The 144179-nt window shown below is 40.5% G+C and overlaps 1 protein-coding gene and 1 long non-coding RNA gene across 2 annotated transcripts; one reads left to right on the top strand and one right to left on the bottom strand.

The window, feature by feature from the left end:
- Nucleotides 1–1733: 1733 nt before the first annotated feature.
- On the bottom strand, nucleotides 1734–2300 carry LOC127531312 (uncharacterized). The gene is made up of 2 exons (XR_007938380.1): nucleotides 2176–2300; nucleotides 1734–2072 (listed from the first exon to the last, which is right to left on the bottom strand). It is a non-coding gene; the product is annotated as an uncharacterized LOC127531312 (long non-coding RNA).
- Nucleotides 2301–31120: 28820 nt separating this feature from the next.
- vstm2a (V-set and transmembrane domain containing 2A) lies at nucleotides 31121–131330 on the top strand. The gene is made up of 5 exons (XM_022206578.2): nucleotides 31121–31872; nucleotides 33103–33269; nucleotides 105792–105842; nucleotides 108950–109286; nucleotides 128146–131330. The coding sequence occupies exons 1-5, from the start codon at nucleotides 31794–31796 to the stop codon at nucleotides 128220–128222; spliced, it is 711 nt and encodes a 236-aa protein (XP_022062270.2). The 5' UTR covers nucleotides 31121–31793; the 3' UTR covers nucleotides 128223–131330.
- Nucleotides 131331–144179: the final 12849 nt, after the last annotated feature.

Below are 144179 nucleotides of genomic sequence, written 5' to 3'. Positions count from 1 at the left end.
GTTTTGGCGTAGAACAGCTTTTATTAACGATCCAGTGGATAGAGGAGCAGCATTACTGCACAGATAATTAAATATTCGTCGGTAGATTGTTATCAGACCGAGCATAAATGTTCTCGCATTTCCGGACAATTATCGGTTTGAGTGGTACCGTTTCGTAATCGTTTCAAGTCCATCATCTACATAAACAACCTAATCCATCCTTACATTTACATTACCAACCAGTCATGCTCTCACATCCAGCAGATATTGTGTGTTGCGCTGCGGTTCTTTTCAAATGAAAGTTTTTATATGATGTCGGAGATGCAGAGCACTACAGTAAGACAACTGTATGCAGGACATTCAGAAAAGTTTTCTGTGTGATTGGCTGCATAGATGCACGCACATCCCCATCACAGCTCCCTCACATCATGAACAGGAAGTCCATTCACAGCATAAATGTGCAGGTAGGCTACAGGTAGACTGACTACTGTTTCTAAATGTTAAAGACTGCATCATAGTTCAACATCTGTCATTCTCTGCACTGTCCAGATCATATGTGATGCTGCATACATCATTTCTAATGTGGAGGCCACATGGTCTGGGTCTGTTCATGACTCCAGGATTTATGGAGAGTCAGCCCGATCTCACGAGGATTCGTGAAACTGTCACGTAAATTTTTGTTTCGGTTTCGTGTGCACCAACACGATTTCGTCATGTTTTTCGTGCCGCTCACCACGAAATGCGCACCAATGTATTTTAAACGGCGGACTTTTCGTGCCACTCAGAACGTATTTCAAACGAATGGGTATATTATATTTTTAATGTAAAACCGTGGCGAATCCAACGCTATATTTTGCATGACATCGTCCCTAACCATAACCCTAACCATAACCTAACCATAAGCTAACCATAGCCTAACCATAACCCTCACCATTACCCGGTGGTACACTTACCAATTTGCATAGGAATTTAAAGAATGTCCGACGGCCGCAAACGCGATCACACAAGCAGTATACGCCGATGGACAGCTTAGATCGTCATGAATCCGCCGGTATAAACCACTTTCAGATGTGATTACCACAGCGGGTTTCGTTGTGTGCAACACGAAAAACATTTCGTGGTGAGCGGCACGAAAAACATGACGAAATCGTGTTGGTGCGCACGAAACGGAAACAAAAATTTACGTGACAGTTTCACGAATCCCCGTGAGACCGGGTTGGGAGAGTCTAACCTGAGCAACAGACTGCAGCGTGGTCAGCAGCATAAAGATTTTCACAATAGAATTCTCTTGTCTCCCTCCTTTAATATGCTCTGATGTATCCACTATACATTACAGGAGAGTTTGATGGCCTTCTGCTGGGTGACAGGGGTTACCATGACAACCCAGGCTGATGACCTCATACCCTGACCCTGAACCAGGCCCCCAACAGAACTTCAACCGGACTCACTGCAGGACCAGAGCCCGGGTGGAGATGACCATAGGCCTGCTGAAAGCCCGTTTCCAGAGCCTACGTCTCCTCAGGGTGACCCCTGAGAGGGCCTGTGATATTACTGTGGCATGTGTTGTTCTTCATAATATTACCACTTTTAGAGGAGAGCAACACCCTGCCCTACAAACTGAAGACCCAGATGATGAGCCCATCCACCTGCAGCTATCCAGGACAGCAGAGCAGTCAGAGACACCGTATGCAATAATCACTTTAGAGTTTAAGTCACCATCATCACCACCACAGCAAATAAAGACATGATACACATTTCATTTGCTCTTCTTTATTTCCTACAAATAAAGAGATAGTTCAGTTCATGTTCCAGTAGTTAACATAATTCACCTGTGACCATCACCACCTCTAACTTGTGCTCCAGTATTTCAATTTCCAGATCTGCCCTCCTCATCTGTTTTTTGGATTTTTCTCAGCAAATGCAGTTTGTAAATCTGTTTTACTGATAACTGGGAATACATAGAGGACATTCAGTTATACAGTTGCACATGAATTCCACAGAATGAAGCTCTGGTGTTTCCTGAACATCCATCTCACTGTGTCAGTCTGTGCAGTGGAAGCTGAGGAACCATCCTGCTGCTGTCCAGCCATGCTCTGTTAAAAAGGATGAGAATGTGCAATACTTCAGTGTAGGCTAAATGTCACACTCTATATTCCACCCAAAATGTGAATGAGAAGAGAACTATCAGTAACATACCTCTGTATGCCTTTCTGGATCCCCCTCTGTAAAGGCAGCAGACACAGTTTCATCCTCTTCATCCTAGATCAGTGACATGTTTCAGTAAACTTAAACTACCATTTGGATAAATCTTTGGAGTGTTGCCTACTCACAATTACAAGGTGTGTATATATATATATATATATATATATATATATATATATATATATATATATATATTGCATCCATGACATTTTATACCACTGTTTTACAGGCATCTACTTTCTTTCTGTTGGCTGAGCAGAAGTCTATGTTAGTTTAAATAGGCTTAATTATTTAACAGGACATGATATGGATGCAGACATTTAGGCTATGTGTGGATAAAACAACTGCACAGTCAAACAGCCACTTAATATTTTGGCTACTTTACAATGTAAAACATGATCAACATGAAGTACCTCCATGAGATAATGCCAACGTCTGACCTGTTTGAACAATGTTTTTATATTTCATCTTAAGCTGCTGCCCCGTCTGGATTTCACCTAAATGAAATAACTTACTAGGCTGCCATTCAGACAGTTATTCCCTGTAATATTATTAAGATTACAAAGGACTACATTTAAACTTACGCATTGATCCGGGCTGTTCTCTACGGCGTCTCTCTCTCTTTTGCAGCTGCAGCGGTGTTGCACTTCTTTCTAAAAACGTGTTCAAACTCGCCATATGAGCGCGTTAAAAACTTCCAGTTCAAAAACGCAGCCTTTCGCTTCCCCGTTTCCATGGTGACTCGTCGAATCGGGGTTCCATTGATGCTGTCTTTTCAGACTTGCGGTGCACGCGCGTAACTCCGGGTCAAACTACTCCGAGTTGATTAAACCAACTCATATCAGCCGTTGTGAAACCGAAAACTCAGAGTTTTCTATCTCAGAGTAGATCAACTCAGAGTTGTAGAAGAAACTCAGAGTTTGTAAAACCTGCTTCGTGAAATAGGCCCCAGATCTACAAAGACACAATGCAGCTCCTTCTGACCTTCTCTGTACTTCTCTATCAACATCCTCAAAGCAAATATTGCATCTGTTGTACTCTTTCTTGGCATGAAACCATACTGCTGCTCACAGATGTTCACCTCTGCCCTTAGTCTAGCTTCAACTACTCTTTCCCATAGCTTCATCGTGTGGCTCATCAGCTTTATTCCTCTGTAGTTGCCACATCTCTGCACATCTCCCTTGTTCTTAAAGATGGGCACCAGCACACTTCTCCTCCATTCCTCGGGCATCTTCTCACTATCTAAGATCCTGTTGAACAACCCAGTCAGAAACTCTACTGCTACCTCTCCAAGACACTTCCATACCTCCACAGGTATATCATCAGGACCAAGTGCCTTTCCACTCTTCATCCTCTTCAATGACCTCCTCACTTCATCCTTACTAATCTTTGCTACTTCCTGGTCCACAACAGTCACCTCTTCTACTCTTCGTTCTCTCTCATTTTCCTCATTCATCAACTCTTCAAAGTACTCTTTCCATCTTCCCATCACACTATTGGCACCTGTCAACACACTTCCATCCTTATCCTTTATCACCCTAACCTGCTGCACGTCCTTCCCATCTCTGTCTCTCTGCCTTGCCAACCTGTACAGATCAGTCTCTCCCTCCTTACTGTCCAACCTAGCATACAAGTTCAATTCAATTCAATTCAATTCAATTCAATTTTATTTATATAGCGTCAATTACAGTCAACTCGTCTCAAGACGCTTTACAGAACCCAAATGCCTGACCCCCAGAGCAAGCCCAAAAGCGAAAGTGGCAAGGAAAAACACCCTTTTAACAGGGAAGAAACCTCGAGCAGAACCCGGCTCTATATAGGGGGGACCCATCTGCCTGCTGGCCGGGCGGGTTGAGAAGGACAGAAGAGGGCAAGGGAGAGGGATGGGAGAAGAGGGAGGGGTGGGAAAGCAAGGAAAACACAACACACATTTGGATACATGCATGACAGGATATGTGACACAGACAAAGTATAAGCTAACATTGAAAACTGACTCATAATTTACTCTTATGATGTACGGCTCTAACATTAAACATACTCCATATATAGCTAGCAGTAAAATTCAAACAGTATGTAAGTTAGCATAACAGTATAGTGAAGGCAATGCAGAGTTGACTGGTGGAAAAGGGGAGCTGGAAACAGAGGGCTGGAGGAAGGTCAGCAGCAGCATCCCACAGTGGACATGGTGGAGACTGGACCAGCTGGTGGAACATCAACCGCAGATCTGAAGCATCCAGCTCTGGGACCAGGGACACTCGGAGAAATAGCACAGGGGGAAACAGAGTGAATGTACTGCAATAACGGTATACATATTAAATGTAAAGGTAGATAGAGAAGGGCTCAGTGCGTCAAGAAAAGTCCCCCAGCAGCCTATAGGCCTATAGCAGCATGACTAGAGGCAGAACGAAGGGACGTCCAAGAAGGAGTCAGCTGTGCAAATGAAGACACAAGCCGAACCCCTGTGGGTCACCCAGTCAGCCCCAACTATAAGATTTGTCAAAAAGGAACGTTTTAAGCCTGGTCTTAAAAATAGAGAGGGTGTCTGCCTCCCGAACCCAAACTGGGAGCAGGTTCCACAGGAGAGGCGCCTGATAACTGAAGGCTCTGCCTCCCATTCTACTTTTAGAAATTCTAGGAACAACAAGTAAGCCTGCAGCTTGAGAGCGAAGAGTTCTACTAGGATAATAAGGTACTATCAGATCTTTAAGATATGATGGAGATTGGTTATTAAGAGCTTTATATGTCAGAAGAAGGATTTTAAATTCTATTCTGGATTTAACAGGATTTAACAGGAAGCCAGTGAAGAGAAGCAAGTATAGGGGAAATATGATCTCTTTTGCTAACTCCTGTCAGTACTCTCGCAGCAGCGTTTTGGATCAACTGTAGATGTTTGAGAGAACTATTTGGACAACCCAATAATAAGGAATTGCAATAGTCAAGCCTGGAAGTAACAAAAGCATGAACTAATTTTTCTGCATCAGTCTGAGACAGAATGTTCCTGATTTTTACAATATTACGCAGGTGAAAAAAGGAAGTCCTACAGACTTGCTTTATGTGTGAGTTAAAGGACATGTCCTGGTCAAAAATAACTCCAAGATTCCTCACAGTAGTACTGGAGGCCAATGTGATGCCATCCAGAGTAACTATTTGCTTTGAAAGCGAGTTTCTAAGATGTTTGGGGCCAAATACAATGACTTCAGTTTTGTCTGAATTTAGCAGTAGGAAGTTAAAAGTCATCCAGGTTTTAATGTCCTTAAGACAATCTTGCAGTCTAGCTAACTGATCAGTTTCATCTGGCTTCATAGATAAATACAATTGTGTGTCATCTGCATAACAATGGAAGTTAATACAATGCTTCCTAATAATATTGCCTAAAGGAAGCATGTATAATGTGAAAAGTATCGGTCCTAAGACAGAACCCTGAGGAACTCCATGATTAACTTTAGTATGCTCAGAAGAGTTATTGTTGACATGCACAAACTGGAACCTATCTGATAAGTAGGATTTAAACCAGTCCAGTGCTGTCCCTTTAATGCCAATTGAATGTTCTAGACGCTGTAATAAAATGTTGTGGTCGATTGTGTCAAACGCTGCACTAAGATCTAACAAAACAAGTATAGAGACTAGTCCATTATCTGATGCTATGAGAAGGTCATTAGTAACTTTCACTAGAGCTGTTTCTGTGCTATGGTGCACTCTGAAGCCTGACTGAAACATTTCAAACAAATTATTCCTTTGTAAGTGTTCACATAATTGATTTGCAACTGTTCTTTCCAGAATTTTAGAGAGAAATGGTAGGTTGGATATCGGTCTATAGTTAGCTAACACATCTGGATCTAAAGTGGGCTTTTTAAGCAAAGGTTTGATGACAGCAACCTTAAAAGCCTGTGGTACATAGCCTGTTACTAGAGAGAGATTAATGAGATCTAACATTGAATAATTAATTAAAGGTAAAATCTCCTTGAAGAGTCTAGTTGGGATAGGATCTAAAAGACATGTTGATGGTTTGGATGTAGAAACTGTTGAAATTAGTTCAGAGAGACATATAGGAGTGAAGAATTCTAAAGATTCATCAGGTCTAACAGCCAATTCAAAAGCATCTGTGACATCTGTAGGAAGGGCCAGATTAATTTTATCTCTAATCAGAACTATTTTATGTGTAAAGAAGCTCATGAAGTCGTTACTGGTTAAAGCTAAAGGAATACAAGGTTCAACAGAGCTCTGACTCTTTGTCAGCCTGGCTACAGTGCTAAAGAGAAACCTGGAGTTGTTCTTGTTCTCCTCTATTAAAGATGAATAATAAGTTGTCCTGGCATTACGAAGAGCTTTTTTATAGATTACTAGACTATTTTTCCAAGCCACATACACTTCCTCTGAATTAGTGGAATACCACTTTCTTTCCAGCTTTCGGGATGCCTGCTTTAAAGTCCGCAGCTGGGAATTATACCAAGGAGCAAGTCTTCTCTGAACAAGTCATCGTAAGCCCCTTGTTTGGCCTTTGTCACCTCTACTTTCACCTTACGCTGCATCTCCCTGTACTCCTGTCTACTCTCTTCAGTCCTCTCAGTGTCCCACTTCTTCTTAGCTAACCTCTTTCTCTGGATCCACTCCTGCACCTCCTCATTCCACCACCAAGTCTCCTTATCTCCTTTCCTTCCAGATGACACACCAAGTACTCTCCGACCTGTCTCCCTGATCACATTTGCTGTAGTTGTCCAGTCATCTGGAAGCACCTCCTGACTATCCAAAGCCTGCCTCAACTCTTTCCTGAAAGTCATACAACACTCTTCCTTTTACAGCTTCCACCATTTGGTCCTCTGCTCTGCCTTTGCCCTCTTCATCTTCTTCACCACCAGGGTCATCCTACACACCACCATCCTATGCTGTCTGGCTACACTCTCACCTACCACTACTTTGCAGTCACTGATCTCCTTCAGATTACACCGTCTACACAAGATGTAGTCTACCTGTGTGCTCCTACCTCCACTCTTATAGGTCACCCTATGTTCCTGCCTCTTCTGGAAGAAAGTATTCACTACAGCCATTTCCATCCTTTTTGCAAAGTCAACCACCATCTGTCCTTCTGCGTTCCTCTCCTGGATACCAAACCTGCCCATGACCTCCTCATCATCTCTGTTTCCTGCACCAACATGTCCATTGAAGTCTGCACCAATGACAACTCTCTCACTTCTAGGGATGCTCTGCATTACTTCATCAAGGTCCAACCAGAATTTCTCCTTCTCCTCCAGCTCACATCCTACCTGTGGAGCATACCCACTAACAACATTGAACATCACACCTTCGATTTCTAGCTTCAGGCTCATCACTCGATCTGACACTCTTTTTACCTCCAGGACATTCCTAACAAACTCCTCCTTCAAGATAACTCCTACTCCATTTCTCTTCCTATCTACACCATGATAGAACAACTTGAACCCTGCTCCTAAACTTCTAGCTTTACTACCTTTCCACCTGGTCTCCTGGACACACAGTATGTCCACCTTCCTCCTCTGCATCATGTCAAACAGCTCTCTACCTTTTCCTGTCATAGTTCCAACATTCAAAGTCCCTACTCCCAGTCCTAGACTGTCGGTGTTCCTCTTCTCTCTCTTCCGATGAACACACCTTCCTCCCCTCCTTCTTCGACCAACAGTCGTCCATTTTCCACCGGCACCCTGTAGGTCGACAGCACCGATGGCGGTCGTTGTTAACCCGGGCCTCGACCGATCCGGCATGTAAGTCATACATTTGATTCGCATGTTTGATTTGGCCAAAGTTTTACGTCGGATGCCCTTCCTGACACAACCCTCTGTATTTATCCGGGCTTGGGACCGCCACAATAAGACACTGGCTTGTGTCCCCTTGCGGCTACATTCTGTTTGTTACTGAAACTAAGTGAATAGGTCTTCTTTACTAATGTAATTTAGTTAGCAATATAGTGCAACAAAATTTACAATACTGTCCATCTGGTTGTTACTGAAACTAAATGGACAGTATTGTAATTTTTGCTGCACTATTTTGCTGACTAAATAACATCACTAAAGAAGACCTATTCACACAGAGACAAACAGAGGACAATCAGCACATCTGACAGCACACATGGAAAATGTTCCAACTGACAACATGAGTAAATGAATGAAATACAAGCAGATATAGAAACCCTTCTAACCAAATAAATGAATATCCGTGTGTGTTTTTTTTTTTTATGCCATGTTGTCAGTTTGGTGACAAAACAACCCTAATTTGCTCAATTCTTGCCAGTCAGAATGTATGTAAAGCTGCCTTGCATTAATCTTCATGACCGCTATGAATCTTAATCTGAATTCAGGTTTGTTCTAGATTTTTTGTAAAGATCAGTTGAGTTATTTACATATCAAATCATTATGCAATGCATCATCTAGAAGAAAGCTGAATATGCTGTTTATTCATCGTTGACATTTTTACAAGCAGCCACTTGTTTTAGCACCGTAGAAAAGAAGATGTGTTGAAATTAAATCTTTTTCTTTCATCCATCATTTAATGTAATATTATTTTTTATTATGTATTGATATATCATTTGTCTTTGCATTTATATTGTAAATGATTTATCACTACTCTTGGTATTATTTTTCTGTCTAGCACACATCAATTCTCAATTTTAATTTCATTTTAATTTCATCTAGTTGCTCTCCTTCATTGTTCGGAATCAGTTTTCCTCTAATTACATTGTCTCTCTCTTTTATTTTTAAATTATCAAATGCATCATCACCTAAATTTAATTTCATATGTTTTTCAGTTATAATATTATATAAGTAAACTGACCTGGAGTCGGGCTGCACAGTGGTGTAGTAGTTAGGACTTTCGAATTGCAGCAAGAAGATCCCTGGTTCAAATCCCGGTCTGGTCCTGGGATCTTCCTCTATAGAGTTTGCATGTTCTCCCTGTGCATGCGTGGGTTTTCTCCGGGTACTCCGGCTTCCTCCCACAGTCCAAAAACATGCTGAGGTTAATTGGTTACTCTAAATTGTCCGTAGGTGTGAATGTGAGTGTGATTGTGTGTCTGTATATGTAGCCCTGTGACAGACTGGTGACCTGTCCAGGGTGTCCCCAGCCTTCACCCGAGTCAGCTGGGATAGACTCCAGCACCCTCCATGACCCTAGTGAGGATAAAGTGGTGTATAGAGGATGGATGGATGACCTGGAGTAACCCTGACCTGGAACCCCTGTTATTCTGTGGAGGGCTTTTGCTGGATCACTGCATGTCAACATGAAGCTGTTCTGAGTGATCAACTTTATCTTATGATGAAACAGTTCAATCCGGATGATGGAGGTCTCTTCCTGGATGATAATGCTCCCATCATCAGGGGTTTACTGAACAGTTCCATGAAAATGATGTGAATCTTGTGATCTGGTCTTTACGCTCTCCAGATTCCAACCCAACTGGACACCCAGAGAGAGAGTTTGGACTGAAATGTTTTCAGCTCTCTCCAACACCATCTTCAAAATAATGAAAAAGATCTTTTGAAATGACGGTCCTCCATCCCTCCAGCAGCGTTCCAGATCTGTTTGGGCAACACATGGTGGCCCAACATCTTACCAAGACACAGGACCTCTGGGGTACCACCACCATGTTGGCAGTGAATTCTTTGGGTCTTGTGGGTTGTGGGATTGATGATCAGGCTTGGATCCTCAATCGGATTGAGATCTGAGGAGGCTGAAGGCGCTTTGTCATGTTCCTCTTGGCCGGTCTTGAGCAGATTCTGTCATGTGACAAGATGCATTGTACTGTTGGTAGAGGCTGCTGCCATGGAGTGCTGCTGCCACTGAGGGTCTGCAACAATGTCTTTACCCGGTCTGTATCACCACAATGCCAGTCCTACCCTCTTTTGTACCATTCGCACAGGATTAGTATCATCTGGGGATCTCTGGTAATTTGTAAATTCCCCCCCATGTCTGTGTTTCCTCCACTTCATTCACACGTATGTATTTTTCCTAAATTTACTGACCTTACAGCCTGGATATGATGTCAAATCGGTGCATGTCTGATGGGTCACTGAATACACTCTGTGTCCTCCAAAATTTCCCACTTCCTGCTGAGCTGATTTGACCATTTCTGTGAATGGTCCATAGATCTGTTCTATATAGGCCCACTCCTAAAATGCTGTCAGTAATTTCCACCGCAGCCTCCATAATTCAACCAGGAAAGCGGTAGAAAAGATACCCCCTATAAAATACCCCTCAATCACTGAGATGCAGATTCACACAGGACTTGTATTATCACAGGATGCCAGTGTTTGGTGAATTATGGTAGGTAATTTGTGGGGAATTTTTACTTTACAAATTACAGACATGGCACATTCTCATGGGATTCAGATCACAGACATCCTCTGCAATTATTACAAATCACCAGAGGTCCTGAGGTAATACTGATCCCATGTGAATAGGGCTGTTGTCATGTCTCCTCCTGTTCTGTCACATACTGTTTGTCTGGCTTCACCAACTTAAAATCCACAAAGCTTCCCAAAAACTCCAAATATTATTTACTTTGTCTGCTTATTTAAACTGTCAGTCCTCCGTTACACCTCAATCCTTCCTTCTGTAGGAAAACCAAACCAGACCGCAGTTCTTCACCTCTGTGGGCTCCAAAATACATTTGATTAGATTTTTTCCGCTACATGTTGCTCCATATTATTTCATTAAACACACACAGAGGGGCCTTGGGTTTACAGTACGAAACTGACAAAAATGTAGTGGGCTTGCTGAAATCCACCACAGTAAGGCAGGTAATTAGTGTTAACGATCAAATTGTGTCATGATTTTCATGTTGCTATTAATTACCTCATCACTTGCACAGGCTGGGAGAAACATAATTCCTGAATGTGTCCCTCTAACTTTGCTGAAGAGATTATTTATCATCATGGGTTGTAATTATACCTGGGGCTCTGCGCATTCAAATGGATTTGCTGCGGAGCTGATAGCATAAATGTTTGATGAGATGTTTTCATTGATGTGTGACTGGCTTTGCATTATAGCCAGAGAGAGGCTTACAGGTTCCCCTCATCACTGATAGTGTTTGCCTCAATCACTGCTGATAAGATCACAGACTGGGGAAGAGGGCTTTTCACAATATACTGATTCCACACAAATATCTCATTTGTCAAAGGTCAGCTGTGTGAAACAAGCTGTGAGCGATTACTGTCTGCAACCCAGCGTTCAATCAAACAGGCCTCCTGGGTCATTGATATGCAGCTCTAAGAACAAACTGGCATGTCCTTGGGTGTCCTAAGAATTGTCTCAAACAGAATCAGTTTTATTTAGGAAAAACAAATTAAAAATTTGCCATTTGTGCAGCACAAAACTGTTTATCCTGACACGGTTGATTTTGACAAAGAAAAAATCCACCAGAAGGACAGATGTTAGGAGGAGCAGCAGAGCACCGATCCCTCCTCCAGGGTTGACAAACATGCATTCAATTTCAATTCAATTCAATTTTATTTATATAGCGTCAATTACAGTCAACTCGTCTCAAGACGCTTTACAGAACCCATATGCCTGACCCCCAGAGCAAGCCCAAAGGCGACAGTGGCAAGGAAAAACACCCTTTTAACAGGGAAGAAACCTCGAGCAGAACCCGGCTCTATATAGGGGGGACCCATCTGCCTGCTGGCCGGGCGGGTTGAGAAGGACAGAAGAGGGCAAGGGGGAGGGATGGGAGAAGAGGGAGGGGTGGGAAAGCAAGGAAAACACAACACACATTTGGATACATGCATGACAGGATATGTGACACAGACAAAGTATAAGCTAACATTGAAAACTGACTCATAATTTACTCTTATGATGTACGGCTCTGACATTAAACATACTCCATATATAGCTAGCAGTAAAATTCAAACAGTATGTAAGTTAGCATAACAGTATAGTGAAGGCAATGCAGAGTTGACTGGTGGAAAAGGGGAGTTGGAAGCAGAGGGCTGGAGGAAGGTCAGCAGCAGCATCCCACAGTGGACATGATGGAGACTGGACCAGCTGGTGGAACATCAACCACAGATCTGAAGCATCCAGCTCTGGGACGAGGGACACTCGGAGAAATAGCACAGGGGGAAACAGAGTGAATGTACTGCAATAACGGTATACATATTAAATGTAAAGGTAGATAGAGAAGGGCTCAGTGCGTCAAGAAAAGTCCCCCAGCAGCCTATAGGCCTATAGCAGCATGACTAGAGGCAGAACGAAGGGACGTCCAAGAGGGAGTCAGCTGTGCAATGAAGACACAAGCCGAACCCCTGTGGGTCACCCAGTCAGCCCCAACTATAAGATTTGTCAAAAAGGAACGTTTTAAGCCTGGTCTTAAAAATAGAGAGGGTGTCTGCCTCCCGAACCCAAACTGGGAGCAGGTTCCACAGGAGAGGCGCCTGATAACTGAAGGCTCTGCCTCCCATTCTACTTTTAGAAATTCTAGGAACAACAAGTAAGCCTGCAGCTTGAGAGCGAAGAGTTCTACTAGGATAATAAGGTACTATCAGATCTTTAAGATATGATGGAGATTGGTTATTAAGAGCTTTATATGTCAGAAGAAGGATTTTAAATTCTATTCTGGATTTAACAGGATTGACACATTCAGTGTCATAAAATACATAGGAACAGTAAGATGGGGCGCTTCATGCATAAACTACCAACACAACTGTTCTGAAATAGTTAAATGATTGTGTTAATGCTCAGTGCTGCTAGAAGATCCCCGGTTCATGTCCCAGCCTTCCTGGGATCTTCCTGCATGGAGTCTCCATGTTCTCCTGTACATGTGTGGCTTTTCTCCAGGTTCTCCAGCTTCCTCCCACAGTCCACAAACATGCTGAGGTTAACTGGTGATTCTAAACTGTCTGTAGGTGAGAATGTGAGTGTGATTGTTTGTCTCGATGTTCAATTCAGTTCAGTTCAATTTTATTTCTATAATGCCAATTACAGGTCAAATTGTCTGAAGATGCTTTACGGAACCCATATGAACCCCCAGAGCAGCCCTAAAGCAACAGTGACAATGTGTGATAGACTGTTACCTGTCCAGGGTGTCCCCTGCCTTCACCCTCAGCTGGGATAGACTCCAGCACCCCCCATGACCCTGATGAGGACTAAACAGTGTAGATGATGGATTTAGGTGAGTAAAGACAATCTGTCAAGTTCAGTAATATTCTTATATTTACAGTTTGTCTTTTATACCAACATAAATACTTCAGCCAAGTTGTAACTAAATTTTTAGGAAAATTACATGAAACAAACAAGGACATAGGCAGGAGCATGCAGATGAACCAAAGCATTCTGACCATTCACAGATGAAGTAAATAACAGATGCAGCAATGGTTCCCTCCCAACAGGGTTTTTGTTCATTACTTGGTCTTCGATCAAAAACCCCATTGGAAGCAAGGAGGCAGATGTAATCACTATATTCACACTGCATTGTGTTTTCCTGGTAATGCCAACCCTTACATTACATATCACAAAGCAAACTATTTTCATTTAAATTTAGAATGGCAAAAATATAAATATTTTAAAATAAATATAAAAAAGGCCCATGGACAGTGAAGATTATGGAGAGACTATAAAGAACAAAGCCAATTAAAGAACATTTTGAACAAAAGCTACTAAAAAAGGGGTTCCATCACTGCTGGGGATACAGGTGCTCCAAACCCCTGGTGTGCAGAGAGCAGCTAGCGATGGAGACGATGAAGCCAGCAGAGTTACTCTGGCATTCAGACACAAAGCATCCTGCTCTGAAGCTGTGGACTGTTTCGAGAGCAGCAGATCTAAACAAGACAATTAGAAGCAAGTGGCAAAGTTAGCAGCCTCAGTTCAAGTTCCAAATAAACTAAATAAAAAAAGTAGAGCCAGTGACAGGTGAAGTACGTGAGATGGATCTGGAGATGTCCTGATCTGATCTCAGCGATCCAGTTAGTGGCCGATTGAAGCTTTTTTTAACTGCTTGGTATTGGCTTTGTTTATATCCACTGTGACACAGGGAGAACACATTTCTTCTTTTCATTTTTGTTCTTCTTCTTCTTTTGATTTAATTGGCAGCTGGTAAACCAGGTTTAAGGTGAATTACTACAACAGGAGATCACAGTTTGTGGCAGGACACAGCTGAAAATTGTACATGTAAAAACAAAAACAGTCAAAACAGTCACTTGGACTGTCTGCACTGTGACTATTTCGACAGGAGTTTGATGTAGAAATGAAAAGTAAACACTCACAGTGAGTTGACTCTGGTAACTCACATCGGGCTAAATGAGCAGTCCACCGATGTGGTAGAATCCAGATTTTCACCATCTTAGAGCTTTGAGGGCCACTGTACATTCTCCACATGTCTTGTTTCAATGCAAGGCTTTGCTAGAAAACCTTGAGTCAACCATAAAACTGCTCTTCAACAATTCAAGGAGCACGACAGAGTCGATCTATACTTGAGGGAGTTTTGAAGTCCAGGGGAAATATCTTGCATACATTTTTAGTATAAGAAAAAAAAAAGAAGTAATGCTTTTCATGTTCATTATGATTATGTCTTTATAGTTATTTATTATGGAAACAATCATTTAATAATAAAAAATGACTGGATATCACTAAAATGTCAACTAAATGAGCATCCAAATTTAACACCAACCACCTTCTAATGAGCTAATCAATAATAAAATGAGCTGATTCAGAAGCTGTGTTCTTTTTATGAAGTTGAGATGATCATGACAGATGTTTCTTTGTTGGAAATATATCAAAATATATATGGAAAATAAGAAATTGCATCTGTGTCTGAGAAATCACTTCCAACTCAGTTCCCCGTTCCAAAAACACCTCTCCAGGAAGTGTGTTAATTCCAGATCACATGACCTGCTCCACATGATGTCATTTCCTCCTGAAGAAAAGACTGGAAGACTCCAAGGCTTTCTGACTTATTTAGTATAAAATAGTCAACAGGTTTACTACAATATCTGTAGAAATAACTTTCAATTTTACCCAATTGTATAGACAATATTTAGAAGAATCTTTCTGTAAAAATGCCATGTGGTGTTTGGTTATAGGCGGCCATGTTGTTCTTAGGCCTGAAAACAGCAAAAATGTCAACTATGGAGCAAAAAGTCCCCCAATCATAGTATACTGACAGTCAATAGAAACTTTGAGGTAGAAATGTAGGCAGAATTCTACTTATAGGGGGTTGTAATTATTCATTGTGGATTTACTGATGATCTAGTGCCCTGGTAGTTGAGATAATGATGAGTTGTCATTTTGTCATGATTCATTGCACATGGGTTGGTCACTTTGCAAAAGTGAACCAAATACACACCAAGCAATACTCAGTGAGTATCTGCACAATGTGAGAATGGGTTTGAAGGCCTATATAAAGGCCCAAAAAAGGCCCCCATTGTTAGTCCAGTGAACAGCATCATGCCGCGTCTATCCAGCCCGATCTCACGGGGATTCGTGAAACTGTCACGTAAGTTTTAGTTTCGGTTTCGTGTGCACCAACACGATTTCGTCATGTTTTTCGTGCCGCTCACCACGAAATGCGCACCAATGTATTTTAAACGGCGGACTTTTCGTGCCACTCAGAACGTATTTCAAAAGAATGTGTATATTATATTTTTAATGTAAAACCGTGGCGAATCCAACGCTATATTTTGCATGACATCATCCCTAAACATAACCCTAACCATAACCCTAACCATAACCTAACCATAACCTAACCATAACCTAACCATAAGCCGGTGGTACACTTACCAATTTGCATAGGAATTTCAAGAATGTCCGGCGGCCGGCGGCCGCAAACGCGATCACACAAGCAGTATACGCCGATGGACAGCTTAGATCGTCATGAATCCGCCGGTATAAACCACTTTCGGATGTGATTACCACAGCGAAAAACATTTCGTGGTGAGCGGCACGAAAAACATGACGAAATCGTGTTGGTGCGCACGAAACCGAAACTAAAACTTACGTGACAGTTTCACGAATCCCCGTGAGACCGGGTTGGTCTATCACATGAACAACGTCTCCGGGCACTGGGTATGGTGGAGGCCGCTTTGAGCTACAGTGATGTAGCCAGGCGTATGGGCTGTTCCCAACCCACAATCAGAAGCCTGGTCCAAAGCATGCGCCGACGGATTGCTGCCTGCATCCAAGCAAATGGAGGCCATACTCGGTATTGACTGTTGTGACTTTGTGTTTGGCAGGTGCCGTTTTCTTTTGTGAAATTCTTTATTTTGAAATCATTCTTGAAACTTTAGATTTTTGTTTCTGTATGCCAATATGCTAAACAAATGATTCACATGAAGAAAATCCAGTTTTGGGCTTCAAAATGAAAATTATGTTGAAAAATATGCTCTCAAAGTTTTTAATGACTGTCAGTGTATAATGATCCGACAAAGAGTCCAACGTCTTGGCCGAACTTCCAAATTCTCCAGATCCCGGTTTGAATTAAGCATCAGAGCTGGATAGCCCACCCTGCAAACCGCAGGACCCAAAGGATCTGCTGCTGATGGCCTGGTCCAGTCACCCCACACACTCCCAGATGTCCTGAGTCCATGCTCTGACTGGTCATAGCTGTTTTGGAGATGCTATACTGGTTAAGATGGTTTTATTGTTGTAGCTGTTTGGTCTGTTTTCCCCAATTTCCTATTTAAAATGAGTCAAACCTAATTCTGGCATTGCAGCATCCACCGAGCTGCATGGTGACACAAAGAACTTTTAATCCAGCTCAGTAGGAAAGCTGCTGTGAGTCAGTGATCTTATTGGACGGAGTGACAGGTGTGGAACTGCTCAATGAAATATGGTTTAGCTAATCCAGCACTCTGTCCAATTATGTAGAGCTAAGGTGGAATCGTTTAAATCAAAGCTGAATGTCAGTTTGTCTGGGAGTATGTGAAACATTCTTTATTTAAGTAGCTGCTTTGTGGTCAAAATTAAAGCTGTGCCAGCCAAAATATTTACAGTTTCAATAAGTCAAATGTAAAAATAGCTAAATGTTCCAGTGAAAAATAGTGCTGACTGGAGATCAAAAGTCAGATATCGCCAACTGATATGAATACTGAACAGACCCAGTGTTTTCACCAGTTTTTAATTTATCACGGTTTCATGTCCAGGCCTGCAGACTCACTGCTGCAGTTTGGCTGACAGTTACACAACTTTAACTCTATGTTTATTGTTTCCACACATCTTCTCATTTTTGCTGTAATACTATACACACATTCGTAACACAAGAAATGTAAAACACACCGATTTAGTTAGAAAGACAGACAACAAATAAGATAAGATAAGATAAGATAAGATAAGATAAGATAAGATAAGATAAGTCCTTTATTTCTCCCCATACCAGGGGAAAGTCACATTGTTACAGCAGCAATAAACGTAGAATCAAAATAAATGGAGACTAGTCTATATTATGTTTGTGTGATTTGCACCTGAAATACAGAAAAACACCAAACACTGAACATGTAAACAGTTTTTACAGTATCCCAATGCAGATCCATGCCTGCAATGACAGCATCCAGACCCCGATATGAACAACTTCTCTGATGCTCAAACACTATTAAAAATACATCATTGAGACACACTGTTGCACCAGCTGACATGTTCCTTTCACCTTTAACACAGACACATACTCAGTTATTAAAAGTCACTCCCACACAAACGTTTCTGCACCACAAATAGTAGCTGGAACGCCAAATGGTAATTAATCCCATTGCTGTAAATGGTTGCCAACAAATTTCCTCCATTTAGGGCTGATGGTTTCTAAGGACAGCAGTGACCAGCTCTCTCAGGGAACTGTTTAAGTGTTTGGTTTAAAGTGTGCTTGATGCTGTTGTGTTTGATTGAAAAATGTGACCTGACATTTTTGGTTTACTTCCTCCAGTGACACATTTAGATTCTCCTCCCTCCAGGAGCCGCTGTAAATAGCTGCAAACCCAGATGTCAAACATCTTGTCGAAGTATACACTACAGGTTTTCAACACTCTGAGGTTACACATGCGATGATTTTGGCCAACCACCAGTCGACTCCCACGTGCCCCGGTGGCTGTAGCTCTGTAGCTGACCCTGACCTCTGACCTGCTTATGGAACAAAACAAGGGAAATAAATAGAGTATTTCCCCACAGGGACACTTGAAGTACAGCATTCCATTAAAAGTTCATTGGCTTTTATCTTGTATTACACAGAGAGACTCAGCTCATGTGCGTAGTTCTTTCATAAATGACATTCTGCCTGCATCAAAGGTGAAGGAGACAGTACAGGCTCGTCTCATAGACCCCCCTCACCGCTCAGACACCATCGTTCTCACATCAAGCTGTTTCAGGAAGAATGTCACAGTTTGCTGGGAGGTTGATGATTATAAGAAGAAGTGAGAAGCATCCACCTTGAAAAAAAGATTAGAGTACTGAGGCACAAAATAAGCATTGAAGGTAAGTTCAAATGAGCTACTTTTTCATTTGTTCCTTCCTGGTGTACATTAGAGACACCGCTGTTGTAGATACTACACACCCTACAGTGGTTACTGGAGGCTTCAGGGTCTGATTGGTATGCTAGTCGTGTTCTACAACCTGATATTACAACCATGAAACCTTGGCAAGCAAGATAAGAAGAGATGAGACAGTTTGGTAGAAAGCATTATTATTGTGGCAGCCACATTAATGAACATTACTGAATGCAAAGGCAATTAATTACTGCTTGCATCATCACCCTGTAAAAAGTGTTCAATTATTTTTTGATGCACTCTGTTGCACTCAGCGAGCCTTGTGGAGTGTGCTCAGGCTGACAAAATGGGTGCTGGCAGGGAACCAGCTAAACTGTGGTTTCACTGCCTAATGGCTATTGTACTGGCAGGGCAGATGGTATTTCTTGACAGTGGAGATGCACTGAGGTCTGCTGCAGCAGAGGTGACACTGTTTCATTTCTTTTTTTACCCTGATGATCCATGTTTGCAGCAGCTGGACACCAGAACACCAGAACGTATTCTCTGTAGATGTGGATGTTCCGTCTCAAACGGATTAAAACTGAAACGTCCCCCAAACAAGGAAGCAGATCAGAATATAGAAATAAAGGGGTTGGATCCTCCTTTTCTTTCCACAGAAGGCATGAAGTAAAGTCTGAGAAAGGCTTTATTTATGGGTCAGTTATGTTGTCTGTACATCTTCGCACCAGTACGGTGTGTGGCAGGAAAAAGGTTCTGTTGGAAACGTGCTGAGCTCTTATTTTTGTACAAGGAACTGTATCTTTAGTCCTGTATACCACTGGAATCAGCCTGTCAAATAGTCCTAAAGTGTCCCAAAACATCTGTTTTCATTCAAGTGGCACTGCCCTCTACTGGCAGCAATAGTGATTTAGATGGGAACCGTGGTGACCTTTATTTGAAGGCCTGTCAAGATCAGAATTGTAGAAATGCCACTAAATTGCCTATTGTTTGTCGGTTGTTTTCCACAAAATTACTGTGATTTGATGTAAAACGTCCTGCCTCAAATGCACCTATAATGTAACTTATTGTCTCACTGAAATTTTGTGTAACTGTTAGCAGCTCTGATCCTTCCCCATCTGTCTTCACACGTAGAAGATGGGAAACGAAGCTGCTGTCTGGAGGAGATATCAGCTAAATTATCTGCAATAAACTTTAGTTCATCCGTAAAACAGCAACCAAGAGAAAAGCATTATATATTCTGCTTACTAAGATGGCTGGTGCCACGTCAAACATTTTCATCACTTTGCCTGCCAGCGGTTTTAATATTGTGGCTGAACGGTGTCTGTATTGTAAGTCCAATGCACTAGTTTGGTGGGAGAATGCAATAGGCTGTACACACATCAGGAAAACGGATGTATTTATATAGCGCGTTTCTCCAAAGCGCTTTACATGATACATCACATTCACACACTGATGGCAGAAGCTGCCATGCAAGGCGCTAACCACGACCCACCAGGAGCAATTAGGGGTTCGGTGTCTTGCTCAGGGACACCTCGATATGAGCTCGACGGGCCAAGGATCGAACCGGCAACCTTCCAATTACAAGACGGCCACTCTACCCACTGAGCCACGCCACCTGCCTTATACTGTGTTGGTCTTCTTTATGTGGTCAACAATGCTCTGAACCTTTGGGTCTGGACCAGAGGACCTCTCAGGGTGTCCTATGGGGTCTGGACCAGGATGTTGGCAGTGGATCCTTTGGTTCTCTGGGTTGTGTAGTGGAGCTTCTGCGAATCAAACTTGTTCCACTGCATCCTCTTGATGTTTGATCAGAATGGGGTCGAGGAAGTTTGCAGGTCAAATCAACATCTTGGGTGATTGTCATGTTCCTCAAGATGTTTCTGATTGTTTGATGTTTTCGTGATGTGGTGAGGTGCATTTTCCTGTGTGGGTAGACCAGTGACCTTTAGGATTTCCGTTAGCATAAAGGAGTGTGTTTGTTCTGGGACAATGATTATTTGGGTGTCTAAGTCTCATCAACACAAACGCCAAAGTCCAACGTTTTCCAGCAGAACACCACATAGAACCAATATGATCAATGATGTTAACTTCACCTGTCAGTGGGTTCAGTGTTGTAGCTGATCAGTGTATATGAAGAGTTCATTTGCAAAAACAGGTAACTGTGTTTTCAGAAAACTCATTTTTTATTGTTTACTTGAGATAATAATAATAATAATAATAATAACACTAATAATTTATTTTTCTCTATTTTGTCATGTACGTTCTGCTGAGTCAAATCCACTCAACTTCAGTTTGATTGATATTATCTCAAGTAAATGTCAGGCTGGCCGTGGCCAGGCCTAGATAGTGCCCTCCCCTCTCCTGTCCTTTTTAGGTATTTCCTGCAGCAAGACGACAGGTGCTCTACATCTGCTTCATCAGCCAGATCAGGGACAGGTGGAACACATGCAACCAACGCTGCATAAAAGGAGAGACCACCCACCTCTCTGTGCTGGATCATGACAAGAGCTCGTAGGGTTCACAGGCAGTGTTCAAAAATTCTGTTAATTTTCTGCAACTCATTAACCGCTGCTGTCCTCCGTTTATTCCAGTGCTGGATTCACCTGTCCCGGCACCCAGGACCATCCACCTTCCGCCGCTCTGTACCTTCGTCAGTGCTCCAGGAAGACAAAAGGGGAACTCACCGGTGCCGCTCCGTCCACCTGGTTCCCAACCCACTCACCTGTCACTCCTCATGCCACCCTCCACCTGTTTCCAGCTTCGCGGTGGACCCGTCCTGAGCATTCCTGTGTTGTAGTAGTAAGTAGAGTCGTAATTTAGTTTCCATAGAAACTGTTATTGTATTAGAGTAACTCGTAGTATTGCTCTCGTAGGAGCAGCCATTGCCCAGTTATTTATCCTGCAGCCAATGTGGTAATCTTAACTGTGTCATTCAGCGGCGTACCTGATTTTTGTTTTGTAATATTTAGTTATTTGCCATCTAGTCGCTAGCAGGCGCTATAGTTTTTGGAGCCTTGTGCTTCCGCATTCCGTTTCCGTTTGTAGTCTTTATTTGGATCTGTAGTTTATTATTTCTCTCTAAATAAAGTCTTGTGTTGCGTTCAAGGCCGGCTTGTTCATTCCCTACACCTGAGCCAATCCCAGCACATCGTGACAGTAAACAATAATAAAAGTTTTCTGAAAAATTATCAAAATGGAATTATCTGTTTTTGCAAATGAACACTTCATATATCATATTATGAGAGACTTGTACTGGTCTCAACCCCTCAAAGTCCTGATCTTGTCTTGGTCTCACCCACATCACAAGCTCTACCATTGCCTCTGTTAGCACCATTAATCAACCACAGAGGTTCATTCCTTTTACTAGCCTCATGACCTCTGTATAGTTTAGGGCTTCAGGGAAAGCACTCGTGGCCTCCTGCTTCGTCTTCTTGCCCCAAACTGAGCATGTTGTTCTACTCGAAAAACTCATCAGGCGGCTCTGCCACACCCAGGCTTGACTCAGTCTCCAATGGAAAGAGGTTGTCATAGCTCTTGACCTAAGTAAGCACCTTTAAGACTTTCTGGTGAAAAGCATCACAGATGTCATGGGCGGGATCTGTGGAGATGATGAGCAGTCAGTTGGACGGCTGATCTGCAGCGACGTGTTTGTTTACAGACAAATCATAGTGCAAGGATGAGCGAGACCATTATCTGCTTTTTCTAAGAGGTGAAAGGGTTCTCAGACAGCCTCCATAAAGCCGAGTCTCTCAAATAAATCAGTCGGTTTAGTAATGATAAAAATGTGTGGCTGATGAATCCACAGTGGCTGGTTTATTTGATTGCTGGATGGGTGGGTAGAACAAATGAGGAAACAAATTGATGAATTCACTTTTTTTTTTTCTTGCTTTTTTTTTTTTTTTTTTTCTTTTGGTTTAGTTATTTGCATTATTTTCTTCTCTAATGATGATGCCCTGTGTGGCCTCTCAGCCTGTCATTTCAGTTCCTATCATGCCTGCATGAAACATTTCTATATCCTGTTCACTTTCTGAAATTACCACACCCTAGTGAAACAACACCACCGTTCAAAAGTTTGGGGTCACCCAGATAATTCCATGTTTCCCATGAAAACTCCCACTTTTATCCATGTGCTAACATAACTGCACAAGGGTTTTCTAACCATCAATGAGCCTTTCAACACCATTAGCTAACACAATGTAGCATTAGAACACAGGAGTGATGGTTGCTGGAAATGTTCCTCTGTACCCCTATGGAGATATTCCATTAAAAATCAGCTGTTTACAGCTACAATAGTTATTTACCACATTAACAATGTCTACACTGGATTTATCATTCATGTAACGTTATCTTCATTGGGAAAAAAAAAAGGTTTTCTTTCAAAAATAAGGACGTTTGAGTGACCCCAAACTTTTGAACAGTAGTGTAAATAACAGGGATTTATTTCAGTGTTTTATAGCAGAGGAGCCACCATGCCTAAAACACAACACACATCATCTTCTTTTATTTTTCATTTTATTACAGTTTCAAACAGTCAAGGGGATTTTCTTCCTTTGCTATAGAATTTTGTGAAAAATGAGAAGTAATTATCCTTTTGGCTGCAGAGCTCAGGTATGTGTCTGACTAGAATAATGTCTAGTTAAAAATGACACAAACATATTTGATATTCAGGCATCTGAAGAAACAACTGATGCTGTTTTTAGTCTTTAGTTAGAAAAAGTGTCCAGACAAACAGCAGGACTGAACGGGTCAGACCCTGTAGCTGAAGTGAAGCCTGGTGGCTGTGATGTGGGGTGATGGTGTTTGCTCATAATCCAGCAGTGAATTAACGCTTTAATCAAGCACGCTGCATCAAAGCAGAGGGTTACAAATGCACATTCACATGTCTAGAAGAGGCTGTCTTGTTTTCACAGCAGGGCTCCCAGATTTTTATCTAGAAAGAATTTCTTAGATCTTTCTTCTAAAATATTTTTATATTACATGGTTGTAAATGATTTTCCTGGAGGAGTTTCACAGCTCAGTTAATGAACTGTCACACTGTGAAGTGAAAATGCAGTGATTGGAGCTTTTTCTTCCTTGTTTTAATTAAATTTAAATTAAGTAATTTCCAAAGTAATTACTCAAAAAGCTCAACAAAGTAGGAAACAAAAAGAGACAGGGGAAGAATATAAGCCGGTAACTCAGCATGACATTTATTCTACAGCTCTCCTCATCAGATAAAGCAGTAAATATTTTACAAACACGCCGCTGAGTTCAAATATTTTCAACCAAGTGTAAAAGTTTGAAATTTTCTGAACTTCTTTACAGCAGAAGCAACTGTGAGATGCAGAACAAAGTTTAAAATAAAACAGCCAGTGGAGCAGTTTCATTCTGTGTTCTCTACACTGGACTCCTCTGCTGTAGGAACAGCTGGAAAGCAGACAGCAACGTGAGCTTTCTCTGCCCCATGACTTTGGCATGACGAAGAGCAGAATCCTTCAGTGTTGGTTGGTGAGTTCATACTGAGGTGGAGTGGAGCCCAGCCGGCCACAGCACCGACTACACTGAGGTGAACAGCTCACAAGTTAACAAAGAAGCACTTTGCTCACTGCTCAGCCTTTCATGTGAAAGCACTGATGCACTGATGCATTGTGTTGCTGAATGTAAAATATTTACAGTATGCCAGAGAGAGAGAGAGAGAGAGAGAGCAGGAAATGATCACAAGGAAGCAGAATGCCTGCACTGCTTCCAAAATAAAACAAAATGAAAAAATAAAAGGATCATAATGATGTCTGTAAGGTACTTTCAGTGTGATTTAAAGAGTGAAATAAGCACATATTAATTCATTTTGGTATTTTGATGACATGTTTCTACAGCTTAATGATTTGTAAAATATTATTAATACAACTAATAATAATCAGTCCATCCATCGTCTACACACTGTTTCATCCTCATCAGGGTCATGAGGGGTGGAGTCTATTCCAGCTGACTGAAGGTGAAGGTTCACCTGGACAGGTAACAGTCTATCACAGGACTACACAGAGAGACAAACAATCACACTCACATTCACACCTACAGACAGTTTAGAATCACCAGTTAACCTCAGCATGTTTGTGGACTGTGGGAGGAAGCTGGAGAACCTGGAGAAAAGCCACACATGTACAGGGAGAACATGGAGACTCCATGCAGGAAGATCCCAGGAAGGCCGGGATTTGAACCTGGGGTCTTTGCTGTGGGGTGAGAATGCTAACCACTCCACCGTGCAGACACTACTAATATTAATAAAGTTAAAAAAGTGAAAGAGCACACAAACTGCCACTATACAATTAATAACCAGACACATGGAAACATTTAACTAAAAGAATAAGAAAGCTTTTATTTTATTCCTTGTATTTTTGAACAGCTCTAACTTGTTCTAATCTTAGCCTGGACTGAACTTTTAAAAATAAAAGTTCAACCAGTCACCTTTTGGTCACCTTTAGACCTGGATGGATGTTGTCTGAAAGTGATATTTCACCCACACAGTCCTGATAGAGCAGGCTGGATACATTTTTTTTAAATAAATGATAGTTTATAGTGGGTCTAGTTCCAGCTGGTTTTACAAACATCTCTTTGATGCTTCATAATCTCTGAAGAACATCACAGAACTGTATTTAATGGCTGAGCTGGAAAAAGATTTGTGTACTATTAAACTTATAAATTATTCATTTTTCTTAATCTCCATAACAATATAAGAACCAGAAAAGCACAGAAGAGCACATCCTGGGGCAAAGCCAGTGTCTCTCTCAGCATTGTAATGGAAGTGATGTAGATCTGCTCTGAAATGTAAAAGGACCTTCCTTTGCTCAGGCTTCTTCTCTACAAGTTTCATGAAATCTGGACGGGTTTCTGGTGTATCTGACAAACAGACGAACAGGCAGCACTACTGACAAACTCCTCTTTGGCAGAGGAAATACTGTGAAATTATAATTTATGAAGCTCTTACTCTTCTTACCTGCAAGTAAAGCAACATTCAGGTGGACTGATTATGGTAGTTAAAATACACAAGACCATGAGTAAGCAGTGAACAGAGGCAGAATGATCCAAAACCAAAAAAAAAGATCATTTCCTGCTAATGACACACTCCTAAATAAACATATTTATAATGATTAAAAATCAGTAAATTAGGGAATTTTGCTTTAGAACAGAACATGGAAGGTTGGACATGGACCTATCCAAACACACAGAAGCAGTACTGTCCATTTTACAAACTTCCACAACTTAGAAATGATTAACAACTTCCATGACTGATCAGCTGTTTCCACATCTTTGTTTGTGTGTGCCTCCAGACAGCACAAGACTTGTCAAACAGAAGACCTTAATGAGGATGAAGCTGTTCACTTTGAGGTCTCCGTTTGAATGTTAGCGATCTGCATCTAAACCACAAGTGGGTGCTACAGAAAGAGGTTCAAGGAACAGACTCCTTACGTTTAAGTTCAGGTTCCACATTCAGCTCAGTCTGATCTCCAGTGGACCGACCAGGAAAACCGCAGCTAAATAACCTAGAAATAACCACAACTCCTAATGGTTCCTTTGTTTTAGTGCAAAAATGTTCACATTTGAGGAATTAACTTTTTCCAAAGCACCATGAACAACCTGACATTTCTGAAGAAAAATAAATTAAATTTCATCAACATTCCTCCTCAGTTTATCATTTCCACATTACAACTTCCAGATCACAGAGTGTCTACAAAGAAACTCAACATTTAGTCACCTGGGGCCTCATTTATAAAACATTGCGTAGGATTCATACTAAAGTTTGCGTACGCCAAAAATACGAAATGGGCGTATGCCCTTCACCCCTGATTTATAAAACTTTGTGTAAGCACAGCTGCATGCAATTTCTTGATAAATCACACACCAGCTGGAAGATTGCACAGGTGGATCCACCTCACATTCCGCCCACAACACACCCACATTTTACCATGAATGGTCAATGCAAAGTAACTCATGAATGTATCTGTATATAAATAAGCTGCTGATCCACGGCATTTTACAGCGCCCCCTGCAGTCTTTTCACTGCTGTGCATCAGGATGAATGAATCATGTGTTGACCCAGGCCACCCTGCCACTAAGTTTGTTATGATCATGTTCGATGTACAAATAATTTGTACACTGATTGAATGTACATTTTTTCGGTTCACATACAAATTCATCTTCACTCGGGGGTTGTGGTGTGAAGCATGTGTGTCTGTACAGGGCTGATTAATGGTTGGACGCTCATCCCATTCGGCTGCATATGGATAAATAAACAAAATTCTTTACTTTTTTTGCCTTTTTACTGTGATAGTTGCAGTGAAGAGTGACAGGAAATGGGGAGAAGAGTAGGGAGAAGACATGCATAAAAGTGCCGCGGGCAGGAATCGAAGCCGGGCCACTGCGTCAGAGACCACCCCTGCAAATGGGTCTTCTGCTTTCCCCGATGAGCCATACGGGCGCCGGGTGATCAATAAACAAAATTATTTAATAAAGATCACTGCACCGGCCCAGATGTGGACCGGCCCTTCGGTCAAACGACCGAATGAAACAACGTTCAATCCGCCCCTGTTGATATATGAACATAGTTCTGCAAATACAGTCGTAGGCCGAATGGCGCACTATATGAACATCTACAACAATGAGGGTTTATGATTATCAGGCTCTACAAGTCTAATATGTGATAACAATAAAGGTCTGAGATCAATCTGGTTTCAATTCACCACTTCATCCTCCGGCACTGCCGTTCCCTCTGTCTCCAAAATGTGCTTAAGCAAGCATCAAAGTTGGAGCACCGGTGCGCACATTCTCATGCCAAGTTTGTTTTAGAAATCACAACGTCCACAGCGTACGCCACTTTCTACGCAAAGTTTGTGATTTACGCCCTGTTTTGTGCGTAAGGAGGCATCAAGAATCAAGGTTGGTGCACCGGTGCACACATTCTCACGCCAAGTTTGTTTTAGAAATCACAAATGAAGGACAGCCTACAACCATCTACACATGCTATGCTACATCAGAATTTACTGCAAACATTAACGGGGAAAAAAAAGGGATAAGAGCTTTGACGTAGCCCTGTTTTGTGCATAAGCAAGCTTTATAAGTGAGGCCCCTGGAACTGAACCAGAGAGGATTTTACTTTATGATCAAAACAATAAAAATCAGTCAAAGAAACCCCCAACAAAAGACAAAAAACCCAACGAAAACAAGACAAAATATGATAAAAATGAGAAACAAAATGACAAAAACAAGATACAAAATGATAACAAATTAGACAAACGACATGAAACAAAACAAAAAAGACAAAAATCGGAAAAAATTATAAATCTCCAAAAAAAACAAATGACAAAAACGAGACAAAAAATGACACAAATGACACAAATGAGACAAAAATAGCAAAAGCGAAAAACAAAACAACAAAAAAGTAGACTAACAACACAAGCGAGACAAAAAACACAAACCAACACAAACAGTACAAAAAACAACAAATAAAGCAAAGCACAAAATGACAAAAATAAGACAAACAACACAAGGAAACAAAAGGAAACACAAAACACCAAAAACAAGAAACAAAACAACAAAAAGATGAGACAAATGACAAAATCTGAGAAAAAATACAAAAAAAATACAAAAAGAAGACATAATGTGACAAAAATGAGACAAAAGAACAATGAACAATCTCGTATTTTACTTTATAATCCACTTGTCATGGTCCAGAAATGATTTTAAATTTATAGTTTTACTAATTTACAATCTGCAGTTAATGTCTTTGAGGACCAGATTGGACCCTCTGGAGGACCGCTTTTGGCCCTCGGGTCGCATGTTTGACACCCCTGCTTTACATGAAGACTGATTCAGATGTTGAATGTCTGACATTAACATTTTAAACTGTTGGGTTTTGTTTTCTCATTTGGCTACAAAGTGGCATTAATGATGGATGACGTTTCAGCGGCGTCCACGCAGATTTTCTGTTTGCTTCCTGTCCCACCAAAAGCAGTCACTTCCTCCCTAAAAGTCCTGAAACAGCATTTTATGACTGACCAACACCACAGACAGTCCTCTGGATCGTGTCAGTTCACGAGGGAGCACGCTCAGCAGATCTCATTAATAGTTAAACTTGATGCTATCTATAAGTCATAGAGACACCGTGTGTATGGAGGCCCAGGCGTGCCTTATTTATATGCCACATGTGTCATAATAATTAAATGATAATTACAAACCGGCATTTTAATGAGTATGTAATGCACGATAAAAATGGTAATAATGAAGACATAATGACTTGTTCAATCAATAAGCCAAATGTGAAAAAATCCTGTTTTAAAGGAGAATAAAAAACAATCAACCGCATTCACAAATTGAATGAAGTTCAATTACGAGCTCAAAATTCATTGACAGGTTTAGCAGGGTAACTCCCTCTTTCATGTTTGCTCCATTTTCCTGCTGCGTGTACGTGGCAACATTTCTCACTTTGCTGATAGAGAAACATATTTGCAAATAAATTACAGAATTATTACTTTCAGCACGTTTGTTGTTTTACAAATGTGAAAAAGAACAGTTCTGTGTGCTTACTCTGGGATTTCCTATTTATGTCTACACACCAGTAAAAGTGGTCTTTAATGTATCAATATTCATATTTTCATTGATTTGAGGAAAAGACACAGCAGTGACTTAGGATGAAGTCAGTTTATATAGTCTGTACTTTAAATCTTTATATTTTTCTAATGTATTTGTGTGTGTTCAGATGCCAACCATCATTATTATTATCATTTTTACAACCTTGAGCTGTTTTAGAATAGAATGTGCTTTATTGTCATTATACAGTGTACATAATTCTGTTTTTCATTTTACCTTGTTTAAGTTTCCTTAATACAAAAAAAAAAAAAAACAGAATAAGAGATGATATCCAAGAAGATCATGAATTATGAAATCCATTCAGGCGTTTTAGTCTTTTTTTGTTTGTTTTTGTCTTGTTTTTGCCGTTTGTATGAACTTGGATGTTTTCAGAACTGATCTCTTCTTTCAAGGTTTTCAGGTCTTTGATTGAAGCTGTTACGTCCTTGACTGTTTTGGAATTTTCCTCCTTTCAAAACTCTCTCAAATTCCTTAAACTTCACAGCTGTGAGGATTATTATTAGTAGTATTTTTATATTACATTTTTGTCCTTGCAAGAATGATTTTGTGTTTGAAATGTGTTTATTTTTCACTTTATAACAGATTCTGAACATTTTAATAAGTTCAAAGAAGAATTTTACAGAGAACAGCAGTAGGAGAACGTCAGCACACATTTTCTTTCCTCCAGCAGTTGCTGCTCTCCGTCCCTCCATCACCTCTGGATGAGATTATCAGTGATAAAGAACATGGGACAGTAATATGAATGTTACTGTTTCTTTAAATGTGTTAAAGCCAATTTAAAAATGTAAATGTTGTGATATCAAAAACATGTTTTTTGAGGAATAGCTGTAATTTTAAATGATAAAAGCCTGTCAGATAGATAGAAGACATAGCAAGAAAACAGGCTCACCACATCATTTTTGACCCACTCAGACATCTAAAGTATGAATGATGGAAATGAGTGACTGGCAGAGAAGAGACAGCCTCTTTACTGAATGTGGAAACTTTTAAAGGAAGGTAGTTAGAGGGAGTAGAATGGTGGAGTCATGTTAGTATAGATACTGTGTCCTGGTCCTCCAACGGTTCATTCCTGTTCTGAGGAGGAGCTGCTTGTAAACAATGCCATGCTTTTGTTTTGTTTGTTGTTTTTAAAGATCTGAGGAGCTTTCTTTGTAAACCTATTTTAGGATGCAGTAGAAACTCCGGAGGGCTCAGTAGGTGCACACCATCTAACTCCACATGTCTCCTATCGGTATCTCCACCACATTCATTCATTCCAAAACGTTTTTTGTTTGTTTGTTTTTTGTTTCAAAGAAAGAAAAAAGGATTCCTAAATCCTACAGTGAGTGGACTTAATAAATAATTCAGTGTGATGCATCCTTGCTTATGTGAAGTTAAAAAGGCTCCCATCAGAGTTTTACTGATTTTAAAGTTAAATAGATGTTTACAGAATGTACTTTTTTGCACTAAAACAAAGGGGAAATTTTGAATTTGTGGTTATTTATAGGTTATTATGCTGTGACTTTACTGGTCTGAATGTGGAACCTGAACTGGAATGAGTTTGACACTCCTGGTTCAGATCAATGGAGCTTTAACGACAGCAGGGACCAGTGATTGTCCAGAAGAAGAAGAAGAAGAAGAAGAAGAAGAAGAAGACGCATCCATCTCCAAAAGGAGGATCCTTGATTGGTCCCCATTTCAATTAAGAGCAAATATTAGGAGTGGCACCATTTGTGCCCATCGCACCAAAGGCCAAAGTGTTCTCAGTCTGCCCGGGAGACTAATAACATTCCAGCAGGATCTCTTCCAGCTTAATGACTCAGGACATGCTGTACTTGCCCTGCACTTGCCGGGTCGCTGGTCCACCTCCGCACCCCCCTCCTCCTGTTTGTTCCCGTCTGATGCTACAATATTGTTTCATAGCCTTTTTGGACGCGCTCCTGACCGCATCCAAGCCCTGGACACTGAATACGCACCTTCTTTAGGTTAGAGAATTTATGACTTTAAGGGAGCAAGTTTTCTGTTCTGCTCGCCTCTGTTTTGTTGATAAGTAGCAGTGGAGGGCCTAAAAATAGATTTTAAAAGTGCAGCATTAAAAAAGCAAGAAGCAAACTCCTCATCGTTTGCAGAAATACACTCAGTAAGACGCATTATATTTTTTAGCTCCGGAACGCACGGCGCATTTTATAATTCTTTTCTTTTTTTAAAAAAATCAAGCGGTCAAGGTGACAGTAAAAGGCCGGATGAGGACTAGATTTGCAGAGGTGTGGAGTGTGAGGATGCCACAGTGATCCACTAGACTGACGTCTCTCCGGTAGCGCAGAAGAAGACCGCAGCCCGGTGATTCCACAGACTTCAGTACAGCCAAGCAGTCGACAGTCTCTCCCGCAGAGAGACAAAGAGAGGGAGGGAAAAAGAACTTCAGCAACGACAAGCTGTAGTTTTCCAGCATGATCAACCTCCGGAAATCTCCGTTTAAACACGCTCGCCCAGCAACTGTTTGATTTTGCTGGTGTAGGATTTTTTTCCCCCCTTTGGAAAGATTCGTCTTTTTCCCTCCTTCGGCTGATGTAAAAAACACCCGCTTCATTTGGAATGATGTGGACCTCTCACGATACTGTTGGATTTGTTTTCCTAGCTGGATTTTGTGTTCAATTCGGATTCTCTTTTGAAGGTAAGAAGGACATATCTAGTAAAGAAACAGTGCGTGTGAGTGTGGTCGTGTCGGGCTTTGCTGCCCTGCGTGTCGGGAGCTGCTCGGTCGGAGAAAGTGTTAAAAGTGCGCAGCCTTTCTGGAAAAAAAAACGGCAAAGGAGGCTGTTTGGAGGGAATGTTTAAAGCATGGTAATAAGCACTGAAATTGTGAAAGCAGTCTCACGATGGAAGATGAAGAAGGTTGTGTGTTTTTTCACTGGTGATGACGAAAAAAATGCAACTGGTGATTGTTTGAAATCAAGTCATTTCACGTCGCACTGAGGAGAGCGGGGCGGCTGTTTGCTCGGGGTTTTCTCCTGCGTTTCTTTCATGCATCAAAACAGGCTGCATGGTGGAGAAATGAAACTTCTCTGAGATTCACACTCGGATGAAAAGTGAGCGAGCCGCCGTCGGTTTCAGCACCGCGGAGAGTTCCTGGACGCGGCTGTCCGCGGTCCTGAAAGGAGAGCTGCACATCCAGGGCGCCCTGCTTCATGGGGCTCACATCTCCACTTTCAAACAGCCTCTTCTTCTCCTCAGAGCTGCACTCACATATCACTGATGAACGAAGCCAGTAAAGAGTGTGCTAGTTTGTCAGAAAGAATGTAAATGAGGGTTCGGTGCTAAAGTTTGCACGTACGGCTTTCCTTTTTATGCCGCCTCCGCTCTCCTTTAGGCTAAATTCCCTTTTCTTCAGACCGAACTCCTTTATTATTTCTTATATTCCTCCCCTCTTCTACATTTGCCTTTATTCTGGTTCACTTCAGTTTTTTGGGGGTATTTTTGAAGCGCTTAGAAGTAGCTCCATAAATAAAACGGAGTGGGGAAAAAAATCCCATAAAAACCTGGAATCTGCGCGTAATTAAGTGTCTGAATAATGCAGCCACGGTGCGTTATGTAAATTCCCGATGAAGACGCGTCAGTATGTGCGGCTGGGGGATGGAGGGCGGTTGTGGAGGGGGGCGCCATCTCCTTCAATTAGCACAAGAACGCACCTTTATCAGGCGCTCGCTTCCAACAGCACAGCTGCCGGTAGCCGCCATCCGCGCGCTCTCATGACCGCAGCCACGAGCAGCCGAGTCAAAGTGATGAATTCACGGGGATTTCTGTGCGTGCAGAAATCACACAAACTGCCCTCATTATTATTATTATTACCCACTCCTCCTCATTATCCCCCTTCTTCTACCTCTCCTCCTTCTCACATCTGCAGGTCGCTTCACGGATCTGCCCTCCAACATGACGGTAAAAGAGGGACAAAACATAGAAATGGCGTGCGCTTTTCCAGAGCGGAACCGCGTCGGTGTATTTGGAGATCCAGTGGTGGTTCGTGAAAGCTCCGGAGCCACTGACAGCGAGGAAGACGTGGATGCTCAAGAGGTACAAGGGACCCTCTTTTTTGCTTTTCCGTTCCCATGAAGAGCTGAGTTTTCAGCGCACCAATGATAAATTCAATAAGGGCATCCAACTTGGATCTGCGCAATTACGCACAAGTGACTTATGTAATCACGCCTGGTGTAGCAGCCCTATAGGGCAAGGTCGGGCAGTTATGGCAGAAGTTTTTACTGACCCATTTTCTTACAAGAAACAGGTCTTGTTTATTGTAGGAAATGTTTTGACCTTCAGAAATCTACAGCTGCTGCTATGAAGTGATCAGAAACTCCATGCGCAGATGAACTTCATACTAACTACAAACCACAATAAAGACTCCATCCACCCTGATGCAAGTCATTTTTGACAAGAGCACATCATTTAGACATCAAAATGTATGTATTTCCCCTAAAACTTCAGTTTTTAACATTTGATTTCAATATATGAGCTTGAATGCGTCTTCTCCTCTGAAACAGTTCAAATAATCCTTCCACACATTGAGCAAGGAAAAACAGAGCATTAATCAAAGACTGGTATGGAGAGAAAAAAAGGGGAAATGAGCTCATTCTGGATATTAATTACATGATAAATGAAGTAAATGAGCCTGACTATTCATGAATGGGTAAAAAGTGGCTGAATCAATACAGCCAAAGCATATTCTTGTATACTGCCTCATTAAACAGTGCACTGGAAGCGCTTTGACATTTTGTTATGCATTGCTGCTGCATTACTGCTGGTTATGACAGCTCCTCTTGCCCCAAATAATGATCAGCTGCCTCGTGGATGAGAGTGACTAAATGTGTTTACTGGATTGAAATGGATGGAAATGACTTGCTTTCATATTGTGTGGCAGGTAGCTGCATGTCACCGTTTGGAACGGCTGCTGTATTGTTATGACAGACATCAAACGGTGCTCTTTCTATTTCCTGTGACAAAAGGGGAAGCGAGAGATGTGTGTGTGTGTGACGGGGGGAGTAGCTGGATATCCATGTGGCTTTAATTATTGTTCCATTGTTGCCCCGCTCTCATAGTGGCATCGGCCAGGCTTTGATGTGGGTTTGATCCCACGTGACTCTTGGATGTTGGGCTGAAGTGGCCTATTGATGCAGACATCACATTGTTAGCCGTGTTTCTTATCAGGCGAGGCTGTTTGCACTGAAAGCTGCTGTGTGGATTTGCCGTACAGTGTTGCAGTCTGAATACGAACTGTGAGTGTGAGAAGCTGCTCGGGAACCAGCTGGTCTCCTGGAATTTAGAGGAAATGAGTGCGATGTCTTAGAATGCAAATGTTTATGCAAATATAAGCAGCACGCATGAAAAGTAAGAGTTGCTGGATCTTTGAAAGGATGACATGAGAAGAGTCAAGAAAACAGACGCTGAAGTGTTGCAGAGGAAGGAAAGTAAGAGTCGGGTGGATGGGTGGGTGGATACTCTATCTTCAACTCCTAACGACCCAGGTTCAGTTCTCAGCTGCACAAACGTTCTGCTGAGAGACTGGAGCAGGAATTCTCCCTATTCACCACTTCACTTTGGAATATTGTATGTGAAGCACAAAAATATAGCAAATACCTCCCATCCAGCTGTACCTACACATAGAAAAGTACATGAACGAGGTGTTGGTTACCTGTTTTCAGACAACAAGCTGTCCGACATCCCCTTTCATTGCTGTACACAACACACTGGCTGACAAGTATCCTTCCACAGAAATGCTCTTTAATGTGACATACATCCACGTATTGGTGCATTAATAAATGCCACCTGGTTCTTCTAAAATGTTCCCAGGTCCACTCAAGCAAGTCAGAAATAGAACCCATTTCTAATTATAATATTAATGTATACATATAAGAAACCAGGACATTCTGTCTTCATGGCTAATATTTTAAATGCGCAGGAGATCATTTGACATTTCAAAGCTTAGAACATGCTGTAATCTCCTAAATATGCCAAACAATGGCAGTAGTTTCTGATTTTAGAATGCATTTAGTAGCACTGGACATCTGATGAGAACTTCAGAAATGTGATCCAGAATAAATCCAAAGCTGGAGGTGTGGTGACGCCTTGAGGGTAGTTTTTATAGGAGCATATCATCGATGAGTGAAGTGAAACATTGTCCTAAATATACACCAGCAGACTGAAGGAATCAGCACAGGTGTCCTTGAGGTTTGCTGGTACTTTAACCTTTCCACCATGGACCGGGCTGCATCTCATAATAAAGCACGATAAGGTTCCAGAGTGACTCGTTTGTTCTGATAACTGCTGCTGCTTCGGGTTTTGTCGAGTTGCAGTTGAGGATTCTAAGAACAGGTTTGTTGTGTTACTGTCTCAGTGGAATCAGGAGCTTATTTAGCCTCAACAAATACAGGTGGAAGTAAAAGACCCAGGACTGATTTAGACTCTTTTGGTCTGGTGATGGACACACTGGGATATGCTTTCAGATTACAAACTAGAAACTAGATTACAGAGTTGTGTTTGGTGCGATCACATGTAAAGAAACAACTTGTTTAAAGGTTTATGTTTAAAAATTGGAGAGCTCATTTTACAGTATTTGTAACTGAAAAACTGTGGCAGGTGGTGGTCTAAATTTATGTCTGAGTTAAGTGAATAACTAGAAGATATGAATATTTAGATAAAAATCACAAATATTACAGTCCTCTGTCTCTTCCAGCACTAAAATGTATTAAATATTACCCTTCTAAGCGTGCTGAAGGCTGGAGAACCACTTTATCCATACACATCTGATTAACACACATAAAATCAAGTTTGCATTTTGGAAACCGCAGTGAATTTAAAAGATGTGAGATGCCGACACGGTTGTATTTCACACACGCAGACAGTCATGCACAATACAAGCGCCTTTGACAACTGTGTTTATAAACGGGTTTTCTTGGTCTTTCATGATTGAATCCAAGAATTTTGAAGCGGTGTTCTGTGCATCACGTCTGTCTTCAGTGGCTATCTTCTTTAATGTAATCCATCTTTATCTCTTAACAAAACCTAAGGCGACCAACATGAAATATTCATCAATGCTCTGGTGAAATTACTTGCATAAACCCACAAGATGATAGAATGTTTGTCTTCTTGAGAAGACAATGAGCATTCCCTACTTGTCATTAAATAAAAAAAACTAGTCTTTCTATTACAACTCCATCAGGCAACTAAATCACTGACTCACGTCGCAAAGTCTAGAAATAGAAATATTTACATCTGAACAGCACTGCACAAGAACGCTAACATTTTGCACATTTCATTTCAACTATTTTTATTTTATTTTATCTTATCTTATTTTTATTATTTTCCATTTCATTTTATGAGTTTTTTTTAGTTGTCTCACAGAATAAGAACCTCATCACTCAGGGTAACCGCCGTGTTCTGCTGTTTATGACAATAAAGTTCTTGAATCTTGAATCTTTAGTCAGTAAGAAATGGGCCACTGAGTGTAACTTCACATTTAATGAATTGATGGGCAGTAATGTCCATTCCTAGTTAGCTGCTAAATATCTGCAAGCTCAGAAATCAACAATCAGCACATAAATTGGAAGGAATACACATTATTTGTACCTTTTTTTCTTACACATCTTTATGAAAGTTTGACTAGAAGATCTAAGGTGGAGATCATGAGATCTATTATTTAGAAATTGAAATATTGTGTTTTCAGGTTGAAAAGAAATCAGTATTTACTGTCAGATGCAACAGGAGGAATCCGTGTGTTTGATTACTATTTCCAGTAATTAGCTGGTGTCCATTTATCAGTTTTTGCTGACTTTAGGGAGCATTTTCAGCAGACATTCCCACATTATCTCTTTTTTAGCTACAACATACATTTTTTCATGGTAAAGATAAAAATGTCTCTAATTATAGTTTCCCTGCTGATTAGTTTTGCATTAAAGGAAAATATGTTCATGATGTTGCAGTATTCATGCTCCGTTTGTTGAAATCCTACGAGGCTGCCCCTGGACACGGATTAGAGGAAGTGAAAGAAACAAACACGTCGATACAGAAGCCCGCTGTTTCTGGCTCTGGCTCCCACACAAGTGGTAACGATTCTCCTCTCAGATTATAACTGCACGCTGCCACTTCATAATTATGCACAACACAGACAGACAGAAACAAAATATTCACACCTCCCGACAAAGAGGAGTCAGCCGCTGACAGGATTCGCTACACCTTGTGATGTTGTTGATTCAAGTCAAAGAGTAAGATACACAGAGAGGAGGAGAGAGATGGGGAAACATGAGTGTGAGTAAACATTTTGCTGCTACAGAACATCGAGCAGATTGCTGTGGAACTGCAGGGTCATCAGTCTGTACGGCTTTCTAACGGCAAACTGAGGCGTGCTGACCTGCATCCAAAGATTGTGGAGTAGCTGTGCAGCCTGATTTTAGCCCTGTTCAATAAGCATCCATAAGGCTGAAGTGTAGCTCTACAAAGACCACAAACTAATTTACATTGTTTATTCCTCACGCCTAAACCTTAACCTTCCCTTAACCCCTAACTCCTATCCTAACTTCCGTATCTTAATCCTAACCCTAACCTGCCCAACCCTACTCTTATTTTTACTTTTTGTTTTTACAATCCATTGATGCGCCTAAAAAGGTACATACTGGCTATTCAAGTTCCCTGAACTTTAATTATCTCTGTTTAAAAAATATGTTAAAAAAAAGACATTCTGTGACATTAAAAAATCTGAATTACATCAAAAATCTGTTGAAGCTATATTTTGCACTAGCTTATAATTTAATGGAAAAACAATATTAGATGAATGTTACTGATTTCATTATTACAATATTAGAACCGTTATAATGTACTCAAAACATAACGACATTCTTTTTTTAATAATCCAATAATAATATATACAAGTTATTGGGTTTACCTACATCGAATTCTATCAAAAACCTACATTGAAAAAAAAACAACAATAAAAAGAGCAGCATAAAAAGTCGAACATTCATTTTTGGACTCACATTGTCCCTGTGCCTGTCTGAAGAAAATCTTTTAATAGTTGAAACGTGCCCAAAAGGCACACATTTTGGAGGTTTTTTTGTGGATTTTAAGTTTATTGATTTGATTTGTTTTGAAGATCTTTTTGATTTCTTGTATTATTTTTTTTATTTAAAAAAATGTAAAAAAAAAAATGTATTTCCTTTTCTTTGAAACTTAAATATCAATGACTATTTTTACATCCCAGACATTAAAATTATTTACTCATTCCCCGAACCCAACCCTACCAATAGGGTGACTTTGTCTGACTACAGAGTCTACAGAACACCTGTTGGCATTTCACCGCCATAATCATTAGCGTAGGTCTAACCTGAACCACATTTAGCAGTGCTGGAAACGCCCACTTTGATGGAGAAAAGCCCACTCATGTTCTGCAGAAGCCTCCACTTGCATGTATCTGAATGGATAAAGGATGTGAGCGTTAAATTTAAGGGGCTGGCTGTTGGAGGGCTCGCAAAGCACTTCTGTCATTTAAAAACAGGCAAGTGCACCAGCAGTGTCATTCCTATTTTATTTTTGAAATCAGCTGTCTGAGGTGACAGTAATGAGCTGGTTGAGGACTGAGCTGTGCTGCGTCATACACAGTCCCATCTTGCCAGATCCAGTATGCAGTTTTTACATGTTCTAGCTGTTTCTGGCTCCTCTGTCAAAGATTCAGCTCCGCATTTTAAGATTTACTTTAAAACAAGTCACACAACTCTTCACTTTATTCACCAGCAGTTTGCAGCTGCTTCACTCTCATAAGGTGTCTGTGGCTGTTTCTGTTTCTATTCTATTCTATTCTATTCTATTCTATTCTATTCTATTCTATTCTATTCTATTCTATTCTATAAGCTATCTGTGGCTGTTTCTGTTTCTATTCTATTCTATTCTATTCTATTCTATAAGCTATCTGTGGCTGTTTCTGTTTCTATTCTATTCTATTCTATTCTATTCTATTTCTATTCTATTCTATATAGCTATCTGTGGCTGTTTCTGTTTCTATTCTATTCTATTCTATTCTACTTCATTCTATAGCTATCTGTGGCGTTTTCCTGGTTCTATTCTATTCTATTCTATTCTAATAAGCTTATCTGTGGCTGTTTCTGTGTCCTTCTTTAGCTTGTTCATCCATTTCATGGAGACTTATAGCTCAGTAGTTTCTGACCTTTTCCCTTTATGAACCCTTTACAATGACGCAGTGTGACCTGATCCTGTCTTCAGAATTCTAGTGTACCTCTGTATCTCTGATTATTGTTTGATACAAAGCAGTGCCTTTGAGAGCTGCTGCTATACGTCCGTGCGCTTCCTTCAGCTGTGTGGGGGGGGAGGCTGGGTTGGGAGATTCATGCTAAGGGCAACTAAATGCGGACTCTGACAGCAGACAGGGTTCGGATGTCCAATTTCTGCCCACAGTCAGATTCAAAGCCACAGAAATTCCTGAGGAAAGATATAAATTTGGTTTAAAATGTGTAAATAGTAATGAGCTCAGTTAGCAAAAGCAGAACTGTTCCAGAGAGGTGGCCTTTTAGATTTAGAATATGGGTAGTTTATTCACATACTGGCTGGATAACGAGCTGTTTGTGGCTGTCGGATGAAGCCCTCTGATTATCTAAACAACTTGCAGCCTGAGATGACCGAGATAGTCGATATCTGTCATCATCCTGAGGAGAACAGTCTTATCTCGGCAGAGCCTTTGATAGTATTTGACTCTGATGTCTGTACTGTTTTATATGATAGAACTCCTGTTGGAGGATTTGGTCTCAAAGTTGAAATAAATTATTGGTAGCTGCCAGTTTGTTGTCTTAAGAGCTCTCCAGCTATTCAACTCCTCAGAAGCACTAGATGTCCGTCCTGCTGGCCACACCTTCCTCCTCTCTTCACTTGCAAATGAAGAGTTCGTTTGCAAAAACAGATAACTCCGTTTTTTTATTGTTTGCTTGAGATAACATCAATCAAACTGAAGTTGAGTGGATTTGACTCAGTAGAAAAATACATTGAAAAAATAGAGAAAAATAAATTATTAGTGTTATTATTATTATAATCTCAAGTAAACAGTAAAAAATGAGTTTCTGAAAAAGGAGTTACCTGTTTTGCAAAGGAAACTCTTCAAATAAGTTAGAGCCAAAAATTAAATAAAAATCCACTCCCAGCTCATGCTAGCTTTGCTAAATACAACAGTTGTTGTCAACTCAAATCACACTATCTTCACTCGAACGATCTCTCATTCCCGTCCTGTCACTCCACTCCTGTTTGTTCAGCTCCTATGTTTTGTATTTCCATCCAACCCAGAGTGGAATCAGCTGATCGCGGCTTTTCCGAAGAGTCTGTGGGAGGTCACTCAGTCTGTTTTATAAATGCAGCAGTTTCAAAGGAAGGTCTCACGTGCACACACTGCCAGACCAGCTGCCAAACCATAAACCGAGTAGCTCAGATATCACTCACTGTACATTTACTGGGCAGACAGCTGTGTGCTGCTGTATTAATGCTACATTTATGTCTACAATCTTGCGTTTTACTCCTTTAAGCTAAAGTTACTTCTTGTTCTGTTGGACGGTTGAATGTTGCCTTTTCTGAAATATCAAGAAAAAATGAACAATGATGATGTCGTCTGTGATAAAAAATTCACCGTCATAACTTTTCTGACTCACGCCTGCATTCATACCCAGTGTTTTGGTATTTCGTACAATTTCCTAGTTTTGGATCATTGCTTCCCTTTCATTTTATGTTGCTTCCACACTTGTGTTTTGGAGAAGAAGGAAGTTCAGGGTATTTTTTCAAAACACGTAAATCTTAAGACTAACTTGAAAATCATCCATCCTCTATACACCGCTTATCCTACTAGGGTCATGGGGGTGCTGGGAGTCTATCCCAGCTGACTCAGGTGAAGGCAGGGGACACCCTGGACAGGTCACCAGTCTGTCACAGGGCTACATATACAGACACACAATCACACTCACATTCACACCTACGGACAATTTAGAGTAACCAATTAACCTCAGCATATTTTTGGACTGTGGAGGAAGCCGGAGTACCCAGAGAAAACCCACACATGCACAGGGAGAACATGCAGACTCCATGCAGAAAGATCCCAGGCCGGGATTTGAACCGGGGATCTTCTTGCTGCAAGGCAAAAGTGCTAACCACTACGCCGCTGAGCCAGCCCCACTTGAAATCATCAATGATGAATTGAATAGCGACCAAAATGAAGAAAGAGTCTAAGTCTGCATTCTCACATCCAGATTATTTCTATTTATTATCGATTCGTCAGTTCTGCAGTTTTTCCTGCATTAGCATGTATAAAAGTCAGAGGTGTAAACAGAAGGTGGTAAGAAGTCCACCCACGCTGCTGGACTCAGAAGTATACCCCGTGGCTGTGCTTTTCTGCTCTGCTGCTTTGACCTCCCTCATATATGCAGAAAACCTGGAAAGAACAGAGCACAGCCTCCTGGGTAAAGGTAATACCTGGAGGGTATGTCACACATGGTGGACAGAGCCTCATTTCCATGTATTTCAATTTAAAAACACATCAGTGATGTTCCCTTTTGGTTTTAAACCCTAAATCCCTCTTATTCTGAAGAGGTGGACTGAAATCTTCTCTGGGTTTGATCTCTCTTTTTATCCAGCTAATCCGGCTGCTGTTGTTTGCCATAAGATCAATTTATTGAGTAAATCTTTACCACCCTGTCCACTGGTAATTCTATTTGGTGTAGCATTACGTTTGGATAAGAGGGGGAAAAGAGAGAAAAGCTGGATTTTATCTGGGGAGGAAACTGTTCTGATCCTTTCAGCCAGTCAGCGGCCACTTTTCAGCTGCATTTTTATTATTCCTGCAGAGGTTGACAATGACTGCATAAACAATAAAACAGCTCAGAACCACTTTAATCCTGTCTGTGAGTGGAGAAAAATCTTCCCATATCTGGAATATCAGAGAGACTACACCTTGGTAATATGAATTTGGAAGCTGGATCAAGCAAAGGCACAAATAATCAGAGATGAAGCTGGAGACTCAACGCAGATGTGTGCTGTTTAAAAATTCATACTGCATTTCATTCCTCAAATACCGCCTGGAGTGCATGAATGGCTGGCTGCTGCTGGATTCCAACCTGGATTTACCTGACCCGGGATATGTTAAAAGGTGCCGTGGTGTGTCAGTAACAGAGATGAATTTTAAAAAAAAGGTAGGAGGACATGATGGGAGGCCGCCCTCGGCCCGGTGCCGCCAGAGAAAATAGGGATCAGCTGAGGCCTGCGGTAAGAATACAAACGACCGTTACATAAAACATCCACTGGCGCACTTTGACCAAGACGCACTAAAGCCCCTGCAAGCTTTACCTCTCTTAACAAGTGAGTTTATAAATCCACTAGGTGTAACAGTAAGGAAGCATAAAATCCATTGGCCACCATGCTCCCTGACTGACCTCACTGTCTGCCTCTCCGCCCCTCCATCACGGCCTGACTGCAGCTACAGCCTCCTCCTCCTACACTCTGGCTGAGATAACGGGACCTCAGAGTCAATACGATCACCAGGCACAGACCCAGTGATGGTCCTCATCAGCCGTGTCGGTCCGCTATGCAAGCACACGTCTGTAATGATCTGTAATGGTTTCCAAACGGTTCACGGCAAACACGAGTTCTCCACAGGAGGCTGCTGTTTATGTGTGAGTGTACACGACACATGAAAGAGCCTGCTGCTTTCATTTCCAGCTGCTGGACTGAGGAGCGCTCACTGACAGATTTCCAGGCTGCTTTGGAAATCATTAAAGTCAATGTGCTGCACCACAGGTAAATGCTCAGGAATTCTTCATAAACTGTAAGTAGATAAAGAAAGTCAGTTTTCACTAAATACAATTTCCTTCAGTTTTGTTTAGACAGAAAAAAAACAACACAAACTTGGTGTCCAGAGCAGCCTCTGTCTATGTCTGCCTGAGTGACTGGTTTTTGATTTGTGCACCTCACTGGCACATCATGAACAGTGGACACTAAAGCTAACAGTCAGATATAGAATAGGTTGCTAGTACTGGTGTCTTGGTCTTGTAGGGTGAAAAAATCATGACTGCCTCTCAGTTTCTACACCAATGTCTCATGTCAACTCCTACAACATCAGTTCCAATACAACCAAACTGTATTCTACTTTTAATTTTAAAATAAATGTATTTTCTTACTAAAGTAAGACTGTGACTGTGTAGGAAAGAGCTACAAAGTCCACATGAGGGGGTTAGAGGGGAGGACAGAGACAGAGAAAGGCTTCTTTGGAAATCAGTTCAAGTGAATGTGCTGCACTGTAGGCAAATTCCCAATGATTGTTCAAAAATTAAACGTGAATAAATAAATTCAGTGTTCACTCAATACAATTTCCTTCACTTTTGTTGACATTAAAGACATTTGGGAGCCAATTTATGATAAATAAACATCTTAACAAAGTCAAATCATTGCAATAGAGCATGAAAGGATGGACTTCATTTGTCTCAATGTCTTTAAATGGCATTAAAAGATCCAAACTAAACGGCTGATTTCAACCTCAAAGCCACTGATTTACGCTGACGGCATAAATCCTCCCTTCTTGCACTCAAAAATCATCTCAAATTGATTTGCAGTTGTTTGTTTTGCTATTGAAAAGAAGGAGAAATAAATGAGTGAGAGGCTGATCAGAAATCCTCCTGCAGGCCCTGAACCTCTGTTTGTGAGAGACTGACAGCTGACAGAGGGAAGGTGAGTGGATGTGAAGAGAGCTGAGTAGCTGACAAACCAAGGACACCAGCAGTCTGGAACAGAAAGGCCCACCATTTTAGGATGTAAAATATGAATACATAAATATATATTACAACTAATCAGTGAATTAGCTCTGCTGTCTGTCGTAAGCGTTCATTTGTTGGTCATAGAATTGAGTGGGTTTTTGTTAAAAGTGGCTCTTAGTGAGTCTTGATGTCTGCATGCAAGTGTTCCCGTCAGTCAGAAGATTACTGAATCCTGGAATATAAATCTCATAATTGTCTGGCTCCACAGCCCTCAGCTAACGCCCTGAGTAGAGCCCTTCCTCCTTTACATGTCCAGAACCCGGTGACATGTACAGATGTTAGATTACACTTATATCAGAGCAAAATAAAGCTTTTTCATTCAGTCGAGCATTCCTAATACAATCTATGTTAGCTTTAGTACTGGTGGTTTTACATGTCAGTATTTAAATAGATTACACTGATATGTAAATGTATTTGAATGAACATTTGCCGGTATATTGCAGGTATAAAAGCTAAGCACAGTACATACACCACCGTTCAAAAGTCTGGGGTCATCCAGACAACTTCATCTTTTCCATGAAAACTCCCACTTTTATCCATGTGCTAACATAACTGCACAAGGGTTTTCTAACCATCAATGAGCCTTTCAACAGCATTAGCTAACACAATGTAGCATTAGAACACAGGAGTGATGGTTGCTGGAAATGTTCCTCTGGACCCTGTTGAAGAAACTTCCCTTTTAGTCCTTTCAGATTTTGCTGTAGTGAGGTGTTTATTGGTGTTCCAGTGGGCTTACCAACACAGAGCATGAGTCTGAGAAGATAAGCATTTCCAGAGTCCACATTTTATAATTCAATTCAATTCAATTTTATTTATATAGCGTCAATTACAGTCAAATCGTCTCAAGACGCTTTACAGAACCCATATGCCTGACCCCCAGAGCAAGCCCAAAGGAGACAGTGCCAAGAAAACACCCTTTTAACAGGGAAGAAACCTCGAGCAGAACCCGGCTCTATTTTATAGGGCTGGTCAGAGGGTGGGGAGGGTATGTATGGCTGGATGTAAACAGAAGGGTGAATAGTACGGCAGCTAATCAGTGACAGAGGGTAAGACAACAAAGAACAGAAGGTAACTGAATCAAGAGGTCTGACAGATTAAAGGTAAGAGGAGGTCTGACAGGTGTGCTATTTTCTTCATGAACCCCTATGGAGATATTCCATTAAAAATCAGCTGTTTACAGCTACAATAGTCATTTACCACATTAATGTCTACACTGGATTTATCACTCATTTAGTGCTATTTTCATTGAAAAAAATGTGACCCCAAACTTTTGAAGCGTGGTGTGTGTGTGGTTGTTTCTGTAATGTTTCAGGTGTGTGGGGATACTATAGCACTGGATGACTCCAGAACCACACTGGTTCTGTAACAATGCAGTGTAATGAAAGCCATTAAAAGCACTTTTTTTTTTAGATATTTATTTCGAATATGTAAACACAAGCATCAGGTGAGCAAAGAATGGATATTAAATAGTCATCATGGATATTACGAATGGATATTTTAAACATGGTGGAAAGCAGACACAGGAGAACATTCATGTCAAGGTTTTCTCGTCTTTTTATGATGGAACAGCAGTTCTGACTGTTGTGATGTCAGAGAGAATGACAGAAGCAGCTCTTTCAGAGGTATTAGACTCTGCAATATCTCAGAAAAAATAAAAATTAAAATAACTAAGGAAAGAAAAGTAAGAAAAATAAAATAAATGCATATAAAAAAGGCCAGAGGGCTGCTTCTCCATAGTGATAAATCAGAGTCAGATGCCGGGCTGCTTTTCTCTTCTCTGAGAATCAAAGAGCTGGGATGACTCATTGGACTGTCACGCAATACAGGCATAATGTGTTTTGAAATTTGAAGGTCACAGAAAAGATTTTTACTCTTTCAAGGATTTTAACTGTGCTTGGATTTTCACATTTTTTAATTTGGTCTGCCTTTCATGGTATTATGGTGCTCTTCCAGCCCTGCAGTTTCTCTGATTCCGTCCTCCTCTTATGTGAAAATGGGTTTCAGTCTAGATAAATGATTAAAGCAGGAATACATATCTATAAATTCACATGCACACATTAAAACATTAAATGGGCTTCATAAATTGGGCTAATTTTTATATTCCTGCATGCCGTGTCGCTCTCCCCCTTTGAATTCTGCTTCCCAACGTGCCAGGAAAACCCTGATGTGGAACTTTAAATGGCTCTGTTGTTCCGGGTGGCTTCAGCCATGTCGAGTCCATTCATGTGCTGTGGAGAAACGAGATGATGGGGGGAGGGATAAAAGGAACGGGCAGATGGAAAAAACATATGGGAGGTGTGATGCAATAAGGATACAGGAAGCCTCTGGGGAAATATCTGGAAGAGATTCATACGTGCATGCAAAACAAATCCTCATTTACTGTCCCATGTGTATCTGGACAGCTCAGTGTATTGGCCAGACTGGATGACATGAACGCAGCAGACTCACAAAGCAGGGACTTGATGCTTCATCGAGGCAAGCTGTCGCTGCTCCTCCACTGTGATGAAGGAAGAGGAGCTCAGCGACTCATTTCAGACCACCGTTTCAGGCTCACATGAATGTACACAGTCTGTTTACTGCCACAATTATATAGCACCAAACCAGTGAAGTTGTGTATGGCTTCAAGTGTTGCTTCCTATCATCATTTTTTGACTTTACAGAAATGTATTTAAACCCCACATAAATCTGCAGCAAATGTCAGGTCCCATATATCACAACTTCTGCTTTGAGGCGTCTGCTCTTGTTGCTCGACTGTGCACTTAATTATCAACATGTGTGTATAGTGAGATGCTGCAAGGACTTCTTGCAAAGTAATCATCTGAGAATTTGAGATAAATAACATTTTAAGTAGCAGACAGTATTGTAAATATATTTTGAGTTGTAAGAGGTCAGAACAGCTGGTCAGTAAAAGAACACGTCCTCATTGTGCTTCATTAGTAAGAAAATACGCTACAGTTCAATAGTTTGGGGTGAAGAAAACCCTTTTTATCCAATGACAATAACATTAAATGAATGATAAATCCAGTGTAGACATTGTTAATGTGGTAAATGACTGCTGTAGCTGTAAATGTTTAATGGAATATCTCCATAGGGGTACAGAGGAACATTTCCAGCAACCATCACTCCTGTGTTCTAATGCTACATTGTGTTAGCTAATGGTGCTGAAAGGCTCACTGATGATTAGAAAACCCTTGTGCTGTTATGTTAGCACATGGATAAAAGTGTGAGTTTTCATGGAAATCATGGAATTATCTGGATGACCCCAGACTTTGGAACAGTCGTGTAAATGTGATCATAATGAATTTTTAAATGCTATTATATAAGTGACCTGATGGCTGAATGGTTGTGCTGAACACCATATCAGTAAACATTCACCACAAGCACTAAATGTCTGATTGGAGCTCTGGTTTTGTCTTTGTTTTTATCTTTTCTTTCTAGCAACTGCAGTAGCAGAGGCCATTTTTTTCTGAATTTATGTTTTCTGTGTCGTCATGCCTCCAGTGGTCCACATGACAACATTTCTGCCCATGTTTGTGGAGGGCTCTGTGTGGATGCTTCTGCAGAGCAACACTGTGACCACACAGAGGATACACACTGCAAGCATGCAGCCTGCATATGTACCATGAGAACAGAATGGGCTCCAAACAAACGCTTGTTCTGAGGCATGAACACATGAAGATATTTAACGTCTTTACGCTTCATAATTAACAGAGTTGTGACTGAAAGAGTCACATCCAGGTATGAGATCAAATAAAACACCGTACTGCATCAGTGCATTGATCCATGCTCGGTTAGTTTTTAACCCAGATAACCATGTCAGTCAAATCCATCTGTAAAATAACAGTGCAGCTCCAAGGCTTTTCTTTCCATCCTTTCTGGTTGGTGACCTGTTTAAATACTGTTGTGACACCACGTCCCACTTCCCCTCAGGCTGACCATAGCGTACATGTTCGGACATCACTCCTGTCAAATGTCTGCTTTTGTCAGATGTCAGGCATCAGATTTGGATTCTCAGTACTTGGTGGTGTATAGTTTGTGCAGAGCAGCCTCTGTCTATGTCTGCCTGAGTGACTGGTTTAGCTGCTGATAGGCTTGACATTTTTGATTTGTGCACCTCGCTGGCACATCATGAACAGTGGACACGAAAGCTAACAGATATAGAATAGGTTGCTAGTACTGGTGTCTTGGTCTTGTAGGGTGAAAAAATCATGACTGCCTCTCAGTTTCTACACCAATGTCTCATTTCAACTCCTACAACATCAGTTCCAATACATCCAAACTGTATTCTACTTTTAATTTTAAAATAAATGTATTTTCTTACTAAAGTAAGACTGTGACTGTGTAGGAAAGAGCTGCAAAGTCCACATGAGGGGGTTAGAGGGGAGGACAGAGACAGAGAAAGGCAGGACTAAAACCCAGGAGAGCAGAATGTGTCCTCTGTAGGACCAATGTTCTCAGACATAAGCCTCATGTCCACTTCTTGTTTCCTTCCAGTTTAAACTCTGTTTGGTTCGGTTTCTGCTCCAAACCCATGTGTTGAGGTGTGTTTTGTATTTAAATCTGATTCTTTCATAAACTATTTCAAGCTTCTCTTTCATTTTCTGGATTACCAAAGTTATTACTAGGGAGTTTTTTGTTCTACATGAAAAAATAAATAAATAAAAATAATAATTTGGAGGAAATTATGTGTCTTTTAAATGTAATTGAGAATAGAAATGTCATTTTCCACGACTGGCTGATGAGTTTCTAAATCAGTGATCGACTCCAATTCATTCAACTGTGTCAGTCATTATATCTTTTTTTTTAAACATTTTTTCTCTCTGTTTCCTTCTTTTTTATTTTACTTTTCACCCCCAAAGCTATTCATAGGTACCAATAACCTCCAATGGCCCAGTTCCCTTTCCCACAGCAGCAATAAAAATTTATAATTTCCTGGGAAAGATAGATAACAGTTTTGAAAATCAAAAAGAAAGAGAAAGATTTCATGATTATAAATGAAGCATCAGTCAATGACGAAGCAAAGAATCAACATGGATGTTCATTGGAGTGAAGATCTTAAAATCACTGTCTTAAAGCACTAAATTAGAACTTCTCATTGCATTCTTTGAAGGAATCACTTATCGCACACATATTGATTCAGAAAGAATACGTGTCCGTGGTTCTGGGCTCACATCTCTGTACATTCACTGCAGCCAATATATTTACCAACGGATTCCCTTAATCCACCATATTACTTTTGGTGCTTAATCAGCAGCAGATAATGACCAGCGATGGCAGAAAAAAAGGGCTTATATACATCATAGTGGGACAGGAAATTAAACATGGATCAGGGAGATGGTTTATCCCTGCTGTTTGATGGCAGAGGCAGATTATAACACATGGGTAATGATGGAGGTGTTAAGGTTGGCTGTGGCTTTAACGCCGTGGAAATCAGCTTATATACACCGACTGTTTTCTTCATGTAGATGCTCTGTTTTCTATCTTTTTATTGCTGATGTGGCAGTGAGGATTACACTGAAAATAAGAGCTGCTGCTGCTGCTGCTGCTGCTGTGGCTGCCTGATCTGATGCATGTTCTCATTTAAAACAGCAATGCGTCACTTTTTCATTGGCTTTCAACCTCCACCTCAGCAATCTCTGGGCCTCCATCTTATTCCTTACCAGTAATAATAATGACAATAAAAGCACATTTTACAGAGTTTATTCTGCCCTGCTAGAACTACACACACTGCAGTTCTTTTTAGATTCAACACCATCTCGTTATTTTCCATCTGAAGTGCGGCATTACATTTGTTCTTATTGCTCACAAGAGTGGAGAATCCACTGTCACAGACACAAGCTCAGACACAGCAAACTCTCTTTATTGCTTTTGGAGGGTGGGGGTTGGAGGGTGGGAGGAGGAGAGGAGCTCACATCTGCTTTTTTTCCCAACAGTAGCCGCAGATAATTCAATCAGCGGTTCTTTTGCTGTCACTGGTCTTCTTGACCCCTCTGTTACACTGTCACCAAAAGGAAACTGAATCCATTTGGTGTCACGGCAGCAGTTGTCAGACTCGGAGAAGCACTTTTCAAATTGAATCAGACGTTTCTCTAAATGCCTACAGATGATGCCTTTGATGTCAGCCATGTTGGAAAGCTCTCATTGTTGGAAACGTTGCCAAGTTGCAGCCTTTTACTTGCTGTGTCACTCTGTGCTCTGCTGTCTGATACAAGATGTTCGTTTTTGTTTAGTTGTAATTTGCACAGTCAGTTTTGACATTACTAAACATATCAAGTGTGCAGTTATGCAGTGTGAAGGTAAATCTATAGTTTTGTTCATACAGTTTACTTCTGTGACAGCTACAGTCCACTCAGTCTTTGTTTGGCTGCTTCCATTTCCATGCAACACATCAGAAAGTCAGACACTTTCCTTTCTGTTCATCAACACCTTCCAGTGGATCCACACCCATCCTACCAGCCACACTGGTTTAGGGTTAGGCACATCAACAAAAGATACAGAAAGTGTGAACTCAAGGTAAAGCAAACACACATTTGCATTTAAATAATACACCACATTAAGTTAATGCAATTACCAGCACAATTTAGTCAACCCACAACATCACAATGATGTTTGCAACTGAAAAAGGTTTATCTAAATCAGCTAATTATATTTTATATCTTGTAATTATGCATTTAATTTAGTGGTGGGAATAGAAGATGTTAGAAGAAGATGTTAGTGCATGGGAATTACATTAAAGAATGTAGATTTAGAGACAGATGAAGGTTTGGCTTAGTACTTTGTTAGGATTGGTTATAAACAAGATAGCACTGCAGCTCTACTTTAGCCTAGACCGATACAACATACGTGCTCAGTGGAGCTCATTAAGCATCACACAAGACTTTCTCATAGTGCAACTTCACCAGTTAAACCCCCACAATGCTTTCTGCTTGCCTCTGCTCTCTACAGTATTACCAGTCATCGGCTTCATTAGGTAGAGGAAGACACTAAATTCTGAATGACTCGGATCAGTTTGGGATCAGCAAAACTTGGTCAGGACATCCTCATGTTATACGGCCAAGCAAAGACTGAAATGCAGAAAAGGAAGACACAACAAACTGAGTAGAATAAACAATGATTTATTTACAGGAATGACTGGACAAAGGAACACAGAGTAAGGCACAGAGAAATACAGAACTGTGTAGGAACAGAGCTGGTGGTGTGAGGCATGGACAGAGACGGGTGCTGCAGACGAGGAAGCTGTGGTTGTGTAGGAATCTGGATGGGACAGACAGTGGAAGGCAGACGGAGGTTTCAGCAGGTATTTGCAAGCAGGTGGAGATCCAGAATGAAAGGAAGAGAGAGCCGTTAGAAAGAGCAGGCTTCTAGGGAGCTGGACAGAACAATGATTAGAATACTGATGAGAACTGTAAGACAGTGGGTGAAGTGCGGTGAACCGTGTGTGTCCTTTAGGCAGAGGTGAGTGGTGATCATCTCCACCTGCTCCTAATCATGGATTGGCAGCACCTGTCTGCCTGCCACACACCACGCCCACCTGGGAGAGAGAGAGGAAGAGCGAGAGAGAGGAAGGAAAACAAAACTGAAACTAACTGGCGTCAGATGTGGAGGGCGTTCCACCTCAGTAATAAAAAGACGGTTAGGGTTCTGGAAGACAGCGGCTAAAGGAAACACTGTTGACTAACAGTAAGAAACAGGAAACAAACTGCTGCCTCTGGCTAGATGATTTGTCGAGCCGTTTGTCTACTCGACCTTGCCCCTGCACTCGCTTTATGACCCCATAACTACGTCACTTGTTCCTTTGCTTCAGCCATTATTATGACTCGAGCATCAACATAGGACTGATGCTGTCTCTTAGATACACTAAAGCTCATCTATCAGTAACATCTGACCATGGGTAGCAGAATGCTGCCTGTACTAATGATCTATGGGTTAATCAGTTCATTTTATTTATTTATTTTAGGTAAGGACAGTCTTGAATGCTTTATTGCTCATATCCAAGAGTTTTTTAAAAACATTTTGAACAGTGTGTTTGTGTGGGATTATACCAACTACTATTCCAGCATTTTAAGTGTTTTTTTTTCTTTCATACTCCATAAACATGATGCTGTAATGGGTATATGTAGGAGTATCTTCAGAGGATTTGGTATGTGTCACGACACAGCCATGATTTGATAAATAAACAAAATAATACCTTTTGGATGAGCTGTGATTTAATACTTCTTCAGCTGAGATCCATTACATTTTTACATGTTCACAACCTGAAGTGTGAGGGGTTAAAGTTTCTTTAATTCTAATTCACTCATCTAATCAGAAATATCCTTTAAACTGCGTCTGCTGTCAGTGAGTGCTGGAGCAGATGAATTTACTGTCAGCGTGCATGTTGCCCTGTTCACTTTGTAATGAGCTTTTTGGTGCCACTGGCATGCTTTACGATGATAGGCTTCACATTTTGCACACCACAGATCAGATTAGATAGAGTTAAAAATGTGTGAGGAACAGGTTGCACACAGACGCAGAGGAAGTCTGAGTTAAGTTTGACTGAACGCTTCTTCATTTTATGTCAGGGATGTCAAACATGCGGCTGACTCTTCTGCTTTGTCTGTGCTAAATATAAATTCATATGCAGAGCGCTTACATAAATCAGCAGGTACAACAGGGGAATGCTGCTCCAATACTCTCTTTACTTTAGGTTAAATCTCTGAAGCAATTTTCACTTGGAGACTCATGACACTGTAAATAAGTGTCAGAATAATACTTGTGGTCGTGTTTTCAGACATGTCACATTGTTTGCAAAATTAGTATCCTATCAACTTTCAGAAGACGTTAGTGTTTGGTGAATTGAAGCACCACAACATTAAACAGAACAAACAGAACGCAAGAAGATAACACATCATCAGTTCATGACATCAATTTGTGTATCTCTTCCTGTTTTTCAGTTCATGAAAAAGTGGGGGAGCCGACGGTCTGACAGCGAGAACAACTGAAGGTTATCTGTTGTTTCAAGGCTCCATTAGTTTCCATTCTATTCAAACATAGCTTGTAGTTGCTCAGCTGATCTATTTGTTCACTGAGCTGTTTTTTAATGTAAAGGGATGCTCTTGTTTCTCAATATGTTCTGTTTGGAGCAGAGTGCTGATTAAATTGAATGAATGAGGTTCTTTATAGCGTGACGATCAGTTAGCAGACTCATGATGCTCCGTTGAGCTGCGTCATTCATCACAGCGAACATTAAGCCTACTTTTTCCCCCCAAAGTTATTATGATTGCGTGGTAATGCAATGCAGAATAGATTCAATCAATCTGTGCTAAAAAAAGGCACTGACAATGCAACACAGAAAAATCATAACGCAGGCGTAATGTTCACTGTGATAAATTGCACAACTCAAGTGTGTTTCAAGAGCCTGCTAATTGGTTTTTATAATGAACTTCAATGAATTGAAATCAGTGGTTGCAAGAGAAAAGTGGCGCAAGAAAAAATACACCCGAACAATGAAGCTAGATTTAAACAGTCTTAAGCAGCTACATAATTTTAGTTTTAGCCCATGTTACTCTGTTTTTGACCACTTCTAGCAACGTGTTTGATGTACATACTCACAAGTCTGTTGTTCACACACAGTTTCACATTTTTCTGCTGGTGGTGAGTCAAGAAACATAGAAAAGTACCAGAAAAGGCAAAGAATGAAAGAGATTTAAATGTAAACTATCCAAGTTTCAAAATGTTCAAAAACTCAGCTTATCATTACTTTAGACCAATCAGCTGCAACATTCTGACCACTGACAGGTGAAGTGAATAACATCCATTATGTTGTTATAATGTAATATTCTGCTGGGAAACATTCATGAGGATGTTTGACATGTTCCACCACCTAAACACTGCAGGTCGAGCAACCTGTCACCCTCCATGGAAACAGCAGTCCTTGATGCCAGTTTCCACTCTGACACACTGCAAAAACTGTTCAGGAGTGTCTCTCTGAACACGACAGAGTTAAAATGTTTACCTGGGTTCCACACTCCTCAGATCCACATCTTACTGAGCCTCTGTGGGATGGTCCAGGATCAGCCTGATCTAGGCAGGCCCCACCCTGAAAACCACAGGACCCACAGAACCCACAGGACATCCATAGAGGTCCTGAGTCCATGAACCACTGGGTCAGAGGAGTTTTAGCAGCATAAAGGAGATCAACACAGTATCAGACAGGTGGTCATTATGTTATGCCTGATCATGTATTTTACTGTTTTACTATCACTCCTTATCTGGCAACCAATCATATATTAGATGGCTTCGGACCTGTCACCCTGGTAACACTGAACATGAAGGAGAAGCTTCAGACATGTGGTGAAAGGGTTCAACCCAAAACGTGATATTTCAGTTTATCTAAGCAGGTAGTAATGGTGCCTAAACTTAACCAAGCTTCTAAGATGTATTGTTGTAAAAGTGAGTATCAACATGTGATATGTTCCTAAACCAACAATCTCTGTGCTTAAACCAAACCAAAGAGGGAGGGAAGGTAAATGAGTGAGAATCAAACTGAAGTCAAAGAACAGGGACCCTGATGCTGACTTATGACTCCATCCTACGTCCTCATGGAAAAAGAAAGCCTTCACTATTGTGTTTTTTGTATGTACTCAGTCTTAACTTTTGCTGACAAAATATGCTTGTTTGAAAATGTCAATGAGGATGCAGTTTTGCTTAAAGGAATGTAATTTCTTGATTGAACATCACAGTAATGTCAGAGTGTGAAAACCTTCTTTATGACATCTCTTTTTACTTCACATTTATCCTCAGTATCTTTACAGCTATAACGTTCACCCAGACAGGATCAAAATCTTGAATTAATTCCATTCATATTCATGATGCATGCCATCATTTTCATGTTACTGTTAATGAACGCAACCAAACCAGAACAAGCAAAGCAAAAAGAAAAGCAGTGTTCTATGTGTTCCACATATTGTGCTTTTTGTCTGAGATGAATTTTAAATACACCTTTAGTGTGAATATCAAAGTTTAAATGTATCATGACTGATAATTACATGTGGATAAAAAGAACAATTTGATGAATCACTTATGTGAAAAACTACAGATACTATTGTGTTCTTGAGATTTTGTAACTCGAGGAGAAGTTGGAGGGCAGGATGACCGTGCTATGTAAGGAAGACGGTACTGCTTTTAGTTTTACTCCAGATCATAATGGTAGCAGCTTATTGCCAGAGGAGGAGTGGTGGATGATTTGTTTCAGCTTACAGGACTCATGGCCCATAATGCTTTCCCTGAGGAGCTTAGATCTAATGTAGTGGACTTTTATTGGCTATCGTGATTAATTTCTCTAATGGCTTGGAGTCCCCTTATTCACCCACCTTCACTGAGATATAGATAATTACATGCCGACTGGCAGATTTGAGGTATTTGCTGTACCGTTCCTTATTTAGTAGAAATTATTACTTTTAACCAATTCCATTCCATCCATATTAGAAAGGCTCTGTCTGCTGCTCACAGCCAGTAGAGGCTCCTGGCAGGAAGATCACCATTAAAAGTTTCTGGATACAGATTTTGCATCTTTGCCCAACCCAAACAAAAGGCTACATAATTATCTTTGGCTTTGTCTGAACGATTCGGAGACACAGTGGAGCCACAGACGGCATCACTGATGATAGTCGTTCCACATTTGTATAGAGGAGCTGCATTTATTTTATTTTGTATATACACTGCTCAAAAAATAAAGGTACACTTAAATCACACACTCATGTTGATGGACAACAGTTCATACTAAAAATCTTTATTGTGTAATTTATGAAGAACAAATTGACATAAGGATGGTCAGTGGAAGCCAAAATCATAAACCCTCCAAGGACTGATTTGAACATCACACTAAAAATCAAAGTAAAAAAAGTGAATTTACAGGCTGATCCAACTTGTGTGGCATTCATCACAACATCCCATAATGTGACTCAGCAGTGTGTATGACCCCCACATGCCTGCATGCACTCCCAGCATCCTCTGGGCATGCTCCTGGTGAGGTGGCAGATGTTGCCCAGGGGCATCTCCTTCCTGACCTGGATCTCATATTGCCCCAGAGGTTCTAAGACGGATTCAGGTCTGGGGAACTGGAGGACCAGTCAATGGCATCAATGACTTTTCACATTCAGTAACTGCCTACACACTTTGGCCACATAAAACCAGCCGGTTTTCTGCATCAGGAGGAGCCCAGGCTCCACTGCACCAGTGTTCAGTTTGACATTGGATCTGAGGATTTCACCTGACAGCAGTCAGGGTTGGCTAACACATGGAGGTCTGTATGGCCTTCAAGGACACGCCTCCCTAGACCATTACTGACCCACCACCTTGTGGTCCTGCTGGCTGATGTTGTAGGCCACAGAACATTCACCGGGGCATCTCTAGATTCGTTCACATCTGTCACATGTGCTCAGCGTGAACCTGCTGTCATTTGTGAAGAGATCAAGGTACCGATGGTGAACTTACCAGATGAGCTGCAGAGTGCTGGGTTGTGAGCACAGATCCTACTAGAGGATGTCGGCCCTCATGCTAACCTCATGGACTCTGTTCAGACTCATGCACACAAGAAGCTCCTTGGAGGTCATTCTGTAGGGCTCTGGTAGTTATCTTGCTGTTCCTCCTCAAATGAAGAAGCAGACCTCTGTCCTGTTCCTGGGTTGATGTCCAGCTTGTGTAAAGGCCTATCTCCTGGTAAATAAATGAATAAATAAAATTAATAATCTGTCCTACACTCTGTGACTGTGCTGGGAGACACAGCAAACCCTCTTGCCAATGTACATACCGGGCTTTGCAAAAGTTCTGTTACACGCGGTTTCGTGATCTTTAGAGACGTTTACATGTCGGAGTGAAAAATTCCATTAAATAAACTGAAAGTTCTACCTTATAGGCAGGTGTCCTTGATACAAATTTTTTTCTCCGGTGAAGTTGTATCAAGATGGAAGTCAAAAGAGTTGAGATATCTGCTCTCCTTTGTGCTGAACATCAGCCGGATGACCGTCCACAGAGTCGCGGAGAGGCTAAAGAATGGTGAAGATCTTTCAGGTCTTCACCATTCTTGAAAGATCACTGAAAGATCTTCACCATTCTTGAGCCTCTCCGCGACTCTGTGGATGGTCATCCGGCTGATGTTCAGCTGCTTGGCTCTGTCAGACTTGTTGTGGCCAGCATGAAGGAGAGCAGATATCTCAACTCTTTTGACTTCCATCTTGATACAACTTCACCGGAGAAAAAAATTGTATTAAGGACACCTGCCTATAAGGGAGAACTTTCAGTTTGTTTAATGGAATTTTTCACTCCGACATGTAAACGTCTCTAAAGATCATGAAACCGTGTAACAGAACTTTTGCAAAGCCCGGTATATATGAATGTACCATCCTGGAGGACCTGGACTAGCGGCATAGCCTGACTGGACTACAGGCACTGTCTCCTGCTAGCAACAGTGACAGGAGTGCATGCAAAATACAAAACCAGAGAAAATTCAGTCAGGAAGAATGAGGAGAGAGAGAAATGAAATAAAATGTGTGGCCACCACCTGCAAAGCCATTCCCTTTTTAAGGGGTTTTTCTTGCTGTTTCCTTTCCTGCCACCTGCTGTCACTTTCATTCGCATCAAAGCAGGTGAAATTGATTCATCATCTCTTCTGCTTCGTAACTGGATAGAATAGGACTGGTGTTATAATGTGATGATTAAATGTTCCCTTAAAAGTCTGAGCAGTCTATATGTCCCATGTATGTCTAGGTGAGTCAGTGGACCCTTAAAGAGATCAAAAATAGCCCAGTCATTTGAACTAATTAACAGTACTGTAGGTGGATTAACCCATCAGGGGAGCTGGAGCAGTCCGGCCCTATTGGCCGTGAGGTTTCCTCCCCTCTGTGTACGTTTTAAAGCCTTGGATGTTTCTTCATTGTCATAGGATGTAGGTTTTTGCTGTAGTTTGAAAGCTAATTACACAATTATTTGTCTACTTTCCAGTGCAGTGCACATGTGCTACTATCCTCACTCATGACCTCAGATGAAGCGTTTCACTTCAGTAGATGTTCAGGAACAACAAAGAGAATCTTTGACATTTTTTTCACTAACTTTTTTCTCCCACACAGCCTCCCTTCTTTAAATTCTGACAAATGACTAAAGCCTTCTGGTATGATCACACTTCAAATGGGTTCCTTTTATTACCATGTCCAGCTTTCACAGAAAATCATACAATGTCACTCATTTGCTTTTGCAACTTGTTTTTTTTCCCTCACTGGTGACACAGTTCCATCATATTTCCATTATTCATTTTGGCCCAGATGCAGTGCAGCCATCATAGGTTCTGTAGTCTCTAGTTTGTAATTAGTCCTTTGTTTGTGTTAATGTGATGGAGCACAACTGTATTTACAAAGTGCATGTAAACAGCATATATGAACTGTCTCCACTGAAACAATGACACTCCTATCAGCATTAAGGCAACCTGTCTAACATTGTGTAGGTCCTAATCCTGTTGCTAGAACAGCTCTGACCCATGGGGGCATTGACAGGATTCTTTGGGTCCTGTGGGATGTGGATCAGGACCGTTCTGGTGAATCTCACAGATACTCAATCTGAGAAGAGGTCAGGATCTCGGGCTCTTACACCTGCTTGTCATCTGATGGAGTTACCTCAATACATCTTCCAAACTAAATGACAAAATATGTTTCTCATTGATTGTTCACATAATGTGTCTGACCAGCTTCTTCTCTATCAGAAGGACAGAATTATTCATCAGTGCCTTCCAAAACAAATGGTCATTACAGAAATGATTCATAAAACCGTCTCCATGTCTGGCAGTGCTCTGGGTAACACTGGGCTGGTTTAAGAGAAAACAAACACAGTAATGTAAATAGATTCACTGAATCTCCAGAAAACAGAAAGGCGGACATGTTTGGATGAAAGTCAACTTTGTTGTGGTTTTACAGAAACTATACGTTTACACAACCATTCAACAGTTTGGGGTCACCCAGACAATTTCATGTTTTCCGTGAAAACTCCTACTTTTATCCATGTGCTAACATAACTGAACAAGGGTTTTCTAATCATCAATGAGCCTTTCAACACCATTAGCTAACACAATGTAGCATTAGAACACAGGAGTGATGGTTGCTGGAAATGTTCCTCTGTACCCCTATGGAGATATTCCATTAAAAATCAGAACATTTAAGTGACTTAAGGTAATTTAAAGACATTTCTAAGTGACCCCAAACTTTTGAATGGCAGTGTTCATATAAATAAAAATACACTTTGCTAACATAGATGAAGCTAACATCCAGATGCTAAGCATGTGACAAAAATTGAAAAAGGTCAAACTTTAAATATGTTAAATGACGTGACCTTTGAGAGACTAAAAGAGGGATTTGAATTTAATCCCTTGTGTTTAGGCAGACTTCATATCAAAGCTGAATAGATATTTGCATAATTATCAGAAGATACCAGGTTTTTTAGGAAAGCACAGTTTGAGTCACTTAAATGTAACAATCTGCTGTAGCTAAAGTGACAGCATTAGTTACAGTAGCACAGGGATCCGCTCAGTGGACAGAAGTCAGGACATTTATGAGAGCAGCCCCCTCATAGTAAATGGTTGTATTTATTTGGCGCTTTTATCCAAAGTGCTTTACATGATACGTCACATTCACCCATTCACACACACATTCACACACTGATGATGGAAGCTGTCATGCAAGGCGCTAACAACGACCCACCAGGAGCAATTAGGGGTTAGGTGTCTTGCTCAGAGACACCTCGACATGAGCTCGACGCGCCGAGGATCGAACCGGCAATCCTTCAAGACGGCCACTCTACCTACTGAGCCATGCCGCCACTCATCGTTACACCACTGTTCTGTAGAATGCTACAGCCACAACCACCATATTCATCCCAAGTGCACGAAAACATTTAAAAACAGTAGAAACTGCATGGAACTGGGAGGGCAGAAAACACTGAGCAGTGCAGTGTTTCAAAGCCTCTCTGAAGCAACTAGTGACTAAATTAGTGACTTTGTATTCTGGGCAAGATGACAAAATCAACCCATCACATGCTCCTGAAATGATAACTGAAGTGTGTCTAATTGTCTTCAAGTTTTAAACAGCTGCAGGAATAAAACAAATTCTCAGTAAATCCACCATAGTATTAAACACTTGTCACAACGCTTCATTTGTCAGAGTTTCACATGTGTTGAAGCACTGATGTTTGAAGGGGACTGGGCACAACAGGCCTTCTTATTATCAATGTGACTGTAAGGAATGTGGAAAATGTCAAGCAGGACATGACTAGAGCATTCATTAAAGGCGCTTGTTGGGTAAGAATGCTCGTGTGTGGTGATGTTGGCAGGCTGCAGGACCTGTTACACTTCATTAAGGCAACCGAGTGACAGTGAGGTGACAAAAAGCATGTAGAGACTCTGCATAAAGTGAGACTTCCTCAGGCAGCATCCCCATCAGTCAGCCCTGTCTGTCTGCAAGCATTAAGCTTCCCAGCAGCCATGATGCTTCAGTGTGTTGATGGACTGCTGAGTCAAAGCTTCACAGGTGAACAGGATGAATGTGTCTGTATTCTTTAAGACTTAGAATTTTTCATGAAACACTCTTGTTCATTTTGACTTAGAGACATATCCAGATAGCTACTTTCTGTTGAGAAGCATGAATTAATGTATATCATTTCTCTGTGGGTGAAGCCAGAGTGGATTTCCCTTTTATTTTAATGAATAAATAGTGTAGAAGTCACAGGGGGATTTTATGACAAAATACATTAAAGACTCTCTAAAGCAGCTACAAGACAAAAAGCTAAGAGCTAGCTAGTCACAGTTGACCATTTCTACAAGACATGCAGGCACTGGTGGGCCTTTGCTGAGCATCTGTGACTGATTGCCGCCTTTAGCTTTGGCAGTGTGTTTGGCATTGTCTGCTGGCTGTAGTTGCTCCTCATCAGTAGTCATTTGCAACCCATCATGTTGACTCAGCAGCAGAGGCAGATGTCTGACTGGGTTTCGGCACAAAAAATTCACAGATTGGTGAAAAATAAAAGGAAAAACGTGAATGACATGGCGGTGGTCCCCTTCACCACCACCAGACTGAGAATGTAGACCAGGAAGCCCGGCGGTGCTTCTCTCAAGCACTTTTAGTAGCTCTTAGCCTAGCCAGCACTGGGTTAAAATGTCTGTGTATGGGACCACCCACTAGACTGAACATTTTTGACAAGTATTCATAGTCCCCAAATTATGCAGTTCTTTAATGAAAAGGTGGACCTCATCATAGTCAGTGTCTCAGTGCCACACTCCACTACTGTCAGAGATCATGTGTGCTACTGTGGTAATGGTAAATGGTGAAAGGGTCCACACTTCTGTAGCTTCTTTCCCATTTTAACTTTGGTTCAAAAGCACTTTCCAATACATATCTGAATATAAGACTGCACCATGTACACAGAAAAATAGATTATGCTGACATTAAACTCAGTGTTCTGCACATTAAATCAACACTTTAAGCACAGTGGAGCCCAACAGCAGTAACGAAGAACTGCATTTGTCATGTTCCTCTGAGTTGTCAAAAGTGACAGATATTTATAGCTGCACGTTTGTACTTTTATCCTTGTAACTTTAAGAGAGGTTTGTTTTGTTTCTGACACGATGCTAGCCGTCTGACGTTGAATTTCTCATGTTTTTTTTCTGGGTTGTCACCTTTGACAGATGTTTGTTGTGATGCTTTGTGGATCCCTTTCAGGCATCATAAGGCTGTAACAAGTCTAGTGAATGAGGTCAGACATCCTCTATGCAGCCTCTAAACAGGTAGCTAAACTTATGTGAGGAAAATCAGATGAGTATACCAATATTTTTTACTTGTGCACAGAACTGCATTCAGTAATTCAGTCAGAAAATTACCCTGGAACAATATAACAGAGAGGAACAAGTAATGATTCTGGCCAAGTCCCCACTCATCCCCAGTGGAAATGATGCCCTTGAACTCAGAGGTTTCTTCTTTATATGCAGACATAGAAGCAAACACATTTTTGTAACAACTTTTAATAGAAAACATGGCCATGAACTGTCTGTCTTTGTTTGGTCCAAGACTGCAATTAGGATTTTAAAATCCAGAAAACACGAGTCAAAGACCACTAACCACCACTAGATATGCTCCCAGAATGAAGCTTTCTAAACATGTTTTAGATGGGGTTGTTTGTGAGATGAAAACTTCAAGGAAACTAGCAGGGAAATGTTGGGCTCTTAAAGTAGTTTTATTATCCAACATGAAGCTTTAAATGATGTTTTAAAGTCCATCTGTGCTGCCAGAGGGTCATTCCAGAACTCGAGAACATTTTTACATCCTACCTATCAACTGGATTGCAAATAATCCACATAGAAAATATGAAAACCTAGTACCAGGAAAATGTGTTTAGGGTTAGCAAACAACAATAAAACATGGAGTAAAAATGCTACCATTGATGTGTAAGCTGAGCCATTCAAGCCTTTGATAGTTTATTGCTAATTATTGATGAATACGTAACTGAAAGCTGTAATAGAGAAGGTTTATTTTTCAAACATTTTGAAGCCCAAATGTCCTCCATTTCTGGAATGACCATAAAAACTCATCTCAATTTAGGAAGAACATTTTGTTCTCCCGAAACTGAGATGGAAAATTCTGTAATTAGCTTAAAAATGTGTAGAGTTTTAACAGTACAATGTAGTCTTTTTGCTAAAACCTTCACATTCCTACAAGAAATGACTCAAATGTCCTCAACGGTGGTTAGTTCTTTGGTTGGTTGGCTCAGCGTGTCATTGCTGTGAGTGTTCCACGGCACAAAAAAATGGGAGAATGCAATTTTAAAAGATTTATTTGGGATAATTTTAATCTCACTGTAGCTACACTGGTCAATGAAGCAAAGTATTATGTGTCAAAATGAACAAATGAAGCCAAAAATCATTTTACCTGCAATACCTTGGAGGACTAAAAGAGCCTGAACACATTAAAGAGTGTGATTAGATGAAAGCGCTGTCAGTGCTGATGTGTGGCTGACATTGATGGGGAGGATTTCAGCAGCAAAAGACTGATGCTGACAGACAGCAAGATAGAACAAGGAGAGGCAGGTAATGAAGGAAAAAGTTAGAAAATGGTAGAGAGGATTATTCCAGACTGAATGACGATGAGAATGTTCACGGCAAAAAGAAAAAAAAGAGCAGGAATATGGCTGGAGATGGGGAAAGGTCGGTGTATGAGGTGTGTGATAGTGCTGCAGTGTATCTACTTCACTGCAGATAGTTAAAGACGGATGTGAGAGAATCTGTGTTTGTGCACCACGCAACAGGAAGAGGGAGAAGTAGAGAAATGGGACTCCACTAGCCCTCCTATATCCAGGGATAATAGAGCTGTCACAGTGTTTTGACTCAGGGCATTGATTCTGCCTTTAATTGCTTTAGGCCTCTTCTGGCTGGATAGCAGTCCGAGGATATTAAATGCAATGTATTGTTGCACAAGACCCGTTATGACACTGATCACACACTGATATGTACTCATGTGTTGTCACTGCCAATAATCCTTTTATCGATTGGGGCCGCCACCAAACAATTACAGCTATTGTTTAGGGGCATAACCCAGACAGAGCGGCTCTGTTTCCATCCAGCATGGATATTTTATTGAGCCAGACTGATGATTTCCTGCATTCCCGCCATCGTCTCTTTTCAATAGGATTTTTTGCCCACAGTGGATTTCAAGGCAATAAGACTGAAGTTTAACCTCCGTCAGTCATACATTACCAATCAAATGCCGCAGTCTCAAGACCCCAAAGCCCTTTTTTGACCAAAAAACATTTCTTTGTTCTTTAATTTCATTGGTACGTTCAATAGAACAGGGTATTAGGCTGAAACAACCACAGTCAGAGAAAGCATTGTTCAGTCAAAGGCAAAAATGTTCTTTCCTCAATAGTACAAAAATCATTCAGTTTAATTTAATTTACTTGGATTTGTGTTGTGGCAAATCATAACACATGTGAGGCAAGGCAAGTTCATCTGTACAGCACCATTCATACACAAGGCAATTCAAGGTGCTTTAAAATGGCAAAGAAATGCATTCAGAGAAATGATTTCAAGGTAGAAATGCATTAAAATCATAGAAATAAAACATAAAAGTAGACATTAAGATCATGAAACTGCTTTAAAAGACAAGAAAATAGATGGAGCATCTCAGAGAAAGCTGCAGTTTGTAATCTCATGGTGCTTTACATCGAGAGGTTAAGACCTTACAGTATTAAAGAAAGAAACCCAGTGTTTCCCCTTTGAGCAGCACTTGGCGACAGTAAGGAGAAAAACTCCCTTTTAATAAGAAGAAACCTCTGACACAACCAGACTCAGGTTCAACAGTAAGTTGAGACATTACGACCACTCACAGATAACAGCGATGGTATCTTGTAACAACAGTACACGCCAAGGCCTTGGATATATTGGATGGTGAGTACAAGAAGAGAACGGTCACTCCTTGTAGTCTTGGTGCCAGATACCGCAGGGCGTCATCAGAGGTCTTGTAGAGTCTGGGATATTTTGGCAGCATCCAAAGGACAAACAGCATATTTAGCAGAGGTTCTTATGATGTTTCCAGCTCATCTGTGTTTAGGGAACAGACTTCTGAGATGTAGAAGAAAAAAATAGGAAAACTTAAGTGATCATTGCAATGACTGAACTTTATCAAGTTAGAATAGTGAAATAATCCAATATTTTTTATGTACTGCAGCAAAATATCAGTGGTCGTCAAATTCACCAGATGTAGACTTCAGGTTGCTTGTCATGGAGCTTTCTCCTCACATTCCACCACTTTCAAAATCTGCGCCCCTGTAGAAAGCAACATTAACCTGCTATATAGCAAAATCCAAATTGTGCAGATGATTTAGAACGTGCAGTGAGGCAACTAGTTCTTTTTTTAGCTTTACTGCATGCAGAGGTTCCACTAAAACAATTCTCCCATCACTATTTTGAGGGAACACCAAAGCAGCATCCTTCACTTAGCTCAGCAGAAACACAGAGAAGTCAGTGTCTGCTCCAGCAGAATGTTAATGACGTGCAGTCAGACCATTCAGTACGACAGAATGGGTCGCTAAGTGAGACCAGCTTGAAGTTGAATGTGGCTTTTAGAAATTTTACTGATCTAAATTTGTACATGTTGTGTCTAAATAACAGACATGCTAAAACTTGAATGTGGTATTATGACTTGTCTGACCTGTAATTAAATAGTTTTAATGGTTTAGGTCACTGAAACTCTTTCAGTCCAATGCTGTGCAGCTCTTTGGTCAATGATTCCCTTATGTAGGCTACATGGGTGCTTTATAAATAAACTGACTTGACTTCGTATGATCTAAGTTTAGGATTTTTGAAATTTCAGCAATCCTAATATTGCATTATTTTTGTCATGACAATAATCAGTTTATACCTGTATACAGCCATCAGACAAAACATAATGACCACCTGTCTAATACTGTGTTGGTCTCCGTTATGCTGCTGAAACTCCTCTGACCCAGTGGTTCATGGACTCAGGACCTCAATGGAAGTCCTGTGGTACCAGGATGGTAGCAGTGGATTCTGTGGGTCCTGTGGGTTTCAGAGTGAGACCTACCTAGTAATAAGATCTGGATTTGAGGAGTGTGGAACCCGGGTGAACATTTAGCTCTGTAGTGTTCCCCGGGTCACTCCTGAGCAGTTTTTGTGGAGTGTCTGGGTGCTTTGTTCTGCTGAGGGTGGAAACTGGCATCAAGGACTGCTGCTGATATGGGGGGTGGGGGGTTGCTTGACCTGCAGTGTTTAGGTGGTGGTACATGTCAAACATCCACATGAATGTCAGGACTCAAGGTTTCCCAGCAGAACGTTGCATTAGAACAAGATGATCGATGTTACTCACTTCAGCTGTCAGTGGTCAGGATGTGGTGGCTGATCGGTCTATAGGTACACTACTGTTCAAAAGCTTGGAGTGACTTAGAAATGTCCTTATTTTTGAAAGAAAATCATTATTTTTTCCATGAAGATCACATTAAATGAATGATAAATCCAGTGTAGACATAGTTAATGTGGTAAATGACTATTGTAGCCGTAAACGGCTGATTTTTAATGGAATATCTCCATAGGGGTACAGAGGAACATTTCCAGCAACCATCACTCCTGTGTTCTAATGCTACATTGTGTTAGCTAATGGTGTTGAAAGGCTCATTGATGATTAGAAAACCCTTGTGCTGTTATGTTAGCACATGGATAAAAGTGGGAGTTTTCACGGAAAACATGAAATTGTCTGGGTGACCCCAAACTGTTGAATGGTTGTGTAAACGTATAGTTTCTGTAAAACCACAACAAAGTTGACTTTCATCCAAACATGTCTGCCTTTCTGTTTTCTGGAGATCCAGTGAATCTATTTACGTTACTGTGTTTGTTTTCTCTTAAACCAGCCCAGTGTTACCCAGAGCACTGCCAGACATGGAGACGGTTTTATGAATCATTTCTGTAATGACCATTTGTTTTGGAAGGCACTGATGAATAATTCTGTCCTTCTGATAGAGAAGAAGCTGGTCAGACACATTATGTGAACAATCAATGAGAAACATATTTTGTCATTTAGTTTGGAAGATGTATTGAGGTAACTCCATCAGATGACGAGCAGTTACTCCTACATGCTCTCACTAAATCAACTATAACTTCCCAACCATGACTTAATTTATCGTCTATTGATAAAAGATGCAAAGAAAAAGCAAAAAGGACAACTGTCCTCCTTGAAGAAAGGCTTAAAGATCTGTGTAGTAGATGCACAGCGATGAAACTAATATTGATCCTCTCATCAGACTCTAGCTAAGATGGCAATCAATGTGAATTTCCCAAAATGTCAGACTGTTTATTTGAAAGCTGCAGTTTGACTTGAGCAGGCCCAGCTGACAGCAATAGACGGCAGCTGGAGTTTCAAAGTTTGGAGGGATTTTGTTACCCAGAACCACTGTAGGGTCATTTAATGTCTTGTATTGTGTTGTTTGAGCTGATCTTTTGAATTATTGTGGGTAAAAACCAACAAGCAATAAAATACTCAACATTAGCACTTACATTCATTTTTTAGTGGATTGAGCACATTTTTCACACATCAACTTCCTTTTTTTCTCCTTTTATTTGGATAAGCATGATACGTGCATTTTTAAAGAATCATTTTTGATTCAGTCAGCTCTTATAGATGCTTGCCTGAATCCAGGTTCAGCCTTTATGGCCAACTCTTTCCTAAGTGGTTTTCATAAATCAGTTAATTAGCGTGGAGCCCTCTGCGTAGCGTGTGGTCAGTGAATGTGTGTGTAAATATGGAAAACCCCTTGAATCAACTGTGAATCAACAATTTTACAGTATATATATATACACACACACACACACACACACACACACACACACACACACACACATATATATATAAAGAAACACTTTTCATTTATAATGTCTCACTGCTAAATAAACTCTTGCTGTCATGCTACGTTGGATATTCAGGAGATTCTAATTGCTTTACACTGTTATGAGCTAATTGCTGATAGTAGTTAGCCAAGGTTAATATAGTTTTTAATTGCAGCTTCATGTTGCTTGTTGCACATTGTTTACAAAGACAGCGACTTTTTAAAAGAAAAGGGAGAGCAGACAAAAAGCTAACTGAGGTAGTTAAAGGAAGATGCTAAGTATTTGCCAGTTCTATCCAGGATGTGATCACGTATAGAGGGCTGCTATTAAAATACTGGCAATGTTAGCTATTATATGTAAATCCTGTCTTTCTAACTGTGTTCCTTGAGACTACTTTCCAGTAAAACAGCAAAATACAGGAGCTACAGCTGAGAGATACTCAAACACATTATGTATGAAGGTAAAGGTTAGATGACACTTTAAAAAATGTCCGTTTGTATTTTAAGCATTTTCTATCTGTATGCTTAGAAATACATTTGAGTACTCTACAATAATGTTTAGGAAAGCATTATTATTTAGAATGCTTGAATGAATGAATGGAATTAAAAGTCCATCCATCCATCCATCCATCCATCCATCCATCCATCCATCCATTCTCTATCCACCGCTTTATCCTCACTCGGGTCATGGGGGGTGCTGGAGTCTATCCCAGCTGACTCAGGTGAAGGCAGGGGACACCCTGGACAGGTCACCAGTCTGTCACAGGGCTACATATACAGACACACAATCACACTCACATTCACACCTACGGACAATTTAGAGTAATCAGTTAACCTCAGCATGTTTTTGGACTGTTGGAGGAAGCCGGAGTACCCGGAGAAAACCCACACATGCACAGAGAGAACATGCAAACTCCATGCAGAAAGATCCCAGGCCCAGGAAATTGAAAGTCAATCTTTTAAAAGTTGGCACTGAAATAAGGCAGAGGTGAAGTTTTTGTCCACAACCTGAAGATGTGACTTCAGTTAAACAGACTTCCAGCTCCATGCGGTTTGTCTGGTGGTTCTTGTTTTCACACAAAGGGCCTCTCTTTGTTGTGTGTCCATGTGAGGCCTTGCAAAATTTCAAAATGAGGGACTAAAATCACATAAACAGATGCAGTAATGACATAGATAAGGACACATTTGTCCTTTGCCAGAGCCATTTGTTCATATTCCAAAACCTTATTGCATCTAACTTCTGTTAGCTGACTGTTTTTCTCAGGGTGGGGTCAACACATGAACACAACGAGGGCTCAATAAAAGCTTAGTTGATGTGGCAAACATGTTCCACATCCAGCACAAAACACAAGTGTTGATTTGATGGGATGTTTCTGCCTACTGAATGTGAATCTAAGTCCAATATCCACTTTGTTCAGCAGATAGTCTCTAGCTGTGCTGAGCACATGGTGCATAAAAGCTTGTCAGAGGTTGGACAGATTTTTTTTGTCAGTTATTTTTTAAATGTTCTGAAAACAGCTGCCTGCTGCTGATGGAAAACAGACGAATGACAACCAAAATCATTAAACCAGGGGGTGTAAAAGCAAAACAATCGAAAGAATGATGTCTAAAAGCAGATTTTGGACAGTTTTTAACATTTTTTCACATTATTTTATTTCCATTGCATGCATATTTTCTTCAGTGTATTATTATTATTTTCACTCCTCTTTGAAATGTAGCATACATTTTACATTGGCATGAAACCCCAAACAGTGAGTTAAAACTGCCAATAAGCTGCACAGAGCTGCCTGTTGTTTCTCAGTGGTTTAAAAGTACTGCTAACCCTTTCATTTAAAATGTTGATATCAAAAGCACTCCTTAATGAAGCATCAGGTTAAAATAAACCAGTCTTGTCTCAGAATCACAAAGACACAGATCTCTTTTTTCCGTTGCTTCAGTCTTTGTGTTTGGCTTTCCATTCCAGCAAGCAGGGATGAGCTCATTTAATACCTGCCTCATCCGATGGCACAACCTCATCACCTGAGAATCCAAATCCATTCCACTGCAACGCCTTATACCTAATTTAAATGGTCTCTTAAATCTAGGCTCATTGCATTGGTTTCTGTTTGAAATACTGAAAGCTGTCTGGAACAGTAAAGTTATCATGGCAAACCGATGTTTGAAAACAGAGAGATGGAACAAAAAGCAGACTGGAGGTAGTGAGGAGAAGAAGAGCAGAGCTGTCACAAGTCTGTACATCTGTACATTGTGCCATTTTTATTCCATGCTTTCTGTGTTGTTGCTAACCCTACTCTAATCCATGCTACACACGTGGACAAAATTGTTGGTACCCCTCAGTTAAAGAAGGAAAAACCCACAATTCTCACTGAAATCACTTGAAACTCACAAAAGTAACAATAAATAAAAATTTATTGAAAATTAAATAATCAAAAACAGCCATTACTTTTGAATTGTTGATTAACATAATTATTTAAAAAAACAAACTAATGAAACAGGCCTGGACAAAAATGATGGTACCTCTATAAAAGATTGAAAACTATTTGACCAGAGTGACATGATTAACTCAGGTGTGTCTTTTAATTGACATCACAGGTGTTTCCAAACTCATAATCAGTCAGTCTGCCTATTTAAAGGGAGACAAGTAGTCACCCTGCTGTTTGGTGAAAAGGTGTGTACCACACTGAACATGGACAACAGAAAGCAAAGGAGAGAATTGTCCCAGGACATCCGAAAAAAAATTATAGACAAACATCTTAAAGGTAAAGGCTATAAGACCATCTCTAAACAGCTTGAAGTTCTTGTGACAACAGTGGCTCATATTATTCAGAAGTTCAAGACCCACGGGACAGTAGCCAACCTCCCTGGACGTGGCCGCAAGAGGAAAATTGATGACAAATTAAAGAGACGGATCGTTCGAATTGTATTCAAAGAGCCCAGAGCAACCTCCAAAGAAATTAAAGGTGAACTCCAAGGCCAAGGTACATCAGTGTCAGATCGCACCATTCGTCGTTGTTTGAGCCAAAGTGGACTTCATGGGAGACGACCAAGGAGGACACCACTGCTGAAAAAAACTCATAAAAAAGCCAGACTGGAATTTGCAAAAATGCATGTTGACAAGCCACAAAGCTTCTGGAAGAATGTCCTTTGGACAGATGAGACCAAACTGGAGCTTTTTGGTAAGGCACATCAACTCTATGTTCATAGACTCAAAAACCAAGCATACGAAGAAAAGAACACTGTCCCTACGGTGAAACATGGAGGAGGCTCAGTAATGTTTTGGGGCTGCTTTGCTGCATCTGGCACAGGGTGTCTTGAAAGTGTGCAAGGTACGATGAAATCTGAAGACTATCAAGGCATTCTGGAGAGAAATGTGCTGCCTAGTGTCAGAAAGCTTGGTCTCAGTCGCAGGTCATGGGTCTTCCAACAGGACAACGATCCAAAACACACAGCCAAAAACACCCAAGAATGGCTGAGAGAAAAGCGTTGGACTATTCTAAAGTGGCCTTCTATGAGCCCAGATCTGAATCCCATTGAACATATGTGGAAGGAGCTGAAACATGCCATTTGGAGAAGACACCCATCAAACCTGAGACAACTGGAGCTGTTTGCTCATGAGGAGTGGGCCAAAATACCTGTTGACAGCTGCAGAACGCTCATTGACAAATACAGAAATCGTTTAATTGCAGTGATTGCCTCAAAAGGTTGTGCAACAAAATATTAAGTTATGGGTACCATCATTTTTGTCCAGCCCTATTTCATTAGTTTGTTTTTTTAAATAATTATGTTAATCAACAATTCAAAAGTGATGGCTGATTTTGATTATTTAATTTTCAATAAATTTTTATTTATTGTTACTTTTGTGAGTTTCAAGTGATTTCAGTGAGAATTGTGGGTTTTTCCTTCTTTAACTGAGGGGTACCAACAATTTTGTCCACGTGTGTAATGTGATCTTTTTCTCAGCAGTAGAAGCTAGATATTTAGCTAGCTGTTACTGCTGACCACTGATGGAAAACAGCCCAAAGAATGAGTCTGATCCTGACAATATGAGGTAGAGAGAGACATTCAATCAAAGCTGATATAGTGAGCAAAAGATGGAAAATAGAAGAGAGGACATAACTTTGCTCTATCCATTCTTTAGGAACACTGTTGGATGATGTTGACAACAAAAACAAGACAAAAAATGACAGAAAGGAGACATAAAACGCCAAAATGAGACCCAAAATGACAAAAATGAGACACAAAATAAGAAAAATAAGACAGGAAATGACAGAAAGGAGACAAAATTAGAAAAACGAGACACAAAATGACAAAAACAAGACACAAAATGACAAAAACGAGACATAATACAACAGAAACAAGACATAAAATGAGAAAAACGTCATCAACAGATTACACTAATATGTTGTGTTACACACGTTTCATGCATAAAAAATATTATTTAAAATATGTTGGTTAAAAATGTGTTCCCACAATTACAAGAGACATCAATGAAAAGCATAACACCAAATACAAGGAGATTTAAATTTCATTTTAACTGTTTTTTTTATTTAGTTAGTTTGGTCATCAGGGAGTGGGACAAGAGAAAATGACATTTTAGGGGAAACTCCAGACTTACTTGGTATTTGAAAATATTTTCAAACATTCTTTTCTCCTAGTTTTTTTTTTTTAGATTTGGTCTCAGGACGAGAACATTTACACAATTACTGCATGTTTTAGTATTTTGTACATGGATTACTTGAAATTTGATGGGAGGGACGTAAAATGTCCTCCAGTTGTGGAATGACCCACATAATGATGCTTCATTTAAGAATTATCTATGGTCTGCACTTGCATAACCACCTTTGAGCGACCAGCAGCGCTGTGTGTGCTGTCAAGGTGTGACTGCTGAGGGGGACGTGACTGTAAATTACACAAACCACATGACACTGCTTTCTGTGTCTACGTAGAGGAAATTGAAGAAATAATTCCACACAGTAAGATAAGACTATGCAGTTGTGCCTTCCAGGCCTTGTTTATTCAGACCACAGTTGCTGCAAATGAGTCAAGACATAGAAATAGAATCCTCCCATACTGCAGATATTCTATTGACAGGGTTCTATCAGCCTCGGGTCAGAGACAGTCTGAAGGCCACCATACTGTTCAAAGGAAGAAAAGAAGACGTTCTTTGCTTCACCAATAGCGCTGGTTATGTGTGTTTGGAGGGGGAGGAGGAGGCAGCAGGAAAGACTGATTCAATATCCTCAGGTGGAAGCCGACAGAAAGCACTTTGGGTGAGTAAAGAAAGTCATTTCAAACTGTCACTCAAAGAGAATCGCTGACATCTGCCTGAAGATGGAGGTATCAATCATGTAGAGTGCACCAGGGTTTATACTGGTAATGCAGTGACTTTAGACCCAAGCTGAGCACTGGTTCCTGCAGACAGGTCTCTGTTCATGCATGCAGTCTGTAGAGCAAGAATGTCCTTAAATCAGAATTTTCAGGTCCAGTGTAATCTGCCAAATTGGACTGATGCTTCACTTATTAGCTTAGAGGGTCCCTGAGTTTTGTAATCCAGATATATAACACACTCAATATTGTCACTGAGACATTTTCAAAACACCTCACCAAGAAGAATGACAAATACTACATTATTCATGGCTTCCACCTACTTATATAACAAGTGTGCCTGCAAAAGCTCCACATACCAAGTCTTAACTTTTATCTTGAGGATCAAGTTCTACTGCCTTTAATGGCTTTTAAACATGATCATTGTTTCTGCAACATTATAAATTCATAGATAGTCTACAGCAGAAAGGCTCTTCCTCTGGAGAGACCCATCTATTCCCTGGGAGCGAGAACACTCACAGCGAATTTTGTGGAAACGAGCCATTAGTTTGCATCAAAATGTCAAATTTAAGTTGATATTGGTGCAGTGGAAACTGTTGGGGTGAGCGAACGCATTCTGAGTCGTCCTCTGGGGGACTGACACAGGTTGTATTCAACTGAAGCACCCAATAAGAGAGAACAGCAGCATATAAAAGCATTTCACATCAGCGCAGCGTTTTAGCTCCATCGCATTTAAAGAATTCTGTGGCTCTAAAAGCTCAATATTTACCTCATTATTAGCCCCATTTCCACATTTGTTCTACACCACATCAGCAGTCCCAGAAGCAACAGACTGCATTCAAATACTGGTAAAAAATCCTGCAATTACGTGTGTAATTATGTGTGTATGTGATTCAATAGTCCAATGAAATGTTAAACACAAATGGGGAAGTTAGTTTTTAGAAATTCACAGGAAGTCAGTTATCTTAAATTACAATCCTTTGCAAAACACATAGACATCTTTCAAAAAGCCACCATCAAATGTTCTATTTTCAGTTGGTAATGTGAAACGACTAAAGGCTATTTTAAATTGATGAGCTATATTAATGCCTCTCACAGCCAGAAATAGTTTCATTTCTAAGGAACTGCAGTAGTGTGAAAATGGACAGAACATCACACACTGCTAGAAAGGTGAACTGTGCAGAATAGAACCAAATCAAAGCTGTCCAGGTTTCAGATGATGAAGTAAGCAAAGCTGAAGAGCTGGGGGATGCAGGACTGCAGCCAGGTGAGATTTAGTTATTAAAATGTTTCCTGTAGATGGCCAGTTCAGGTTTGTTAAGGTAGCAACAGATCATGTGATCACTGCTGGCAGCATCACTGTGCCGTTAACCAGGACAGTGTGAGATGGTCTGAACTGCAGCAGCAAAATACAGATTTGTCGCTAATGACTTAATTCCACTTTTGTTCAAACCCCTCTCTTGTTATGTTATCCCCTGTGAGTTTAGTAAAGGTTAATTGTAAGGAAAGTTATTTGAAATCAAGTAAAGGTCACACAGAGCTAATACTAACAACAGCAAGGGAGCGGCTCTCTAAACCAGGAATAAAAGGCTTAATGCCCAGCAAGCAGCCAGCAGTGTGACATGACTTATTAGGGCCAACAAAAAGCACGAGCAGGGATTTGATCATTTGGTCTCTTTGAAACCGTGAAATAAGTCGTAACCCTGGAGAGGTACAAGCAGGTGAAGACTCATTCACGTGAAACAGCTCAAAACGTGCTGTTGAGATTTGTTTTACCAGGTAAAACTGTTTGAGAACCATTTGCAAACATGACCCTTAGTAGGAACAAACACACATGTAAACACAAATAGACATAGAAACATAACAAAGAACAACAGTAAACAAGTAAGACACATGGGAGCATGAAAATGTGAGTGAAGAAAATGTGAGTGAAGAAAATGTGAACGACCTGTAGAAAGTGTGTGTGTACATATAAATATGCATGTAAGTAAAATCCAAAGTGATCAGCAGGAGCAACAGTCAACTACAATCTGCTGAGTTTACAGTGGGTACGGAAAATATTCAGACCCCGTGAAATGTTTCACTCTGTGTCATTGCAGCCATTTGCCAAAATCAAAAAAGTTCATTTTATTTCTCATTAATGTACACTCAGCACCCCATCTTGACAGAAAAAAACAGAAATGTAAAAATTTTTTGCAAATTTATTAAAAAAGAAAAACTGAAATATCACATGGTCAGAAGTATTCAGAGCCGAGCCGCGCTAGACCCAGCTCTGAAGACACAAGGGTCTATGAACTCTCGACAGGGAGGGAGACGGGCTAAAAGGTTGTCTTTCAAATCACTCTGCAGCAATTGGGTAAGTATACAACCAATCAGCACAACGAATAGGCTGACGTAGTTCCTAGAGCGCCGGAAATCAGAGGATGCGGGAGTTCGGTGAAGCCTTATTTATGCAGTCAATGGGTGAAGCTCAAGTATATTACAGACATGTTAACAGAAAGATTATTCAGAGTCGGTGCTAATGGAGCTCAACGACTGTTGTCGTTTTTGTTGTCGACCCTGGCAGAGAATTAAATTCGTTGCCGTGGGTTGTCTAGCGCGGCTAGGCTAGTTGTTTCCAGTTGTTTCTGTCAGAATCGTCGCGCCTCTGTCGTCACTTAGTTACGCCCGCCTTCTGACTCTACACTTCATGGTGATTCGTCCGGCCAGTTTTAGGAGCATCCAACCTTGAGGCTTACCGAGGATAACTAGACCCACCCTGGCAGAGAATTAAATTTGTTGCCGTGGTTTGTCTAGCGCAGCTAGGCTAAAGTATTCAGACCCTGTGCTCAGTATTGAGTAGAAGCACCCTTTTCAGCTCGTACAACCATGAGTCTTCTTGGGAATGACGCAACAAGTTTTTCACACCTGGATTTGGGGATCCTCTGCCATTCTTCTTGCAGATCCTCTCCAGTTCTGTCAGGTTGGATGGTGAATGTTGGTGGACAGACATTTTGAGGTCTCTGCAGAGATGCTCCATTGGGTTTAGGTCAGGGCTCTGGCTGGGCCAGTCAAGAACGGTCACAGAGTTGTTCTGAAGCCACTCCTTTGTTATTTTAGTTGTGTGCTTAGGGTCATTGTCCTGTTGAAAGGTGAACCTTCGGCCCAGTCTGAGGTCCTGAGCACTCTGGAAGAGGTTTTCCTCCAGGAGATCTCTGTACTTGGCCGCATTCATCCTTCCTTCAATTGCAACCAGTCGTCCTGTCCCTGCAGCTGAAAAACACCCCCCCCCCCCCCCCCCCCCCCCCACAACATGATGCTCCCACCACCATGTTTCATTGTAGGGATTGTATTGGGCAGGTGATGAGCAGTGCCTGCTTTTCTCCACACATACCGCTTAGAATTAACACCAGAAAGTTCAATCTTGGTCTCATCAGACCAGAGAATCTTATTTCTCATAGTCTGGGAGTCCTTCATGTGTTTTTTCAAACTCTATGCGGGCTTCCATGTGTCTTTCACTGAGGAGAGGCTTCCGTCGGGCCACTCTGCCATAAAGCCCCGACTGGTGGAGGGCTGCAGTGATAGTTGACTTTGTGGAACTTTCTCCTATCTCCCAACTGCATCTCTGGAGCTCAGCCACAGTGATCTTTGGGTTCTTCTTTACCTCTCTCACCAAGGCTCTTCTCCTACCATTGCTCAGTTTGGCTGGACGGCCAGGTCTAGGAAGAGTTGTGGTCGTCCCAAACTTCTTCCATTTGAGGATTATGGAGGCCACTGTGCTCTGAGGAACCTTGAGTGCTGCAGAAATTCTTTTGTAACCTTGGCCAGATCTGTGCCTTGCCACAATTCTGTCTCTGAGCTCCTTGGGCAGTTCCTTCCACCTCATGATTCTCATTTGCTCTGACATGCACTGTGAGCTGTAAGGTCTTTATAGACAGGTGTGTGCCTTTCCTAATCAAGTCCAATCACTTTAATTAAACACAGCTGGACTCCAATAAAGAAGCAGAACCATCTTGAGGAGGATCAGAAGAAATGGACAGCATGTGAGTTAAATATGAATGTCGCTGCAAAGGGTCTGAATACTTCTGAACATGTGATATTACAGTTTTTCTTTTTTAATACATTTGCAAACATTTCTACATTTCTGTTTTTTTCTGTCAAGATGGGGTGCTGAGTGTACATTCATGAGAAATAAAATGAACTTTTTGATTTTGGCAAATTGCTGCAATGACACAGAGAGTGAAACATTTCAAGGAGTCTGAATACTTTCCATACCCACTGTAAACTAGAAGGTGGTGAGTGGAGTCAGAGTTGAAAGCTTAAGGATGTTTTCTACGGTGTTCCAGTCATTAGCTGCTGCAAAGCGAAAGGAGTTACGGTCAAAAACAGTAGAAATGTTGGGGATGATGAGCTCGATGTATTCACTAGACCTAGTATGATATGAATTATGGGCGAGGTGAAGCAGAGAGGACAGGCAGGGAGGTGTTTAGCCCCAAATTGACTTATACACCAAATGAAAGCAGTGGTGAAGCCATCAGGTATAAAGGCAAGATCGCTTCACCAATTTATAGAGATCACAGTGTGGAAGGATGCGTTGGTGGCAAAGCGGATGGCTGAGTGATAAAGGGTCAGTATATCATTGCAGGACTTTTTGTAACACAGTTGACAGGTATCATAGTTGACATTTTTGCTGTTTTCAGGCCTAAAATTAACATAACCAAACACAACTGAACACCACATGACATTTTAGAGAAAGATTAAAACTGAAATCTAAAATTATTCCTTAAGATATTACAGTAAACCTGTTGACTACTTTATATTAAATAAGTCAGAAAGCCTTGGAGTCTGGCCAGTCTTTTCTTCAGGAGGAAATGACATCATGTGGAGCAGGTCATGTGATCTGGAATTAACACACTTCCTTCAGAGGTGTTTTTGTAACGGGGAACTTAGTTGGAAGTCATTTCTCAAACACAGATACAATTTGTTATTTTCCATATAAAATGTGATATATTGCTAAATATGTGTCATGATTATCTCAACTCCATAAAAAGAACACAGTTTTTGAATCAGCTCATTGTATTATTGATTAGCTCATTAGAATGTGATTGGTATTAAAATCCAACAATTATTTAGTTGGCATTTCAGTGATATCCAATTATTTTTTATTGATAAGTGATTGATTCTATAATAAATAATTATGGAATCTGTAAAGACATGATCATAGTGAACATAAAGCACATTCGTTTTTTTTTTATTTTTAATAAAAATATATGCAGATATATCCCATAGATTTCAAGACTCCCTCAATTACATATTGACCCAAAGAATGTTAAGATTTTGGGGCAGGGTACTTGGGGCCATTTCCTAAATGGTGTCACCGTAATTTAGAAAGGGGAGTATTGTCATCATGACAAGGATGTGTTTGGTTTTGTAGTCTGGCTTTAGGTGTAAGACTGAATTTGGGAGGCCCAGGTATGAAGTATTATGTGACTGATGATGATGATGGTGGGGCGGTGTTAGTGATTTATCAGCGCTATCTTTGATTTATGTTCTCCTAGCACCATCTGCACGCCGCATTTCTACACATGACTGCTTCTGAACCATCACACAACCAGTGCACCCAGGACTTTCTGCCTAGCACTGCTTTTTGGCCTTGTGCCGTTAAAACAGAGCCCTTACTCCCTGATCGTGTACACCAGCTGGCAATACCTTGCTTGCCTATAATTTGCATAAAGTTAAACCTTTTCAGCTTCCACTGGTTGTGTAGCTGGGTAATTTTAGTACACAGTCACACTCAAGGGATACCAGAATTATAACTCAGGGTTTATAATTTGTGACACGCTGTTGTGCAATAAGTACTTAAGTGTGAGTAGGGGTTACAGATGTATTAGACTAGGACTGCAAATTAAAAGTTTGTTAGTGGTTCATTAGGAGACACAATCACAGTCATTAAAACTGAAACAGATGACATGATTGGCGACCTGAGTGTTTATGTAATGTTCAAAATTGCAGTTGGGCCTAAGATTGGGGCTAGAGGTAAGTTATATTAACTTTTAATATGTACAAAGAGATATTTTGATCTAATAATAACACTTGAGAAATAGGGTTGATGGTCAACACAGAGGATTTACTTTCGGTAACCAGCCATTTTTGGATCTTCCTTCCCATGGATGAACAGAGGACAATTTAAGGTGATAGTGGTGCTATAGGGTTTGTCACCAAATCCTCATGATTTATCCTTGAGGGGCTCAGACTAAGATTTCATAGCACATTCCATGCAAATCTCACTTGTTGCTGTTAAGATTGCGCTTTTCAAAAATGTATTTCTATCCGTCTGCACACCTCCAACATCTGCACCAACTGCTGTCATCATATACAGTATTTCATAAAAACTGATCTTTAACAAAACCGTGGATCCAGACTATAAGCCGTATCACTGTCAAAGTTTAATCACTTGGTCCTTGTGTCATTTCTGACCTTCCCATAAAATTTCATCCAAATCTGTTCATCCATTTTTGAGTAATGTTGCTAACAGACACACAGATTTCACATCATGATGCTTCCACCACCGTGCTTCACATCATGATGCTGCCACCACCGTGCTTCACATCATGATGCTGCCACCACCGTGCTTCACATTATGATGCTGCCTCCACCGTGCTTCACATTATGATGATGCCTCCACCGTCCTTCACATCATGATGCTGCCACCACCGTGCTTCACATCATGATGCTGCCACCACCCTGCTTCACATCATGATGCTGCCACCACCGTGCTTCACATCATGATGCTGCCACCACCCTGCTTCACATCATGATGCTGCCTCCACCGTGCTTCACATCATGATGCTGCCTCCACCGTGCTTCACATCATGATGCTGCCACCACCGTGCTTCACATCATGATGCTGCCACCACCGTGCTTCACATCATGATGCTGCCTCCACCGTCCTTCACATCATGATGCTGCCTCCACCGTGCTTCACATCATGATGCTGCCACCACCGTGCTTCACATCATGATGCTGCCACCACCGTGCTTCACATCATGATGCTGCCTCCACCGTCCTTCACATCATGATGCTGCCTCCACCGTGCTTCACATCATGATGCTGCCACCACCGTGCTTCACATCATGATGCTGCCTCCACCGTGCTTCACATCATGATGCTGCCTCCACCGTCCTTCACATCATGATGCTGCCACCACCGTGCTTCACATCATGATGCTGCCACCACCGTGCTTCACATCATGATGCTGCCACCACCGTGCTTCACATCATGATGCTACCACTACCATGATTCACAGATGTCCACCAAACATAGTGTCCAGTCTGATGGATGAAAAGTTTCATTTTTTCTTTTATTTTGAAGTACATATCAGGTATAACTGTTATTTGCATCATGTTACAGGCAGTGTTTCCTTGGTCTGCACCACATTCTCTGCACAGTTTTTGAAAAATTTAATGTCAGAGTCTAGTTTTTACTTGTGTAGCACATGTCCAACGGCAATCGTCATAAAACTGAGCCGAGGCTCCGCCCCTTGGCAGAGTAATGAGTCTGTCTGGTTGATGGGCACATAATTTTATAGGACTGGAGGCTCTGAGATAGCTGAAGTGACTGAAAGCTTTAATTCTGTCAGTATACGGGTGTATGCTCTGATTTATGACCATGCTTCACAAATAATGGTTTAATGATGTAATAGAAGCTTGATGTACTTTATCCAGGGAGTTAATTCATGCATGAGAAATCAAGCTGAGTTTTAGCAGTTTCACAATCTTTTTAAGAGAATGTGACATCTTGTGCAATTTCTCCCCTTCCATGCTTTCATTTCTCCCTTTTAACTGTTGGGAAATTTTGTGATAACTATTTCATTACTTTGTGAAGTCAGGCATCTGAACTTCAAAGCTGATATGGATTCATGGCAAAGTATTCTGAAGAGACTCTTGCAAACTTTTTATCTGCTCAAAGAGGCCTACTGCTTATAGAATCAAAGCGCTGGTGCAGCACACACACCCTTCGTAGATAGATTTGACTGGGCTAAAAGTGAACAGATTTGATTCCAAACACCAAAGCATTTGTTAAGTAACAGTGATTTGAAGCGCCTGTCATGTTATTACATCCATTGCACCTGTAACTGGCAAAAACAGAGCTGTTTTTCCACACGTCGGACACATTTCTATTCCTGAGCTCGTTAAGATATTAATACATGACTCGTCCCGTCACCTTGTGTTTGTCTTGTGATAAAATTCACTTTGTTTTGAATCATAATTAACCCTGTGATTAAATAGAGCATCCATCATTTATTCTGACATGGACACGACAAAAATGAGACTCCTGAATGTGTGATTGATGTGCCAATTAATTTCTATGAAATAAGATTATATCTTGCACTGTTATTATACTCTGCATAAGTAATGGCCATCGCATAATGATAGCAATTATTCAACATGAATATGACAAAATGTCTTAATGGTCACAGGACCCTGGAATAATCAGATTCTTTAGAGAAATTAAGTGAAACAAAGCAACAGACTGATCTTCTACCTGGTAACACACACACACACACACACACACACACACACACACACACACACACACACACACACACACACACACCTTATAGGCTACATCTGGTATCCAAACTGCCACCATTAAGAGTAAGCATTAGAATTAAGCTTCGAGCAGTCCTGGTTTCAAATGTGCGTATAAATGCACAGCTTCAACTTTAAAAAAAGAAAGTTTCTTCCATCGATTATCTCTAATCAGATCTCAGGATGACCACTGAGACAGCAATCTAAGGGTATTAAGTCACAGTGAATCTAAAAATGTGTCTTTAATGCCTGTGTGTGGAGATGTGACTCAGAGAAGGAGCACAGTTTTTATTTCAAACCGCTGAAAGCTAAGGGTTTATAAGTACCTTAATTGCCTCCATGAGCTGTGTGGCACAGCCAGTGTTGCTTCCACCAACTGCTGACTATGTTGGAGAATGACCAAATCAGCAGCTCAGAATACATTCTCCACAGTATCTGCTCTGGAGTCTAGTAGCTGATCAGAAAACAAATGCCTCAGAGGCAGATGTTCCGCTGCTCTCATTCTTTCTGGCCTTTTGAGGTCAAAGTAGTTGACTTTTAATTGAGCGACAACAATTTATTTGGATAGTTGGAAGCTAATCTAAGTGCTGTAGTCCAGTTTCAAATGTTATCAGCTGTTATATGGCTTTTTTTTTTACTGCACAACATTCCCATACATATCCACAAGTACAGAAAAATCTGTGTTTAAATCATGTGGTTGCTGAATCCTGCCTTATTTTATATAATTCAAGAGTTTCGAGGGTCAACAACTCCAGCTCCTCTTTGTTAACTGGTAGGTGGCACACAGGGCTGGCTGGGCTGAATGTGTTTATGCTGAGGTTACAGGGAGTAAACTGCTGGATTACATTTGTGAGGCTCAAATGTGCAAACATTCTGCTCACTTTTTATGGATATTTGGAAGCACAGAGTGCACAAACCCAGATTTTCAACAAGCTGTTGCCATCAAGAGGCATAAAAACAAGATTAAGAAAAATGTTTTACAAAAAAGAAGATGGAAGCCCTAAAATAGCGTCCCTGGAGAAAACTCTTCTGCTTTTTTTTCTGAAGCAATAAACCTGGAACCTGATGTTCATAGAGAAGTTACCCAAGGATGATCAGAACAGGTCAAACATGTGAACCCAACAAACAGCAAAAAACCGTGTACAAGGACATGCAAGCTGGAGGTCTGTGACAGTATGACATCCTGCCTGATCTGATTAGACTGAATACAATCTGACCTGAAATGTCTTGAATCACAGGTCAAGCACACCCCCGACAATCTGCAGAAGATTAAAATCTACAAAGACAACTTACAGTGTCATTCAACCATCTGTAGAGCAGAGAATGATGCCATGAGAAATAAACAGAATTACGTGAAGATACTGCCAATCCATCCAATTATTTTATTGAATCCAGAATAAAAAGTCCATGAAAGCAGCCTAAACACTGGCAGCAGATCCTGTAAATGCTGACCACCCAGCAGTGATGCATTACACTCTCCATATGACAAATGGGAGCCGATTATACTTGAGGCCTGGTTATGTCCATTCAGCCTCACATTGCTGAAAATGACAACTGCCAGGAAACCCCCTTAGAGAACAGGAAATATTGAAAGAACACATTTTATGAGCACAACAGAAAGACACAATGTATGAAGCTACCTCAGAGGCAGATATTTACAGATTTTTGTGGGAAATGATAGATGCTCTGCCTCTCTTTCCCTTCGGTATCCGTTTGCTATGAAGCACCACACATCGGGCTGGTTGGTAAACATGAGCATGCTATGAGCAGTATACTGTGGTTTTAAGTGATCAATAGTGGAAAAACTTAGCATTTTGGGTGCTGAAACTGTCTCTTGCAGCTTAAGTTGTCAAGCAGCAAGGTAATACACACTGACGGCTTGTGGTGAAAGGTTCAGTCATCTCTTTAAAAGAGACAAAAATATTCTGATAAAAATGTGCCAGATCATCCTCCCTTCTCTCCAGTGGCTGTCAGACAGCAGATGTTTTATCAGGGATGTTGACCCTGGAGGCACACTACTTTGTGAATCGTGGCTTTGAAGGGGCGTTAGATAGAACGCTTGTCTGAAACAAAATGGTTTGCTTATACCTTTGAAATATAGCACAGAACAACAGAAAACTTATTAAACACAAACTGTCCAAGAGTGATGTGTCATGCAGTTAAAGCCACACCAGTTTAGATACTGAACTAAATCTGCAATGATTTATCTTTGATAGTGAAACTACTCAAACAGCACAGAAGCTCTAAATCCACCTTATCCAGCTATGTACTGTTACTTCCATTCTTTTTCACGTTAGCAGCAGCTTCTTTTTTCAGTATGGTAAATGGTTGTATTTATATAGCGCTTTTATCCAAAGCGCTTTACATGATACGTCACATTCACCCATTCACACACACACTGATGGCAGAAGCTGCAACCTTCCAGTTACAAGACGGCCACTCTACCCACTGAGCCACGTGTAACCCAGTATGGACAAGAACACTAAACTGCTCTGTTCAGCTGATGATGGGTTCTTGTCATTTTCTGTCTGAAAAGATTCACTGTTACAGTCATTTCGTACTGAATCATTTAACGTTCCAAGGGGTCCTCGGTTTACGAGGTCCTCAACCTACGGAGTTTCGTCGTTACGTCGGAACTGGTTACATAGAACTAATACTTAATATGTTGTCGCCCGGCGCTATCAGACGGCTTTGTTTTCATTTTCGGGTTGTACGTCACCTTGGATTGTGCTACATTCACTAACTTTTTGCCCTTCATTATGGATCCCAAGCGTAAGTCAGACTCTTCTGATGGTAGTACTTGGAAGGAAAGGAAAGGAAAGGAAAGGAAAGCAAAGGAAAGGAAAGGAAAGGAAAGGAAAGGAAAGGAAAGGAAAGGAAAGGAAAGCTGTCTCCATGTGTGCTGTCCTCATTGCACCGTAAAAGCTACATCAATCCAACTAGTTAAACTCGTGCTTGCAAAATGAATCATGAGTCATAGCAAACTTGACTTCTTCATACACATTACAGAGTGAAAACTAAAACAACATAAATACATGTAAATAAATCCTTTTCACTTCACCAGTAAGTCCAAAAATTAAGTTAATTATTTCATTGCTTCTGTGGAGTTTACAAAGTAGAGAGCCGTGCATCCAGGAAATCATGTACACGTCTATAGCTAAACATCAAAGTAGCGAACAGGAAATGATATATGTCAGTAGACAATTTTAAAATAAAGGCCTTTTCAAAATAAAAGTACATTGATAATTATGTCTTAAGGACAACACACTATGGACATGAAATTAGATTTAATAAAGTACTTGGAACAGGAAGAAAAAACAAGGATCATCAGTATTATTAGGTCAAATTGTAAAAGCAGTGCAACATATTCTGTTATCTTCTTGTAAACGTAGTGTCTACAGATACGGACCCGTACCCGTAGCCTGTGGCCTACGGATACGGCACTTTACCTTATCATAAATATTAATGAGACGGACATGAATATTAATGAGTCGTCTGATGAACGCGCTTTGTGATTGGCTGGTAATCCGACGTACATAAATATTAATGAGCCGGTTTGGTAATCCGAGTGATGAAGGCGCTTCCGTGATTCGAGGTGAATCTGCGTGCCGAGCCTGTCATGTCAGTCATCTGCTGTTCTCTTTTCTATCATGCATAATGTCTTATAAATATCATTATCTGACTTTTTCACGGACAGCGATTAGGGGGTTGAAATCAGCACTACTATTAAAAATAGCAAAACTTTTTATTCACGACCCTGTTCTAATAAAGCACAAACAGCAAACAAAACAAATGGCGGAACTAACAGCCAGCAAACGAAAAGTATTTTTTTACCTTCAAAAGTAGCGACAGACTATCACATATTAACAACCTAAACAAAACCCTGACGTATTTTCTACGTCTGTCAACACAGACACTGTCACAGTCACTTTAATGTTAGCGGACTCTGTTGAATGGCTAAGTTACATCACCACAAACAAATCTCACAATATCACAGTAAATCGAGTTTGTGTTTTTTTTTAATTCATGCCGAATTAAAGAGCTGCTCCTCACCATTCACGAGTGTTTGTTTCATATTCGACATCCTTAACTTTATCTTGTAAATTAGCGTCCAAAATTAAATGGGAACATTTGCAATGGAGTTCGTCAGCCGCTTCCACCACTGAACGCGGTAAACTACTTAATAGGAACTGGACTTCAAACAATTTAGACACGGCGTCTAAAAGCGTAAAAACTGCAATGTCTAAAGTGTGAGAGGAGACGGTGTATTTTTGGTTAAATTATAAAATGTTCGCCATCAGAGTCATTCATATAAACTGCCTGTAATGTGCAGCAAATAGTAGTTAACTGGCACCAGCTCTTCAGTGACCTTAACGGGTCCGTACCTCTAGTACAGATGCTACGGGTACGGGTCTGTACCCGTAGCATCAACCTCTTGTAAAATGATTCATACATGCATGAAAGTTGTTGGCCTTCATGACTTTTATGAAGAACTGATCAATATCGTGATGCAGATTGAAGATGGCTTCTTTCTAAAGGACACTAGTAATACTGTGCTACTTGCACTAGTTTATATGCAATGTTGGTGTTGGACTTTTCCTTTATCTAATCATTCTTGAGACTACAGTTTGATATTCACCAAATCCTATTTTTAATCTATCCTGACACTGAGCAAACATGACATTTTTTGTCAGATTTCAAGCTTAAAAATCACATATCCATATGTCGTTTGACTGCTGAGCAGTTTTTCTGTAATTTAGAACAAGATGTTATCCAGTTCACCAGTTTTCTCTTCATATGGCTTTAAAAACACTTTCTGCGTAGTATTAAAGTACTAGTTCTGTCAAATCATGCCACACTTGTTCTCTGCTGACACATATACTAATAATTGTCATTCAATTTGATACAACTTGCTGTAATTGTGATCTAGTTATTTCAAAGGCCTTTTTCATGTGCTGCTTCCATTATTGTACCACCCTTGTGGCGCTTTTTTAACAGTCTCACACTATTACTGTAAGCAGACTACAGTGATCTGCAGCGCTTTGAACACAGACAACTCTTCTCGCTAAGTCTTGTGGGGTACACATCAAATCATTTTAAGATTCTCTGAACTCATTAGGAATCTGCCCTGCACACCTAAATGTGCTCTGACCACATTGTGCCAACATCATCAGTAAGTGAGTCTGAAATAAAAACTGAAACGAGACTGCTGACTTATTATAATGTATCTTGTGAAGAGAAAAGAAAAGTTGATTGGATTTTTCGCAATCCCCAAGAGCAGAGTTCATTTGGGAGCTGGAAGGCCTGACATGAAGCTGTAATGGGCTAAACACTGATGTGTTGGGGCTGGAAGAGAACAGGGCTTTCCATTAATTGAGCTTCTGTAGTTTCACCCTTTTGTCCAAATTAAATGTGATTCTCTCTGTTGTCACTGATGGAAGAGCCTGTCCACAAGAACAGAGAAATCCAAAGTTTTTCTAAAGGTGTCTCCTAAATTTCAGGGTCTACATAAAGCTGGGACAAAACACTGGCTGATGTCACCTTTCAAACAGGTGTTAGTCAGAGCTGCCAATATACTAAATAGCCAAGTTGAGCTTTAAAAAACTCTGCTCAAGCTGTCACAATTTAAGGTTCTCCTCAAATGTCACCTCTCAGCTCTCATTAGGCATTCCCGTTGTGGGTAGTAAGCACTTTGTCATTCTGCTAGCCGTCGACTTCAATTGGCATTTCACTCAGTGTCTCTCATTTCATTCAGTATGCTTCGGAGGCTGCCTTCGCCTCTGTCCCCTCATTCCCAGCCGTGCCATTTCACCTTTTTGTCTCCCTGGAAATGGATTAGCCAGCCAGGACAAAAATTAAACTGCCAAATCAATTAGGACTCTTCAAAGGTGCCGATTCATTTCCACGCTTGTTCATCACGCCCTTTTCTACGCTCGTCTGTTTCCACCTTTGGATTATTGGTTGCTATGCGTGAGCTTAGAAAGGAAGACATTTAGAAGGACAGGTGCTGAACGTGAACGGTTAGGAAAGACTTCCAAGGTACTTTATTAAAAAAGGAACATATTTATTTTAATATTACAGTAGAAGAAAAAAAAATATGGAAGACTAGCAAAAACTACTTCATTTCTCTCTATTAAAATGACTTCTTGTTTCTCTCAAAGCTTGACAAAGTTCAATCCAGCAGTAGACATGCAGTATATTATTCAGCTTGACTCCAGCCTGTCTTATGAACAACTGACAGAAAAATTACAAAAAAAAAAAACTGCTTTGGAGAGTCCCCAAACTAGTTTTAGAACTGAAGAATCCGCTCGGATGAGAACCGAAACGTCTTCAAGATCACAAGAATAAGTCCAGTTGTCTGAACTAAACCCTTCACCTTTAGATGATCTGGACAAATGAGAACCTTCACAGATACAAAAAAACCCATCTGTTTACAAACTGTTTAAAAAATATGCTTCATTCTATATTTTACTGTAAAAAAGTCAGAACTTTAAAAAAACAATAAATATACTTTCAGAAATTGACCTATGATAAATATTACTGCATTTTCACAGCACAGCAGTTACTGCATTTACCATTTAATATATGTATTTTTGACATATATGCAAAAATTGTGATCATAGCTGTCATAAATATTAAAGTATATGTCTGTTATTAACACAAAAACCATCAATTTAACCAGTAAAAAACTGTATTTTTTACATGAAATAAATGCAAAAATCACTGTGGTACACTATGTTTCCATTAAGAGTACGTATATTTAACTGGGGGAAAAAATATTCTATGATATAAAATTACAGTATTGAACGGTATGCATATTAGAGCCATCCATCCATCGTCTACACCGCTTAATCCTCATCAGGGTCATGGGGGTGGAGTCTGTCCCAGCAGACTGAGGGTGAAGGTTCACCTGGACAGGTAACAAGCTGTCACAGGACTACACTCACATTCACACCTATGGATAATTTAGAATCATTAATTAACCTCAGCATGTTTTTGGATTGAGGGAGGAAGCTGGACAACCTGGAGAAAAGCCAGCAGGGAGAACATGCAAACTCCATATAAAAAAAACCTCAGAGTGAAATCTGAACCCAGGACTTTTGCAGTGTGATGTGACTGTAGATAAAGAACATAAATAGACACAGACTTTGACACATATGAAACAAATGTTAGGTGGGGAAAGATACATTTCTCTCAAAACATACATGAGAATGCTGTTTAGCTGTATAACGATCTAATTTTAGGATAGAAGACTGGGGATTTTGCACATAAATCATTGGCTGCTTGAGGATAAAACTTTTGTTTGTGAATGTCTGACTTTTCATCTTGTAATACAGCAGGTTGATATTTTTACCTCTGAGGAAGTATGTTGACTGCTTTAGAGTGGTCTGGACTAGATGTGCTACAGCTAGTTATATTATACAAATAACTCTGATTTTCCCCTCAGCGATCTTCTAGCAACTACCAAGAGGTTAACATTTGTTTTTTGGTTTTTTTTTTGCAGGTTTATCTGTAACCTTTTGCTCAAATGCCATGAATTTAATTTTCCATTAGTCCACCACTTTGGTTCATGAATAAATACCAGGAAAACTAGTGAATCCCAGCTGCATTTTGTGTGTGTTCATTACCAAATGTTAGTATTAGACAGCTGAGGCAACTCATCCACATATTTGCCCTCGTGTGGCTTGTTTATGGTGAAGAACAGATGTTCTTCTTCACACATGTCTGCTGTGCTAAGGGCTCTCAGTTGCTCCTTTAGGTCTTTAAGACAGGAGTCAAAAACCTTAATAAGTGACGGATGGGGAGCATTCTCCTGCTTCCTCTTCAGAGGCTCCAGAAAATGATCCCTGGGTTCAGCCTTTTCATTTGCATGAGGAATACGTTGCTTTGCTGTATGAGTCACTGATGGTGTTGCATAGAACGACCTTGTTTCAGGCCAGCAGAACAGGACATTTACCAGTGGGAGTTTGCTATCACCTGGACCAGATCCGGCCTCAAATGCAGTGGCTTTGGGGACCTGGAGGTAGCAGCCGGGCCGGGCTCAGTGTGCAGTGAGTGGGGCTCAGGAGAGGTTTCTGTCGCTGTGTAGCCTGGTTTGTCAGTCTGGAGCCTATTGGTGAACTGGCTGCTCCTCATTTTCTTCCAGTGCAGCTTCATCAGAACACAGTTTTGTCAGATTATAGAGGAAGCTCCTTTCATGAATTTAACGTGAGCAGACCTGTAGTTTCCCCACTAAACCACGAGCATCAAATCAACACTATGATGTTCATATATTTAGTATCAGTGAGACACATCGGTCTGTACGTCTGCTCTGCTGTCCCCAGTGGCTGCTTGTTGGTTGCTTGTCGGCCATGAGGCATATTTTCAACAAGAATTTGGAACAGTTTTGGAAGGAGAGGACAAACAACATACTTCATGTCCCTGACTGGTTTATTACTTTACTTTTTCTCTCATGACACTTGTTCATTGAACTTTTACGATCAACAGTTAATCTGGCCTGTCAAACTGGGCTTCTTTCCTGTTAGATGCAATAATTCTGCTTCCCTGCAACAGTTCCTTTTTCATTTGTTTTGCCTTTTTTGCCTTTTTCTGACACTAAACACAGTGAAGAGAAACAGCTTAAACCAACTGGTCCTATCAGGATTCATGGTGCAGCTGCTGTGATGCTGCTTTCCTCTTATTCTTCTCATATCTAAATTCTGATTGATAATGACTAAAGATATTTTGGTGTATCAAACCCGTAACCATTGGAAAGTGTTTTGTTTTGTTTTCTTTTGGTTGATTATTGTGTGGTTATTGTCACATGGATAATGTAATAATGTAATTTAAAATGAGCAAAATGCAGCACTTATTGCATTTAATTACACAAAATTACAGCTGCAGGCAACAATGCAATAAAATTAAAGATTAAATGAACAAAGAAAATGCAAAAGAAAGATAAAAATGTGTTTTAGTGAAAAGTCAAACATCTTTTTTATTCGTTTTTTTGAGCAATCATCTTAAGGTTGCAGAGCTAGAAATACAAGGCACATTTTATAAAACATAAATACAGGTTTGAACTAAAGGAAACATATATTTTTTAAAACTATTAATTGATAAAAGAAATATAGACATATAAAAATCTAATGCATAATTGTTCAGCTCTCTGGACCCACTGGCGTCTCCTTAGTCTGAAATATATACGTACATTTTCTAAATAGTGAAAGATCCAAGAAGTCAGTAAAATACAAAATGATTTGTCTACGTGCTGTACTTGGATAAATAATCCTTCCATTTCAAATGCATGGATCACAATTTGGATGAAATGTGAAGCGACTCCAGCAGCCCTTTGGGTCGGCCCACTAGTTGTAATTGGTTGAAGCTAGCGCAGTGGGGCTGTGATGCTCTGATTCAAAGACGGTCAAGTGCCTTTTCTGAGGACATCTGCATGGCTACTTACAAGAACAACACCTGAAAAGAGGACAATCTCTCAATGTTTGACCTTGGCGTTGCACACAGGGACTGATGTGTCCTCATTACGACAATAATGTGGCTGCTAAAAAGTGCATGGGTGTCATAGACAGAGCTGGGATGATAGCAGTGATACGATGCATGTGGCTTTAATGGCACATTTAGCATCAGCCCATAAATCCGTAGCTTACCTCTTCTTTATGCTGTGCTCTGAGACGTTGCACGGTTCTATGGGAATGATCCTTTGGTCTTTAATTCCTGTAACACTGGCTTGTCAAATGGTCATTTCTCCTTCACTGGATAAAGTAATGGAGTAATTGTACACAATTCAAGCACTTTCATGTTTTCTACATGCACAATTGCAGGCTTTACATGTAATTAACATAGCTCTTGTCATAAACCAATGGGCTGTGAAGGGGATTAGTGTTTGCATGTGAATGGGACCCCTGTCAGCTGTGGGATGTAATTAGAGTTAACAACTAAGCTTAGACCCAAAACATCTTCAAGCAAGAGTCAGTGAGCATTGTAATTAGGGAGCACTTTACAGGGTGCTCTACTGTGCTTTATGTATTTTACACCCACTATGGTCTTGCTTGGTTCTTAAGGAGGGGCCACATCGCTCCAAGGGCCTCAGCCAAGAGGATAAGATGGGATTTGGAATGCACGCAACATTCACATCTCATTATCGGATATGATTAAGTTGTCCTGGCTCCAATGGATCTCAGAGATGCCAAACACATCCATCATAATTGGAGATGTGTCATTGAGTATCAATACGCTGTCAGTGTGAACGGGCTTTTACGTGCAGCGTCTGCTCCTCTGCTGCATTGCCCTGGAGGTTTGTTGATATATATATTACAAGATGTATAATCTCTTTTAAACTCCGAACCAGTGAGAGTTGAGTTTTCTGGCTGGATTGCAGGAGTTAAGGTGGGGCTGCCATTGTTTGGAGTTGAGAAAAAAGGCCACATTTTACCAGATTTTACATGAAACATTTTCTAGTTATTTTATTTATCAGAGGGTTAGGAGACTTAAGCTTCTCAGTGGCTGAGCAAGAGTAACAAACCTAAATCTCAACAGATTTAAGGGCAAATATGGTGAGAATTATGTTGGTGTACTGGAATGGAAGATGCAGTTCCTTTCCATAAAGCTTATGGCATAAACCATTTAATGGCATCTCAACTATTGGATTACCTACCACTGACTTACAGCTCAACCTAGTTGTGTCATCTCTTACACTCAGATAAAAGAAAAAAACAATTTAAGCCTGGTAGACACACTGTGCATCCAAATTAACATCTTCTTCTTGGTGGAGGAAGATGCAGCCATGAACAGCTTTGCTTATTTCACAGTAAGATGTGCAGCACGACCAGTTACAGGTGGACGGCAGAACAGTGTTTTTTTTATACCAAGGGTGGCTGATGACACATCTGCAATTATGGATGTAGCTGAGGCTGCTAATGACAAGGAATTAGTTTAATGCCATTCATTAATGTGATGATTTTAAATGACAGAGCCTGGTCACACAAAATGAGCTCTGAATGGGATGACAGTCAAGGAAATGTCAAGAGAAAAATATAATACCGTCTTATTTTAAACTGGAGGCAGTAAACACAGTGTCCTTCCTTTGTATAATATAAACAGATGGTTTATTGAAAATAAGGCCCCAGTTCAATAAGTGACAGAAATCGTGCTAATACTGGTAATTTATCAAAGTCAAATATGAGTGTAAAGGTGACTGAGATCAAAAACTCATCCTTGATCTTGACAAAACCACAGTAACATCCATGTATAACTGCCGTGAAGCTTTCTGTTGTATCACACGATCTCCTTCAGCAGATGGAGTTTACCCAGTTACAGTCATAATACTGGTGGTTGTGTACTTTGATGCTATTTATATGTAAAATATCTTATTTGCTGGCTTTCACATATTGACCTTTTCAAGAAAAAGTTGGAAAAAAAAGAAAAACGACTTTTATTTTGAAGGAGACGAGCCAAGAAAAAGCACTTTAACCACATTTTAGCAGATGATTCAGGGATTACTTTACTATTCAGTAGCAACTTTAATGTTGGTTTAAATCTCTGTAGTGAGTTATTAAAAGCCATTTTTGACCCAAGAAATTCCAAGATTTCTGAGTTTATTTTAATCAGCTGTTTTTCTGTGAGACTAGTGAACTGGTCAGTGGTCAGAGGTTGATGTCTTGCACAGCAGGCTCTTTTATGTTGCTGCTGATCAATTGGGTTTCCAGACAGGCAGCTTCTTTCAAGATGATGACATTCCTTGTAGTTCAACTTGAAGATTGTATATTTTAAAAGATGATGAAAGGATCCAGGTCGATTCTTGTGTTTTATTTATCTCTGCTGCTGTCTCAGGTTGACTTAGCAAGTCAGAATACTTATCTTCTCTCTGTTGGCATCTCTTTAGAGTCGTGATAGAAAGACATTTATTCCGTTCATCTTCTCTTCTGACAGCTGTCTTTTTATGATATTCATCAAATCAATCAAACTACCACTTCTATTCTGACTACACAAACCTCTGTGCTGTGCTTGTAGATGTACACTCTCAACAGATGCTCCTACATTGTTAAACATCGTCAGGTGGGATGTCTGATGCGTCACAGGTTGCCTTATCGACTTCGACTTTAGCTCAAGATGCCCTACATTCATCAATGTTCCTCAGAGAAAGGCTGCAAACTCACAGCTTTCAATCACAGCGGGTGCAAGGGCATATAATTAGATCCAAAGTGGGAACATTCAGCTGTGAGTTATATTTATCTTACGGACAATATATCTAAATATTGCTGCAAAGGAAGTTGGTCTATTTCCTGCTGCTGTGGGTGCAGAAACCGTTATCTCAGCCCTCTTCCATTTCTCCTCATATCATTATTGAGCATCAGTGCAAATGGCGGCTCTACAAAGAAAGCCTTGCTCTTTGATTCTGAGAGACTGACACCAAGACATGGAGCTTCAGATCTCTGAGACATTATCTGCTATCATTCCCCAGTGGTGCAGTAATGGCAATATCCTGACATTATGTCACATTGTGCACATTTGGCCAGTTATATGACAAAAGATACATATCAGTGACTCACAAAATGGCTCCAGATGTGCAGGAAACACAGCCAGGAGCTTGAAGTAGCCGGCAGCTGGTGAAGTATGGATGTAGTTTAAGTGATAGTGTGATGTAGGATCACATTTTTCTGCCTCTATCATAGCTGTTCACAAGGGTATACAGGTAAAAGCCAGAAAATTAGAATATTTTCATAAACTTGATTTATTTCCGTAATTGCAAACAAAAGGTATAACTTTTACATTATATGTAATCATTGCACGCAGACTGATGCACTTCAAATGTTTATTTATTTAATTTTGATGATCATAGGTGGCAACAAATGAAAATCCGACATTCCGTGGGTCAGAAAATTAGAATATTGTGAAATGGGTCAAGTTTGAAGACACCTGGTGCCACCCACTAACCAGCTGATTAACTCAAAACACCTGCAAAGGGCTTTAAATGGTCTCTCAGTCCAGTTCTGAAGCTTACACAAACATGGGGAAGACTTCAGATTTGACAGCTGTCCAAAAGGCAACCATTGACACATTGCACAAGGAGGGCAAGACTCAAAAGGTTATTGCTGAAAAGGTTGGCTGTTCTCAAAGCTCTGTGTCCAAACACATTAATGGAGAGGCAAAGGGTAGGAAAAACTGTGGTAGGAAAAAGTGTACAAGCGACAGGGATCACCGCGCCCTGGTGAAGATTGTGAAAAAAAACCCATTCAAAAATGTGGGGGAGATTCACAAGGACTGGACTGCTGCAGGAGTCAGTGCTTCAAAATCCACCACCAAGAGACGCATGAAAGACATGGGTTTCAACTGCCGCATACCTCGTGTCAAGCCTCTTTTGAACAAGAAACAGCGCGCAAAGCGTCTCACCTGGGCTAAGGAAAAAAAGAGCTGGACTGCAGCTGAGTGGTCCAAAGTTATGTTTTCTGATGAAAGCAAATTTTGCATTGCCTTTGGAAATCGAGGTCCCAGAGTCTGGAGGAGGACAGGAGAGGCACAGGATCCACGTTGCCTGAAGTCTAGTGTGAAGTTTCCACCATCAGTGATGGTTTGGGGTGCCATGTCATCTGCTGGTGTCGGTCCACTCTGTTTCCTGAGATCCAAGGTCAACGCAGCCGTCTACCAGCAAGTTTTAGAGCACTTCATGCTTCCTGCTGCTGACCTGCTTTATGGAGGTGGGGATTTTATGTTCCAACAGGACTTGGCGCCTGCACACAGTGCCAAATCTACCAGTGCCTGGTTTAAGGACCATGATATTTCTGTACTCAATTGGCCAGCCAACTCGCCCGACCTTAGCCCCATCGAAAATCTGTGGGGTATTGTTAAGAGGAAGATGCAGAATGCCAGACCCAAAAATGCAGAAGAGCTGAAGGCCACTATCAAAGCAACCTGGGCTCTCATAACACCTGAGCAGTGCCAGAAACTGATCGACTCCATGCCACGCCGCATTAATGCAGTCATTGAGGCAAAAGGAGCTCCAACCAAGTATTGAGTACTGTACATGCTCATATTTTTCACGTTCATACTTTTCAGTTGGCCAACATTTCTACAAATCCTGTTTTTGTATTGGCCTCAGGTAATATTCTAATTTTCTGACCCACGGAATGTCGGATTTTCATTTGTTGCCACCTATGATCATCAAAATTAAATAAATAAACATTTGAAGTGCATCAGTCTGCGTGCAATGATTACATATAATGTAAAAGTTATACCTTTTGTTCGCAATTACGGAAATAAATCAAGTTTATGAAAATATTCTAATTTTCTGGCTTTTACCTGTATAAGTGAAGGCCAGTCCAAAGCAGCTGCACAAAGCGTCAAATATCAGCTTAAATTCAAATTATTCAAATGATTGCAAAGCCACTCATCAAGATCCACAATAGAAGACCATCACTACAGAAAAAGCAAGTGTTAAAAAAGAAAAGGTTTGTTTGTGCAGAGTGTTGACTTAAACTATAGCTGAAATGAAACCGTTTCATGTAGAACATTCACTCCTTTTTCTGTAGAAAATACAGGATTTGCTTGGCAAGGAGATGCAAAGGCAGGCACTTTTTATTTCTTTTTTAAATGTAATAAATATAATTAGTAAGGCAACAGATCACTCTGTTTCTCCAGCCGACAAAGAGGCTGCTGAAGATGAAAAATACACCAACATAATTATGTTTTTGTAGAACCACTTTGAAACTTAATTTGAACTCACCCATAATCAGATCCTATTTTCATTTACTTGTCCAATATAGCAGAGATTCAAGCAAATCAGAGATGGTGGATGAGAAGGCCCCTGATGATCTGAGATGGAATAACCCTCTTTTGACTTGATTGCTGTTGGGCATAAAGTCACAAAAACATTGGAGAAAGTCACAGGTTTCAGATTTTTACAGTATTTACCCATAAGGAACAGGACATGATGGATAAGATTGTCATTTTACACATGGTACTAACACCAAGCCACAGTGGTGTGAAGGAGAGCTGCTATCCACAGTACCAGGGCGCTGACATGGGTGGGTTAGCTTAGCATGATAGCAAAGAGCTAGCTTTTAAAAGTACAAACATGTAATTACTTGTGGTTTTAAATGAGAGCAGACTCTTCTCAGCCCAGAGGAGTGGCATCCTGAAGTCCCTCCATCACTACGAGGTTGTAAGAAGGACGACTTCTCTCAGCACTAATTAGCCTGATGACTTCAATGAAACATCACTTGTGCTGCCCAAGTGGGAGCGGTATTCCCTGGTTGACCCTTTTTCTCAATGTGATGAAACACTGCCAAAGATAATAAAATCATCCTCTTATAGGACGTGAAAAATTAAAAAGGATAAAATGAAAGAATTTGAAACAGTGACACAAACAACAGCAGTTACCAGCATGGTTAATTTTGATTTATTAAGATTTGTTTTAAAATATATATATACACACGTGGACAAAATTGTTGGTACCCCTCAGTTAAAGAAGGAAAAACCCACAATTCTCACTGAAATCACTTGAAACTCACAAAAGTAACAATAAATAAAAATTTGTTGAAAATTAAATAATCAAAAACAGCCATTACTTTTGAATTGTTGATTAACATAATTATTTAAAAAAAACAAACTAATGAAACAGGCCTGGACAAAAATGATGGTACCTCTATAAAAGATTGAAAACTATTTGACCAGAGTGACATGATTAACTCAGGTGTGTCATTTAATTGACATCACAGGTGTTTCCAAACTCATAATCAGTCAGTCTGCCTATTTAAAGGGAGACAAGTAGTCACCCTGCTGTTTGGTGAAAAGGTGTGTACCACACTGAACATGGACAACAGAAAGCGAAGGAGAGAATTGTCCCAGGACATCCGAAAAAAAATGATAGACAAACATCTTAAAGGTAAAGGCTATAAGACCATCTCTAAACAGCTTGAAGTTCCTGTGACAACAGTGGCTCATATTATTCAGAAGTTCAAGACCCACGGGACAGTAGCCAACCTCCCTGGACGTGGCCGCAAGAGGAAAATTGATGACAAATTGAAGAGACGGATCGTTGGAATTGTATCCAAAGAGCCCAGAGCAACCTCCAAAGAAATTAAAGGTGAACTCCAAGGCCAAGGTACATCAGTGTCAGATCGCACCATTCGTCGTTGTTTGAGCCAAAGTGGACTTCATGGGAGACGACCAAGGAGGACACCACTGCTGAAAAAACTCATAAAAAAGCCAGACTGGAATTTGCAAAAATGCATGTTGACAAGCCACAAAGCTTCTGGGAGAATGTCCTTTGGACAGATGAGACCAAACTGGAGCTTTTTGGTAAGGCACATCAACTCTATGTTCATAGACTCAAAAACCAAGCATACGAAGAAAAGAACACTGTCCCTACGGTGAAACATGGAGGAGGCTCAGTAATGTTTTGGGGCTGCTTTGCTGCATCTGGCACAGGGTGTCTTGAAAGTGTGCAAGGTACGATGAAATCTGAAGACTATCAAGGCATTCTGGAGAGAAATGTGCTGCCTAGTGTCAGAAAGCTTGGTCTCAGTCGCAGGTCATGGGTCTTCCAACAGGACAACGATCCAAAACACACAGCCAAAAACACCCAAGAATGGCTGAGAGAAAAACGTTGGACTATTCTAAAGTGGCCTTCTATGAGCCCAGATCTGAATCCCATTGAACATATGTGGAAGGAGCTGAAACATGCCATTTGGAGAAGACACCCATCAAACCTGAGACAACTGGAGCTGTTTGCTCATGAGGAGTGGGCCAAAATACCTGTTGACAGCTGCAGAACGCTCATTGACAAATACAGAAATCGTTTAATTGCAGTGATTGCCTCAAAAGGTTGTGCGACAAAATATTAAGTTATGGGTACCATCATTTTTGTCCAGCCCTATTTCATTAGTTTGTTTTTTTAAATAATTATGTTAATCAACAATTCAAAAGTGATGGCTGATTTTGATTATTTAATTTTCAATAAATTTTTATTTATTGTTACTTTTGTGAGTTTCAAGTGATTTCAGTGAGAATTGTGGGTTTTTCCTTCTTTAACTGAGGGGTACCAACAATTTTGTCCACGTGTGTATATATATATATATATATATATATATATATATATATATATATATACAGAAATCCACATTTCCTTTCTTAAATCCACTGTCATGAGACTGATTTGATTCATTCAGTATCGTCTGGGTTTTTAATGTAAATATTGTAGTTTCACATCAAATGTAAAGGACAGTTTAGAGGTCCTTTCATGTGCATTTCAATACTACTTCAAAGCTGGCATTATATTATGCAAAGTGGTGATGAGGAGATTTTCTCTGCTGCATATAATGGCACATTTCCTTCCCCATCACAGTTTAAGATTACAGGGTTTAATCTGTCATATGAAGCCCCTGACCTGAGTTTAACCTCCTCCGAGTGTTTGTGTTTATAAAGCCTATGATTGCCGGATAACCTCATTTGAATATTTGGTGGCTTTCATGTGCTGTCAGCGGCGGTGCGTGTCTATCATGCAGGGTCAGGCCGCTCACATATCTCACCCCGTCACAGAACGAGCTGCGATACAACTGCAGCAACGCCGTGTGGTCTGGTATATATTTCAGTTTAAACGATGACCATTTTTCTTCATGTGACATTAATTTAGTTTCAGCAACTCAATGAAGCTTTTTGATGCACAATAATTGCAGAGCACATTTTACAAGAAGTCAATTTGAGATTTGCATGAAGAATGGCAGCGTGTCATGGTGGAAGGGTTTTGCAATAAAGAGACAAGCGATTGAAATTGAGATACTCGCATGCGGCCACGGCTTTGGCTCAGAAGGCACTCATGCGATAGAAATGAAATATAAATGGGAAAATAATGGAGGTTTACTCCAACAGTGTCAGAGAAAACTTTTACATTGCTGTCAGAGCCTCAGAACTTACTTAGTGCATGTTTGTCAGGTCGACATTTAGATAAGAGAAAGACCTTGACAACCTGAAATAGTTAAATGCGACAAAAGTGATTATTCTCTGTGAAAGGTTTCTTTCAGCAACATCTTAGCCTCAGACGAATGTCTTTATACAGAAGGTGATAAATGCCAGGATTCAGAATTGATATTGCTCATTCATGATGTCACATTTACCTTAATTGCACTTGCACAACGCTGGGTGACTAATGGGTTCACATTCATAAATAAAACTAATTTCCTTTAGTTTTAATTCCTGTGAATTCAAAGAGTCTGTTCAGATCAAACATTTTAAAATGTTTGAAAGGTAAAGGTGAACCCACACGTGGATTTGTGCTGAACACGTGAACAGAGCGCACCGCCAGCTGACCTCGAAGCACAGCAGAGAGATATGGTCCTGAAAAAATAAAACGATATGAAAAGATTTACATTGTTGTTGCTCTTATCCTCCCACACAGTAGAGCTGCATGTGATTAGTCTATGGATTGTGATGCTGCACAGTGTGTGCAATGCAACCTCCAGCAACAGATCAGTTCTCACAAATTTGTGTTGGTTCTTTGGAAATATTTGAATGGAATTTAAATCTATTGCATTTTAAATTATACAATATCTATTATCTTTTTTGCAACTCAGCTCCGAAAAGTAGAGAAATACAATATTAAAACTAGAAAGGCACTCAGAGAGCAGTACTCCTCTAAGGCTGCTCATTCCCTCCATGTGGCATTGTTGGAAATGTAGCTTTTTTAAAAAGTTTTTTAGAAATGCAGCATTTATTTATTAGTTATTGATGATCAGAAATCACAGCAACATAGAATGTGTCCATTTAATATAGATGTACCCACAAACACAATGACATTGTTCTGAGTACAGGCGTGTGTTCTGCATGTGTAAGTTATGTACGGATACCGGATCACGTGACCTAAATATGTAGCGGGCCATGGGAATTAATGGGACTCAGAAACACCCCCACAATTTAATCAGTTGTTCCTTGGATCATTTCTGATGGATAAGTCCTGATAAGTCCTCAGAGGTGGATTTGTAGTAGGATCACAATCCTTAACTAATCCGTGGATTCAAACTATATAAGCTGCATCACTGTCAGAGTCTAATCACTTGATCTTTGTGTAATTTCTGACCTTCCCTGAAAATTTCATCCAAAGCCGTGAGTAATGTTGCTGACAGACAGATGGTCAGACGTACGCTGCATTCCTTGGTGGAGTAATGAACTTTGCAAACAAAATGGCGACATAATGGTCAGCAGCATCAGCACAACCAGGACTGTTGCATATGATCACTATAAATACTTGACCTCATTCTTTGCAGACATAAAGACAAAACCTAGCTGTCATTGGTGCACTAAGGAGAAGAGGCGGTGAATAGAACGCTGTCGTTCTGCACTGCTGTGATAACATTTGAGCATCCACATTCATGCAAGAACTGATTTTAACTGGGATAATTTCACATACAGTCAATGACAAGAGACCTATTGTTGTTTGTTTAATGTCGTTACACATCCAGCCTGCACCTCTAAAGACACTGAGTCTTTCACACATCTTTCCTAACAACGTAAACTAGCATGTGGAAATGAAACAATATGTATCCCTTCAAAATAAGAAGCTAATAACTGGGGAACACTTAGGGTTTTAGAGCTGAGTCTGGTACATGAATGAATCTGGCTCCTCTGTACATCTTGGCGTATGGACTGCAGTTCAGCTTGTATAGGAAGTGTGGAGGGCAGCAGTTCTGTACGAGAGCTGATATCAGCTGCAACCAAGTCAAGTCAGGTCAAGTTGAGTCATGTATACAGTTTATACAGGTCTGAAGTACTGAATAGTCACAGCCGCCAAACGCATACAGATATATTAAGCCCTGAGGTTGAGTCACGAGCTGCACTGCTTAAACTTCAACTTTGTCAAACAGACTGAGTTTGTAATGCAATTTAAGTTTTAAATAGACAGGAGAAAGCGAAAGCTCTCGTCAGCATCGGACTTCAGAGTGTGAGCATAAGGCTGTTTTTTGGAGGCAACACAAACCTGCACAGACTCGATTTGTATTGAACCACCAGAAATAGCATTAGAAAAGATCCAGTTGCTTATTTTTGGCTAGCACTACGTATAGAAGCTTCAGGCATACAGAAACAATAAAGCAGCCATATCTCCAAGATTCAACATATTTACTGTCTTCAGGGTTCTCAGGTAATTACAGATCTGGAAAGTTTGTTTTCATTGATCACTCCCGCAGCATTGGCAAATCACAACTGAAATGTGGTTAAAGTTAGGCGACTAAAGTCACTCAGGAAGCTTTAGAGAAACTATTGTGACATTTAAGGGTCAGGGCTGCACAGTGATCAGTGGTTAGCACCGTCACCTTACAGCTAGAAGACCCCCAGTTTGTGTCCCGGCCTTCTTGGGATCTTTCTGCATGGAGTTTGTATGTTGTCCCTGTGCATGTGTGGGTTTTCTCCAGCTTCCTCCCTCAGTACAAAAACATAGACATAGTGACAGACAGTTACCTGTCCAGGTGTCCCCTGCCTTCACCCTCAGTCAGCTGGGATAGACTCCAGCCCCCTGCCACCCTAAAGAGGATTAAGCGGTGTGTAGATGATGAATGGATGGATTTAAAGGTCAACTTTAGCTAGAATGAGAGAGGACATGAACTGGAGATCAGCTCTTTTCATCCCATCACATCAAACGTTTCACTGAAACATGTGGACACTACAACTTTTTCCATATTTTCTGCAGCAGCTTACACATCCCGTCTACGGCCTGGTAAACAAAAAAACACTCAGCAAAGTTTGTTAATCAGATGCTCTTTAGTCCAGCAGCCAGAAAAGAAGTTGCTCAATCACAACAAGGTTTGAACTCTGAATGGGGAATCATCCAGAAGCTCTGTCCTGATGTCCTGAGAGGTCCAGAGGATCTAGAAGAGGTCCACAGCTCACTAATGTCTTGTGCATTCACACTGTGTAGTGCTGTAAAAATGAAGTAATGGGATGTCAAATCAATCCTAAATTAATCAAGAACCAGTGACCAAAGCCAGCACCTGGTTTAAGCTATTAATGTGATATCATGGGATTGCATATAAATAGCAGGTCACAACAGACACGTTTTGTTTGTCATGTCTACATTTTTCAAGAATTTTACATTTAAGACTAATAAGAAAAAAAACTAGGTTGATGTGTTATTTCCAGTGATACCAGGCTGACAGGATAACCATGCTGTGGAGTCTTTGTTAGCAAATATCCTGCTGAATGGATGTGGAATGAGCTGAACTATCTGTAGGGGCACTGTGGCACTAAATAAGAATGCCATGCAGTACAACAGCCAAGATACAAGAATAAGGGTGGCAATGCTTCCTGAGAGAAATAGGAGCCTGTACGTTTAGATCAAATAAATGCAAACTGAGCATGTTTCAGGCAGTTTTGCATTCAACATGAGGAGCTACATGGACACAATCTATATGCAGTAACAGCTGAAAATATTAGATTTTTTAAAAATATGTGCACCAGAACAGGCAAATAACGTCATGAAGAACACACAAAGGCTAGGACGTGCAGCTAATTTAAATTATGAAACACTCTGAAATGCTTTGGTGCTCTTCCCCAGTTAGCATGAAAAGAGTTTAGAATAATAAAGACAATGACAAAATCAAAGTGACAAAAACAGAGTAGGACGATGCTTCCAGACAGAACTACATTAATTTGTAATTATCAGTAGTTAAGAATTTATTATAACAGAGCTGTGATAAGCCAGAGCAGAATATAACAAATGATGAGGAGTTTTTTTTCAGGTCAGCCCAGAGATTTCTGTGGTTACTTTTGAAACCGGAGCAGCTGAAATGAGCAATTTTCATCTTTATTAGACCAAAGCTCCAACAAATATTATACATTTTCAAGTGTCTTTTTAATTCTGCTGCCTGGTTAAATCCTGCTAAGAGTGAAACAAAATGCTCCTAACCTGCAGCCTCGCCTTAAAACTCCATACTCACCAACAGCTGATGATTACTAATCCAAATCTTATGATCACGCTGATGCTGTGTCACAGCAGGACCCAAAGCAGGCACCAGACAGACAGGGAAGGTTCAGTGACTTTATTTAAAGCAGGGAGGCAGAAGACAGAACAAAACAGGTAGAAGACTATGAGAAGACAACAGCAGAGTGGAGAAAGATGGCTGGTATACGTACTGACTTAATAAAAATACAAAATAATATATGATGGTAAATGATAGGTGGCTGTGGGGAGTTAGGTGACCACCATGGGAAAGGAAGTTTAAGGATATCTTGTGGGTGGCTAGAGAGTGGCAGGAGATATGTAGAATGTTAAACAGATCTGTGAGGATTCATAGAGAATTATACAAAACTCCCAGATGAACTCTGAGTCATTACATATTTGGCATCTGTCAATACCGAGTCCCAGTCTGATACCATTTTCCTACATAATATATACTTTAAGTACAATAAAATCCATCTAGTGTACATGTTTGACAACGGAATATGTCAGCAGTGCATTAAGAAAATATTGCATTTCTGCATCCAAGCTGTTTTCATTTTGCACAGATGATCGTGGACCATGGTGTGTAATTGGGCACTGATGGGTCTGAAATATTCTGTTGAGAGGGCAGAGCGTCCCATGGCTTCAAAAAGCACCAAATGTGTTCTCGTAATGCATGTCAGAGAATGTATTTGTTCATTGTTTTAACTGAAATGTATTTGTAGATGTGTGTAGTACCTGGATGTGCCAGCAGGTGGAGCTTCTTATTGTTTAATACTGCAGCCATCTGAGGAGGAAGTCACTCTTTGGGCAGTTCCACGTTGGGCAGAGCATTGGGTGGGGTTTAGCCAGTAACAACCCACCATGACAGAGACTTCTGTGAAGCTAAACAGCATCCAACACCTTTCCTGTATTCCAGATGGAGTTCAGGGATTGATCCCTTTGTGACAGCTGTGTGACAAGAGAAGTAAACAGACTGAAGCTTGTGTTGATACCAAGGAAACATTTTGTAGTCAACCTCAGTCCCAATCTTTGTGGCAGACATCCCTAGTAAGAATGATAGCAAAGGTGAACTGAGACATGAAGACATGACAACATGTCCTCAGCAAAGGATTGTAATTCAAACAAAAATAAAAGCATTCCTTTCACTAATCGATTAGATGTTGGAAATACAAAAATCAGCTGTATTGTGATGAACAATCATTTTAATAGCCTCGTATGATTTTACATAAATGTTTAAAATGATTTCTTGAACACAGCAGCCACTCTGTGCAGACCAGAATATCTGTCTTGCAGTGGAAGTCTAGCCTGATCCTCCTCAGGTGACATATATAGACTGCACACCCAGCCCATATAACCACTGTTATAGTGGTTTGTAAAAGAGGAGGCTGAAATTGATGACTTGAAACAGTCCCAACACCACGACGGAGGACAATTAATCGTGCCTTGCAGTTAAAGACGTCTCCTTGATACAATAGAGGATGCCAGGTCCATCTGTGAAGTCACGATGTAGGAGTCGTGCATACATGCAGACAGCAAAAGCTATGGCTCCTAATTCTGCTCATTAATCACCTGTCTGCCGACCATCCTCCAGAGAAAAGCACCACGCTTCCTCCGAGGTAATTACAGCACTTGAAGGAACGCTCTCTGCAGCAAACGCTCATAAGTAGCCATCTTATCCCTCTCTTGCCCTTCCTTTTTTGTCTCAGTCATGAAGCCAATAGCTTCCATGTCCTCTGGAGAAACTTCCTCCACCTCCTTCTCTCAAGCCTTGTCTGCTGTCCCACTCTTGCTCCACTGCAGCTTTGTAGTCAGCAGCCTTTTCTCTCTCTCTCATGTTTTTTTTTTCCGGGCACACATCCATTTGGCATCCGATGTGGGATAAATAAATTATAGCCTCTAAAATCAATGCCCGGTCCATGATGTAGGCTGTAGGCTTAGTGCTTGCCACCATGCTAGAGTTATGCCAGCAGGACTCAAACAGAGGCATTTCTTGAGCCCAGAAGCTATGGTGCTATTTGCCGTTTTTTTGTGCTTTTGTAAGAAGCTATTTGCAGCCTTCTGACATTTTATGATTTCCCATAAGTTTTCTTGGGTAATATTACTTTTACTGCAAAGACTGATTGAGGGTTTAAGGAGTAATTTGTCTCAGGAAGCTGTTCATTTGTCACACAGAATCCCAGTTTGGACCAGTTTTTTCCCTAAATTCATTGCAGCATCTGGAAGCCGTCTTTAATTTCTCTACAGAAGCACTCAAAGAATCTAAAAATAAATCAGAAACAGTGGCAAGAGGGGCATTTACTTTAAAAGGCAGAACAGTAGCAATGCAGTCACTCAGTCCGTAAACTGTGTGTTGATGTTGGTTTGAAAGATTCATAACCCTCAGTGGAAAAAGGATGCTTTTCCCCAAAGTTGTCACAGCAATCTCACAGTTGGTTTTAGAGAAAATGACACTAGACTTGCATCAAACGAATCGCTGAATGTGTCCTCAGAGTGGGTCTTTTCAGCAAATTCTAAAATTCCTTTTTGCTTTCTGTGTTTCCAGATGGAGATGATACCAGAGCCTGATCCTGATGACGAGGGGACAAAAATAAGTGTAAGTTGAAGAACTCTGTTTTAGCTCAGTGCTTTCCTACGATGTGGCATCATGGCCCAAGCTGGCAGCGTTTCATTCTGAGCAAACACAACAGCAGCTGATTTCCCTGAATAATACACCTTCAACCAAAGAAAGGAGCTAATCAGTGAAATCAGTGGCAGTGTATTATTACTGTCAGAGTGGTTCCCTTCCTGCACTCATGCTCCAGCAGCCATTCTGCCCCCTTTTCCCCCTGCTGCTCTGTATGTGCTTTCTGTGCCATGCAGTGCAGCACACAGCCTTCTACTCAGTGACCTCAGTGGAGCCCTCAGATAGGCAGACAGTCATGTGTAATGGAATGTGACAGACTGAAGATCAAGCTAACTTGTAAATGCCAGTTTATCAGAAACTGGGTCATCATTTCCTCTTCTTCCTTCTGTACAATGTCTTTCTAGCAATGAAGCTGCTGTATTTCTGAGTTTCATGAATTAATTGGTGCAGTGCTATTATTACCAATAGAAACTGCAATGCTGTGTTCCAGATAACCTGCAACTCAAACATCTCTGACCTTCCTGAAAATGTAGAATGGAACAATTATTGATGTCAGAGTTTAAAATGGGAAACCCAAGACAATTTCATGCACCTCAACTAGGCAAAGAAGTGAGAGCTCTAACAGCACAGTAAGACTGCGTACAGCAAAAGGACACACTTCTGTGGTCAAATTAGTGAATGCTGCATCTGAAACATCATGTGTCATTAACGTATCCAATTAAACTATGCCAATGGTGCAAAGGCTCATATGCTGACTGCCAAATTAAAGAGCTGCTTGGGGTGAGCAAAGCTGATTGCTCACACGTAGCATCACAGCATGCTTCAGGCGTGGAATGTGGAATGTTCACCTTTGAAATTTCCAACCCCTGCAATTAAACCATACCCAAGATGTATGATTATGTCATCTTATTTTAAGTATGCAGTCCACCATTAATGCAGGGGAGTCAAACTCATTCTAGTTCAGCTTCCATATTCAGCCCAATTTGAGCTCATGTGTTCCAGACCAGTCAAATCACACATTTCCTTTGTTTTAGTCCATAAAAGCACATTCTGAAAATGTTCACTTTTAAGGAATTATTTTTATAAACTTCATGAACAACCTAGAATTCATCAAGAAGAATTAGTTCAGTTCCATCCACATTCATCCTCAGTTTATCATTTCCACATCACAACTTCCAGATCACAGAGTGTCTACAAAGGAACAACATTTAGTCACATCTGGAAGTGAACAATAGTGTTTTCATTGATTTTATTATGATCGAAGTGACAAAAGTGAGATAAAAAAAGGCAAAAAACAACAAATATAAGACAAAACATTACAAAAATAAGACACAAAACAACAAAAATGAGAAATAAAATGACAACAAATGAGACAAACGATATGAAACAAAACAAAAGAGACTGAAAATTTGACAAAAAGTTTAGAAATTAACAAAAAAATCAAAGGTTGAAGAATTTAGTCAACCACGTGTGAGTGAAATGAAGTATGAATGATTTTGGTTGGTTATTTCAGGGTAAAGCACACATTCTGTTTGACAGTGTACTTTCTGACTTTGTCTGACTTTTGTCGTTTGTTTCATATTTTTGTTGTTTTCTTTTTCGGTTTTGTCATTTTGTTTCCTTTTTGTGTTGCTTGTGATTTTTGTCTTATTTTGTTGTCATTTTCTGTTTTGCTTTATTCATTTTTGTGTATAGTTTTTGCCATGTTCTTTCACACTCTTGTCACTGTTTGCCTTGTTTGTGTTATTTGTCCATTTTTGACACTTTGTAGCTTTTTGTCTAATTTTTGTCTCTTTTTTGTTTTGTTTCATGTTGTTTGTCTCATTTTTTGTCATCTTGTTCACCACTTTCGTCATTCTTGTAATATTTTGTCTTGTTTTTGTTGTTTATCGGTTGCTCTGATTTTACTCATCCAGCCCACTTGAAATCAAATTGGGCTGAATGTGGCCCCTGAACTAAAATGAGTTTGACCCTTTGGCGTAGAGCTTTCTACAGTCCCAGGTAAACACTCCCAGCATAGAAAGAAACGCCTCCATTTTGTCTGGCTGTCTTCATTCATGGAATTGGCCCATAGTTTGCTCTGCATGGTCACTTACAGAGACGTAACATGCTCAACAGTTCTGTGAAAGTTCTACCACAAAAACATTAACAGCAAACTCAGTAACAGCTCGTCAGCTGTACAGTCTGAATAAAAACCTTGGACTCTCTTTGTTTTGACATAGAATATATTTCTGTTTCCGGATCAGATTTAAGAAATTCTGCAGCTTTAGTTAAACTATAAAATAGAAAGTACAAAAGAGCCATATAACAATGAATCAGTGACGCTGATGTTATTGAACTTGTTCCAAAAGTGTCTTCACTACAGTTCCAAATTGAATACAACAGAAATGAAACATGGTGATCCACTGTAGTCATAGCAGTACAAGGCTGCCTCTCTGTTAAATGTGCCACACATTCAACCTTTAATAATAGATGGCTGGTTAGGATTTGTTAGCAGATGTGATCTGATGTCGGTGCAGAGAGAAGAGATTAGATCAGGTTCATTGGAAAGGTTCACTAAGTACAACTGGCGTTTATGTGGTTAAGGTATCCGCTTTACTGTTCATTTCTGGTTGCGTTAGGTCTTTGCAGGCATTGGGAATCAATGATCTCGACTGCTTTATGATGACATTGGATTTACAATATAGCTGTGTCACCGTGATTGAGAATCTTCATTTGAGACATCGACAAAAGCACACATTACATCCAATTAGTTTATCTGCAGTCGCTTTTTCAGTGGACTTTCCAGAAAATTACCTTTAATCATCAAAACTGCCTCATCAAATTACATTCACAAACAACACTACACTTTGTGCTCAAGCTTGCATGCAAATAAACAAACAAAAAAAATACTGGCTCCAGTGTGATCACTTTCATAAGTCAGCCTGAAGGGAAAGATGTGGTAGCATCCATCTGAAAGCCACAGCGCAAGAGTGCCACTGCAAAATAAAACGACGTGACAAATCCTGAAACTTTGTGGTATTATATCATGCCATCCCCTGTTGTGACACTGTGGTCTCTTTTAATTACTCACACAGACAGTGAAAGTCCAGGGCAATGACATCTCACACAAGCTGCAGATCTCCAGAGTCAGCAAGAGTGATGAAGGACTGTACGAGTGCCGGGTGACGCGAGCTAACTACGGAGAGATTGTGGAGTACAAAGCCCAAGCCTGGCTGAAGGTCAACGCCACAGCCAGGCCTCGACGACCACTGCAGCCTCCCAAGAAGAGCTCCCCGCTGCACCTGACAGACAAGAAGCCGAGAAAGTCCAGCTCATCTCTGGGCCAGGACAACATGAGTTCAGACCAGAGGGTGGCCTCCACCTCCACCTCTCACACGTCCTCCAACACAGACAAACACAACCCCGGCTCAGGTAAGGCCACAGGGGAGGGTTACATCATAATGTAGCCAGACTTTTCACTACGACTTTAGAACCTGGTCTGTAACCTTCCTCATGCTTTAGTGAATCACCTATTTTTAAAGGGGTTGTTTTGTTGAGATTCAGGATATCCAAGAATAGACTCCAGCATGATGGTATACAATAGTGGAGCACAGCAGTGTGTTTAATGCAGTTCAGATGAAAATCACTATTTGAAACAAAGCAGTTTGCAAATCAAAAAAGCTGCAATTTAGGATTTACATCATATACGAGCACATCAGAGCCAGGGTTTAAAGCTAAAGGAGGCAGAACTCTAAAAAAGAAAAAAAAGAACTGCACACGATTCAATCATGCATAGATAATGAAGTCAAAGCTAAATCCTCTCTGTGATTGGCCAAAGTCTGCCATCACAACAAGCCTGAAAACAGAGACAAGACGAGGTGCACAAGTCTAGTTTCCTTTCAGAAGAGTTGAATCACAATATGCTGAAAGGTTGGTATGACATGGTTGCCCCATGATGCAGAAGAATACTGACGATCATAAATGTAAACTGTACTATCAAATGTTGTACAAATGTGTGCTGTCCTCTTTGTGTGGCAGTCAGGCTTTCCATGGTCACTCATGCAGGAAGGCTCCATCATCTTTAAAGTCCATCACATGTTCAAGATTGGATTTAACCTTGGTTTAAAAAGAGAGCAATATCTAGCAGAAAAAATGAAATGAGTTACTTTCCCAAACGGTGGAGTGTAAAATAGTGCCTGCCATCAGACCTCCAGCCTACGTTTCAAAACGTTTCCTGTGCTGTTGTGTTCTCGTGTTCAGAGATCCTCCACAAGTCGACCTCCTGCCTCCAGCACTCCCAAAATGTTGCTGCTGGGCTTTTAACTAATTGGAGATGTGAACACATTCCATCCTTTTGTGCTTCTTTCACTGGATACCTGTGAGTTTTCAAATTGATTTTAAGACTTTAGTGTTAATATTTAAGGCACTACACGGCCATGCTTCCAGCTGTATTTTAGAAATGTTCATCCCCCATGAGATAGTGCTGTAGAGATCTTCAAGCAGGACTCCTCTGGTGCTTCTTAAAAATCACCTTATTAAAGGGTCTTCTGGCTGCAGGCTGAGAGCTGCAGGCTTTGGAACTCCCTGCCTCAGCAACTCAGGCTAGATAAAGCTCTAGTAAACTCCTTTCCAGATTTATTACACTCACTGCTACACTACTTAATGGTTATCACGCAACTAAAAGTATGTACACCACCGTTCCAAAGTTTGGGCTCACCCAGGCAATTCCATGTTTTCATGAAAACTCCCACTTTTATCCATGTGCTAACATCACTGTACAAGGGTTTTCTAATCATCAATGAGCCTTTCAGCACCATTAGCTAACACAATGTAGCATTAGAACACAGGAGTGATGGTTGCTGGAAATGTTCCTCTGTACCCCTATGGAGATATTCCACTAAAAATCAGCTGTTTACAGCTACAATAGTCATTTACCACATTAACTATGTCTAATGTCTAAGGATTTATCATTAATTTTAGGAATGGAAGAAACTGTTTTTTTTATTTTTTCAAAAATAAGGGACATTTCTAAGTGAGCCCAAACTTTTGAACGGTAGTATAAATACGTGGTAAATAGTGTAGGATGTGATTATAAAAAGGAATCTTATCAGTTAGAGGCTTTGTAATAAATCAATCACGATAAATCATATTTTTTTCAAATAGCAATATTATTTTTATTATTAATACACAATAAGCAAAGCTTTTCAAGTGAATGGAAGAACAGACATATATGTGAAGGTAAACAACAAAAATGTTTCATTTCTATTTATCTGCATTTTTCATCTGTCTGCTGCAAATTCAAAGTGCATTTATAGCGTTTATATTCAACATTTTAGGACTTTTTGTAAACTCAAGCACTTTAAATGTGTTGAAAGTCATCTATTATGGGATGTTACACCGTTTGCTGGTACCAGGACCGTCATAGCTCCGTGTCCACAGGATCGTTACTTCTTGCATCCCATTCATTGTCTGTGTGAAACGCTCCATGTTGCATGCTGGTTGTGTTGCAGAGCCTTTCCAGCTGCGTTCCAGTGTCATTTGCATAAAGTACACGTGACTTCTACTTCATGCCAATTCAGAGCGGGCAGCAGACGCACCCTAAAGTATTTGTATTGTCTGAAATAGCCGTTGTTCAACTAAAACAAGGACAGATTCAGCTGCTGCACAGCTTATTTCTCACCTCAAATGCTTTCAGAAATACTTTTTGCTGAACTGTTTGTGTAACAAAAGAGTAAAAGGTTTCTGTTTTTTTTCCACATTATTTTTTTCTGTAGTTAATTAATCAAAATGAATGTGTTAAAGTCCCAGCTCTAGTAAAATATTTTTACAAATGTAAATCTTGGTCAGCCCATACTTCTGTCAAGAAAGAGAAATGTCTCATCTCAGGGCTAACACCATTAAATTATCACTCTTTCAGCTGCCTGATTAAATATTTGGAGGTTGCTCTGGTTGCACAAGAAAGCTGCAAGTTCTGGCTTCAAGTGAATCATTTAATTTCCTTAATAAAACACCAGTCCTGAGGTTTATTCCAGTTTGTATTTGTCATAGAAGCTCTTTTACATTTTTAAATAATTACATTCAGCTTTAATGCAGGGAATACATTATTACCTTTGTCCTCCATCAAGCACAGCGAGGCTGCTGTTCTTTTACTGGTGTTTCTGTCACATGCTTGTTGAGTTGTCTTGGTGCAAACGTGCACATTAAGCTGATGGAGGATAGTTCTGCTGAGGCATGCTGTGTTCTCAGTGGAATACTTGGACAAATGTGAACAAAACTCACTGTTAAGCAAGGAAAAATACACAACACGCAAACTGCTGCTAGGGTTCACAACTTTATCAACAAGAGTTATTACCATGTAGTCAGGTTTTACAACTAAAATTATCTGAAATATGTTGAAACCAGATAAACGGAACAAATTCAAACATTCCAAAGATGTCAAAAATGTCTTCTGAATGCAGTTAAGGAATGTATTTGTGGGATGCAGAGCTGTATTAATATTATGTAAAAAACATAATCACTTTTGTAAATAATTGATTTTCCCTTTGCCTGTTTCCACTCAAACCTTCTAAAACTGACCATTCAGTGGAAGCATTTTGTGAAATGACATTTCTAGCAACAGGACAGCCCCATTTGTCAGTGCTGTCCAAAATAATGCCATAAAAGTTACAAAATCAAACCCTCTCATAGCACAAGTTGAATTGCTGACAGCAGATAAATGCATAACATAGTCTAAATGTCCCTTTATCTTTTATTACTGCAGTATCCACATCCTGATAGTGAACATCCATGCTGCGTCATTAGCAGCACAGGTCCCTACACAGCATCCATTTTACCCTCTGGTGGCTTTGTGTAAATTGTCTCTCATCATTTCTCCGACCATCCATCTCTGTTCTAACTGTGCTGCTGCTGCTCATCTATAAATGCCAATCATTTCTCCACTGGTCAGACAGTTCAAACACAGCCAGCCCTGCTCTGGGCTCAGATGGCCTCTGCTCCCTGCAGCAAAACACACAAAGATATTACTTGCCACTGAATAGAGGTAAAAAGTTGAATAATCCCCAGGGCTGCAGAGTCGGAGATTATGAGGCAGCCAAATTATGCTGACAACTGTGTTGTGGTGAGTCCTCTGTGCGGTGTGTCTGACACTGATAAATTCCTCTCTGTGGCTGCTCAGGCAGCCTTAGCCGCCTTCTCTGAGCGGCAGAGAGGTGTTACGGCTGAGGGCGACAGAGTTCTATTACTGCTTCGCTCAGGTTTGAGGCAGATGAGCAACAATAGGTAAATGGGCTGAGATGAAATTAAACCTGGGAGAGTGCAGATATTTTCCTTTTCCGCATTGCTGCATCTGTAAACAATGAGGCACTTTCCAGATGGGGGAATGTGACTGTGGCTGGTGGAGCGGCTGCAGCAGCAGCAGCAGCAGAGTGGTTTGTTCACAGCTACTCCCCACCAGTGTGTCAGCTGCTGTTAGATCACAGCTCGGCCTCCATCGGTCCTGGCAGTGTTGTTCTCTCAAAGCTCAGAGGTGACCGGAGCCGAATGTGGAAAAAAAAGGAAAGAAAAATGTCCCCTAAGCCAGACTTGTCCCTCCACCCCTGAGGCCAGCCTGGTTCCCGCATGAAAGAAAAACAAATATGGACTCAGCTTGATTGCATAAGCATTCATCCGAACAAAAAAAAAGAAAAATCACTGACCTTGTTTTTAAGAGCCACCATATTTTTTTTAAACTGCCTCGACTGCATATGTCTAAGGAAAGAACACCAATGAGTCATCATTCCAGTAGGTGGCTAGAAGCAGCACAACTGTTGTTCACGGGCGCATTTCTGTTGCTCAAGCAGTCGCACGCAATGTCAGCATGTCACTTCAAGTTCAGGGATCTTCCATAATGTGCTGTGCAAGTTCACACTTTACAAGGTGCAGGACAAAGTAACATTTAGAAAACTCTTGTGTGATTTTAGCACCATGCTGGAACATTGTTCCTCTGTCCACATTCTGCAGACTGAGAGTCATCTTGTCAGTATTCTGGTGCATTCACAGACATTCCTGATGCCACCTATAAATATTATCTCCCCTTCAGCTTTTGTACACACTCCTACATGGTTCACTGAAAGGACTATGTGTTCACTCTGTTAATCCTGGTCAGGTTTATGCCAAACCAGCTGAACCCCATTCGAGCCTAATAAATTGATCTTGGCCTCATTTGACAAGGGAAAAAAAGATCCCATTAGACTGTTCTTTTAAGGTCTGAGCAAAATTTCATCTTGCATTTTTGTGCCAAACACTAAGCAAAGGCTTTTGTCCGGCTGCTGTTAATGGCATTAATGTGACATGATGTGACATCTTTCACACTTTCTGAGAGGCCACAGAGACACTTCTTTCCACTGATTGCTTGCCTCTCTGTTTTTAAGGCAGTATTTGTTATTCTGATCAGAATCTCATAATGGGGCTCTTTAAAAAAGTTTTCTGTTCATTTTCTGTGAATAAACTCTGCATTTTTGAATGAGAAGTCATAATTCATGAATCATCTGGGAACTAAAGCTCCCAAATATTTGCATTGGAGTGAAAAATACAAAATGTAGCAGGGTAAAAGCAAGAAATGACATCAAAATAAAGTACTCAGAGAAAGTACAAGTACAGCACATGGACTCATACCTACATACACTACCGTTCAGAAATTTGGGATCACCCAGATAATTCTATGTTTTCCATGAAAACTCACACTTTTATCCATGTGCTAACATAACTGAACAAGGGTTTTCTAACCATCAATGAGCCTTTCAACACCATTAGCTAACACAATGTAGCATTAGAACACAGGAGTGATGGTTGCTGGAAATGTTCCTCTGTACCCCTATGGAGATATTCCATTAAAAATCAGCTGTTTACAGCTACAATAGTTATTTACCACATTAACTATGTCTACACTGGATTTATCATTCATTTAATGTGATCTTCACTGAAAAAAGTGACCTCAAACTCTGGAATGGTATCGTATGTGCATACATGAGCTAAATTCCATCACTGTCATTTCACATTGCAACATGTGCAAACTGGATGCTGACAAATGCTGAAACACTCAGAGAACCAGTATTTTTGCTTGTAGAAAGAAACAGTAATCATAAAAGAATGCTAAACAATCAGTATAAGTGTGCCTGGTGAGCCCCACATCAAGCCCTAATCAGCTGTTTGTTCCTCTTGTCAGTTATGGCGATGTGGTTTAGGAAATGGTGGCAGTAATGTTGGCTAAAACATACAGAACTGCTGCCTGGTCCTTCTAAATGTGGTGGATGGTAATTTTGAAGCTTTTCCATTACTCACTAGACTGTGTTATCACATTTACCCTCACTCACGGGTGAACAGTCAAGCTGCACGGTAATGACATCCACTTGTATTTAAGCAGCCAGTCAGCCACAAACCCGGTCACGGCTCAGGCAGGAAGACAGGCAGCAAGAGCCTGTATCAGTCGACAAGCAAATCAGACGGCAAGTTTTAGAACAGAGTCACCAGGCAGGCAAGCAGGCGAGTCAAAGGCACAGCCAGCCAGCCTGGGATCAGGCAATAGATGGAACTGGCAGTAAGCCAGATTGAGCTCCCTGTGGAGGTGCTGTGGTGATTGACCTCCCTGCCTCACTGAACCTGACTCCCTCACTGGCCTGGAATCGATATTCCACATCACCATTTCACCGAGCCAAAAACATTTTGGCAAAATGTAGAGTGTTGTGTTAGGTTAAGTAGGACAAAATGGAAAGTATTCAGTATGGCTCTCCTCTATCCCAGCATGCACCGAGGAAGCCTGCAAAGGTCTCCACTAGCTCAGATGCATGCATTCACTCATTATACCTGCACACATCTCAGCCGGCAGTCACTCAGGAAGAAGGCAGGATGGAGAAATTCTAACTCAGAGTGGCATCATGTGCAGCTCTAAACCCAGAGACACTCTATGAAATTTAAATGTCTCCAAATCTGCCAAGGAAATCTGTTTCACTCAGCATTCGCTTTCCCTTGAGCTTCACCTCTTTATCTGGAAGAATCAGGCTGTAAATTCAGCCCAAATGACTTGTAAAGACACAGTGACCTTGTCAAGAAAGCCATGATGGGAAGAAGCTTTTAGTGATAGTGATGAAGAAATGAAATGATACAGCCACTGTCCAAACTAAATGTCTGTGCTGTGCTACAGAACAGCTTTTTTCCAGTTCATCCCTTTGCTCAGCAATTAAAATTCACATCTACACAAACAACTAATAATTTACAAATGTTCTGCCTTTGTTGTTTTCTAAAAATAGCACAGGAGCTCGTACTTTACCTTTGGTTGTCTCACAGGCAAGGTTGGTTGGTAGCGAAAAGCAGCTCATGCACACAAAAGCAAAGCTGAAAGAATATGTGTGATTTCTATGTGAGAATAACAACTTCAGACACCATGTTGTTTTCTAGTTGCATGCGGATGGCTTACATGCTTCTTCAGTGTTGGGAAAAGAACAAATGGAAACAGTTTGACACTACATACATGCAAGATGGAGATAGACTTTCAGTGGTTATGTAAGTATCTCAGAATCATGCTATATTTCAGTGTGACAGGCGTTGACAGAAACATTTTAGACGAGTGCAGCAGTTGAACAAATGACTGCTTTTAATGACTTGAGCTCAGATGAAGCTGTGGCATCAATAAATGGAGGTCAACAGGACAAAAAATGAATTATTTGGAAGAGAAAATAAAGGTGAACAATGTTGTATACCTCCGTTCCAAAACAAGGCCGTTTGTTTTAAAATGCTCTTTGGATCAGAAGAATGCAGCACAGATCTGTCTAGATGGAGAAGATAAGCAGATTTAAGAGAGAAATAACATAAAAAAAAAAAAACATTGCAGCACAGCTACAGTGCAGTGCAAGATATGAATAGAAAGATATGAATAAACTGTTCCAAATCCAGTTTGATTAAAGACAGCAGCAAACAGAGAAGTCTTAGGCCCTGTGAGTCAGAGCAGAGTTTGAGCCAAAACCAACGACTGAAAAGTAGAATTCTACTTTTCAAGCACCAAATATCTGGGAAAGAGGACAGAAAGCAGTAAAACAAGGACGCCTCTGAATAGGTGGCCTGACGTGGTCCACTTTCCTGCCTTTGGAGAAATAGCAGAGTTGTGAATTAGCTCTAGCAGTGGGATCTGAATTTAGAAGGAACTGCAGAGATGGCATCAGTAAAGTCTTGACTGGTGCAGAGTATTCTAATTCTGGTACGTGAGGCAGTGATATTAGGTTCATGTGGATGTGCTTATATTTGTGAAGTGTGTGACTGCACCATGATTTCTAGAGCAATGCACAGACTTTTAATTGCCTTTTGTAGGCTTCAAATACAAGTATTTCAGCTTTAATTTGGCCAAAACTGCCTGTCGCAAGCATTCAGGGCAGTTTAGAAATTAGCTTGGTGCAATTTTGTGCATACAGTTACAGTAAATCCTGTACAGGTAACAGTCTGTCACAGGCTACACATAGAGACCAACACACTCACATTCACATTTAGGGACAATCTCGAATCACTAATTAACCTCAGCATGTTTTTGGACTGAGGGAGGAAGCTGGAGAACCTGGAGAAACTGCACAAGGAGAACATGCAAACTCCATGCAGAAAGAAATGCTCAAGTCCCCTCCCTGAAGGCCGGGGATCTTCATGGGTTGGTGCAGCCCTCAGTTAAATGGAATTTTATTTAAATAGCAGCATGGGGATAGCATGCTAGCAGATGGAGAACAGACAAACAGACGATGCATAAGAGAAGAATAATCCGTTTGGATTTAGTGAGGCCAGTGACTGCAGATCAGAGACGTGGAGCTCCAGATCCAGACACCCGCTGAGACAACAAAACGCAAACTACAGCAGAGAGAAGACAGTTTGGTGTATATGGCAGTTTGATGTTGGAGGAATGAGCAGATTTCAAGACCTGAGTAATTTCAACAAGGAACAAATTGTCATGGTGAGATGACACATTTGAAATATCTAAAACGGGGAGTCTACTGACAGCTGGGAGGTGAGGGATGAACCATGGACGGCTGATAAGGTGCTGGTGGATGTGTGTGGTCCATGGCAGGTCAAACTGGAATCATCCACTAATGAAAGGATCTGCTGTCAGTGTCAGAGATGTTCAGGTGACACATGGGAGGTCATGTTTTGGCTCATCAGTGCATTTTAGCTGCAAATGGGTGATGCCTTTTTCTTGTGTTAGAGAATTACAACTTGTGCAGCCCCTGAAGACCATTAAAATGATTTGTGGAGAAAGCACTGCTGATTAAACTGCAACTCTTAGATGTGCGGTTCATCAGAACGGGTCACACAGACATGTCTGAAGCAAGGATAACCCCAAAGCTGAGCACCAGCAATAAAGATACACTGGACAGAAACCAGATTAGATCCACGCTGTTGCTTTGGTTTTCAATTTGGTTTACTGACACCCTGTGTTATATTAGAAAATATAATGTATGAGGTTTGTCAGGTAGAGGAAAGGAAGCTTCTTCTGCTTCACTGCACCAGCAGACAGTGGAACCTTCACACAGCATAGTCTTTAATCTAAAGCTTCAATGTGCTACGCCGTCTGTGGCATTATGGTTTCTCTGACTTCCATGTAAAATGATTCTGATAGAAAGATGACTACATCTGTGAAAGAAGACGTAAAAAATGAGCCTTATGGCAGAAAAACATGGCTGCTGGACAGAAAGGAGGACCTGCTTGGCATTGTGAACATCATACTTCATGAACTTGGTGAGATGCTGCTAGTGGGAGGGACAGATTTTTTACACTACAGTAACATTTATCTCAATTATTTTATTCCCTCATACTTCATAGCTACTTGACATGCATCTGCTTTTGTTCTTTATGTTTTCTCAGACAGCCACACTGAAAAAAAGGGTTTTGCAAATACCATAGAAATCACTCCAACAGCAAATCAATAATGTATGAATAACAATGTCCCTGCTGTTATGTACAAGTGTGGCTCAATCACCAGATTCTAGAGGGACAGTAGCACAATTTAGAGTTGCTTCAGCGAATTTTAAAAGTGCATCTGGAAGATGTCAGGCCTGACACTAAAGAAGTGACCCCGCACAGCTACGCAGCGAGCAGTGACCCGTCATGTTAGGTTATACCCAGAAGGAAGTCATTCTGACCCAGAACTGGCAGCCGTGCTTCTCTGTATTGTATTGCTGCTGTGTGTGGTTGTATCCTGGAAAAAAAACAACAACAGATGGATAGATTTTTATGTCACTTAATTCCATTTTTAGTAATATAAATGTACAGTGTTTCAAGAATTACATATTTTACATCCAAGTCCAGCACTCACCATGCTCTTTTTACAGTTCTGTCATTACTTTTGCCAATACTTGTTCATAGATCTTGAGCTCAGACTGCGCGGTATATCAGCGGTTAACACCATCACCTCACAGCTAGAAGATCCCAGGTTCATGTCCCAGCCTTTCTGGGATCTTCCTGCATGGAGTCTCCATGTTCTCCTGTACATGTGTGGCTTTTCTCCAGGTTCTCCAGCTTCCTCCCACAGTCCACAAACATGCTGAGGTTAACTGGTGATTCTAAACTGTCTGTAGGTGTGAATGTGAGTGTGATTGTTTGTCTCTATGTGTAGCCCTGTGACAGACTGTTACCTGTCCAGGTGAACCCTGTCTGCCCTCAGTCAGCTGGGATAGACTCCACCCCCCATGACCCTAATTAGGGTTAAGTGGTGTAAAGATGATGGATGAATCTTGAGCTCTTGATTAGCCAGCAAATTGAACTAGTTTGGTAAAACATCTGAACTAATAATCTATGGTTATTTTTCTGGCAGCAGACTTACATCTCCTCTATCTCCTCCAGGAGCTAAACATGAGCTTGGTGTTTCCCTTCATAGGTGTTAGATGATGGCTACCTGGCCAGCGTATGGGTGATAATGGAGAGCTATTACATGAAATAAATAATGGAGTGCACCAATGACCGGCCAGTTATTGGGAAGATTACATCTGAACTAAGTGTTCTTTAGGTCACTGATGTTGGTTTTGTTTCCTACTCTGTAGCTTTTTCCTTTTGTAGAAGTCAGACTCTACTTAATTTTCACTTTCTTGACTGAGTGCATTTTTTTGCATCCGTATATTTAGTGAAATCTATTCTGCCCTCCACCTGCACAACTTTAGTGCTACTACTGCCTGAACAATAATGAGAAATCAGAATACTTACCCCAGCACTGAAAGGGTGACAAGCTGTTTTTTTTCACCAATTGTTGCTCCTATATTTTCCTTTTTCCTGATTGTGGCCAAAGACCTCAATCTGAACTCCGTCTGTCGGTGACTCATGTTTCTAAAACGGTCTGGTTTTGCAGACTTGTGCTGTTGCTTTTAGTGATGAGATGGTGTGCACGGCTTCTTTCTGACAGACCCTTTCTGTGGAACAGTTTGCCACCACTCCTGTGGAGGCTGGACCCTCCTTCAGCTCCTCTCCAGTCAAATGTTGCTTTGCCTTTTGACATGCAGTTGTTGTGAAACTTTTCTTGCTCCTCCAGATCTCGTCCTGACTTCCACAGCTCTCCTTAACTGCCGTTTCTTAATGACATTTCAGACACTGGAAATTGTGAGCTAGAAGCGCTTTGATATGTTTTTACAGCCATACAGAGATCACCAGGCTTCATTTCAGATCCTCAGTCAGCTGCTTTGACGATATCATGGTGGTGGAATGTTTGCTGCAAAGATCATATTTGCTGCTTTTCACTAAAGATGCATTTTGCCCAGAGAGGGTCAAACTTCATAGACAACTGTTAACTTGTTTTAAAGGTATGTTTTTCAGCTGAACTCATTTTTAGCTCATTTTATTTCAACATGAGGAAACGGTGCTTTGTCTGGACACATCTGGTGCACTAGTCTAGTGAGGAGTGAGGGGACGGAGTCATTTTAAACAGTGATGTGTTTTTAATCGTTTATGAACAACAGTTGAGACCTATGGCTGGGATGAGGAAATTATATCAGACTTTAATGCACACACAAGCCTTAGAGGATTAGACTTATCTTCTAAGCATGGATTCATGAAATTACTCCCGTTATCTTTTCAATCATTCAAGCCTTACCTGACTGAGAGCACTGCTGAAACTGCCAGACAAATTGCATCAGTCTGACATTGTTCCAGCCCAGCTGACGAGGTACTGCAGAGTTTTGGAATTTTACCCACAAATCTAGAAATGTACAGTAATGGTCAGCTCCTTTAACAACTTAGATTATGCATCATCCACAGTAAACGAGTGAGAATAAAAGTGAATTTTACACACAGAGACTCACCAACAGACACACAGAGAACATTTGCTCATCTACAGTTTAGCAAACAAATTTGTTAAATTGTGAAAAACACTCTCTTTGTAAGCTCTACGGGACGGTGGGAGGTTTTTGTCTCCAGCTAAGAAATCCTCTGTGATGCAGTCGACAAACACAGTGACCCAAACAGTCACTCAGATAAAACAGCTGAAGTGCAATCAGTGTCCACACTGTAAAAAAAACGAACATCTGCAGACAATAAGAGCATGAAAACACAAACATCACACCATTTCTGCTCAGAGTCATACAGACGGACTAACCCCATGAACCCTGGGCTATTTTCAGTTTAGTTTCACTACATTTATGTTTATACTTGTACCTTTGTTAAAATGAGGGCTAATAAAACCATACTGCATTTGTTATTGTTGTTTTTGATCCACTGTGCAGCCCCCTCCATATCCAGGAAATAAAAAACAAAACAAAACATATTTCATGTGATTATATGCTGATCAGAGAGATATTTGATCATACATTACATAATGGTGGGATATGACTTTAAAATCAGGATAGAGGCTAGAAAAGAAAAGCACTCATGCAGCGCAGTATTCTGCCAAGGCTGCTCAGTCCTTTTATCATTTCCAACGGATGAATCACTTGTCATGGTTACAGTGATGCCATGCCGCTATCTGACAATGATACAGAAATCTTTAACTAATCCATGGATCCAGACTGTCAGCCTCATCACTGCCAGAATCTGATCACTTGTCCTTGAGTCATTTCTGACCTTCACTAAAAATTTCATCCAAATCCGTTGGTCTGTTTTTGAGTAACAGACAGACAGATGGACAAACGAACGCCGATCTTCACATAACTCCACCGCGTTCCTCGACCGAGTAATAAATTCACTGAAGTGTTCACATACAGCAGCCTACTTCCAGACATGGCAGCAGGCAAACAGATATGTTAATGGCAATGACAATATACGCACAATAAACTTTATGACATTAATACATCTATGCAACGACGAGCTGATGAGTATTTCAAGAAGAGCAACGGCTGCAGAGATGGACACAAAACTCTCTGTATGTTGTTACTATTATTCATTGTGATGTCAGTGATTCTAAAAATGATTTGTTTCATGGTAATGTGCTGCACAGACAAGCAACTAAAACCATTTCAGGATCCAGTATGCACCTCACTGCAATAAATAGCAGGAGTTTGGTGTGTCTGTTGGGCACTAAAGGTCTCAAAAAAAGTCCCCTCCTTGTAATTTAGTATTTTCTTTCTTTTTAATCCAGCAAAAGCAGAATGTCATCTTCTGTTTGCATTGTGACACTTATGGCTTATGGGGAATGGTATTCTTTAAAGACTGCTAAAAAACCATCGATATTTACTAAGCATGGGAATTAGATCATTCTTCAGATGAGGTGAGGCATAACATGCAGCTGAAAAACGCTTTGTGGCGGAAGAGGAACTCCAAGGCAGACTCTTTACTTACATGAAAGTAAACAAGTCAAAGTACTGCATTTAAAATCCTGCTCCAGTGAAAGTACAGAAACACAAACAGCAAAACACACAAAAAGAAGGAGCAGTGAAAGCAGTGGCTTTGTATAACATCACTGCTAGTTTTACCTCTTTTGGTTATAAAGAATAATCAATCACACGCAGTTACATGGTGAGCCAAGACAAAAACTTAAATCATCATTGGAAATGTAATGAAAATCATCCAATAAAAGTGTAATAATAATAATAATAATAATAATAATAAATTTCACCTTGAAGTGGGATGTAAAAGCCTGATAAAATACTCAAGTAAAGAAAGTAGTGTAATCATTGAGTCTGAGTGGTTAGGGTTGGGGTTAGCATAGATTCTGGACCAGAACAGAATCTCTGGGTGTCCTGCTGTCAGCTCAGCTCTCTCTAGCCATTTCAAGCATTGCTGTTTTAAAATGGTGGTGTTGTGCCATTTCCACATTTGAGACTTTTACATCCTCATAGCTTTATTCAGGCCACTGTAGGAAGAGAGTTAATATCTGGCATGAGATTGAAGCCATATTGTTTTACACAGAACATTAAAACCAGCATATGATGTTTGGAACGGAGTGTCATGGTAAGATAATATGCATGGTGTCAAAAAAACAAACAAAAAACCCCCTAATGAAACAGGGGAAAGTAACGGAAATTAAATGTGCTTTAAAAAAAAATCTGTGCATCTTAAATGTGGGTTTTCCTGCTCCTGTAGAAAGCTTGATGTCACTGGATTAGAGAATGGATTCCATGTCCGTTTTTCGTCCGAGCCTTCCTCTGACTCCTAGCTGGAGGCTAATTAATTATTCTCTGTGTGAAGGATGTTTTGGCCCAGAGCGATTACTGCTCCTCTGTGGCACTCCTGTTCTCTAGATCACCTCAAGCCAAATGAGATGTGGTGGGGAGGAATAAAGGGTCAAAGCCCTCCATGTCTGCAGCCTCCACCCCCACCACCATCATTGCCTCTACCTCCCAAACCCCAGCAGCCCTGACAACCCACAGCTGAGGAACAATGTAGCCCCCTGGATGATTTCCCTCTTAAAATCATTGCCCAGTCTGACACAGGAGTCTAGCAAATGCCAATATGTTTTAGAGAGTGTTTCATTTTCTATTTCTCAAGCTCTGCCTTATTTCACCAGATTGCATTTAGTACCTCGCTTGTTTCTCACTTTGCTCTCCTTTCAAGCTTTTTCTCTGATCCTTCCTTTCCCTATGTAAGCAGTCTCAGCTGATGGAGACTAAAAACTTTCTTATATCCACAGAAATCTCTGCATAGGATTGTAGTTGTCATCTGTAACTTTGCTCTCATCAGTTCAGGTTCGACGTCTCTAAGAGGCAGACGAGTGAAACCAAACGCTGAGGAGGCTGTGTTCTAGTTTGCAGTTGTTAGTCATGCCAGATGCCCAGTAAACAGCGAGGGCTGCCTGCAGTGGCGATAGCAGCCTGTCTGCCTGCTGCACAGATAAACCGCTTCAGAACATTTAGCTTTTTGCACTTCAGGTCTGCTTTGTTTTTGGTAAAGATAGTAGCATTAAATGAAGAGGTCAGTCACTCATGGGTGTTTAACACCCTCCATCCCTTCTACGTAGGAGCAAGACAGCCGGAGTGAAAGAGACACAAGATGACTACAAACAACGTGGATGTGGGTGGCATCTCTATGCAGTCGTTTTGCAGCTCCTCGTGGTCTGTTTGTTTCTTGTTGCAGTCATTTCTCATATATTTTTAAGATCATTTTGTGTTTGCTTTTAGCTGGTTCTGTTCTATAATCTACTTGCATCTCTTTTCAGTCATTTAGTATATTTTTTGGGGGTAATTTTTGCAACTCTTCAAGGTCTTTTTGCGCCTTTTCCACCGTCTTGATTATTCTTATTTGTGTTGGTTTAAATATATTTTCATTACAGTCATTTTATAGAGGTTTTGGACACAAGCCTCTGTGGGCCTCCTGACCTTGTGTTTACTGTCACATCCAAACAGATTTTTGGCCTTCACATTAAACCTGTTATTTTCTTTCCTTCATTTCTACACAGTTCACCTTTGACTGTAGTTCTGCAGTTAAATTTAGCTGCCTTAATGTGAGGGGATGAAGATGTAAATCAAAACTCTGCACACTGCTTTTACCTCGCAGAAAAAACTCCGATTTCTAGTTTTCGTTTACAAAGTACAAAGTGAAAACCTCACCCGTTACTTTACAAAGATAGATGGATGTGAGTGTAAATCTTCAAGGATTTCATAAAGCTTGAGAAAGTATTTACAGCAGTTTGATGAGAACCACATCAGAAGAATCAAGATGTTTGTGTGTGCGTGTGTTTTGAGTTCAGGCTTTTAAAACCTGCTCAGTCTTTATAGGCTCCACAGCAGTATGGAGTCCATCTAATGAAACCATATGGTGTAAAATTTGGAATGCAGAAGAGGGTGAAACACAAACAGGCAACGACGTGTTAGATGAAATAACAGCAAACAGAAAAAGCCGTACACAGTGGTGCATGCAGGGCTTTTACGATGAGGAAGCTTTCACTGACGCTGATGAGAAAGAAGGACTGGAAGAGCTGGGGGTGAACATGACATCATGGGCAGTGGGAGGGTCTCAGTATGACATAGAGGACAGACCTGCTGAATTTTCTCTGGATAAAGGGGAAAACAAGCCTTTGTTGCAATGAATAAAAATGGGGAAAGGATCAACTGGTAGTGTAGTAAAGTGAATGCTGACCAGTTATTACCTCAGAACAGAAGATTCACAGTGAAGCTGCCCTTCAAACACAGAACCACAATCACTCATTACAGTGTTGCATGGTTACTGTAGAAACATATAATGAAATACAATTAGAGTGCTGTCTCTTGGGGAACATGTTTTTTCCCCAAATACCTTTTTTTTTGTTTTGTTTTGGGGCATAACACAAACACATTTCTAATCAGCATATCTTCATCATTTGTGATATCATTTTCCAGCTGTTGCTTCTTTTCAGTCAACAAATCATATATTAGAAGGGTCCAGACCCTGGAAAAGCAGCAAATGAAGGTGAAGCTAAAAACATGCAGTCACGCTGTGAATTTTAACCCAAGCCATGAAATGTTGCTAAAAACAAACTAAACCTGATCAAACAGTGAGTTTTCAGTAGGTGAAAATAAAAGTGGTCTAACAGGTAGAAGTTGTGGTTTGACTGGTACCTAATGATGGCTGATGCCAGCAAATGTTTCCAAACACTGGATATCGCTGTAGCTTTGCTGAGTCGGTTTGCTAATGTTGAAACCTGACTATGTTTGTGTTGGTTTGTTTTTTTGTATGTCACAAAAAAACATTTCAGTGTGTCTCTGGGTTGGGTCTGCATGGTGTGAGAATCCTTGAGGATCACTCTCGTGTGAATGTGCAAAATACATAGACTTGGATGGACCTGTGGAACAGAATCCAAGGAAACTACATAGTATAATTACAGCAGCTGTGCATCCATGGTATCCACAGCTCCCTACAGCTCTCCACAGTTTTCTGTGTGTGTCCACAGGGAGTAGAATCAAGCCTGAAGAGTTGCCAAAGCAAAGATGAGTAATAAAGTTTGCAAACTGACCAATGTACCAAAAGGTTGCTCACATCTTTTCTGCTCATCTCAGGAGGCGAGACACTGATGTGGAAATAGAGATTTTGTTGGGTTTTTTATGTTCCCGACGTCATATTCTTTATAAACAACATACAGGTGGTCCTCTGTTTATGATGTCATCGACCTACAGCGCTTTGTCATTTTGTTGGAATTGGTTATGTGGAACTAGTTGATGAATACGTCGTCACATGGCGCTATCAGGCGGCTTTGTTTCCATTCTCTGGTTGTACTCCACCTTGGATTGTGCTGCATTCACTAAGTTTTTGTCCTTCATTATGGCTCCCAGTGTAAGTCAGACTCTTCTGATGCTTGGAAGAAAAGGAAAGCCGTCTCCATGGAAGTGAAATTAGACAGAATAAAACGCTGGGAAAAGGGCCAAACACCGGCGAAAATCAGTCAGGTTGTAAAAACAGGTCAACATGTTGTAGTGACCCTCTGTGATGAATGAGTGAGACTTTATCTGGTTCTCTGCTGGTTTATTGAACCTTCACACAGGCTACTGTGGACCACAGCCAACGCCAGAAGAACTAGAAAAACCCCATAACTTAGCTCCAGAATAACTAGAAAAAAAACATAATTTAGCTCCAGAATTACTAGAAAAACCCCATAACTTAGCTCCAGAATAAGTAGAAAAACCCCATAACTTAGCTCCAGAAGAACTAGAAAAACCCCATAACTTAGCTCCAGAAGAACTAGAAAAACCCATAACTTAGCTCCAGAATTACTAGAAAAACCCCATAACTTAGCTCCAGAATAACTAGAAAAAAAACATAATTTAGCTCCAGAATTACTAGAAAAACCCCATAACTTAGCTCCAGAAGAACTAGAAAAACCCCATAACTTAGCTCCAGAAGAACTAGAAAAACCCATAACTTAGCTCCAGAATTACTAGAAAAACCCCATAACTTAGCTCCAGAATAACTAGAAAAAAAACATAATTTAGCTCCAGAATTACTAGAAAAACCCCATAACTTAGCTCCAGAATAACTAGAAAAAAAACATAATTTAGCTCCAGAATTACTAGAAAAACCCCATAACTTAGCTCCAGAATAAGTAGAAAAACCCCATAACTTAGCTCCAGAAGAACTAGAAAAACCCCATAACTTAGCTCCAGAAGAACTAGAAAAACCCATAACTTAGCTCCAGAATTACTAGAAAAACCCCATAACTTAGCTCCAGAGAAACTAGAAAAACCCCATAACTTAGCTCCAGAATAAGTAGAAAAACCCATAACTTAGCTCCAGAAGAACTAGAAAAACCCATAACTTAGCTGCAGAATTACTAGAAAAACCCCATAACTTAGCTCCAGAGAAACTAGAAAAACCCCATAACTTAGCTCCAGAATAACTACAAAACCCCCATAACTTAGCTCCAGAATAACTAGAAAAACCCCATAACTTAGCTCCAGAATTATCCGCCGTTCCCAGCTCTCTCTACTGCTGACTCTCAGCCAATCAGAGGTGAGCTAACTAAACACGGTGTGTTCACTGACATCAGGTAAATCTGGAACTGAACAATAAACATTGAAGCCTCAACATCAACAACAATATCAGTCCATTACAGTATTCTGTTATCTTCTAGTAAAATGAGTCATACATTAATGAAAGTCGTTGGTATTCATGACTTTATGAAGGACTGATGGATATCGTGATGAACGGCTTGTTTATATTTTCGTCAGAGTTCCGACTTACAGTAAAAACTGACTTCCGTTGATCAGTCGGAACAGAACTCTGACATAAGTCGAGGACCCCCTGTATTCCAATATTATCCAGTCGTATCTGCTGCAGGCTAATGATCTGGTTTTTCTCCTCAAATTTTGTCTAATTTTATCCTTTCTTACACTCGTAACTTGTGAAAGAAAATGTCTTGTTAACAATGTTTTCAATGCTCTGTTTCTTGTCTTCACAGGTACAAGAATATCATCCAGCTATGGACTGGCTGTCCTCCTCCTGGCGTGTGGTTTGGTGAGGGATGCCTTGTTATAATTTGAAGAACTGACATCAGATCTCGCTCTCTCTCCTCTCTCTCCCTCTCTCTCTCTCTGTTTGCTCTCAAAGCGAACAGGAAAAATTGCCTGTTTGATTCCTCCCCTCCCCTCCCCACCCACCAGCCCCTCCATCCCCCTCCTCGCCACCGTGCAGACGGCACAGCTGGCTCTGCATTTCCTCGCCACCACTGCTCTTGCACCCAGCACATTGTTATTAGCCACTGTAAACACCAGTCACATTTAAAGCAGTCGGATTACCTTTTGTACAGACGTCAACTCAACACCATCCGAGGTGCAACGCTCCGGTGTGAAAACTGGACTCTGTACCTTGTTGGATAACTCTCATGGAAGAATGACTTTCTAATGGTTTCGCTGTTCCAGTTCATGTGTTCATTGCTCAAAAGTGAACAAGAAAAAGAAGAATCTATATTTGTGTAATATATATATATGATTCTAGATATATATCTGTTTTATTTGAAGCACCTAGAATTAATGTATGTGCTGTATACATAGCTGCCACTCATTATATTGGCCATGGAACTTCATTGTGAATAGGCACTCTAGCCCCCTCAAAGAGATAAATTAAATTGAAGTATGTGTTAATTTAGACTGTTAACATGGACCATCGGGTTAACAAATGTTCAATTTTCCATTTTCTTTCAGCTGTATTGGCCATCCAAATTTCTGATGTGCATAATTTTACATCTTGTTAGTGCTACATATACAGATGTGCATGCTTATTGGTCTGAAGGCTTAAAAGAGAGGAAAATAGTTGAAGAGCAGAAGTCAACACTTGGAGTTCAGTGTTACAATATGTTAAATTTAGCTTTATTTTAATGTGTTAGTTTTGGTGTGAAAAAACAAATTGTCCGTTTGTCATTTTAATTTGTATTGCATCCTCGGTAGGAATAAAAAGGATGTCACAATTTATGAGTCATTCAAAATTCTGATATGTGACCATTGGATGATTAATTTTAAATGGCCTGCACCGTTTCTAAAAGGCATGCTTCAGTTGCTGTGCGCCTCCCTGCTATGTCTCATTATTATACAGGAGGAATGAGTATTTACCCACTTTGGATCATGAGCGTTGCTAGTTATGTTGATTCCAACACACAGACACACACATTAGCACATTTAAGGTGAGATGTTTGAGTGGGAGGGTGGTGACGGAAGATTCAGCAGAACGGAGAGAACAGACTCAACATTAGAAGTGACCCAGGTTTGGGAGAAATGCAGAGTTTGGCTGAAATCTTTTCTCTTAGATCTCACAATAATATATTTTTAGCTTTATTTTCAGATGATATATCACAGAGATTTTTATTCAAGCAGAGCATTTATGAGCAAAACGCTTTGACAATCTGACACAAACATAGGCAGACGACTGGTTGGGTGTCATAGTGCACACTACGCCTAGATTTAGATCATTGATGTGATCCAGATTAACCTTCAAAACAATAACGATTCTTCAGTTTTTGTTAACTTTTGAGCTGAAGAGGGAATCGTGTGCATCCATCAGAAACACGGATGTTCTACTTCTGAAATATTTATGAATAATAGAGTAGCTGATTTATGTCTCAAGAAAGGTGCTGTAAGTGGATGTTATCCACCATGAATATCGTGCTGTCAGAGTGCAGCAGTCGCCCTGCAATGAGATCGATATGTTACTTCAGTAGACGCCGACCCCTTAGCGCATCATATTTGTTGCTTAGTTAAAGTCCAAACATTTCGTTGGTTTACACATAGCATGGTTCTCTGGTTCTTCATTTGCTGTATGGTATAATCTAACATTCATACTGATGAAATTTGCAATACTTACATTGCTGCGTGTTCTCACAAAGCAAAATATTCACCTCACTTTGAGTGTTTATTCCGCTTTGCTCAGCTAAAATCCCTTCCCATGTATAGTTGTATTGCATTTCCCAAAGAATGATGGAGGGAAACCTGTTGGTTCAGCACAGAGGTTCAGAGGCTGACAGGGTGTGTCATGCTTTAGGATACGAGCAGAAACATCTTCTGATCAGCAGCTTCCAGCCGGGGTACAAGATGTGTGGGCGATAATAGAGGGCGGCCCCGTTTAATCCTCAAGTTTCAAACAGCTTCAGGCTGAATTTGGACAGTTAAACCAGAGTCACTGTCACATATACGCCACTCTGCTGTTACTGGGGACTGACTGGTTTCAAATGAGACACATTATGTAATACAATTCAAAACATTTAGTTTGAAGGCAAAAAAATAACAAAAAAAGCAGCTTATTGAAGGCAATGAAAATGGGATTTGAATGTTTAATGTAGGAGTGTGCTCGAGCACTTTGGAGAGAGTGTGCACAGTCTGAGTGGACAGCGTGTCCAACCCTCATGTAAAAAGTTACAGACCTGTACAACTTGTAAATGAAATAATCAGCATGTCAACATGTTTTTTAAAAAATCCATTTGAAAAGGCAGAGGCCAGTGATGTTCTGTACTTGTAACAATGGTGTCATGTACTCATATTCAAGTGTTAACAAGTCCAAAGTGGGTTTTCATCTCTTCAAAATGAACTTGGGTAAAAATGTATATGACAAAAAAAATCTATCTATCTATATATATTAGAAACATCTCCTTTACAAAGCTTTCATCTTAATCTAGGGGACTTGCTTGATTGTGGGTCCTTGCAACACAATGAATAACACAGAAGAAGAGATTGGAGCGGTGATTGATTTGGTATTGTGATCGGAGTGATGAAAAATGACGCTTAGTTTGGGTATCGATGGAGGCTGAGTTGCTTATGAGCACTGAGGTCTCTATTACCAAAGAGGAGAACAGTTCACAACGACGGCTAGAGCAGCAGTTCCTTCATCCAGGGATGTTACTTCAGAAACATCACACAGCCATTTTCTGTTCTGTTTTATATGCCACCCTACTCATCCACTCTAGATGTATTTGTTTCTTCTAATGTATTTCATTTCAATGCGGTCCTGTCTGTTTGTTGAGCTGTCAAAAATTCTGATGAATTCTCTTTTCTTTGGTATTGTGTGAGGCTTCTGTACTGGAACATTGCAACAGTTTGTATTATAATGACAATATCAGAATAATATTTAAATAAACCATTTTCACAGATGAAATTCAAACACTGAAGGATTCCATCTGTTTGGTTGGTAACATACTGAGCTTTATAGTGAGTGAACTGGAGAGAGTGCCGACAGAAACAAACACGGGCTTTCCAACATGAAGGAAAGTTACTTTTGTGGCAGCTTAATAGGTCTTCATCTGATGTTGACCTTCCATCATTTATGTACTATGAAGAGATGGATGGATTCAAACAAGCAAACCAACAAAACAAAACAAACTCAGAAAAACCCCTAAATGGAGTCAGAATAATGTAAAGCTTGGTGGCATGTGGTGAAGAACATGTGTGTAATTGTGGCATGCTCTGCAGCTGATTGACATGATCTTGGGATACATTTGTCTGTAAAGGAAATAGGAGCTCATAAACCGATTTACATATTTCCACTGTACATTAGATATAAATACAGTTGTACAGTAAACAGCTGGTGAGTTAGAATAGAGTGGAGATGGATGGGTTTTTATTGCATAACACTGCATAACATCTTCTAACTATTAAACAGTAAATGTCCTCATAATAAAACGATGTGCAGCTAGTCCCTGTGCAGGAATGAACACTTTAGAAGCTGAATGGAGTTTCACTGCATGGAGAGAACCAGTTAAAAGTAGGGATATACTGATCGGCTATAGCTGCCAGTGAGGGTCATTTAACACCATTTTAAATAATACACACACAGGTGTTGTGTAGTAGATGTAGTACCTGGCTGTTCCACCAAGTGGTGCCTCTTACTGTTTAATACTTTAACTGTCTGAGAAGGTGGACACATAGACGATGGGCATTGTGGGAGTTTAGCTAGTAATGGGCGACCATGACAAAGACTTGTGTGATGCTTAATGACCTCCAGATTTGACTGGGCAGTGTCCCCCTGTTGCTTATTTAACAGAGCTGTATTTATGATCCTCAGTATAGGACTAAAACAGCGAAGACGCCCGCTGTGCTCACTTAGTGTAATCTATTATTCAGTCATGAATTGCTACAGATTATGAGGAAACCGATTAGAAAATGTTCATTTTTAGCATCCTGCGAAGAACTGTGCTGCTCCTTTATGACACCTGTGTGACAGCAGACCTAAACCCAGCATCGAGCTCAGCTTTGTGTCATCGCCAGTCAGAAAACATGCTTTGATCAGCCCTGATTGGTGAGACACACTTTAAGGTTTGGTGACACCTGCTCATTCAGGGAGTTTTTATTGTTCGCAGTTTGTCCAAAATTATGTGTAAAGCAAAAAAGAAAGTAAAATATATTTTAATTATTTAATTAAAATGTATTTTAAAATATATTTTAAAATAATATATATATAATATTTAATTTAAAGTAAAGCTGCACAGTGCTATAGTGGTTAGCACTGTCGCCTTGCAGCTGGAAGATCCCTGGTTCATGTCCCAGTCTGGTCCTGGGATCTTCCTGCATGGAGTCTCCATGTTCTCCTGTACATGTGTGGCTTTTCTCCAGGTTCTCCAGCTTCCTCCCACAGTCTAAAAACATGCTGAGGTTAACTGGTGATTCTAAATTGTCTGTGGGTGTGAATGTGAGTGTGACTGTTTGTCTCTATGTGTAGTCCTGTGACAGACTGTTACCTGTCCAGGTGAACCTTCACCCTCAGTCAGCTGGGATAGACTCCAGCCCTCCATGACATTAATGAGGATAGAGCAGTGTAGAGATAATGGATGGATTTATCACAGTAACCACATTTTCCTTTATTAACACACTCAGCTTCATCTTCTGTAGGTCTTCTAACAGTCTTGAAGGATTTCCCACACATGCTGAGCTCCATTCATTCTGAGCTCCAGATCGTCCCAAACCATCTCAGTCAGGTTCAGGTCTGGTGATTGTGGAGGCCAGGTCATCTGCAGCGCTCCATCACTCTGATTCTTGGTCAAACAGCCCTTAAAGAGCCTGGAGGAGTTTTGGCTCATTGTCCTGCTGAAAAAAATTACGCTGTTCCCGCTGAGCTAAAGCCAGGTGGGTTAGAGTGTCACTGCTGCTGGAACGCGGCTGGTGAAGTGTTGCCTTAAAATCAGAATAATTTGCCTGAGTGGTCACCAGCAAAGCCCTCCCACAAATGAATAGTGTGCAAACGTGAGCATTTTGAAATATCTGCAGAGTTTGTGCTCTATAGAGGTGCTGCTGAGGATGGAGTGAGTCTGACTGAGTCTCCAGACATGAATACAATATATATCATACAAGCTTTTATGGAGCTGATCGGAGGGATGCTAAGCATGTTGGCATTTTAATGGAGTTCACAGTGGGATGAAATATAAATACAATGGATGTCAGAATTTTAAAATATGAATATTCCAAATAGTATAAAAACACCCGGTGAGAAGTCAGGGCACCCATGCACTGGAAAATTCTCAAAGTTGGGCATATGCATCGTCTACTACTCAAAATGTGCAAAAGTATTCAAGTTTTAATTGAAAAAAAGGTTGTCATTGCATAACATCAAGCATTTAATGGTATGACAAGGGTGTGTGTGCATGAATGGTTTGTGAGCTTTTAAAAAAAAAGAAAAAGCCATGCAGATCGAAGGATAAAGGAACCACTACTGTACTGTATCTTTCCAAGCAAAGATTTAGAACTTGATCATTCCTAAACACCATTCACAAGAACCTTCTCTGATGCCGACGGGGAAAAAAGAATAGCCGTTTGCAGGTGATATTGCAAATTGGTCATATGCAGGTCTCTTGGGTTTGGCAGCATTCATCAGTGCACAACTTAGAAAGAGGAAAATACCTCCCTCTCAGTAAAAATGAGCCTGTCAAATCTCATCATCAATTCATCTGTTTGAAAGACAAAATAGAGAAATGGAAAATGAAGAGAGAGAGATCCTCTTTGGAACTGAGGAGTGAATTTGGCAGCAGCAGCTCGACTAATCAGGTTTACTTAATCAGTGAATTCAGAATGCAAAGCAGGCAAAGTAGTAAAAGAGAATGAAGGCTGGGAGACGGATGAGCAACAATAGGAAATTAACCCTGAGCCAGTATTTGTTAATTCCATAAGCAATGACACAGTTGGATATGTGGAGGCGAGGAGAGAGCAAAGCAGCGACCAGCCTCTGGAACTGGAGCCTCCTATCGCTGCATAAAGAACTGAGCGAGGTAGAAAGCATTGCACGACTATTCCTGTCTAAAACTTGCGTTTTCGATGGTGTTGTGGTGTTGCAGTGCTGATGAATAACAGATGGTCCAAATGTCTTCATCTTCAGCTTCCATCAAAGAAAGAAGAATACAGTGAGACAGCTGAAGTTTGCATTTTCATATGCTCATGAAATATACATGCATACACTGTAAGACAAGATCCACGCTGAGGCAGAGATCTACTGTGATTCCTTCTTAATGCAAAGCACCCCGCTGGCGGCACTGCGTGGAGGAAGACAATGCCATCTCTGCTACTTCCTCACACCTTGAGGACGACATTGTACATGAGCTGAAATGGAGATGCAAACACAAACACTGTGGGGTGGCGGTGGCCGAAAGGTTGGACATTTGGATTTCTCCACAAGTCGCCAGGCAAGAAAAATAGAAAACCAAACTTTATGTTATTCTTGTTCTGCAGAAAGCAACAGCTTGATCTGTCTGAAAGTGGCTGCAATTTGCATCATGCACATTGCATGTATGAACAAGTTTGCTCGGGTTTGTTTGAAGACACGATACGGTTAAAAGAATTTTAAAATTGCTAAAATAATTGCTAAATATTTAAACATCTTTAGAAAAAATGGATATTTAGTAAAAGACCCAACACGTCTTCACAGCTCAAGGACAAAACTGGTCATTTGAGTTGCATTTTTTTTTTTTTTTTTGACTGAACATTAATTCTGGATAAGTTTGGTTCAGTTTAGGCCACTTAAACTACATGGTAGAAGGACATGATTATGGTAGTGGTTTGAGTATGTCAGCTGTTATTATACAAAGAGAATTTAATGTTTTTTTCTTGTAAAAGAAAAATAAAAAGGTCAAATACTTTGTAAATCCATCCATCCCCTTTCACCTCCACTCCACAAAGTTTCAGGTTGCAGTGTCAGAAGTGACAACAGAAGTGTCCTGAGAGACAATAATCGTTATCCCCACTGACCACAGTGAAAGCATGGATCTGAACAAGGGACCAGCACTGCCAGCCTTCTGGTGAATGCAGTCTCCAATCAGTACAGCTCGTTATCTGGGCAGCATGAGTATCAATGACCAGTTTTCTTTCACATTACTCCTGTTGGGGAATAAATCTCTGGTGCTAATATAGTTAGATTCTGCAGAAATCATCTTATTGTTGAGGGAGTTCCCAAAGAATCTGAGGAGTAACAAACTAAACCCACCTTAATGCTAAGATGAACATAAAATTATATATCAGAAAAACTAAAAGTCTAGTGCATGCAGAAGACAATAGAATGGTGCAAGTATCTGTTATAGTGCATTTATGCATTTTTTTTCAGGAAACAAAGTCACTTCACAGAGAAAATAAACTAAGTTACACAAAATGGAAGGTTTGGGAGTGACTAATTATATTTTAACCAAATTTCAGAGAAATGGTTGTTGATATGTTGTACAGATTAATTTTTACGGCCCCTTCCTTGTGAGGAAATAACTGATTGTCCTGTTAAGCTATCATATGTGAACGTGTCCATCCTTATTATGCAGCAATTTCCTGAAAAGGAGAAACCAAAGGCAGAAGAAGACTGATCTTCCCTCAGCAATGCATGTAAAGGTTGGGCTAATTTGGATGTCACGTATATGAATACAAATCTTACACATACTTTCATAAATGCTGACCAGTGTCTCTGAGTTATGCGATGAAGGTCCTCTGACGCTGTCTTCTTGGTGCTTCTGGGATGTGATGGCTGGCTAAGTGCTAACAGGCATTTCTGCTCAAAGATATTTTAAGAAAGCCAAAGCAACTGAAGGGCATTAAACTTAGCTAAAGTTTCTTTGTTTGGCAGTGTGTACGTGTGTGTGTGTGTGTGTGTGTGTGTGTGTGTGTGTGTGTGTGTGTGTGTACATGTGTGTGTGTGTGTGTGTGTGTGTGTGTGTGTGGGTGTGTGTGTGTGTGTGTGGGTGTGTGTGTGAACAGTCTTGCATTATTTATTTGCACTCATTAAAAGTAATCAATTGAAACTGGCATTGATGTAAGGGTCTTTATTGGCTTTCAGGAATCCGTCACTGTAATGTACCGTGTGACTTTCTAACCCTGCTTGATTGTTTTGTTCCACGAAGCGCCTGAAGAAATGGAAATGTTGTGCAGACCCATCAATGCTAAGCATCCCTCAGTGCTGAGGGATTTACGAATCTCAAAGGCTTTGGAAGAAAATCATATTGGCATATCAGCCAAAAATACACTGCATCCGGCTGAGGATGGCTGTCAATGAGTGAATACGGCAACAACGGCCACATCTCCTCAAAGTGTGTGAATACAAAGCTGTGAGTGTAACCCAACATGAGAGACAGATGAAACAGTAAGGAGGCAGTTATGGAAATATACTGCACTGGCATAAATGAGTGGGTGTGTTGATTAAAAATGAAAGCCCAAGAGAACTGAGTGGTGAATGTGTGTTGACAGAATAAGAAGCCGGCCTCATTAAACTATAGAACCGGGAACAGGCAGGTACTGTTCTTCTGAGCACTTTCCTTACATGTAAACAAATTAGTTCCAATTTACTATAAATCATAGCTTATCAAAGGGGACTGTGTGTGTGTCTGTGTGTGTGTTGAGGTCAACATCTTTTTATCCAACATGCAGAAGTGATGCAACGCAACTAAATGCCATATCATACAGGAGACCCTTCCAGCAAAATCCTCCTTTCTCCTTCAAATCCTCACGGGTTGCCATGGGGGCCTGAGTGATGGAAGTGGAGTGCATACACAGGAGGATACATGAGTGACACCCCGCTGTCAAATCAATTCAAGGTTGTTTTGGAGCATTTCGGGTGCTAAAAACAAATCAGTGATACTAAAGTGAAAGTAGAAGACGGATGCCTGGCCTTCACACCACATGGTTGACTAGTGAACCTAAATACACTGCCAAAGTTGAACTATAAATGGATCCTAGTCATTAGAGATGTCCCGATTTCCTGATTTAAGGAAGTACATGGTTTCAGTGAGGTCATGTTAACAAAAACAGATATATAGCTCAGACTGGCACCCATTAATACATCCATTGTGAAGAATAAATTGTGGCCTCTTTAACTCATGTTGTAGAGATTCTGAGAAATTAGAAATCTGACAGAAATGTAAAATGTTGCAGCAGTGTGAGCCTCCTGCAAGGTTCCAAATGAACTCTACACCTAAAGTAACCAACCAAAGAATGTAGAATCCTGAAATTATCACATTGGCTGATTGCACAGGGAAGCCTGCCATGTCTATGGGGAATGCATCCAGATGAAAAATGAAGGCTGGATGCAGTGCGAAATGCCAGCCTAAATGTGCTCTAAATGAACATTTCATCAGGAATGTGCATGTAAAACAGTTTCCTGCAAGGCAAAGCTGGATCAGTACTAAGGGAGAATAGGGTACAATCAACAGTGCAACCTTTGTTCCATCAAAGAGCAAACTGCATAAACCATCTACAGCTTTCCAAATGAACCTGACTTTTACATGAATCCTAACCCTTCAGTCTTAGTCTGGCTAATGTAGAATGTTTTCATATGCAGTCAGCCAATGTGCCAACTGCCATACCGAGAAAAAGTTTAGAATGAAAATATTGCTATTTCATTCTCCTTTCTTTTGATTGGTTTTGCTAAATTATAGCTCAGCCACAAGGGAAAGTGCAAACCTCCAAATGAAGTATGAAAAATATGCCTTCCAGCAACGGTAAATTGTGAAGGAAAAACATAGTTTTAAAAAGCAGGTTCAAAGTGAGCTTTTGGCTGGATATGTTTATGTGAAGTGTACTGAAGAGAACATCACATTCTAATGAGGTAAAGCTAAAACAGTACATAGGGGCAACAGGACAGAGTCAACAATACTGCTCTGTTTTACAAGTGAAGTTTTCTTCTTTACATGCCTACACTACTGTTCAAAAGTTTGGGGTCACTTAGAAATGTCCTTATTTTTGAAAGAAAAGCATTTTTTTTCAGTGAAGATATAATTAAATGCATGATAGATCCAGTTAGACATAGTTAATGTGGTAAATAACTATTGTAGCTGTAAACGTCTGATTTTTAATGGAATATCTCCATAGGGGTACAGAGGAACATTTCCAACAACCATCACTCCTGTGTTCTAATGCTACATTGTGTTAGCTAATGGTGCTGAAAGGCTCATTGATGATTAGAAAACCCTTGTACAGTTATGTTAGCACATGGATAAAAGTGGGAGTTTTCATGGAAAACAATTGTCTGAATGACCCCAAACCTTGGAATGGTAGTGTATAGATGGCTGAGAAAATAAATAAAAAACCAACAAAAAGTGTCTTGCTAGGTTTCTCCATGTCTCTTACTACTGACCCTCCATGTCTCTGGAACTGTATTGGAGAGACAACACATCATTGGTGTATATTTGGGTTAATTCTGGTGACTGTTGGGTCGTAAGAGATGATAAACATTATTTCTTGACTCATCAAAGCAGTCAGTGAGCTCTCATGGATGTGGACAATGTGAACCTGGAAGAGAACACCGGAAAAGAAAGGACAATGGGTGATCACTCAGAACAACTTTGTATTGATTTGCACTGAACTTCCTTCTGAGGGGACAAGTGGACCAAATCATGGCAACAAAATTTCCTCCCAAGTGACAACAGAGTTACCGGACTCCCTCCTGTAACGGTGAAGGGTTCTTCTGCTGTCATTCGTCTGTAAATAATCAAAGAAAAAGGTTACTCCTATAAGAGATTGCTTACCTGGTTGATGGTGCTTAAATGGCATTACCTGTTATTCATTCAACTCAGTGGAAGATATGATACTCAGTCAGAGCAGTCTTTGTCAATTAAGTCTACCATTCTGCAATTTTTGACTGATTTAACAGATGATTTGGCCCATAGTGTAAATGTATGGTTCCAACTAGAAACTTGCGTATGTCAAACTGGGCCACTCTCTTTTCTCAAACTACTACTGTCGTCAAATTAAAGCTACAAACAAGACAAAATGCATCTCTGGAACCAACACAGAAGAAAGCAGCTCACAGCATTTTCATGTGAATGGCCCCTCAAATATAATAGAACAACTTACACCACCTTAGCAAAGTTTGAGGTCACCCAGACAATTCCATGTTTTCCATGACAACTTTTATCCATGTGCTAACATAACAGCACAAGGGTTTTCTAATCACCAATGAGCCTTTCAGCACCATTAGCTAACACAATGTAGCATTAGAACACAGGAGTGATGGTTGCTGGAAATGTTCCTCTGTACCCCTATGGAGATATTCCATTAAAAATCAGACGTTTAAAGCTACAATAGTCATTTACCACATTAACTATGTCTACACTGGATTTACCATTCATTTGATGTTATCTTCATGAGAAAAAAAAAAGTTTTTCTTTCAAAAATAAGGACATTTCTAAGTGACCTCAAACTTTTGATCGGTTGTGTATCTTTAAGTGTAATTCCCCAGTTTAAATGAGTGTGTCCGTATGGTCACACCCGTGTCACATTCAGAGCATTTTTAACCAACTGCACCTCCTTGGAGGTTTATTTCTACATCTGGTTTCGTCAACTTATTTTCTTCAAAAATATGAAGACTAAATATATCTATGATGTGTTTGTGTCATTTTTTTCTGTGTGATGCTGAAAAGTGTGTGTCTGTGCAGATTCCATGTGGTAACAGAGATTGCCTGAACTGTGCCCTTCAAAAGTTTAAGAAAAAGATGTTCCTTTTCACACATGCAGCACACATTAACACCATTTATTTCCTTATATCATCCACTGAGCCTCCTGTCTCAGTCCTAAATCCCTCTCAAGCATCATCTAAAGCAATGCCAGTTATTGATGACGTCTGCACAGCTGGATCACCTGCCAGTTTGTCTGAACTGCTCTGTAGCAGCTTATTGTTTCTGAGTCTGTGTCTGCACAGATAAAATGATTGACTGCCCAACAGGCCAACAGAATATTAAATATTAGTCTGTGCATGCAGCTCCTTAAATCAGCTCTTGTTTTTCCTTTTTTTGCACAGTTTTCCAGAGATTTACACAGGAACACATCTCTTTTGTGCAATTCAAAGATCAATTAAACTATAATTTAGTTTGTACAGTTCACAAACTTAATCTGTGATGTTTTGCTTCAGGTGTGAGCCATTCATCAACATGCTTCTAATCTGAGCACATTAAATTATTATTGACTTTTGCTGGAACAGCTTATTGTTGCAGGTTATTAAAAATCATTCTAAAAATGTACAAAAAACATTACTCAAAGGGAAATATATGGGCCAATTCATGACGGCTGTATTTTTTGATAAATTGTACATTTATACTTTTGCCTCTAGCAAGCAACAAAGTCGGTATAAACTATACTGCAATGCATTTTTTGTGTCCGTGTTTATTTATTAAACTTATAATTTCATTATCGAAGCCCCTTTAAATTGAAAAAATAAGAAAAAGGGAATGTTCTGGCCTCCACCGCAGCTGTTGTTGTGATTAATTTGCTCACATCTAACAGCCTAAACACTGACAGAGGAATCAAATGTGTTGATTGCTGAATTACCAGTCACAACTGAGTCATGAGAAAAGATAAGATATTCTAAAGATTGTCTGCAGGCTACTTTGACTTTTATGCAGTCACAACAACAAGAAAACAACAACAACAAAAATTAAAAAGTTAACTTAAAACCAAGCCCAGGGCAAACAGGTTTTTACCTCACGTACCTGACTGACTATGGCAAAGATGCATGTTAAACAGAAAATAACAAGAGGATGGAAATATGTCCTTTGAAGAAACACCAGAAGTATGTGAAAAGGGATTAATGGAACTTAAAATCATTCAAAGCATTTGATAAATGAGAATTCCATCTATCTGTCCATTATCTCTACACTGCTCTATCCTCATTAATGTCATAGGGGGCTGGAGTCTATCCCAGCTGACTGAGGGTGAAGGTTCACCTGGACAGGTAACAGTCTGTCACAGGGCTACACATAGAGACAAACAATCACACTCACATTCACACCTACAGACAGTTTAGAATCACCAGTTAACCTCAGCATGTTTTTGGACTGTGGGAGGAAGCTGGAGAACCTGGAGAAAAGCCACACATGTACAGGAGAACATGGAGACTCCATGCAGGAAGATCCCAGGACCAGGCTGGGACATGAACCGGGGATCTTCGTTTTCTTTGGGGGTTTTTTTTGCTGATTTTTTTCCCCATGTTTGGGTCTTACATGGTTAAATGTAAAACAACAACCAAAGAAACACCAGAAGTATGTGACAAGAGATTTATGGAACTTAAAATCATTCAAAACATATCCAATGATTTTAATTAGATAAATCAGAATTGTAATAATAAAATATACAACGGGCAGACTGACTTGATGCTGCAGTGTGCATGTCCAGCCTGATCTTACTGCAGTGTTGTGCTGCAGTCTCAGTCCAGCCTCAGATGTGTCCAGTAAAGGAATCCCTGCAGGATGCCCTCATTTCTTGTTCGCTTAGTCAAAGCTGTGCCCAAACTTCCTGCACCACTAATGTGAAATCTCATGATGTTCAGAAGAAATCGTCTGCTCTTTGAGGGTTCTTTGAGGACTCTTTGAGTGCCTGCTGACACTTTGCTCATCAATACAAACACACGAGTGGATGAAGGTTACAGATGAAAGGGCCACATTTACCCGAAAAGTTACTGTGCTTGTTACCCTGTGGAGTTCCTGACCTCTAGCAGTGCTATGAAGCTTTTCCTAATGTGCCCACTGATTAACAGGTGGTGGCAGTGAACCAAGAAAAGCACTGATGCACCAGCGAAAGTTCCAGTGAAGAACACATGGAGGAAAACCGCTTCACAAAGGCAGAAGCAGACAGGAACTCATGGTTTGTGTGATGATTTGGAGCCATACTGTGTACAGGTGCAAAAGTTGTACAGTTACTGTAGCCCTATAAGGTACAATCAATTCCAGCCATTTTCAGTACAAAAAAACGCTAATATTTTATTTGTAAATAAAAATATGATGAGAAATACAGGGAATATTGGACGCGCATCGCGAGGTGCATTTCCTTGAAAACGACCTATTCGTGGATTTTATACCGTCTTCAAGACATGTTTTGGACAAAATAGTTTACTGGCTTGTGTCGTCTGGATGTCCAAGGTTGGATTATGGCCGTTTTTTGTGGAATATTTTCATCTGTGTGTAATAATGAACCCGTAAATGTGAGTCGCGCTGTGTGTGTTGAAGCCGTGTACAGAGAACGGATGGATGGATATTCGTTTTTGTCGGACAAATGTGTTTTTCTCACCCGCTGTGGTAATCACATCTGAAAGTGGTTTATACCGGCGGATTCATGAGAATCTAAGCTTTCCATCGGTGTATCGTGTTTCTGTCAACGAGTTGGCAGTGTTGATCAATTAAGCGAAATACTTTAGTGCATCTCAAAGCGGCCCGAATACGGGCTGCTAAACCTTATTAATGTTTTTGGATGACAGATCACAGATCTTATTGAAAATCTAATAAAGAAATAAACATTGAGATACGCACTATGTTTTTATTTATTTATTTCTCTCTGCATCTAATGTGTGCACTGTAAACACTATCTACAAACTAAAAGTCTTCTTTCAGCTCTTTTGGCCATTTGCACAAAGAACTTCAAGAAATGAATCACAAATTAAACACATTTAAAAAATGCAATTTAATCATGGTATATACACAAATAACTGCATGAACCTCACTAGACTTACACACTCTAAGCTAGACTAGTCAGCTTTTAGGTACTAGTTTTTAAAATAATATAATAATAAAATAATAACTGTCAGTGTACAATTTAAATTGTTCATGTGCATGAAGCTGAAGGTAGCTTTTTAAGTGTTTTTCCCTTGATGAAGCATGCAAAGTTAGCATGATGCTGACAGACAATGTGGCCACATTAATCACAAATAACCCAGAATTATCCTTTAATGTCACTCTTTGATCATATTAAAGTGATACAACAAATACTGAAGGATGTTTATTTTTTTAAATTCAATGAAAACATCTTTAAACTGAGATAAAATAAATCTGTCTCTGTAGATAACTTTTATGCATCTCTATCATATTCCAAAATTCTATACCATAAAGAATTAAATGTCTCATTCAGTCTCAGTCTTGACCAAATGTGTTCTGACAATGTTTTAGCTTTGTATAGGCCAGTAAACATGACTGTAATATAGTCATGTTTAAGTAGTAATGCTTTATGAGAGACAAAGTGACCTAAACCTAAAGATGAAGGTGTTTTGTCACCAGAACTTCACAGCTCCCCTTTAGGTGTTTTCCACCACTAAGCTGAACACTGAAAAGCAAAGTTCTTAAAATGTGTAATATTTAGGGGTCACTGGTCAGGTTGTGGGCTGCACAGTGATGTAGTGGTTAGCACTTTCGTCTTGCAGCAAGAATATCCCCGGTTCAAATCCCGGCCTGGTCCTGGGATCTTTCTGCATGGAGTTTGCATGTTCTCCCTGTGCATGCGTGGGTTTTCTCCGGGTACTCCGGCTTCCTCCCACAATCCAAAAATATGCTGAGGTTAATTGGTTACTCTAAATTGTCCGTAGGTGTGAATGTGAGTGTGATTGTGTGTCTGTATATGTAGCCCTGTGACAGACTGGTGACCTGTCCAGGGTGTCCCCTGCCTTCACCGAGTCAGCTGGGATAGACTCCAGCACCCCCCATGACCCTAGTGAGGATAAAGCGGTGTATAGAGAATAGATGGATGGATGGTCAGGTTGTGCTCTGCATAGAGACCACTAGAACTTAAGAAGAAACAGGCA

This window comes from Acanthochromis polyacanthus, chromosome 20 (assembly GCF_021347895.1).
Source record: "Acanthochromis polyacanthus isolate Apoly-LR-REF ecotype Palm Island chromosome 20, KAUST_Apoly_ChrSc, whole genome shotgun sequence".
In the NCBI taxonomy this organism is placed as follows: Eukaryota; Metazoa; Chordata; class Actinopteri; family Pomacentridae; genus Acanthochromis; species Acanthochromis polyacanthus.
This window is presented reverse-complemented; position numbering and strand designations above follow the sequence as displayed.

What these genes read in the sequence shown, in the direction of transcription:
- vstm2a (XM_022206578.2), top strand. Translation starts at nt 31,794, where the DNA reads ATGATGTGGACCTCTCACGATACTGTTGGATTTGTTTTCCTAGCTGGA. An exon ending in ATTCGGATTCTCTTTTGAAG is followed by an intron (nt 31,873 to 33,102) that starts GTAAGAAGGACA and finishes TCACATCTGCAG; the next exon opens with GTCGCTTCACGGATCTGCCC. An exon ending in CAAACACAACCCCGGCTCAG is followed by an intron (nt 109,287 to 128,145) that starts GTAAGGCCACAG and finishes TTGTCTTCACAG; the next exon opens with GTACAAGAATATCATCCAGC.